The sequence below is a fragment of the Periplaneta americana genome, chromosome 16 (assembly GCF_040183065.1).
Source record: "Periplaneta americana isolate PAMFEO1 chromosome 16, P.americana_PAMFEO1_priV1, whole genome shotgun sequence".
Lineage (NCBI taxonomy): Eukaryota > Metazoa > Arthropoda > Insecta > Blattodea > Blattidae > Periplaneta > Periplaneta americana.
The window spans coordinates 183,213,155-183,357,333 of record NC_091132.1 but is presented as its reverse complement, the minus strand read 5'-3'; the positions used below and the strand labels follow the sequence as shown (position 1 = coordinate 183,357,333).

Genomic DNA, 144,179 nt, shown 5'->3' with positions numbered 1-144,179 from the left:
CTTCACAGAATCTTACAGTTGTATGTTTCCTAAGTAACTTCAATGGATCTGAATGTTGTATGTTTCCTAAGTAACTTCACAGGACCTGGCTGTTGTACATTTCCTAAGTAACTTCACAGGATCTACTGTTGTACGTCTCCTAAGTAACTTCACAGGACCTGGCTGTTGTACATTTCCTAAGCAACTTCACAGGATCTACTGTTGTACGTCTTCTAAGTAACTTCACAGGACCTGGCTGTTGTACATTTCCTAAGTAACTTCACAGGATTTACTGTTGTAAGTTTCCTAAATTCCCTACTTCACTGATTTCGAATTCTAAATCATGAGTGATGTTCCATGTTATTATCCTTACATGTAGAGGGACGAAGAAAATTATAAACAAATGTTTTATGTTCACAAAACATAGGAAACGTAAAACAGGTATATCATAGAGATGTATTAATAGAGATGGATTCAACGGGGCATTAGTAACATCATCTGAGAAAGAGGGGGGCGACAATTTGATGAGAGAAGGATCATACTACCGCACCAGATTGGGAAGTTTGTAGAAGAACAGAAATAAAGGAATGTTTGACAAGAGGGGAAGCTCAATCCAAGACCAATAGTAGTAGTACTGCGGCAATAATAAAATGCACTTGCGAGTTCAAGTAGTGAGACAAATCATAAGAAGAGAAAAAATATTTCTATGTACAATCTTCATAGAAATCAAGTTACATAGCAAATCATAGCTTGGATTGATTTAGCTCCTACAGCAATTTTTATGTCCACAAGTAATTTAGTTTCTTACGTAGAGATTGGTGGAAAAGGTTCCAACTCCATAAGAACATTCAATTGCGAATAAAAATATTTTGTGCGAGATCGTGCGTATTTGCTTGGTTTCAGCACAAAACCAATCCGCGGAAAGTCTAAAATTCCACATTCAGTATTCCCAACCTAACACACACAACAATTTCCCTCTTCATACCGCTTAAGTGATATATTGATTTTACTGCTTTAGGCTTTTAACATATTGTTTTTAGAGACGTTCAATATAGTAATAATTATAAAATGGAAACTTACCACTGCAATTTCACCTAAATTGCACTGTTAATTATTGTTTTTAAATATTTGCAAAAATTAAGTAAACTCTACAACTCCACTAAAGTTACTGCATTCGTGATGCAAGTAACATTAAGGAAGCCGTGAAAAAATCAACAAGATTCCAGACTCATCATATACTGGGGGGAAAAAAAAGGCAGACGTATATCACGGCCTGCTGAAGTATAGTAAACACAGAAAACATTTTAAAGCAACAATGTTGAAGATAGATATTTTTGTTTTGCAAATTTGCCGTCATTGAACAGAAACCAAGATGGAGATTTCATTGCAACTAATTAGAAATTCCTCTTTCAGGTATGTAATAAACGATCTTCGCACAAAATAATGTACGATACACGAGCGGTATGTTTTCTTTCAATTCTCGGAAATTAAAAAATCACAACTACGTTTCGCTTTTTCAAACTTTCCTCGAACATGAATACTTCAACATACCGCTCTTGTAACGCATATTACTATTATCTATATTATACAGATTTACCAGGCTTTTCACCGTCTGCTACTGGAACGAAGAAATTTAATAGTTTATCTGAATATTTTTGTTGCCACTATATGCCCTTCAATATCGAAAATTTTAAGAATTTTCATTCAGTATGATTATTTTGAGAATATTAATTATGTCATCTTGTGAATTATATTACATCAAGTCTTTATTTTAATGCAGTCAGTTCACCCTTGTATTCAATAAGTTGATAATGTGTATTCACAGATCGAAAAAGTTATTTTAGTGTACGAATTCTGGTCACCCACTTCATTTGTTCGGCGGCTGTTACAGGGTGTAAATAAAAACAGCCTTATAAAGTGATTAACTTTCTGCTTGAAAATTTTAAAGATTTTCACAGTACCAGCAAACATTTAGATTTCAACAACGTTCCATTTTCACAAGTTACACAGTTAAAGTTCGGGAAAGAACATACTCGTAATATATTTAATGTGGAATTAAAGTTAAAGTTTGACGATAATGAGTTTCATGTAGTAAATTGTAACATACTGTACCATTCCTTCAATATGGAATTATTCTTTAAAATATAAGATCGGTAAAGAGAAGACTGCAGGCATAAATTTTATGTTAAAATGGATGCCTCAGAAAGACAGAAAGTAATACGAAAGTTTGATTAAAAACTGTATATACATTTCCTTATTAAAACAAGACTACCTAGTTTTTTCGAGAATTCAATTCATTTTGTAAAATTCTGTTAATAAATACCCTGATGTCATGATTTTATAAGTTTTATAAAGGGAAGACTCCACTGAAAATCATGCAAATTTTTCCAAATTTTTTTTAGCTATTTCACTTATTCAGAATTTATATTTTCATACCCCAAATGGATTCAGCTCAATTCTGATTACAAATACTCGTATGTTTACACTTTTTAAATTAAGGCTGGAAGGGGGCGTGGAATTTAAAGAGCTGTCAAAATTGTTTTTCATTGAAGAATTCTTTTTTAAAATTTCTGATTACAAGTCTAGTAACTTTTTGTTGGCTCCCTGAAGTTACTAGATGAATGTAGCGGAGGAGAATATCAATTTACATAAATATTCATTTTATTTTCAAATCTATTTTTTTGTGTTTATTTTTGTTGATTCAACACCAACTTTCGTATGCCAAATATTAATAAATTTGGATGAAATTTTTACTGCAAGTATTTATGAGGTAGCTGCATGTTTCTATGCATTTATTTTGTGAGAAATGCTGCTAGTTTATTTTATTAATATTTTTCTTAATGCTGCTAGTTTATTTTATTAATATTCTTTCTTAAGAAAAATATTAATAAAATAAACTAGCAGCATTTCTCACAAAATAAATGCATAGAAGCATGCAGCTACCTCATAAATACTTGCAGTAAAAATTTCATCCAGATTTATTAATATTTGGCATACGAAAGTTGGTGTTGAATCAACAAAAATAAACACAGAAAAATAGATTTGAAAATAAAATGAATATTTATGTAAATTAATATTCTCCTCCGCTACATTCATCTAGTAACTTTAGGGAGCCAACAAAAAGTTACTAGACTTGTAATCAGAAATTTTAAAAAAGAATTCTTCAATGAAAAACAATTTTGACAGCTCTTTAAATTCCACGCCCCCTTCCAGCCTTAATTTAAAAAGTGTAAACATACGAGTATTTGTAATCAGAATTGAGCTGAATCCATTTGGGGTATGAAAATATAAATTCTGAATAAGTGAAATAGCTAAAAAAATTTGGAAAAATTTTCATGATTTTCAGTGGAGTGTTCCCTTAAGGGCAAAGAGTTACGAGTGCATACAAACATTATGGCAAAACATGCAGTAACATTTTTGACAATGTCTACCACAAGATTTGTGACAGCCTTATATAAATGTTACCACTGAATCTTGAAAGAATGCTGAATTGAATGGTTTATAGTTGACTTAATTTAGAATATTAGTTTGACCTTTACAATTTGTTTAATTGTTGCAACAAATCTAAAGTATACTTAAACATAAGATCAGATAGGTACATTTTCTTGGTAAACTAATGATGCTATTGGTCCCAATTTTTTTTTTACCGGATCTTCCGTATTGCGTTGTGATAGTGAAACTCAGCATTTATTTTTATAAGTTGAAAATTAAGTTTGCTTCATAATTATAAATGCTGTAAAAATAATTTTTTCCAAATATTTTAAAATATCACAAAACCGACAGATCTTTCTCAAATTAAGTACAAAGTGACTTACTTATAGCTGCATGTGTATGTAAAATGTGACAAACATTTAAGACAAATGAGATAATTAGTTACTACCAGGAATTTGTACCTATGTGATCTCATGTTTCAATGTATTTTCGATTTGTTGCAACAATTAAATTAATTAGGACAGATCAATAATCTAAATTAAGTGAACTGTATGTCATTCAATTCAGCTTTCTTTCGAGATTCAATGATAAAATTTATGTATGGCTAGTCAAAAGTGTCCGTGTATACTTTGTCATAATTTTTGTATGAATTCATAGTCTGCTGCTCTTAATCATTCTTACGTAAATTTATAACTATTATAACTATTGTTTAATCTCCCTACGTCATAACACGAATGCCTACTTTTTATCTTTTGACAATTAATATTTGAGGAGAAAAATTCGCTCCGGCGCCGGGGATCGAACCCGGGTCCTTGGTTCTACGTACCAAGAGCTCTGACCACTGAGCTACGCCGAATTCAATCCACAGCACCGGACCGAATCCTCCTCCTTCAGTGTTTCCTTTTGTGGCCTGACTCCAAGTTAGGCATATATGTTGACATGTATGTCCAATGTCAACTGCCATTATACTATTATTCTGTAGGACAAATTAATAAATCTATAATATTTTATCTTTTACTTCAATTCTAAAAGTACTGTTAATAATAGCTGAAGTATGGGCAGCAACAACATAATAAGTAGTAGAATATACAGACACAATAAAACACATCCTAATCAAATTCTCAACATACAGATCAATTTCAGAACACACACACTATTTGATACAACTCTTAATCACACGAACGCATCCACACAACAGGCAGCGAAGTTGAGATAGCGCCGAGATCTAGTAGGCTCTGAGGATGGTGTCAAGTAGCATCGAAACAGCTGTAAGTCACACATGCTTACATAATTAACACGAGTAAGATCGCCATTTAATCAATTATCTATAATGTTTTACAAAAAACAATGAAAAACAGGTGTGGCTGCGTCGGAGACAAAGCTGTGAGGTTTACGTGAATTCGTCTGTCTTAAATCGACAGATATAGACGAGATCTTCCGTTTGGCACCAAAATCGGGGCACTAGCACATCAGACTTGCGAGATATAGGCTTAGTGGTCGGAAATTTTTGCTCACGACCAAAATGGCCGACAGTCTCCGTAGGCTCCCACCAAGTTCATGTTTCAGAACACACACACTATTTGATACAACTCTTAATCACACGAACGCATCCACACAACAGGCAGCAAAGTTGAGATAGCACCGAGATCTAGTAGGCTCTGAGGATGGTGTCAAGTAGCATCGAAACAGCTGTAAGCCACACATGCTTACATAATTAACACGAGTAAGATCGCCATTTAATCAATTATCTATAATGTTTTACAAAAAACAATGAAAAACAGGTGTGGCTGCGTCGGAGACAAAGCTGTGAGGTTTACGTGAATTCGTCTGTCTTAAATCGACAGATATAGACGAGATCTTTCGTTTGGCACCAAAATCGGGACGCTAGCACATCAGACTTGCGAGATATAGGCTTAATGCTCGGAAATTTTTGCTCACGACCAAAATGGCCGACAGTCTCCGTAGGCTCCCACCAAGTTCATGTTTGCATCGTAGTAGTATACCCGATCGAACGAGACCACATTTATTTCAATCGTGTTATTAGTCACGAATTTATGGTGTCGGAAGAGATCACCCTGTAAATGTTACATGCTATTTCCGTCCAGGTACCCCATGTATCGGTCTGATTTCCGACTTATTCATGTCAAAACTAAATAGAAGGCAAAGTTAATGCATTTTTACATTGAAATCTCACTTTTCACAAAGTTGCCGCTTACAGCGTTGTTACGACTCCTGCTTCAATTCACGTGACGCCATAATACCAATACTTAATAATTTATAGTATAAGAGAGTAAAATTAGATTTTATGCGCGCGGAGGAAGTTCAGCGCCCGAGGTGAAACCGAGGGTGATAATTTGCACGAGCGCATAAAATCTGTTTATTCTCGTATGCTGTACAATGTTTTATCCATTACTGGTATCTATATTTCATTACTGTATCTAAATTTAATTTCAAATTGTATCTCTTTTCTTCGTAATGTGTTGTTTGTCAAGAAGTTATGAATGAATGAATGAATAGACTTTATGGTTGCTAATAACACATTAGCAACCATAAAATCGTCGTGGAAAAAGTTTTTATTTCACAGCCAGTGAATTAAAAACCTTTATGCTCGACCATGACGAAATGTAGTAATTATACACCTGGTAGCAGTCCTTTAATGCATGTCATTAAAGTACACCTCATTAAAGTACAGGTGTTCAGCCAATGACAACTCAGCTTACAGGTGTTCAGCCAATGACAAGTCAGCTTTGTACCGTTATAAAACCGCAAGTATCGATTATTCTCGAATATGCAATCGAAAGAGAATTAGCGAAAAGTCACGGAGGCTGGAAATCCAATACTGTCGCAGAAGGTTATGTTCTGTTACTATAATAATTAGCGTTAATTGTAAATAATATTCAAATAAATTCAATTTGTCATCTCGTTTTTCAATATCGAATTCAATAATCAAGGTTATATCTAGCTTAACCGGATTACATCAAGGTCAATGACATTATTGTTCCTCGGAAAAATCAATACTTTCGCGTCTGCGCACATCTCACAATTCACGACCTAGAACAAGGTCACTTCCGATCTTGTCAGATACAAATAAAATGTATACATCTGAATAATTTCAAGTTAGAAATATGGTCGAGCATAAAAAGTCGTATGAAACTCGCCTATAATGGTAATTAAGAAGCTCGTATGAAAATTATGAAACTCGCTTGCGCTCGTTTCATAAACATCCATACTCGCTTCTTAATTACTATCATTATAGGCTCGTTGCATAATGTACTATTAATTCACTGCTGTGAATAAAGCCATTGTCTAGGTTGCTAAGGACGGTGAAATAAAGACCAGTTTAGATACCAGTCAGGGATAATAGTTATTTTACTAGTGAATTTCGAAAAATGTAGAGCATATAATACGGATTTATACAACGTATTTATTGATTATACACAAGCTTTCGACTCAGTTGAAAGGAACAAAATTATTGAAGGATTAAACTATATAAAATTCCCCCGAAAATAATCAGACAGATTAACATAACGCTAGCAAATACAGGGACATCATTTTATTTTTACTTCAATTTTTATTGTACCTGAGTTTTTGAATGTACTTCACTCCCACCCCCTCTACTAGTGAACTTGCAACCGATCTCCACACAGAACCAAGCGTATACAGTCAAAGTCGCCTTACGGTCTTAGTAAACACAAACAGTACTGAGTTAGTGAGTATAGTACGTTCCAGAAATATGTTCGCTTTCAATATTGAATCATATTCTCGCACAGGTACTGTCGTCCGTTTGCCTATGTCGCATCCCGGTTTCCTCCACCCACTTCTGCCCGTCCCTTTGTGGCAGGGCTGTCTTAGTTCTTTTCTGAAAACATTAATTTCTGTTAGGAATTGGACGTCTATGTAATATTATACAACTGTTTAAAATAACTTAAATAAAAAGGCCTCGTTAAGTAATTAAATGTCACGTGATTTCCCTCCTTTCTACTACACTCGACAAAACCACTTGAACGGATAATAAATAGCATGTCTGAATAATTTTATCTTTTCGGATCGGACAGAAGTGAAGATTGAATATACAGTACGTAAGGTACTGTTTTATAGAGTAGATACAGAATTATTTCAACATGAGTTAGTAGTACGAAAGACGAAACTGGTAATTGGAATTAGGTACAATAGTACTGTATATAGTGCGATAATATGCAAAAAAGAATTGAAACTTTATAGAAATGAACGGCCATCATTTTCAAATATGTGTTTAAATATCCATATTATGATTATTTTTCAATTTAACTTCATTCTCTATATTGTACGCTAATGTGCTGTAGACAGTATAGCCTAATATGCGCTGCATAATGAATACGTCCGAACGGACAGCTCAGTTCGTGAGTAAAAACACTTATTGTTAATATTTTACTGTATTTTGATTAAAGAAAAATTTAATGAAAATTATCAAACTCAAAATTGCGACATTTCCTACTTTACGTAAAAGGATGAACTAATTTTCATCGCTCCTATACCTGGTAAAGTGATTTGTTTGTATCCTACGCCAGTATCATTGAACTCCAGTGGAAGGGGTGTTTCCGGTTCACAACCTTTAAGCCAAAGGTATAGCCAGGTTAATATTAGAAATGCTAGTAAAAATAAAATGATGTCCCTGTACAACAGCGGTAGTTAAAATAAACAACAAACTAAGTGACAGTTTTCAAATTAACAGAGGAGTTAAACAAGGAGATCCGCTTTCTGCAACCCTTTTCATACTAGTGGTGGACCTGATAGCCTAATCAAACAACTAGAGATTAGAGGTAATATAAGCACAAGATTGGTACAGCATATGCAGACGATATACTACTAATAGCAAGATCAAAGAAAGCATTAATTGAAAAGCTCGAAACTTTAATGGAAGAATCGGCACAATATGGATTAATCATAAATGCAAAGAAAACAAAATTTTTAAAATGTTCAGCCAAAAATATTGAACCAGAAAACTTACAGATGGATAATACTATTTTTGAAGGAGTAAAATCCTTCAAGTACTTGGGATCAATAGTAAACGACGAAAACAATATCGAGGAAGAAATAAACAATATAATTGTTATGGCAAATAAAGCATACTTTGCAAATCTCAACCTATTCAAAAGCAAATACGCATCCAAACATGCAAAATTAAGACTATATTTAACAGTAATAAGACCAATTGTAACATATGCAAGTGAAACCTGGACCCTAACCGAATTGTCTAAGCTAAAGCTCCTGGTTTTTGAAAGGAAGATATTACGAAGGATATTTGGCCCAATAAAAGATGCAAACGGTGAGTGGAGAATTGGAAATAATAAAGAGTTAAATATTTTAATACAAAACCAACACATAGTAAACTATATCAAAGCGCAAAGGATGGCATGGTTTGGCCATATCAATCGCATGGACGAAGGAAAAAGTTAAGAAAAAATATATATATATATATATATATATATATATATATGGAACCCCTTTATTAAAAGAGCAAAAGGAAGACCAAAAAGTAGATGGAAGGAAAACATAACAACGATTTGAAAACAATGAATGTAAAGAATTGACCAATCTTGTTCATAACAGAAAAGAATGACGTAAATTAATTGAGAAGGTCAAAACTTCGACGAAGTTGTAGCACCTACTGAAGAAGAAGAAGAAGAAGAAGAAGAAGAAGAAGAAGAAGAAGAAGAAGACTAGAGAATTAAGACGTATTTTATCCACGAACGGAAGGTTTAATTTCCGTGAGTGTTTAAATATGTTTTGATCCTCTTGTACCATACAATATTTTATCCAACACTTACTCATAAAGTTAAAGAGACTTCTTAGTTTTTTAATCAAGATATAATTGTACAATATTAATAATTCATTCCTGGAATATATTTAGAGCACGGCAGTCTGGAAATGTACTGTATGTCACAATTGTTGGGGGATGAAATTTAAACCTCTGTCCCGAATATTCAGTATCCATACCAAAGATGTTAAGTATAAATTTTATTAATAATGACGACAATAACAATGACAGTTTTTAATTGCTGACTGTAAGAGAGTAATATATTTTAAACAGCTCCTTTCTGACGTCAAGAGCAAGCTGTGAGCACATCTCCTTACAAGAATTTTCACAAATCTGTTCCTGAAACGAAATACCTTGATAAAATTCTAAGATAAACTATAGTGGCAAAACACAATGTACTGTAGACCGACTAACACTACGTAAAGAGTAAATTAAAATACTTATTAATAAAATACTGTAAAAATAACATACAGGAACTTCCATTACTTGGGGGACCTTTCGCACTAACTTGCGACTTCGTTTTCCTTGTTGTACACTTAAGATCATTATCCCTCAGCGACTTTCGTGACACATCTTTCCTCTTATTAATGTTAATTTGTCTGGAGCCTTTTTTTTAGATTTATTTAGCAGGTCAATATCTACCGTAGAAATCGTCACTGTCTTGCAGTCGTCCATTAGTCGTAATAGATCAACCGAAACCTGATACACAGAGTTCAAGTACCCAGTATTCGTAAAGAGAACAAACTCCCGATACGATGTAAACAACTGGACACGCTAGAAGTGACTAGTGGCATAGATCACTGTTCCAACCAAGAAATTCGTGGTTGTAACTCGTGTAGAAGCGCCTCTGATACAGATATTGAAAAACAATTTTTGTGACAGCTGTGTAAGACTATACAGAACATTATTCCATTAAGAACTCGATTTTGAAAAATTGTAACATAGACCGTTATTCAGCTCAACACTTCAATTACATATAACTGAACACACCTACATTTTTGTTATTATTATTATTATTATTATTATTATTATTATTATTATTACTATTCCTTTGTGTTCTGCATTAATGTTATTTGTATTTGCTAAGTATTTTTATACTGATTCAGTGGAAGAGAAGGCCTTATGGCTTTCACTCTGCCAATACTAGTAAAAATAAATGAACAAATAATTTAAATTGTAGGAAAAGTCATCGTAGTATCAATCGTTATCATTAGAATGCAATTTCAAAATTTCCGAGCTCAAGTTTTGAATTATTAATAGAACGTCAACTGCAGAACAAACAAGATGCAAGTGTTCCCTCATAGTAGGCCTACCTGTGTCACGCGCCAGCATGACGTCACACCAATATGGTCTATGAACAACTAACCTTATCTCCGTACGCCCTGGGACGGAATACGGTTCCTAAAGATGGTGATGATGATGATGATGATGATGATGATGATGAATCATCTCACTATGAGGTCTCCTTTTCAAAAGGGGATGAAGAGCTTGCTATCCGTTGTCCTCGGCCTGTTTCCGATTCCAAGCCTCTTCCAGGGGCCCGCTTTATCACAGGAAGTGATGTAACTCTAAAAATACGGAACATAGATCTACAGTATTTCCTTGCTGACATTTGACAGCAGGAAAGCTTTGTGCCACTCTTCCTTATAGGAAGGTGCGTCAGACATTTAATCTAAACAGACTTAATTTAGGTTTCAGGATTCAAGGAAATGAGCACATTATTTACAATAATTTCTCTGCGATGAGGAAGGATTCGAACCACTGTGGACAAGAGAGAGGAAGACATAGGGGCGAAAGTATTCCCATGAGTTTAAGATGTAAAAAGTTTCATAACTGTGCAGTACTACTAAGGGTCGATATTATAAACGCCGTTTAAACCTTACTACGTTCAGTTTAAACTGAAGTTTTTCGTTCTGCTTCGTGTTATAGGCCCTAAACCTTAACTGCCAGTTAATCTTAAGTTAACTTCAGTTTAACTTGATCGGCAGTTCTTTGCCGTTTAAACTGAAGTTGAAGGCTCAACAGTGCAAGATGGCGATTCCCGCAATACACATGGATATTGCAGAAGTTTTCCAAGAACTTATAAGTGACGATAAGTGAGTGCTCAATATTATTGAACGACCACGGCGGCCGAGAATTTTTCGGAATAGATTGCACCACTTTGAAATATAAATGAATATAAGTTTTAAAACAGATTGAGGATTTCCAAACAGACAGAATTAGGCTCATAGTCTTCACCTGGTTTCGAAAAATTGAAACTAGATATAACATGCGATAGAAAAATGAGAAAGTGCAAAAATATATGTTTTAGTATTTGAATTTAAGGATTATTAGAAAGATAAATTATTTCCTTTTCATTTTTGAAAACATTCTGTTGAATCTCTGCATCAGTCATTAATTACGCTGTGCTATTTTTCCTTTAGTAGTAGCCTAGATCATATATACCCAGATAGGTCGGCCTTATAGGCTTTGAGGTTAACAACTTTTGTCAGGTTTACTACGCTGCCATCTAGTTGTTACATAAGGAGTCACATCATAATTCCCATTTGAATTGCATTAGCGACTGTACTGCCATCTCGTGTTCGTCTATGGCAGACGGGTGGCGATCCTGGCGATTGTTCTCTTCAAAGTGCTGCCGATTTTAACATAGCAATGAGTTATCTGTTACATATATTATCTAGGGTAGTAGGCATACTGAAAACGATAGAAGATTTCGAAGGTGTCCATAAATCTACTATAAACCTATTGCGCATTGTACTGTGTGTGGCAGACAGTCTCCTGGTGAGATTTACTATGGGACCTGATTTATAAACACTAATAATATTACCTAATTTGACTGGACTCATAAACATAATTTTATTGTTTGACTGAATTCTGTTTCATAAATATTACATAAAATACGCACACTAATATTATTACTTCATTACTCAGTTGATTCTGTATGGAGTTAGTCGCAGATGGTCATGCAGGGTTTAGTTTGGTTGCATTGTGTTTGGGAGTATAACGTTGGTAGCCAGCGTTAAGAAACTATTTGAGGTTAAGTCTGACAAGCATACTGAAGTACGCGGTATTGGTCCTCTTTAGTTTTTTTTATGATACTTTCTCTGATATCGAAGAACAAAGATGTTTCTTAATGAAGATTCTCCACAAGCGTCGGCTATTTTAAATCAATAATACAGTTGCGATCGTCTTCTTTTCTTTCCTAGCAGTAATACCAATCGTATTCCACTACGGTTTAACTTAACCGAGAATTTGTAATACGGCACGTTGAGTTAAACTCATGGTTAGGTTTAACTTAAGTTTAACATAATCTTTAGATTAACCGTATTTATAAAACCGGGCCCTAATGTGCTTTCAAAAATACCACGTACAGTACATTGGTAAAATTAAGCGACTCCTGGTACAATAGGACCTATTACAGAAATGTTCAGTGCCCTCATGTCATTGAACCCCTTCAAGGTAGCAATGTCAATGTCTTCTGCTGTCGCAGTTTTTAATCGCTTACGTTTAGTATTCATTATTTTACTTGCTAAACTGTACTGTAATTTCCTTGCGTTTCTTTATGACTGTGCAAACCCGTACTTTTCAGCCACTTCAGTCTGCTTCAATATCCTACCGATCTAACCTAAATCACTATAGCCTATACAAAACTAGAAAGGTATTGACAGTTGAGCGGCTTCAAGGCGTCACCATGGCAACCGCTCAAACCATCCAACCGGAGTCAATGGTCACCGGTCGACGTTGCCGACTCTTTTACAGCGAACACGTACTGTACTCCAATCAGGAAAAAGTCTCAGGGGAACGAGATGCAGCGGGGAATTGCTGTGAATTAATGCTGATGTCATAAGGACACACACACGTGGGTACACGCATCTCCATTGGCTAACTCTCAAAGCACAAACGATAACACTCATACATACGAGTACATACTTAGGCCTATACTACCCTAGTTACAAAATTAGATCACGGTTAATCTCCTGGTCTTTTAATCCCTCCATACTTACTTACTGGCTTTTAAGGAACCCGAAGGTTCATTGCCGCCCTCACATACGCCCGCCATTGGTCCATGTAACTTTCTCCATTCTCCTGTAACTTCATCCCTCTTAGTCCCAAATATTTTCCTAAGCACCTTATTCTCAAACACCCTTAACCTATGTTCCTCTCTCAAAGTGAGAGTCCAAGTTTCGCAACCATAAAGAACAACCGGTAATATAACTGTTTTATAATTCTAACTTTCAGATTTTTTGACAGCAGACTGGATGATAAAAGCTTCTCAACCGAATAATAACAGGCATTTCCCATATTTATTCTGTGTTTAATTTCCTCCCGAGTATCATTTATATTTGTTACTGTTGCTCCCAGATATTTGAATTTTTCCATCTCCGCAAAGGATAAATTTCCAATTTTTATATTTCCATTTCGTACAATATTCTCGTCACGAGACATAATCATATACTTTGCCTTTCCGCGATTTACTTCCAAACCTATTCCTTTACTTGCTTCAAGTAAAATTCCCGTATTTTCCCTAATCGTTTGTCGATTTTCTCCTAAGATATTCACGTCATCCGCATAGGCAAGCAGCTGATGTAACCCGTTCAATTCCAAACCCTCTCTGTTATCCAGGACTTTCCTAATGGCATACTCTAGAGCAAAGTTAAAAAGTAAAGGTTATAGTGCATCTCCTTGCTTTAGCCCGCAGTGAATTGGAAACGCATCTGACAGAAACTGACCTATACGGACTCTGTTGTACGTTTCACTGAGACACATTTTAAATTAATCGAACTAGTTTATTGGGAATACCAAATTCAATAAGCATAACATATAAACTTCTCTCTTAACCGAGTCATATGCCTTTTTGAAATCTATGAATAACTGATGCACTGTACCCTTATACTCCCATTTAGCAGTCGGTTTACTTTGATATTTTAGCAGCATTTGTTTTTATTTCTACAGCATAATATGTTTGAAATTTTACTTTTAAAATACAGTTTTGTATTTCTTTTCTATTTAACACAAATTGTATTATGGAGGTACACTATTTCCATTGATATCATATCAAGGTCATGTAATTCAGAGTGCTCATATTTTAAAAGTAACAGACAATATTATACCAATACAGTGGTATTCATAGACAGACTATTTTAAACATATTTATATTTAAACGTGTGTGATGTTCGATAAACCATAATATGCAATATAAAAAATGTAGACTGTAGATTCAGATGCATTATGGCTCATCTCCATTAATAAACATTTAACAACAACATGTTAAATGTTAAACTGTTTACTGTTAACATCCCAACATGTTGACTAAGTTAATGCTAATTTTATTTAACACTTTGTCCACACTGTTAAACATATTAAACTTTACTTTCCTTGCGTAGTCCACCATAAACAGTCTATGAGATTTTAATGTAGGTAGTGTCTTGTTTTCCAACCTTAGACAATGGACTCAGATGAAGATGGTTTGGCTTTTGTAATTGCCTCTATTGCTTGTTACAAGGCCTTGAAAAGGAAGAAATGAGAATGTGAATGCGGCAATATCTTAGTAAAAGACACAATGCAGAAGACATATACTCCCATTTTTCTCCATTATCTGTCGAATAAGATAGGGACCCACAATACATGGTAATCCCTCCATACAGGAAATAACATATGCAGGAGAGTGCATGTTTTTTTAACTGAAGTTATAACGGTAATATTATCTATCTACTTCGCTCCAATAGATGACGCAATAGTAAGCACATTCCTTTCACGGTTAATCTCCTGGTTGGAGAACAGTAGTAGCCAGCTGTTTTGTGAGGAAAAGTTTAATCTTCTTTACTGTGTGACAGCAAGTATTGGTGTTCTTTGTTTTCCGGCGGCATGCGTATTTATATCACCGACTACGTTGAAAAGGTGCATGCATGTCTGTGAGTGTAGTTTCTTTGCTTGTTGAATAAGAGTTCAGACAATTCAGTAATGCCGAGTGTTCAAAAGATTCAGATTATGAACCATTGTACAGGGCTAGGCCTATTCAAAAAGGAGCAGATTTCAAATATTTATTTCTTCCAAACTACAAAAGATAGAAACCAGTGGCGATTTCTCTTAAGGAGCACAGGAGCACTGCACCACCTCTTCAAATAACGCATGTTTTTAAATGTATATCAATGAACTGCAGTAGACTATGTGAGCGACACAATTCTTTATTATAATACTATGTAAAAATAACACTGCACATGTACTGTTCTTGTTGACGCCTGGGACTTACGTTTACCGCTCAACACTTGCGGCACACTGTTCCATTCGAGCATGCGCAGTAATACTGTTTCACTGGCAGGCTTTGGAGCATGGTAGGGAGCCAGTACAAGCAGTGTTGCCAGGTCTCCGGAAATTTCCGGAGATCTTCGGAATTTTTTAACTTCCCGGAAAAATAGGAAATAATGTTGTAATCTCCGGATTTTTTAATGTAGGAAATTATTTACTTTTTTAGAAAAATCAATCTCCGGCATACATTAAAACTGATAGATGAACATTATATAGTTAAAGTTTTGTTAATACTTTATAACTTGACTATTAAAGTTTCCCTAAATATAACATATGTAACACGTAAAAATGAACATATCTGGTCTGGAGAAACATCTATGAGGAGAAGGTGGTAACTACTAAAAAATTAAAGTAGAAATCTTTTTATTATAGGTTCATGTTTTGTAATAGAAGGTTAAAATAAAATTTTATGTGATTTTCGAAAGCGCCTCCGGAAATTGTGGACAAATCTCCGGATTTTTTTCGTTACAACCTCTGGAAATATTTTTTAAAGATCTGACAACACTGAGTACAAGGTTCGTTCCAACAAGCGGTTCATGGATCAGTTCATGTACGGTTCCTGTACCATCTTATGCGCATGCGCTAGTTGAGCATCTGCTATGGGATTGAAACTGGACTGGACGCTGTTGGAACGCTTTCGCGGATCGTTATGTACTAAATCCAGAGATGCTATAACTGTGATCATCTTTGCTAAGAACGGGATGCTTAATTATTATCGTTTCGCAGCTAATTCTAATTACAGAAAATAGAATTTCGATCATTTTCAATAAAAAGATGACAAAAAATATGGAAGGCAAGAATTCCGATAATTCAACGTCGTGTACTGAGGGACTCTCATCTAAAAATAGCTCTTTTTTTTAATTATTAATGTATGTACGTTATTTATTATACTTTTAATCAAAGCTGCATGTTGAAATTGTAATTAACTGTTTCAATACCCAAATAATTCCCATTCCCTTTCTTTTTGGCGAAAATTTAAACTAAATGTCTAGTTTTATTATTCGCCTGTACTGTCACTTTTCATCTTTAACCTCAATGATGTGAACAGTCGATCATGTCTTCCTTCAGTATCCAGGAGACGTTGGTGAGCTTATGCGCATGCGCGTCTCGCGTACTCTTCCGTACATGCCTCAATCCGCGGACTATTTTTGACCGTTCCGAACCCGTGTCAAAAGCTTGTTGGAACGCCCGACTGCAGTACATGTTTCCGGTTCAGGACTGGTTCGGATTGTGTTGGAACGCTTTTTCTGTACTGCGCATGCTCACGATGGTTACGGACGGTTCCTGACTGTTGTTGGAACGAACCTACAGTGTGCGTAGGAGGGGTTAGGAGCACTTTCAGATTTTTCTCAAGCTCGTTCCATCATAAATGTTACAATCAATAGTGTGCAAAATCTTTTAAATGTGTAATTTCCTGTAAGACCTTTACACGACAAGATCAAAATAAAGAAGATGGGTAGACCTACACATGAATTAAAATATAAGTGACGGAGAACAGTAATAGAGAAGTGACAAGAAAATTCAACATTCGGACTTACGAAAAATGCAGTATGCGGCTGCAATATAAAAGACGCTGTATTTTGTTTTCCTTGCCTATTGTTCGACGGCGAACATTTATTGACAAAAACAAGTACGTTTTATGAATTTTATTTATTTTTCTGTTTGAATTTAGGACTGTGCGTAGTAACTAAATAATTTTGATTATCGTTCTGTAGATATGATTGATTTGAAGCACATGAATGAAAGAATTCAAAAACACGATTCTTCAGCTGCACACAACAATAATGTTAAATTAGCAGTGTTGGGTCAAACAAACATACAGACACAATTGGATTGTTGCACTTCACAATGATAAAGTTACCAAGAACAGATATGTGCGTGCGGTTTTGTGGAGCTTTTGAGTTGGCTTTAAGAGGTCACGAAGACGGAAACTCATCTTTAAACGCTATTATTTTTCTTGGCCTCATCAATTTCAGTTCTGAATTAGGCGCACTCTTAAGGAACATTTGGAAAGAGGAACAGTGTTTAAGAGCACATCAAATACTATACAGAACGAAGTCCTTCAAGCTATTTTGATGTATGCCATGATGAGATTTCAAAGAAATAAAGCTGCTGACTTTTTAGCAGTTAAGGCTGATGAGACGACACACGTATCGAATGCTTGTGAACGTGTGAACTGTGTTATAAAACGCAATATAGCGAAAACAATATTATTTACGGTGTGCTGCAATAGAAATTGAACACTTTACTTTGCTATTACTGGACTATATAGGAAACTGATTAACTGCAATTTCTTGACTAACAAAATTATGTAAATCTATACCTACGTAACATATGTTAATAGTAAGTTATGTAGTAGTTTGTACCTATAATAATAATCCTCGTCGTCTTCCTAACAAGTATTAGGCCAAGTGGCCTGTTACGGTCTCAAACTAGAATTTTCATATAATAATAATAATAATAATAATAATAATAATAATAATAATAATAATAATAATATGATAATCATAATCTTAATAAATATTTGTGCACCACCAGGATTATTTATCACCACACACCACTGACAGAAACACAATTCCAACGTTCCTGGACAGACGAAAGTTTAAATTTTGAACAGTCCGGGTAGAAGTTCCAATTACGGCCGCACTGGCGCTGTTGCTTGTCATGCGCGGCGATTAACTTTACCGGAAAGATGAAAAGTGGATTCATCGGAAAAGATTAACCGTTCAGAAAAATTGTCTTCTTCCATATCATCTAGAATGCTAATGCAAAATTCGTCCCTTTCGTTGTGGTCGTCAGGATGCAATGCTTGCAATAACTGCAGTTTGTACGGCTTCATGTGCAGACGGTGTTTCAGAACTCGCCATATAAAAAATAGGTTGCAGCCGCCAAATTACTCTTCAAGGAACGACCACTCATATAAATTGAGGGAAAGAAGGCAGAGGACGGACACTGGAAAGTTTTCTTTTCTCAATCGTACTATCAGGGACTGGAATGCTTTACCTACAACCAAAAATGTATTTAAAAATAGGCTTAAGGACCTTACTAATAGACGGTAATTATACACAGTACTTAAAGGGTGTAAATGATATGTTGTTATTGAAGTGTTGTATCAGTGAAGAATTATGTTGTGTCAGTGAAGTGTGTTGTATCAGTGAAGAAGTATGTCGTGTCAGTGAAGTGTGCTGTATAAGTGAAACGTGTTCCTGTCAGTGAAGCTGTATAGTTTATAGTGGCAGTGCAAAGTATTTGAACAGTGAAATGTTTTTGAAGTGTTAGTGAAATCAGGATAGAATCAGTGAAATGTGTCGTAGTTCCAGTGCAGTGAGTGAGTTGACAGCGAAATGAGTGTAATGTTGAAAGGTACTTGTGCAGATATGAACATATACTCGTGGGTTTTTGTTCGATCTTAGTTTTAAGATACAAATTAGAATATTTCAAATGTTATTTTAAGTGATCGTTTCATTTAATTTAGTATATTCCCTGTTGTTGTTGTTGTTATTATTATTATTAGTATTAATTATTACTATTATCATTAATTGTATTTTTAATTAATAAGTTTATTATTGTCATTATTGAGTGCAATTAGTTATCACTGCCACCGGGTATATACCCATTGCAGTGTGAATAAATACATACATACATACATACATACCGTTGGTTGAGGAATGTTCAGTTCTCTGCTTGCTCGTGTTGTGGGCCCCTTTCGTAAACTGTACGGATACGCTCGACATTTTCATTCGATGTGCGTGGACGTCCCGTGCTTTTCTGTTTGCAGATGCAACCATCTTGTACGAATTTTCGATGCCACTGGTGAATCTGCTTATGACGAGGCGGTTGTTTATTAAACTGACTGCGAAAAGCACGTTGAACTTCAATAATGGACTCTAGTTTTGCTAACTGCAGCACACAAAATGCTTGACAATCAACAGCGTCAATGCGGCCGCGCATGACAAGCAACAGCGCCAATGCGGCCGTGATTTGAACTTCTACCCGGACTGTTCAAAATTTAAACTTTCGTCTGTCCAGGAACGTTGGAATTGTGTTTCTATCTTTTGTAGTTTGGAAGAAATAAATATTTCAAATCTGCTCCTTCTTTTTGAATAGCCCAGTATTTTTAAAAATAGGACGATTATTTTACATTTTTACATTTTCTGGAGGTCTACAGTCAATAATAGGCCTATATAAATTGTTAAACATTCCAAATGCTTAACAAAATTTGATTTTGATGGGATAATTGTATTACCTTCCATTGGTATTAGTAAGTTGTAGTAAACCTAGGTAGCATCCACCGCTTTGGAGTAACGGTTAGGGCGTCTGACCGTGCAACGAGCGGGCCCGGGTTCAAATCCTAGTTGGGGTTTTTTGGGGGTTTTCCCTCAACCATTTGAAGCAGAATTGCTGGGTAACTTTCGGTATTGAACCTCAGACTCATTTCGCCAACATTAATTCACATAACATCAACATCCATACCATAGCCCGGGTTCAGTTCACCGTGCGGCGTGCTGTACTTGTACAAGAGTGCGGCCGTTCGGCTACCTAACCATTCAGAATAGGAGTGGTAAGCACGATAAGCCTCAGGCTGCAATGCAAGCCTTCGGGGTCCCTTCTTCGTACAAAAAAAAAGCTTTGGTAGCAGGAGGGTTAAATGAATCACAGACTATTGTGTTTTTTTTGTAGGCTAGGTGGCACGGCCTACTAATATTACATTGTTTTTATAGTAGATTTAGTTATAACGTCATGATTATTCTATGCTACAGTGAGGGATTGTGTATTCTGAACAAAGCAAAAACTCAAAATGGCATTATCAAAATATCTTTTTTTCTGATATCAAAGAGATTCTAAGGACGCTTGATGTAAATTAATACCAGGAAAATCTAAAGAATAATACAGAGTGTATACAAGTGATTCATGAGGTTTTGACATCGTAAAATTTATAATGTCCACCCATTTGTATTCATAGCCAATAGAAAGAGCATATTCTTAAATTTGGTATCTCTCATTTCAGATTTCATTCTGACTCTTCAGTGACTCACTAGTGGCGGTTGGTAAAATGGTGACTGATCAACAGAAAGCATTTTGTGTTTTGGAATATCAGAGTACTCAATCCATCATCACTGTGCAGCGTGCGTTCCGGAGACAGTACAGAGGAGACCCATCAAAGCATTCTGCGGTGGTATCGACAGTTGAAACACAAAGGGTGCTTGTGTAAAGGAAAAAGCTCAGGTCGACACGGTGTTTCAGCTGAAAAGGTGGAGAGAATCCGAGAGGCATTCGCTAGTAGTCCACAAAAATCAACATGTCGAGCAAGTCGCGAACTGGACATTCCTCACGAAACTGTGTGGAAGATTCTGCTAAGGATGATTTGGCACTCCTCAGGTGGCCCCCACGGTCTCCTGACCTCACAGTTTGTAATTTTTTTCTTTGGGGGTACGTGAAAGAGAATGTTTACATGCCGACAACATTGGCTGCACTCCTGGATCGCATCACTGCTGCGCTGAGGAACTTCGACAACGACATGCTCCAACGTGTATGGGTCGAACTGGACTACCGCATAGATGTGTGTTGGGTAACACGAGGAGGGCACATAGAACATATGTAATGATATGTACAGAACTTGAAAATGTGCTCTTTCGATTGGCTATTAGTACAAATGGATGGACATTATACATTTGAAGATATACGATGTCAAAACCCGATTAATCATTTGTATACACGCTGTACATGAAGGAATTTGATATTTTTTAAGAATTGACGAGATATAACACTATGGGATTCATAACGGAAGACATAATGCTTGCGTTTCTTAATCGAAGGATATATGAAGGGTTCAGAACCATAGTGGGCCAAGCGCCATTTACTAAAACCGTAGAAAACAAGGGTTAAAATCAAGTTATTACCGTAACTCAATGGAAACATATAGCAAGTAATATAAAGTATAAACATTAAAACTAAATGATATGTCAATCTTCATTAAACTATGGTATTCATTTAACTTTAACCCTTGATTTCTCAGTTTTTAATAAATGGCGCTCAATTACCCTGGTGTTAAACCCCTCCATCTTGGACATCATACTCTTTTCCATTGATAGTATTGCAAGAGCAATGAGACGATCCTGGGACATAGTGTTCCTTAAAAACAGTTTTTATGCGTTTTAGCAAGAAAAACTTCTTTCTGGCTCAGCAGTGGTCATTGGTGTCGTAAACAAAATATTTAACAACTTCGTTACTTCACGGAATGGATCCTGTAAATTGTTGGAGACTATGTATTGTAACAATTGAACAGCTCCATCTATACTTCGGACGTCGGGTCTTAGGTATAGAAATCCAAGTTGCGTCATTAACACTCTTTTGTTCAGTATAGTATAGCTGTTGACAGCAACTTCAAGTTTGCGTTCACGAAAGTTATAGGAAGAATTCTAAAAAATTTTGCTGTTTAACAATTTTGTTGCTGTAGGTAGCTTAAAGACTGGAAACGGTGAGTAGTTTCCTGAATTATACAGTCACATACTTTCTTGGCTTCAATTTTCTAGGATTCCATTTTCCGTCGCTTGCTATAGCTGATTCAGGAGGAACCTCATAGGCCTACAGGTAGATGGCAGCAGCAGTCTGATATTTCAATTACCAAATACATTGTAAATAGTTCCGAGTTCTTCCACAAACAAGCATTCTTTCGTTACGCTTTACTTTTGTAATCTCCAAGCTGTGTTGTGCTGAAGCTGACTACAGCACTTTCCCGCCAATCAGAGCAGTGATTTCAGCTTCGCACATGCGCATAAATGTCTACTTTCTCATATGAAGTTCAGAGTAGCACAACGAACCCCCTGAGGCAGCGAAGAGCGAAGACTAAACATTCGGTAACGCGTCATGAATATAACCACGGGAAATTGTTAAATGACAGATCAGATACTATGGCATTACAAATACATTATTTGAGCAAAAAATATCACTGTGCTGTAGCACTGTAGCACATAGGGACGGGCCGCCCCTGCTGTTGAATTAATTTCAGATGATTATTTTCAGTTCTAGTGCAGTGTTACTGAATTTAACACAAAGACAATCAGCACACAATCCAACCCCTGAAGAACAAAACCTTCATGTAAAAATTCTCATTGATTCATTTCCTTAATTTGAAACTAAACGTAAAGAATTAAATTTTAAAACATCAAAAATCTATTGGTTATTGGGACCTAAGTCAAAACTGTCATTAGAAAATAAACTTCTGTTTGAAACTCTATTAATATAATTGTGTACTTTTCTTATATCGTATTTAACTTTTATTTTAATTTAATCTTTATTATTCCTAACCCAGAGTAGTGCATGTAAATATGTGGCCTAGATAAGGCAAGAGATTTCTTTTATATAGGCCTACGCATTTGTCTTCGGTTTTCATATTTTTATATTGGTACGGTATGTATTTTTTTTAAATTAGAAGTAATGTAGAGCATATTATATACCTAATTTCATTTATGGATAACCCACAATATAAATAATTTCAATATGCATACACGGACTTTGGGAGGTAAAATCATTGTAGCAACTGTGTTAGAAAGAGAGAGAGATTCCCTCAACAACATGGCGATGCGCGAACCTAGTGGCACGATCAACGAGCTTCTAACTCGTTGGGCACGATATTTTAACATACGGTGTTCCCTCCATTTCAGTAAAAAGTTCAATGGGTGGAACTTAGTCTCTGAAGAGCGACCATTTTCCATGTCAAAGGGTCAACATGGTGCTGTAGTATGGACTAATAAAAATAATTACTTGAATATTATGGGTTAACTCCATTATTAATATCTGTATTTCCTCACCGAATCCTAACCACTTTGTATATGAATATCGTTTGAAACAAATGTGCAAGGTAGGCCTATGATAGTGTTAATTCGGTCAAGCAAGCTAAGGAATAAAAAGAAGGCGTGTGACGACGGAAGAAATTCCTGTCAAGTACTGCTCTACACTATATTTAAATACGGGACAAAGGCGTTGGACATTTACACTCTCGGTATGCATTTAGATCGCCGATTATCATGGCGTAAACATATTGAAACTAAACGTAAAGAATTAAATTTTAAGACATGAAAAATCTATTGGTTATTGGGACCTACATCAAAACTGTCATTAGAAAATAAACTTCTTGTTTATAAAGTCATACTAAAACCAATCTGGACATACGGCATCCAACTGTGGGCAACTGCTAGCAACTCAAACATTGAAATACTGCAGAGGTATCAGTCCAAAACTTTACGTTCCATTGTCACTGCACCATGGTATGTCCGTAATGATATCATTCATCGTGATCTAAACATTTCAACTGTGAAAGAAGAAATCTCTAAATTCAGTAAAAAATACCTGCACCGATTAAATCAACATCCCGATCATCATGCATTAAATTTGCTGGATAATAGTCAAACAATAAGAAGACTTAAAAGGACCAATGCTCTTGACCTTCCATTCATTTTTAATTCAGCTATTTGAAACAATGTTATTTTTCTTTTGGAGTGTTGTCATGGGATAACATCTCCACTCATGTCATATTCTTTTATAATATTTACTTATTGTCTCTTGTAGACAGATTGTAAATGTGGCATATGTAAAATAATAAAAAAAATGTGCGAGATCGTGCGTATTTGCTTGGTTTCCGCACAAAACCAATCCGCGGAAAGTCTAAAATTCCACATTCAGTATTGCCAAACTAACACACATAACAATTTCCCTCTTCTTACCGCTTAAGTGACATATTGATTTTACTGCTTTAGGCTTTTAACATATTATTTTTAGAGACGTTCAATATAGTGATAATTATAAATTGGAAACTTACCACTGCAATTTCACCTAAATTGCACTGTTAATTATTGTTTTTAAATATTTGCAAACATTAAGTAAGCCGTGAAAAAATCAACAAGATTTCAGACTCATCATAGACTGGGGGAAAAAAAGACAGACGCATATCACGGCCTGCTGGAGTATAGTAAACACAGAAAACATTTTAAAGCAACAATGTTGAAGATAGATATTTTTGTTTTGCAAATTTGCCGTCATTGAAAACCAAGATGGAGATTTCATTGCAACTAATTAGAAATTCCTCTTCCAGGTATGTAATAAATGATCTTCGCACAAAATAATATACGATACACGAGCGGTATGTTTGTTTTCATGTTCTCGGAAATTAAAAAAGCTCAACTACGTTTAGCTTTTTCAAACTTTTCCTCGAACATGAAAACTTCAACATACCGCTCTTGTAACGCATATTACTATTGTATCTCATGCTATTAGTAGACGGATGCGTTATTAGAGTGCGATTTGAGTTTTGGTTGTAAAATAATTTAATAGAAGCTGAGTGATTGATTGACAATAAAGTAGAGTACTGCCAACTTCAGCGCACACAAGAGAATAAGGAACATCTTCATTCTTATAAAAGAAAAGTAACTCCAGCAATAATGGACGGTTGCGGTCGTGCAATCCGTAGGATTCTAAATATCCAGGTAAATCATTATAAATATTCGGAAGTTTCCTACTAACCGGTACTCGTTACATAAGCAGTTAAGTCAGCCATTGTTGTATATTCATAAAATATGTACATTTTCCGTAGACCAAACATATATTACAAACCGACTAAAATTACATCTAATAACAAACTATTAAAATTCTTTTCAGGAAGGAACCACTGTGTAAACACAAAAACGATTTATGTAATGAGCAGGGGCGAATGCTAGTCACGAAAGTTAGGCTTGCTCTTTTATTCATAGGGGAAGATGGGAGGATATAATAATTCATAATTAATAAAAATAATCAGACCCACATAAATAATTTATTTTATAATTATGAAATCATTATGAGTCATGATCATATTCACTTATCAGATGGTAGAAGTTCGATATAATATAACAAACATGGCCAACAAAACAGTTTATTTAGTTTTTTCGACCCTGCCAACCAATGCACATTGTTGTATTGAGCTGCACTGAACGAGCGCACTTATTCTCTATAATGTCTGTCTTCTCTTGAATAGTCCTTCGGGAAAATGGATTTAACAATAAAGTTTCAAAACACACAATTCCGAATTCATTGCAATACTTGAAACTACATAGTGTTTAAGAATTAATAATACATGCAGCAGCTAACACATGCATTCCATTGCACTCGCAAATCACAGCACATTCCCGCTGTCAGTACTGCTCTGTGTAACGTTAAATAGTCGTTGGTGTAGCTCTCGGACCAGAGCTTCAAACAACACATAACAGAAGCATGTGCACCTAGGACGGACTAAGGAGGAAGGCACTTGCGCGCGCATCATATTCTCGCTGTTTCTACGTCTTTCCTGTAGCTCCGAGAAACGAGCAAGCGTTGCGATACTTGCGGTGTGCAACCTGCGGATGGTATGACGCCTATAAGGTATTCCAAAAATAAAAATAAATTTTAATGTACGTAACGCCATTTTGAGAAATACACATTCTACGAAAATATTGGTCTTGTGCAGCAAGCATAGCATGCCCTGAGAAATCGCCCTGGTAATGAGTACCAGGTACTAGGAAACTACCTACCTATTAAATGAAAACCAAGGTTTGATTATGTTCAGTTTCCCTGCAGTAAGAACCAATGGGTGTTTGGAAGTGTCATTTAGCACGATGAATTTTAGAAATTAACTAGCCGTACCCGTGCTCTCCGCTGCACCCGTTAGAAATAAATATAAAGTAATTACATAATTAAAATAGGACGTTTGATCCAGGGAACATTCGTCTTTGTTAGAATGATAAACCTTTTAATGTTACCTAATTTAAATTGTATTTTAATAATTAAAATGCGATCATTCTGGTCCAGACAGCAATGACAATTCTCTGTAGGCTATGTTTAATAGCTTTCGATTGTTGTTGGCCAAGGTCCCTTTTTCGATTGTTGTTGTCCAAGGCCCCTTATAGACGAAGTCATTTGTTCTTACTTCATTGCACCGTCTTAGATGGCGTTATTTTAATTTTAAAACTCATTTATCTCATTAAATATCAGTCCTATCAAAATTTTGTAAAGAATAAAACTTATCGGAAATCGTTTTTAAAGAAACCTTTGTTATGTAACATTTTTTACAAAAATCAATAATAAGCGAGATATTGCGATTTATTTAATTCAAGCCCCCTTATAACCCCGCTTTTAAATAGCGTATTTTGAATGCCATATAGCCCAAAATCTAAGTTACAACGAACTTAATTTATATTCCAATTTTCATATAAATCGGTTCAGCCATTACCGCGTGAAAAGATAACAAACATCCAGACAGACATACAAACAAAAATTTCAAAAAAGCGATTTTCGGTTTCAGGGTGGTTAATTATATATGTTAGGACCAATTATTTTTGGAAAATCGAAAATTCAGAAAAATGTCGGCTACAGATTTATTATTAGTATAGATTTCCTTAAGAGGGTCATATCACCGCGTAGGTCTAAATGCATTCATGCCTAAACTCCGTGCGTGGAATCTCTGGATGCCAGTCACGAAACAAGCCTTCTGCGCAGATGCGAAAGGAATTGCGTGGGACAGGGAACACAACATGTGAACTGTCTAGCTAGGGGAAGGGAAGGAAGCGTGCCCTGCCCTCTACCGAGTGACGTCATGCGCGAAGATACTCTGGAGTGTCCACAGACTGAATACTTGGTCCGGCTGACACGGATTTATTTAGAAGTCTATAAATATATTTTATTTTTCTTACGAAGCAGTAGAGATTTCTTTTATGTAAATGAATCGCCCCATGCAGAAAGGGCTTCAGTCCATTGGACCTAGTTTTGAGAAAACCGAGAAAATCATTCTGTACATTATAAGGTCCATGAGACAAATAACGTCATGTATATCTTTAACGCCACCCTATTAATTCTTGTTAACGACACCAGATTTCGGTAGTGCACTACTGTAGCATGCATTTGCTTGCCATGTAGTGATGAAATGAGTTACTAGCTGTCCGCTGACATTTACGAGTGACATGATATTCCACCATTTTGCTGTTGTGTGTTGATAGTGAAAAGTTGTTCTTATATCAAGGTAAGAGGCAATATTTTATTTTGTGTGTTGAACATATGAGCCATTCCACGTCAAATCGCACAAATTTAACCTCGAATTAACTTTCATGTCTCTGATTTAGATTAAACAAATTTTGCACATTCTATGGATTGAAAAAATAAATACGTGTTTTATTATTGTTGTCTATATCGATTATTGTAGTAGATATATGCTATCAAAGATTCTGAAATCGTTCGCGCATCATTATTGTTAAACGTGATTATCTCCACTAATAATCATCACAGACATTTGCTCTTTGTCTCAATTTTAAGGCGATAGTACATACTTTGTTCTTTGCATAATAGTATAAAAATATAAGTTTGTTAACTTTGTTTTAAAAAACATTTAAACACATAAAAATATGTTTTAATGGCAGCGACTTACTTTAAAATTGCAGAAAAAAATCCTTAAATACCTTGAAATTATTTTAACCACCCTTAAAAAATCAGAATGCTACTCTGAGCCGTTGGAGAATAATTAAATGTTTCACCACGCTGCGCGTCTTGAGTTCGTGAGCTACATGAGTACTGTTCAAAATGATCAGACCTATATGGATGTATGGCTGTGGTATATGGGGATCTGCATCCAATTCCCAAATCAGACGAATTCATACAATACAGAGCCGGGTCCTTCGTCTAATCGTGGATGCACCTGGTACATCCGCAATGACAACCTACCCAAAGACTTGAACGTGCCTACAGTGAATCCACCCTGCGCAGCTCCTACATACGACTTCATCACTCAATGGTTAACCATCAAGATGACCTCCTTAATATCATCCCAGAACAACTTCCACCGCCTCGCCGAATAAGAAGATTAAAAAGAAAAAGATACTCAGATCTGTTGTTTGAAGGTTAACATTTTTGTTTTGTTCACATTTTGCCAGAGGACAGTCATAGGACTGCAACCTCCATACATGTTTCTTGTGTGCTTTTATAGCACAGTATAATTTTTAAGCACAATTGAGGAGCGTTTTTTAAAAACTCGATAAATGCAAAATTTGAAAAATTGAGTTACACACACCATCCATGTAACCTATGAAATTATTGGGGATCATCAGTGCGGTTTTCGGCGTAATAGATCGACTATTGATCAGATTTTTTGTATTCGGCAGATAATGGAGAAAAAATGGGAGTATAAGGGTACAGTACATCAGTTATTCATAGATTTCAAAAAGGCTTATGACTCGGTTAAGAGGGAAGTATTATATGATATTCTTATTGAATTTGGTATTCCCAAGAAACTAGTTCGATTAATTAAAATGTGTCTCAGTGAAACATACAGCAGAGTCCGTATAGGTCAGTTTCTATCTGATGCTTTTCCAATTCACTGCGGGCTAAAGCAGGGAGATGCACTATACCTTTACTTTTTAACTGTGCTTTAGAATATGCCATTAGGAAAGTTCAGGATAACAGGCAGGGTTTGGAATTGAACGGGCTACATCAGCTTCTTGTCTATGCAGATGACGTGAATATGTTAGGAGAAAATACACAAACGGTTAGGGAAAACACGGAAATTTTACTTGAAGCAAGTAAAGCGATCGGTTTGGAAGTAAATCCCGAAAAGACAAAGTATATGATTATGTCTCGTGACGGGAATATTGTACGAAATGGAAATATAAATATTGGAGATTTATCCTTCGAAGAGGTGGAAAAATTCAAATATCTTGGAGCAACAGTAACAAATATAAATAACACTCGGGAGGAAATTAAACGCAGAATAAATATGGGAAATGCGTGTTATTATTCGGTTGAGAAGCTCTTATCATCCAGTCTGCTGTCCAAAAATCTGAAAGTTAGAATTTATAAAACAGTTATATTACCGGTTCCTCTATATGGCTGTGAAACTTGGACTCTCACTCTGAGAGAGGAACATAGGTTAAGGGTGTTTGAGAATAAGGTGCTTAGGAAAATATTTGGGGCTAAGCGGGATGAAGTTACAGGAGAATGGAGAAAGTTACACAACACAGAACTGCACGCATTGTATTCTTCACCTGACATAATTAGGAACTTGAAATCCAGACGTTTGAGATGGGCAGGACATGTAGCACGTATGGGCGAATCCAGAAATGCATATAGAGTGTTAGTTGGGAGACCGGAGGGAAAAAGACCTTTAGGGAGGCCGAGACGTAGATGGGAGGATAATATTAAAATGGATTTGAGGGAGGTGGGGTATGATGATAGAGACTGGCTTAATCTTGCACAGGATAGGGACCGATGGCGGGCTTATGTGAGGGCGGCAATGAACCTTCGGGTTCCTTAAAAGCCATTTGTAAGTAAGTAAGTATCCATGTAACCTATATGACCTTCATGATCCCATACAATCATTTCTCTCTAAAGACGATATTTGCCTTACTTATAAATAGGGAAACTATGCAGTTTTTTCAAAACTCGATAAATGATCAGGAATAGATAAAGCAGAAGTCGATAAATGCAGTAAGTAAGGAAGAAGTACTCAAGTACTTCGAAATAACTGACGATGCAAGGGATTTCTACAAAGATGTGCTAGAAAGCAACTGAAAGTAAAAAATAAAAGAAATAATGTTCAAATTAAATTTAATTTAGATTAGGTAAAAAAAATGTTATACAGTTTAGCAACTTCATGATACATATTGTTTAGTTTAATGTATGCATTATTGTGTACGTAAAATAAATTATGTAACAATATAAAGAAAAAATGTTAAATTAAAATTAAATTACATAAAAATGTTATTCAGTTTACTTTATGTAATACATTGTTAGTTCAATGTATCCATTACTGTGTATCTAAAATAAATAATGTAAAAGTGTATGTCAAAAATCAATAAATACTGGAATTTATGCAAAAAAAAAAAAAAACAAAAAATAGACAAAAGAAACAGGATTACATGAGCATCTTCCACTCACTACTTATCATTTATCGACTTTTGAAAAAACCTTCATAAATTGACATCTGATTTCAAATAGTAAACAACAGACTGTAACAATTTTAATTACGCCATCTTGTTCATTTATTCATTGAATTACATGTGCTGAAATACACATATTTTTAAATAAATAATTTTTGTCAAAAAACAAAAAACGCATTTTCTGAAAAAAAAAAACTTGTTTTTGCATATATCGAGTTTTGAAAAAACACTCCTCAATTGTACTGTACATAATTGTATAATAAAGTTTTCTTAAGTTATTATGGACCAATATTAAATTCTGTCTGTTCTCAGCGTCCAGACCATGTTGTGACTGTTAAACATTCCGGGGCATCTGGAGGAGGCACAACATCGTTCCTCAGAACTAAATACGAATCACCCTTCCCTGTCCTGTATGCCCCGGATGTAGTGAGGGAGCTACAACATCAAATAGAGGCCCTCGAAAGGGAGAAGCAGGAATTCCACCGGGAGATGGTGGCCAAACAGTCCGCATGGCTCAAGACCTTAAAGGCGGTGAAAAAGGAGCGGGACGATCTGCGGCTGCAGAATAAAACCCTGACCTCCGAAAGTGCCGAGAAGTCTGGCACCATAGATCGGCTGTACAAGGCAATAGAGGCGCTGTCTTGAGACCAGCAGCAAGGCTCAGCTTATAAGATCTGCAGCTAAAGAGACAGAGAACCGCCTCAGAGCCCAGCGGGAGCATTGCCGCACTAAGTACAAAATCGTCCAAGAAGAGCGGGACAAATTGGTGTAGCAGCTCGTCTCCAAGGCATAAGTGTAAAAAAAAAACATTTCCTCGTTTAGAGTCTCATTAGTGTCATAAATATTCTAGATAGCTCTATTTAGCACATAATATGAATTTGACACTTATGTACCGCTTACATCGGGACCAATACCATCATGGAAAGAATGTCACACCTGTCTCTGAATTCGTTTATCGAAGTATTTTCAAATCATAGGATCCACCACTGTCCTTCCATATTCCAAAGGAGGATCAATTCTCTAAATGTAACGCACATCAAACAGCCAGTAATAAAGAGCCCTTACAAGAAGAGTGGGACAACCACAAGAGACGAGAAAATCTGTCAATGGCGTAGCGTCAATGTAAGCTAAAAAGCTTAGCTTCCCAGTTAATAATAATTTCATAATAAACCTGCAGTTTATGAAGAAAATTATTTATCAATTTTAATAGAATTTATATTTACGCATTAAATATTGTGATGCGGCAGCACAGGATGATTTGTGATGCAGCAGTAAACAAGAAGCCTGCACACACCAGCTTCCAAGCAGACCGGTTTCTTCTGTGTAATCCACCCCGCAGATTTTCCATCCCTTCCTAAACTACCCTAGTCGCAAGGCTCGCAAAGAAGCTAGCTTTAACATTTAAAATAAGTAGTTTCCGCGTTATCCCTTTTCGTCTAGTTATGTTCAGTTGAAGTGTTAGTGTGCATTGTGGCTAATATAATAAATAATGAGCGAAATAACAGTTCCTGACACCAATTTACTTGAATTTTTTTTAGGACAATTGTATTATCAAAACTGACTTACGAACAAAAGTGTGATTTAAAAAACAAATGACCGACTCCCTTGCTGTCAATGAAGGACACAACCAAAAGACAGACGCATACTTACGTAATGATACTAATATTGTGATTTCTCTAAGTATGACAGGGAGTGAGCTAATGTTATACGTACACTTGTCTATTTGTTAGAGATATGTGTAAACCGTGAAATCATATTTTATTACGTATCATTTGAGATCATGCCTTATTGGTGTTACTTACGATGTTCCAACCAATCTTCGACTGCTGACTTGAAATTGACTACTATTTATTTTAAGACTGTATTTTTGTAATACGTTTTCTCATATTGCATGAAAGACAACTTGAGTTAGCTTCCCCTACTCAAAATTTCATGCTACGCCACTGAAATCAGTCAATGCAAATGATATCCGAGGACAAAAAGAACAGAGCCATTGCAGATGGGGTTGTAACCTTCAGATCCATCACTTTCGATATACAAGCTATTCTCAGTGTACCTCATCAGGTAATTGTGACATTTACTGTAAACGTAAACTTAATGTTTACAATTTCACCATAATGGATTCCAGTAAAAATGATGGGTTTTGTTTCCTTTAGGACCAGTGTAGTGGGAGAAAAGGCAGTGTAGAGATTGGTTGTTGTCTGCTAATAGTACATTATGCAACGAGCCTATAATGGCAGTAATTAAGACGCAAGTATGATTGTTTATGAAACGAGAGCAAGCGAGTTTCATAATTTTCATACGAGCGTCTTAATTACAATTATAGACAAGTTTCATACGACTTTTTATGCTCGATCATATTTCTAATTTGAAAGTACTGAAAATTAGGTCTTTTTATGGTTATGTGCGAACTGACCTGAATTGTGAGATGTGCGCAGACGCGGAAGTATTGATTTTTTCCGAGGCCGAATGTCATTGACCTTGGCACAGGATAAGAATGAACATTAGTCTGATATAACCTGGAAATTGATTTAGAATTGAAAAACGAGATGACAAATTGAATTTATTTGAATTTATTTACAATTAATGCTAATTATTATATCAAGAGAACATAACTTCCCAGCCTCCGTGACTTTTCGCTAATTGTCTGTCGATTGCATATCCGAGAATACCTGTACTTCAATGAGTAGGTGTACTTTAATGACATGCATTAAAGGACTGCTACCAGGTGTATAAGTACTACATTTTGGCATGGTCGAGCATAAAATAAATTTACAGTTTGCCTGTGTCTGTTATACTGGTGACAGACTACAGTCGCTAATCGCGATTAGCTCCGATCGCGATTGCCGAAAATGTGGTGATACACTAGGTCACGCTAGGTCCCGTCTAGTCAACAGCTGAATTACCATAGAGGAAACAATTTTCTCTATGTACATACGTATATGTTTGTTTCCCTCCTGGACAACACCTAAAGTTCATAATTTCTTTTGATGTTTGTTCATTGTTTTTTTCCCCTTTTTTTTTGTTGTTGTTTTCTTGCAGCTTGATATGGGAATTTATTTGTTAAAATTGTTATATGGTTTACAATGTAAACTGATACAATTTATATCATTACTATTTATATTATTTTGAAAAGAGATTTTATAACCTATAAAATTTATATCATGCCAAAAATTTATATTATTTTGTAATAAAACATATTTAAAATCAACGATAGCGTCGTAATGGAGACTGAAATTGAAAATCTGAAATAGAAACCAGTTCCAGTTTGTGATCCATTATTTATTGAAATGAAACATCTTTCAGCAGCCTTCTATTGCTCTCAATATAAATGAAATATGAATAATTCGTCTGTCATTTGTTAATATATTTCTTTTTACGTTTCTCACATCTGCATTAAATTTCTCCACTACGTCTAATAGTCCATGTATTGTGGGTCCCTATCACCACGGCATGGCGCATCCTCAGGTTGCGGATAGAGGAGACGGCCTCCAGATATGGAGGGTAGCTGCGAATATATTGAATAAGCAGTCGTGTACAGCCGATAAGGGGTGATCCTCCAGCTTGGGGGTTGGGCGAAGGACTAACAACCCATCACCGTAAAAAACAGTTTGTTACGAAACCTAACAATAAGCCTCAGAATGGGACTGATTCTCCGGCACGACCACAGCAAAGTTGGAGATTTATCCTTCGAAGAGGTGGAAAAATTCAAATATCTTGGAGCAACATTAACAAATATAAATGACACTCGGGAGGAAATTAAACGCAGAATAAATATGGGAAATGCCTGTTATTATTCGGTTGAGAAGCTTTGTCATCTAGTCTGCTGTCAAAAAATCTGAAAGTTAGAATTTATAAAACAATTATATTACCGGTTGTTCTGTATGGTTGTGAAACTTGGACTCTCACTTTGAGAGAGGAGCAGAGATTGAGGGTTTCTGAGAATAAGATTCTTAGGAAAATATTTGGGGCTAAAAGGGATGAAATTACAGGAGAACAGAGAAAGTTACACAATGCAGAGCTGCACGCACCTGACATAATTAGGTACATTAAATCCAGACGTTTGAGATGGGCAGGGCATGTAGCACGTAAGGGCGAATCCAGAAATGCATATAGAGTGTTAGTTGGGAGGCCAGAGGGGAAAAGACCTTTGGGGAGGTCGAGACGTAGATGGGAAGATAATATTAAAATGGATTTGAGGGAGGTGGGATATGATGATAGAGACTGGATTGATCTTTCTCAGGATAGGGACCAATGGCGGGCTTATGTGAGGGCGGCAATGAACCTCCGGGTTCCTTAAAAGCCAGTAAGTAAGTAAGTAAGTACGTCTGATAGTAGCCAAATTAATTTTCTAGCCATTCATTTTCGTTTCTATTTCATATAATACAATGGAAGGGGTAACAAAATTCCACAGCAGAAGCTATCACGACGTCCTAAATAATATAAATCAAGGTGACCGCTGCAGGTAGGTCATTCCAATCATGTATAGTTCCATTTAAAAATGAGAATTTACCTACATCCGTTTTCTGTTTCCTACATACTTACTTACAAATGGCTTTTAAGGAACCCGAAGGTTCATTGCCGCCCTCACATAAGCCCGCCATCGGTCCCTATCCTAAGCAAGATTAATCCAGTCTCTATCATCATATCCCACCTCCCTGAAATCCATTTTAATATTATCCTCTCATCTACGTCTTGGCCTCCCCAAAGGTCTTTTTCCCTCCTGTCTCCCAACTAACACTTTATATGCATTTCTGGATTCGCCCATACGTGCTACATGCCCTGCCCATCTCAAACGTCTGGATTTTATGTTCCTAATTATGTCAGGTGAAGAATACAATGCGTGCAGTTCTGTGTTGTGTAACTTTCTCCATTCTCCTGTAACTTCATCCCGCTTAGCCCCAAATATTTTCCTAAGCACCTTATTCTCAAACACCCTTAACCTATGTTCCTCTCTCAGAGTGAGAGTCCAAGTTTCACAACCATACAGAACAACCGGTAATATAACTGTTTTATAAATTCTAACTTTCAGTTTTTTGGACAGCAGACTGGATGATAAGAGCTTCTCAACCGAATAATAACACGCATTTCCCACATTTATTCTGCTTTTAATTTCCTCCCGAGTATCATTTATATTTGTTACTGTTGCTCCCAGATATTTGAACTTCTCCACCTCTTCGAAAGATAAATTTCCAATTTTTATATTTCCATTTCGTACAATATTCTGGTCACGAGACATAATAATAAATAAATAAATAAATAAATAAATAAATAAATAAATAAATAAATAAATAAATAAATAAAAATCAAGGTGATTCGAAACCAAAGATTACTAAAATGTTACTTTCGTCCACTGTGCCGTGCCTCAGCGCGATTATCTAGTTCTGGGAACAGGATTTAACTCCTGATCGCGATCGGGACGGTGACACACTACAAACCCGATCGCGATTAGGTCGATAATCGCGATTAGTAACTGTAGTCTGTCACCAGTATTACCACTTAACAACATTCAGTGACACTTGTGGAGGACAGAACAGGAATCAGTTCATCACTGTTGCAATGTTGTATGTGGTAAACCGGAAGGAAATTTTGGAGACCATTGATTTAAAATTTATGGAGACAGGACATTCTTACTTGGAAGTCGAATCTATGCATGCAACAATTGAACGTAAAAGAAAGCACATGAAAGTGTACACCACTCGTGAATGGGCGTTTCTGATCTCAGAAGCAAGAAGAAATCCTTCCCTATATCAAGTTACTGTAATGCACTATGATGACTTCTATGAGCTTAAGGAACTGACAAGAAACGTTGTAAATAACGTCACAGAAACTGTTGATGGTAAAAAAGGTAAACTGGATGAAAATGAAATGGATCAGAGTGCAAAAGAGCAAAAGAGATTATTCAGTAGGCCTACAGTTAGTTAGTGGGGTTTAAAAAGGGCGCGTCAGCATCTATGGCTATTTACGCCCTTATCTAAAATTCTTTACACAACAGAAACTATACAATAATCAGAATGCTTAAAGAACTAAAAAACGTTGTCACGATTAAAACGAGGTACACAAATGCAGTTTCAACAGGGTGATGCATAAAACATTATAAAAATCTGACCTTAACTAATATTTAAAAAGAGATAAAATAACAATACAAATGCTACCATAAATAAATTATCTGGCGTATTTCTAAAATACTCGGATGCAAAAGGTCCGAATGTCAAGTTTGTTAAAAAACTTATATACTAAATAACAAGTGTAACCTCCGGATGTAAAGGGTCCGGAGGATAATTAAAACGGGTCAAAAACTAAATCACCCTGTCAAGTCCAGTACTCGATAAAAATCTCAAGACTGCATTTGTACAATTAAAATCATTTCCAAGAGCGTCACGAAGAGTCGGCCGAATTCCATATTGCCGACGGACACGGTCATATTTTCTACAATGTAATAAAAAATGTTCCACCGTAAGTGGAACATGGCATAGATCACACTCCGGCTGAAGCTCGCCACGTAGCAGATGGCCATGTGTCAGATAACAGTGGCCAATCCTCAACCGGGCGAGTAAAACTTCTTCGTGTCGTGACGCTCTTGTGGACGAATCCCAAACTCGGACAGTATTCTTTATTCTTCGTAATTTGTTTTCCTCTTGTGCAGACCATTCTCCTTCCCATTGCCACCATATTCTACATTTCAAATAATTTTGTAAGTCTTGCCACCTCTCGCGCCAATATACCAGAGTGCCATTCGTGGCACCATCTTTGGCTGCAGAGTAGGCCTACAAATATGACTTCTTAGAAGAAACATTTTTTTTAATTGACATAGGGGAGACTGTTTGTAGCATAGTGTACCTTTGAACATTTTTTGTTTTTTAATTTTTGCTGCTACCTAGAGGACTCAAACTGAAGTAGATTGTAGAGAGAGCCGCTAAGTAGCTCTGGTTATAGTTTCATTTTGATTTACTGCAATGTGTGAGTTCCGTGGACATAAGAAGTTTTTTAGTACCAAAAGTAAACATTTCGTCCATTGATATATATTTTCTAACATAAAACCGGATTGTATTTGTCATTATGAATCAAGTACGGTGTGTTCCCTATAATCTGGTGAGTAATAACATATTTTAATTTCCACGATTTATTCGAATCTCTAATTTTGGGAACCATATTTGCTTAAAAGTGCACCCTCTTGTACCTTTGAACACAAAACATCTTGTACCATGGAACATGTTGCAAAGTACACGATACTATCGGTTTCTGTTTTTGTTTTATTTTAAGATCATGTCAGGAATTAAGTCTGGAGTTAAGAGGCCCCCAGTTGATCCGGATACCTTAGAGAAAACTGTTGAAGCAGTTATTGCTCCTCCAGGAATTAAAATCTCAATCAAAGAAGCCTGCTATAGTTTATGATGACAATTACATTTTAAATATGATTGTCAGTTTTTACAGCTATATTCCGACCAATATTTCATGTGTTCCGAAGTACCAGAGGATATGTTTCAAGGTGCATGAACCTGTTGTACCTTTGAACACATTACATATCCCTTCATTTTATTTTTTCCATCCTTAATAGATCTGTAAAACAGGAAAATACATACAGGAAGTTGTAAAGGAATTTTCAACGATTTTTTCAAGCAATTTTTTATTTTAAAAATTTCATTTCCCAAAATTATATATATATATATATATATGAAAAGTGTTTAAAAGTACAACAGTCTCCCCTAAGCCAAAGAAAAAAGAACAAGACTCCAGGAGAAAAACCTAATGAATTGGTCTAACGTTTCTCTGAAATCAACGTACATCCATAAATTGCCCGTAAGTGAACAGAAGAAGAAAGGTCTTTTATCACTACTACAGAACAGTGTGTATGATTATGTCTCGTGACCACAACATAGTACGACATGGAAATATAAAAATTAGAAATTTATCCTTTGAAAAGGTGGTAAAGTTCAAATATCTCGGAGCAACAGTAACAAATGTAAATGACACTCGGGAAGAAATTAAACGCAGAATAAATATGGGAAATGCCTGTTATTATTCGGTTGAGAAGCTTTTGTCATCCAGTCTGCTATGAAAAAACCTGAAAGTTAGAATTGATAAAACAGTTATATTACGAGTTGTTCTGTTTGGTTGTGAAACTTGGACTCTCATTTTGAGAGAGGAACAGAGGCTAAGGAAGTTCGAGAATAAGGAAAATATTTGAGGCTAAGAGGGATGAAGTTACAGGAGAATAGAGAAAGTTACACAATTCTACGCATTGTATTCTTCACATGACATAATTAGGAATTTTACATCCAGACGGTTGAGATATGCAGAATATCTAGCACGTATGGGCGAAACCAGAAATGCATACAGAGTGTTAGTTGGGAGACTGGAGGGGAAAAAACCTTTGGGGAGGCCGAGATGTAGATGGAAGGACAATATAAAAATGGATTTGAGGGAGGTGGGATATGATTATAGAGACTGGATTAATCTTGCTCAGGATAAGGACTGATGTCACGCTTATGTGAGGGCGGCAATGAACCTCCGAGTTCCTTAAAAGCCATTATTTGTAACAGAGCAGAGTGATCCCTGAAGAATATAAAAATTTCATTGAAGGTATTTCAACTACCAACCAACTTGCAGAGATGTCAGAGGAGGAAGAAGAATTATAAGATAAATGAAAATTAAGCAAATGTGTGTGACAGATATTCTCAGTGTACTTTTCAAGATAAATTAATATTATTGCCTTCTATTAAATGTAGGCCTATTTGTATTTCATTTAATAATACACAAAAGTGAAGTGCAACATATTTCCTTTGACTATTTCGTTCATATGACGTCATTCCATTTTCGACCAATGAAGTGTAATGAAATTTTGAATTCCAACCAATCACAGTCACACTTTGCGATAATTCTTGCAGCTAGATTTATCGCTATCAATTTATCGCATGGTCGTTCTTTTGTTTAGTCGTTGTCGCCAACTGTTCCCTCTTAATTGATGGTCATGAATACATTAAGATGCAACTACACAGTTCAACGTTTCTTTCAACTTTAAAGCAATGAATGCAAGATTGATATTAAATATTACTTAATATATTTACGCAGTGATGACGACGTTCAAAACGGCGCACCATAAAGACACAAAATCTTCATGCATCTTAATTGAACGTACCTTTCAAACTTGATTCTTTCAATATTTTTCTCAGATTGCACGCATACGCGATTGGAATATTGAACTGTGTAGATGTAGCTTTAGTTCCGTTACACACTACAGCGAGAATGCGTTTGTCGAGCTATAAAAAATGATTTCGTGTAGCACTGATTGTAACGGTCGAAATAAGGCACAGCTGACATTGGTCCTGCTCCCACAGGTAACTTAACCTATAATTGTAGCCTATAAAATTTGTATTTTGTGAATGAAATGAAACAATTAATAGAAAGTCAGATGTTAAAATTTATGTAACATCATCGCATATCAAACTGCCTTCCGTATGGCGTAATAAAATTCGTGTTTTAATTAGGCCTATCTATACAGAGATGGCTTCACTGTATAGCGACATGTCTCGCTGTGAATACATAAGCATGGTATATAGCTGTCCTTACTGTTACTGTTAAATTAAATTATGATTTCAGCAGATAATGAAAATGTATTTATGCTCGACCATGCCGAAATGTAGTAATTATACACCTGGTAGCAGCCCTTTAATGGACCTCATTAAAGTTCATCTATTCATTGAAGTTCAGGTGTTCCACCAATCAGAGAACACCATTGTAGCAATATGAAAGCGCAAGTATCGATTATTCTCGGATATGCAATCGAAAGACAACTAGCGAAACGTCACGGAGGCTGGAAATCCAATTCTGTCGCAGAAGGTTATGTTCTGTTACTATAATAATTAGCGTTAATTGTAAATAATATTCAAATAAATTCAATTTGTCATCTCGTTTTTCAATATCTAATTTAATTTCAATGTTATATCAAGATTAATATTTAGTTTACTCTCTAGACTATATAAAGGTCAATGACATTCGTTCCTCGGAAAAAATCAATACTTTCGCGTCTGCGCACCATCTCACAACTTAGGTCAGTTCCGCTCCTCACTTAGATAACCATAACATGAATACTTATGAATAATTTCAAGTTAGAAATATGGTCGAGCATAAAAAGTGGCATGAAACTTGCCTATAATGGCAATTAAGACGCTCGTATGAAAATTATGAAACTCGCTTGCGCTCGTTTCATAAACATACTCGCGTCTTAATTACTACCATTATAGGCTCGTTGCATAATGTACTATTATGTTATAATAATAAGAGAAAATTTCTGTACATTTAATTAACATTGTTAAACCTGTATTTCGCTTTTCGCATTTGGCATTACTGAATATTAACATCCAATTTCTTTATTGCAGTAATCGATATTCATCTACGAGTATTTCAGCTTCACAATGTCTGAATAGGTTAAATATTCGTTAATATACAATTATTAACATTTTGTGATCGAATTTTAGGGATATATAGTTTACATTTTTATTTTATTCACGATATAGTCCTAATAAATGTGTTAAGTGTATACAAGGTTTTATTTAATACATGATTAATTTGTGTGGCTGTATTATTGGGCAGCAGATTAATAACAGACAAAGCACATTTTTATATGTTAACTAGCTGAAAGTACCCGGCGTTGCCCGGGTTTTTCTTTCTGCTTCTGTTTTCAAATGAACTGGTTGTTAAATTTTCGAAAATTTCGGAAACCCAACTATAGACAACCAAAACGAATTGTTTTACTAAGCTTTCCTCGCACATAAAGATGAATCTTTACTTAACTTCACTTACATGAATTAATACTCCTTAGCCAAATGCCTGCCAGGTTTAACTAAATTAAAAACAATTGTAGATCAGGCACCGAAAGGAAAATATTTCATCATGTGCCTGATGTTCAACTTTGTTTTAAATTTATATATTTATTTGTTTTATTTATTTATCTCTGCCGGTCAGTTACCGCTAAATTTCAAGTGCTTTATCTTAGTCGTGGCTGTCAGCGTATTAAACACCATTAATTTTTCTGCTGTCTCCTTTCCTCCCCGCCACAAATGTGACGTTGTACAGAGGCAGAGAAAAAAATAATTATAAGATCTGTACATTTAACTGAAGCTGTGCTGACATACATTTCACGTAATTTCATGTCTATGTGTGCTTTCACTTGAACTGCAGAGACAGCTGATGGTAATTAGAGAATTTCCTTGTTTCCAGTCTGAATCGTTGGGGTGTCATCGTGAGCCTAAATTTATCTATCGGTCGTACCAAAGAATCAATATATACTGTACATATGTAATTCAATTTATATTGGAATATGTTTTACCCCTTGACAGCTGTACGCCCTTCTTATATCATACCAGGGCTTTTTAAAATATGACTTAAGATATAATATCTAACAAAGTTATAACATATTAAATATATTACTTTTTATTTTATATACAGAATGCAGATAGAGTATAATTTTGCAAGAAGTCATTGTTCAGCATAAATAATAATATTCTGAAAGACATCCTATGTATAGAAAATGAAGTTACCGTTCTTTCCACAACGCTTGACATACTACACTGGCAACCTGATTACACAGATAAAATTTCGCAATAACACATTATTGGACATGGGCAATAATATTTTGAAAGATATATATTTTAGAATTAAGTAGTATATCGAAATGATAGCCATCCAAATCTTGGATTCAAAATATCGGCATCCCAATCAATTCAAATGATCAAAAATAAAGAAAATGTAAATTAATGTCTTATTTTCAGTGGGCTTACGTATATTCACATACTACATTAGGAACATGACAAAAGTCTCATTGATATGCATACAATTCGAATTCCCGTCTTTTGTATAAATATGTATATATGTTTAGGTGTGCTCACTTGAAAGCAAGTTACGCAATTATTGACAATATGAAAAACACGGAGATTTAGGTGAATGTCTGCAACTTTGAGCGACTATCCTTGAGCTTTATTTTACTACGGTCATTACGAATGCTAGTTGCACTGAAATGGCAGTTGCTTAAAATCGAATGGCATGTTACTGGCTATCATAAGAATATGTGGGATAAAAACATCTTTTCCTTTCCTTTTGCCAGTTAATACTGTCACTTCTATTACGTTTGTCATCAGTTTTTTCACACCAATTCCTGTTCCATTGCATAGTTCTTGTGGATCAATATTTCGCAATAGTACTATTGGTGATTCAATATTAAGTATTAAATTATGTGTTGGCAATCCTTGTGATTTCAAAAAATTTAAGAATTCAGTTTGATAAAACACAGTCTGCTCACTATCTACAACTGTCTCGAGAAACACATAATACGGTTCTGGACTGCATAAGGATACTTACTGCATGAATAAATTGTCTAGATTTTGGCCTTCATGATGTATCTACAATGTTATTTTATATCGTTTTGCTTTTTCCATGGCCTCATGAAAGTCTATGTTGAATACAACAGACAATAATAAAGAACAATTGACTATAGAAGATTGCATTTTAGTATTATACATGAATGTTTGATCGTATTTAGTTTTATTTTTTTTACTTTTTTAATCAATTTAACGTCCATTTTAACAAATTTAATATAGCCTATGTTCTTCTCCTGGTTATGAAAGTTAAATGTGCAAACTTTGGTACATATTGGTCAAAGCGTGTAGATTTGTATAGGGAACATACAAACATACATACATACATACATACATACATACATACATACATACATACATACATACATACATACATACCCACATTCACTTTTATATATTAGATTGTTGTGTAATTAGGTAGACTATTGAAAATTAAAATTTGTTTTTCTCAAAATTAAGAAATTAATACTTACAATATGTGTGAACTAAGCAAGCCATCGAAATCATGAATCCAGTATTCCCTTTTATTGTTCTGGATATTTATTTTTTTTTCCGCCTCTTCACGTAACTGTGCTAAGACTATCATGCGATACATTTTACATTGCAACATGAACTTAAGTGCAATTGCAAAATAGGTCTTGCGTGTTATTCTCTTTGAATGCGTATATACGACTACATGATTATTACTGAATGTGAACAGCTTTTCCGCATTTCTTCACTCCAACGTTCAATAATCTATTGATTGCTTCATTCCACGATGATAAAAATCATATATCTTTCGTGGAAACTCTAATTGACGTTCTGGCTGATAGGTACATTTATTATCAGGCAGTATATCTCACTTGACGATGTGTCAGAGGAAGAACAATAAAACTGTTTGTATACATCTGAAGTCTGATTAGTGTAATATGAAGCTAATCGGCGATGTACGCAATGGAGGGGAAAAGGAGCTAGCAACCCTACCTCATTACCTTCTGGCTTAGTTGCCTCATGAGTGATGCCTTTGAGTAGGGAGCGGATTTTTATGTGTTAAAAAATTTAAATATATTTATTTTTTATGCGCTAAAAAGTACGAAAATAAGCCTATTTGCTAAAAATAAAAAAAATATTTATTTTAAATATGACAAAAATACCTTACTTAGCTTGGAAAAAAATGTTACTAGGTTCTCACCCACCACACTTGAGTGCTAGTAGTTGGCCGAGAATTGCAGTGAACAACAAAGGTCATCTCCAAATTCTCCATCACAAATGCTTTACCGATTATCTCTGAACAACGACTTATACTGTGAAAACGATCTTTCCACATCACAGGACGTCAGACGTGCATATTTAAAGAGAGGAATGTCACAAACACTAACACCGTCAATTTCACCTACAGGCACACCCTCCAATACTTGAGCAACTTTACACATTTTTTTATATCCACTGTTTTCCCAAACACGTTCTGGAATTTGTCCCTTAGTACTTGTACTTCTGAACCTGGTAGCGAGTCTAGTTTAATTTTCACGGCACGCACCGCCCTGTTTCAGACAACAGGTTTTTGGATGTTTCGAGGTTTTTATGGTGTCTCACAAAAATCTTATATTTGCTAATAGGAAAGCCAAATCGTTTTTTAAACAACCATCTTTCAGTATATCTTGAAGGATATCGATTGATGAAGCCCGGTAACAGGGAATCACAACAAGACGTATTGCCTTACTTGATGGCCATGAGCGAGAGGCGAGAGATTTATTTAAATTAAATAATGTTCATACCCGAGCTCTTATCCGTTGTGTTTCACAAACAAAGCGTGGAATGAAATCATCTTCAGCAACAATAAACATTCCTAATTATGTGTTGCAAGATCTCTCCTCCTTGTCCATGTTAATTTATTCTCTAATAATAACACTGATATGCTGCCTAGCAGTTCTCAGAACTTGAGGCGATACTATTACAAAAATGGATCACGGATACACCACACAGCGCTTAGAAAATCGAAGCAACCAAGAATTCTTAAAAAGATGACGTACTTCTGAGTGACATAATTGATTTAGTTTTAAAATGTTTAAAAGTTCTTGTAAAAAAATTATTTAAGTAAAAAAACTCCAAGATTTATATGTTTATAATATAATAGATTTCCTGAAAATATGTATTTACATAATTTTTTTGTGAAAATATGTGTTTTTATGTGAAATAAAATTCGGGTTTTAAACTTGAAACTTCATGTTCGGAATTCTTAACTTTGTTAATTGTGTTTTATCACACGCAAAAAGAATATTTAATTACATAGGAATCCGCTCCTTACTTATGGGTTTCCAACCAGTCTTCGGACTGTTCACTAAACATCTTTCGTCGTATGTCAGTCGGCTTAAATGGTTTGTTTTGTTCTGGGTGGCTTAAAAGCCGCGAACTTTATCGTCTTATTAGCACGATGATCCTTCCTTGCGTTTTATATCTGCCGACTACTGTCTCGCAATTGTCATCGATAGAGTCCGAATTTTAGGCAATATGCCTTTCTTTACCAGATTGACATGTGTTACAGTTATAGGATATGCAACACAAAGGAAAAGGAAAAAGCACACACACAAAAGGAAAAAAAAAACACACACACAAACACAACGAAAAAACACACACAAACAAAACGAAAAAACACATACAAAAGGAAAAAAAACACATAGGCCTACACAAACAAAAGAAAAAAAACCACACATACACAGACAAAATGAAAAAAAAAAAACACACACACACAAACAAAAGAAAAACCACAAACAAAAGGGAAAAAAAACACATAGGTCTATACAAACAAAGGAAGAAAAAACCACACAATCCGTGGTGATATATTTCATATACCATTTTTATATCTATTTGTTGCCGTTTCCGTGGTGATATATTTCATATACCATTTTTATATCTATTTGTTACCGTTTCCGTGGTGATATATTTCATATACCATTTTTATATCTATTTGTTGCCGTTTCCGTGGTGATATATTTCATATAAAAAGTAAAAGGTAAAGGTATCCCCGTAACATGCCATGAAGGCACTTGGGGGGCATGGAGGTAGAGCCCCATGCTTTCCATGACCTCGGCACTAGAATGAGGTGGTGCGGTCGGCACCACGCTCTGACCGCCTTTTACCCCCGGGAAAGACCCGGTACTCAATTTTATAGGAGGCTGAGTGAACCTCGGGGCCGTCCTGAAAGTTTGGCAACGAGATATATTTCATATACCATTTTTATATATATTTGTTGCCGTCTCCGTGGTGATATATTTCATATACCATTTTTATATCTATTTGTTGCCGCTTCCGTGGTGATATATTTCATATACCATTTTTATATCTATTTGTTGCCGTTTCCGTGGTGATATATTTTATATACCAGTTTTATATCTATTTGTTGCCGTTTCCGTGGTGATATTTCATATACCATTTTTATATCTATTTGTTGCCGTTTCCGTGGTGATATATTTCATATACCATTTTTATATCTATTTGTTGCCGTGTCCGTGGTGATATATTTCATATACCATTTTTATATCTATTTGTTGCCGTTTCCGTGGTGATATATTTCATATACCATTTTTATATCTATTTGTTGCCGTTTCCGTGGTGATATATTTCATATACCATTTTATATCTATTTGTTGCCGTTTCCGTGGTGATATATTTCATATACCATTTTTATATCTATTTGTTGCCGCTTCCGTGGTGATATATTTCATATACCATTTTTATATCTATTTGTTGCCGTTTCCGTGGTGATATATTTCATATACCAGTTTTATATCTAGTTGTTGCCGTTTCCGTGGTGATATTTCAAATACCATTTTTATATCTATTTGTTGCCGTTTCCGTGGTGATATATTTCATATACCATTTTTATATCTATTTGTTGCCGTGTCCGTGGTGATATATTTCATATACCATTTTTATATCTATTTGTTGCCGTTTCCGTGGTGATATATTTCATATACCATTTTTATATCTATTTGTTGCCGTTTCCGTGGTGATATATTTCATATACCATTTTTATATCTATTTGTTGCCGTTTCCGTGGTGATATATTTCATATACCATTTTTATATCTATTTGTTGCCGTTTCCGTGGTGATATATTTCATATACCATTTTTATATCTATTTGTTGCCGTTTCCGTGGTGATATATTTCATATACCATTTTTATATCCATTTGTTGCCGTTTCCGTGGTGATATATTTCTTATACCATTTTTATATCTATTTGTTGCCGTTTCCGTGGTGATATATTTCATATACCATTTTTATATCCATTTGTTGCCGTTTCCGTGGTGATATATTTCTTATACCATTTTTATATCTATTTGTTGCCGTTTCCGTGGTGATATATTTCTTATACCATTTTTATATCTATTTGTTGCCGTTTCCGTGGTGATATATTTCATATACCATTTTTATATCTATTTGTTGCCGTGTCCGTGGTGATATATTTCATATACCATTTTTATATCTATTTGTTGCCGTTTCCGTGGTGATATATTTCATATACAATTTTTATATCTATTTGTTGCCGTTTCCGTGGTGATATATTTCATATACCATTTTATATCTATTTGTTGCCGTTTCCGTGGTGATATATTTCATATACCATTTTTATATCTATTTGTTGCCGCTTCCGTGGTGATATATTTCATATACCATTTTTATATCTATTTGTTGCCGTTTCCGTGGTGATATATTTCATATACCAGTTTTATATCTAGTTGTTGCCGTTTCCGTGGTGATATTTCAAATACCATTTTTATATCTATTTGTTGCCGTTTCCGTGGTGATATATTTCATATACCATTTTTATATCTATTTGTTGCCGTGTCCGTGGTGATATATTTCATATACCATTTTTATATCTATTTGTTGCCGTTTCCGTGGTGATATATTTCATATACCATTTTTATATCTATTTGTTGCCGTTTCCGTGGTGATATATTTCATATACCATTTTTATATCTATTTGTTGCCGTTTCCGTGGTGATATATTTCATATACCATTTTTATATCTATTTGTTGCCGTTTCCGTGGTGATATATTTCATATACCATTTTTATATCTATTTGTTGCCGTTTCCGTGGTGATATATTTCATATACCATTTTTATATCCATTTGTTGCCGTTTCCGTGGTGATATATTTCTTATACCATTTTTATATCTATTTGTTGCCGTTTCCGTGGTGATATATTTCATATACCATTTTTATATCTATTTGTTGCCGTTTCCGTGGTGATATATTTCATATACCATTTTTATATATATTTGTTGCTATTTCCGCGGTGATATAATTTCATATACCATTTTATATCTATTTGTTGCCGTTTCCGTGGTGATATATTTCATATACCATTTTTATATCTATTTGTTGCCGTTTCCGTGGTGATATATTTCATATACCATTTTTATAACTATTTGTTACCGTTTCCATGGTGATATATTTCATATACCATTTTTATATCTATTTGTTGCCGTTTCCGTGGTGATATATTTCATATACCATTTTTATATCTATTTGTTGCCGTTTCCGTGGTGATATATTTCATATACCATTTTTATATCTATTTGTTGCCGTTTCCGTGGTGGTATATTTCATATACAATTTTTATATCTATTTGTTGCCTTTTCCGTGGTGATATATTTCATATACCATTTTTATATCTATTTGTTGCCGTTTCCGTGGTGATATATTTCATATACCATTTTTATATGTATTTGTTGCCGTTTCCGCGGTGATATATTTCATATACCATTTTTATATCTATTTGTTGCCGTTTCCGTGGTGATATATTTCATATACCATTTTTATATCTAACTGTTGCCATTTCCGTGGTGATACATTTCATATACCATTTTTATATCTATTTGTTGCTGTTTCCGTGGTGATATATTTCATATACCATTTTATATCTATTCGTTGCCGTTTCCGCGGTGAAATATTTCATATACCATTTTTATACCTATTTGTTGCCGTTTCCGTGGTATTTTTATATCTATTTGTTGCCGTTTCCGTGGTGATATATTTCATATACCATTTTTATATCTATTTGTTGCCGTTTCCGTGGTGATATATTTCATATACCATTTTTATATCTATTTGTTACCGTTTCCGTGGTGATATATTTCATATACCATTTTTATATCTATTTGTTGCCGTTTCCGTGGTGATATATTTCATATACCATTTTATATCTATTTGTTGCCATTTCCGTGGTAATATATTTCATATACAATTTTTATATCTATTTGTTGCCATTTCCGTAGTGATATAATTATTTCATATACCATTTTTATATCTAACTGTTGCCATTTCCGTGGTGATATATTTCATATACCATTTTTATATCTATTTGTTGCCGTTTCCGTGGGGATATATTTCATATACCATTTTTATATCTATTTGTTACCGTTTCCGTGGTGATATATTTCATATACAATTTTTATATCTATTTGTTGCCATTTCCGTGGTAATATATTTCATATACAATTTTTATATCTATTTGTTGCCATTTCCGTAGTGATATAATTATTTCATATACCATTTTTATATCTAACTGTTGCCATTTCCGTGGTGATATATTTCATATACCATTTTTATATCTATTTGTTGCCGTTTCCGTGGCGATATATTTCATATACCATTTTTATATCTATTTGTTACCGTTTCCGTGGTGATATATTTCATATACAATTTTTATATCTATTTGTTGCCATTTCCGTGGTAATATATTTCATATACAATTTTTATATCTATTTGTTGCCATTTCCGTAGTGATAATTATTTCATATACTATTTTTACATCTAACTGTTGCCATTTCCGTGGTGATATATTTCATATACCATTTTTATATCTATTTGTTACCGTTTCCGTGGTGATATATTTCACATACCATTTTTATATCTATTTGTTGCCGTTTCCGTGGTGATATAAAAGTTTGAAAAAGCGAAACGTAGTTGAGCTTTTTTAATTTCCGAGAATTGAAAGAAAACATAGCTCGTGTATCGTACATTGTTTTGTGCGAAGATCGTTTATTACATTACCTGAAAGAGGAATTTCTAATTAGTTGCAATGAAATCTCCATCTTGGTTTCTGTTCAATGACGGCAAAGTTGCAAAACGAAAATATCTATCATCAACATTGTTGCTTTAAAATGTTTTCTGTGTTTACTATACTCTAGCAGGCCGTGATATAGGTCTGTCTTCCCCCCCCCCCAAGTCTATAAATGCGAACTTAAAACAAACGGCTTCCTTAATGTTACATGCATCACGAATGCAGTAACTTTAGTGGAGTTGTAGAGTTTACTTAATTTTTGCAAATATTTAAAAACAATAATTAACAGTGCAATTTAGGTGAAATTGCAATCGTAAGTTTGCAATTTATAATTATTACTATATTGAACGTCTCTAAAAATAATATGTTAAAAGCCTAAAGCAATAAAATCAATATGTCACTTAAGCGGTAAGAAGAGGGAAATTGTTGTGTGTGTTAGGTTGAGAATACTGAATGTGGAATTTTAGATTTACCGCGGATTGCTTTTGTGCGGAAACCAAGCAAATACGCACGATCTCGCACAAAATATATTATGGCTTTTCTTAAATTTAACAGCGGTTTTTCGTGTTTCTAATTGCCTCTTTTGTCTGTACATTGTGCCAATTTCCATGTTTTAATTATCTTTTATGCCGTCCTAATTTAAACACTATAAATGCTTGTACAAGACGAAGACCCTGGTTATCGGAAGAAAAATAAAGAAGGTAAACGTGCGAATTCTAAATGAGGCAGTAACGCAAGTTGACAGCTTCAAATATTTGTGGCGTACTATCAGTAGTAACATGAGACGCTGCCAGGAACTCAAAAGGAGGACAGCAATGACCAAGGAAGATTTAATAGGAAAAGAAGCATCTTCTGCGAACATTTGAAAAAATAATTATTAAGGAAGAGAGTAGTGAAGTGTGGCATTGTATGGGGCAGAAACATGGGCATTACGACGAAGTGAATAGAAGGATTTGAAATGTGGATATGGAGAAGAATGGAGCGTGTGAAATAGACAGACAAAATAAGAAATGAAGCTGTGTTGGAAAATGTGGGTAAGAAAGAATGATGCTGAAACTGATCAGGAAGAGAAAATGAATTGTTTAGGTCACTGGCTGAGAAGAAACTGCCTACTGAAGGATGCACTGGAAGGAATGGTGAACTAGAGAAGAGTTCGGGGCAGAAGAAGATATGAGATGACAGACGACGTTAGGATATATGGATCTTATGAGGAGGCGAAAAGGAAGGTAAGAAATAGGAAACTTTGGAAAATGGTGGGTTTGCAGTGGAAGATTTGCCCTTGGGCAGAAAATTATGAGTGAATGAAAATGTTCAAACATCCGGGCTGTAGTCGTCAATAAAAGAAGCTTTCCCTGTGTGTGGGCCAGTACATGGAGGAGGAAGAAAACGTCGAAACTCTCTCACAATCCACTCGACGCTAGCCTTGCCCTTCGTTCCAGTATATCATGTTCCTGAGATGTGTGAGTTATTGAAAGAAGAAATTGACGGTCTGCAGGTAATGTGTGATAATATGGAAATAAATTTCGTATGTAGAAGACAACACGGTAGAGGCCGAAGTGCTCAAATGTTCCCTCCAGCAACACGGAATTGAAGAGTCCAATGCAAGAATGATGGATGTCATTTGGAATACATTTTGCAGGAGAAGCGATTGAAATTTTGAAATGCTTAGCGCTCAAAGCTTAACTGTGATTTTCCGATCATTACTGGACAATGACTATCAGTGTTAATGCCATGTAATTCTATATGCACATTCTATATGTCTTAAGCTATGCATTGACAGTCTTGGTTCATTTTCGACAAGAAAGTGACATCCATCATTCTTGCAGTGGACTCTTCAATTGCTATGACAATAGGGGCGGCGTCAGGGGGGTCCGAGAAGGCTTGCGCACCCCTTGTGGAATTCCCGCACCCCTTCCAGATAACATATAATGTAATCTTAATATTATAGCGTTTAATCATGTATAGACTGGTGATGAATTTAATGTGTATCTAAGTTAAGAGACATCTCTTGAAAGCTTATTTTACACTTTGTTAAAGGAGTATTATTTAAAATGAATTTGGTATAGGCATTCCACAAGGGTAAATATAATAGTACTAGGTCGCATCGCGAAAGGTTTATTATTATTACTATTATTTTCATTATTATTATTATTATTATTATTATTATTATTATTATTATTATAGTGTCATTATTATTGTTATGGTTATTATTATTATTATTATTACTACTATTATTTTCTTTACGTACTATTATAGTCATTGTCATTGTCATTATTATTATTACTATTATTATTATTATTATTATTATTATTATTATTATTATTATTATTATTATTATTATTATTATTAAGATTTCTGTCAGATGCGTTTCCAATTCACTGTGGGTTAAAGCAAGGAGATGCACTATCACCTTTAATTTTTAATTTTGCTATTGAGTATGCCATTAGGAAAGTCCAGGATAACAGAGAGGGTTTGGAATTGAACGGGTTACATCAGCTTCTTGTCTATGCGGATGACGTGAATATGTTAGGAGAAAATCCACAAACGATTAGGGAAAATACGGGAATTTTACTTGAAGAAAGTAAAGAAATAGGTTTGGAAGTAAATCCCGAAAAGACAAAGTACATGATTATGTCTCGTGAAGAGAATATTGTACGAAATGGAAATATAAAAATTGAATATTTATCTTTCCAAGAGGTGGAAAAATTCAAATATCTGGGAGTAACAGTAACAAATAAAAACGACACTCGGGAGGAAATTAAACGCAGAATAAATATGGGAAATGCCTGTTATTATTCGGTTGAGAAGCTTTTATCATCTAGTCTGCTATCAAAAAATCTGAAAGTTAGAATTTATAAAACAGTTATATTGCCGGTTGTTCTTTATGGTTGTGAAACTTGGACTCTCACTTTGAGAGAGGAACAGAGGCTAAGGATATTCGAGAATAAGGTGCTTAGGAAAATATTTGGGGCTAAGCGGGATGAAGTTACAGGAGAATGGAGAAAGTTACACAACACAGAACTGCACGCATTGTATTCTTCACCTGACATAATTAGGAACATTACGTCCAGACGTTTGAGATGGGCTTGGCACAACCGCATTTAAACAAAATGGTTAGGCCTATAGTACTGACCACTCTTCAATTTATCACTTGCTTGAACATTTTGAGAACGAAGCCGCAGAAATGTCACGTCACTGAAAGGTTGGAATGTGGTCACCTGGTCACTAACCTATGAACAAAAGAAAGAAATACTCGGACCTCGACAAGAGGACTGAAACGGTCGTTGGCAAATACCAGGAATGAATGAAAACAGACTCACGCAGTATGTAGGCCTACCTGCGAACTCTTGGCCACAATCGAAGGGATTGGTGGAAGAAGCGCTTATCCTACGTTTCTAAACTTTTGAGATAAACGATTATTCTTCCTCCAATAAATGGAGCACTGCATTTAGATCCTCTTCATTAGTAAGAAAAATAACAAGACTAGACATCTTTCACAAAAAAAAAAAAAAACTCGTGAACGTACATATTAGATGGTGCCTGCTACCATATTCTGCAAATAATTAATTTCGATGCAAGAGTGGGATAGGCCCTTCTTCCATCAAGTCCTTCAATTTCGCAGGTACATTGTGAACAGCCAAAGCAGGTTTACGGGTATTGTATTTTCTCTTTCATCCACTGTAACAACTTTCCCATTAATAAACTGCTTAGACACCGTAAGATATTGTGACATTTATTTCGTGTGATATTAATAAAATGATTAGACACCTAAAGATATTGTACATTTATTTCGTGTGACATTAATCAAATGATTAGACACCATAAAATATTGTGCGACATAAATAAAATGGTTAGACACCGAAATATGTTGTGACATTTATTTCGTCTGACATTAATGAAAACATTAAACATCGTAAGATATTGTGTGACATTCATTTCGCGTGACATTAATAAAATGATTAGACAACGAAAGATTTTGTACATTTATTTCTTGTGACATTAATAAAATGATTAGACGCCATAGAATATTGTGCGACATTAAAAAAATTATTAGACACCGAATGATATCGTACATTTATTTCGTGTGACATTAATAAAATGATTAGACACCGAAAAATATTGTGACATTTACTTCGTGTGTCATTAATGAGAACATTAAATATCGTAAGATATTGTGTGACATTCATTTCGCGCGACATTAATAAACTGATTAGACACCGAAAAACATTGTTACATTCATTTCGCGTGACATTTTAATAAAATGATTAGATCCCGAAAAATATTGTGACATTCATTTCGCGTGACATTTTAATAAAATGATTAGATCCCGAAAAATATTGTGACATTCATTTCGCGTGACATTTTAATGAAATGATTAGATCCCGAAAAATATTGTGACATTCATTTCGCGTGACATTTTAATAAAATGATTAGATTCCGAAAAATATTGTGACATTCATTTCGCGTGACATTTTAATAAAATGATTAGATCCCGAAAAATATTGTGACATTCATTTCGCGTGACATTTTAATAAAATGATTAGATTCCGAAAAATATTGTGACATTCATTTCGCGTGACATTTTAATAAAATGATTAGATCCCGAAAAATATTGTGACATTCATTTCGCGTGACATTTTAATAAAATGATTAGATCCCGAAAAATATTGTGACATTCATTTCGTGTGACATTTTAATAAAATGATTAGACACTGAAAAATATTGTGACATTTATTTCATGGGACATGGGTGATGGGCTGACAAAGCAGAAAGACCAAATTACAAAATTTTATTTTACCACCATACCTCTAAGTGAAGAGAAAGAGCATGGTCATAGGGAGAAAAATACAGAAGGTAAACTTGCGAATTCTAAATGAGGCAGTAGAGCAAGTGGACAGCTTCAAATACTTGAGGTGTACTATAAGCGATAATATGAGCTGCTGCCAGGAAGTCAAAAGGAGGATATCAATGACCAAGGAAGCTTTTAATAGAAAAAGGAACATCTTCTGCGGACCTCTGGAAAAAGAACTAAGGAAGAGACTAGTGAAGTGCCTTGTATGGAGTGTGGCATTGTACGGGGCAGAAACATGGACATTACGACGGAGTGAAGAGAAGCGAATAGAAGCATTTGAAATGTGGATATGGAGAAGACTGGAACATAGTGGGTGAAGAAAGAATGATGCTGAAACTGATCAGGAAGAGGAAAAGGAATAAATTGGTTGGGTCACTGACTGAGAAGGAACTGCCTACTGAAGGATGCACTGGAAGGAATGGTGGACGGGAGAAGAGTTCGAAGTAGAAGAAGATATCAGATGATAGACGACATTAAGATATATGGATCATATGAGGAAACAAAAAGGCAGAAAATAAGGAAGACTGGAGAAAGCTGGGTTTGCAGTGAAAGATCTGCCCTTGGGCAGAACACTAAATGAAAATCACCCTCAAGTGCCTCCATGGCGTGTATAGGGTACATCGTTACCTTTTACTTAAGAAATTGAGAAAAATAATGAAGTTTAAAAATACTGTATGTTCAGTGCATCTGATGTAGAAATCATTTTAATGGTCGAGTTCACCCCACTTTACGCTATGGAAAATATTTCATTTCAGAGGAAATTGGGATGAAGTATGCCACGCGATATAGCCTATAACTAGGGAACGAATTTCTACATAGTTCCGTACCTATTTTGTTTGCTTCGTCCTAGACGTGTGTTATTCAGTTATCTCCACGTTTCATGTATTACATAGGGCCCCTCTTACTATTCTATAGGACTTAAAACGCCTAAATTAACCATAAACTCCTATAAATACCTGAAACTATGTTTGTGCCTGAAAAGCTCCGTTTTAGTATAATAATAATAATAATAATAATAATAATAATAATAATAATAATAATAATAATAATAATAATAATAATCCGTGGCGCTACAGCCCGTGAAGGCCCTAGACCGACCAGCCGGCTGCTGGCCTCACGCCCACATGCCGAAGCAGAGGTGGACGATCATCCAACCAGAATGGAGGTATCGTGTGGTTAGCACGATGATCCCCCCAGCCGTTATAGCTGGTATTCGCAACCGGATTTCGCTACTTATCGTAGCTCCCCAAGTGCAAAACGATGCTGGGTGAGCACCGGTCCCATACACTGTCCAAAATTTCATGAGAAAATTTCTTCCCCCATGAGGACTCGAACCAGCGCGCATTCCGTAACGCGAGTCCTAGGCAGGATGCCTTAGACCGCGACGCCACGGCGCGGGACAGTATAAAAATATCGGTAACAAATTTAAAAAAAATAGAAACAAAAAAAGATGTTATTTGGAACGTAAAGAAAATCTCTTACAAACACTGGTGGACATGTTTGTTCCATATTGATCTTAGAAGGGAAGGGAAAATCGGTTGCAATATCCTGACGTGAAAAACATCATTTCAACGTGAAGAAAGTGTTTCTATAAAGGCTCCTTCACGTGTGTTGCTATTCAAGGGCAAGCTTCCCTCTACCACCAGATTCAGTGCTGACCAGAGGCTCTTGGTGAAAGCAGCGATGTATTATGAAGCATGGAGTTTGCTCCAATAACTTCTTGTGATGTCAAAAGAAGTCTCAGAGATGACCACAATGGAGAATACAGAAAAACATTTGGCGGTATATTTCTACAAATAATAGTAAGATTTTCTATTCTAAAAATTGTATTTTTTTTTGGTCAAATATAATAATGGAGAAGCTTTCACACACACAAAAAAAAAAAGACTTCTTTGTGTGTATATGTATCCAATGCCTACCCACTTCCCTTGCGTGATTCGGGTTTCGCATATTGCGGATAGATGGCAGAACTGTGATCCATTTTCTAGTTTACACCACTTCGGCGGGCCACACTGTACATGATGTGTATCTGTGGAGAGTTATGTCGTGTACTAGGGTGAGTGTATGTGTGTTACTTACTTACTTACAAATGGCTTTTAAGGAACCCGAAGGTTCATTGCCGCCCTCACATAAGCCCGCCAGCGGTCCCTATCCTGTGCAAGATTAATCCAGTCTCTATCATCACACCCCACCTCCCTCAAATCCATTTTAATATTATCCTCCCATCTACGTCTCGGCCTCCCTAAAGGTCTTTTTCCCTCCGGTCTCCCAACTAACACTCTATATGCATTTCTGGATTCGTCCATACGTGCTACATGCCCTGCCCATCTCAAACGTCTGGATTGAATGTTCCTAATTACGTCAGGTGAAGAATACAATGCGTGCAGTTCTGTGTTGTGTAACTTTCTCCATTCTCCTGTAACTTCATCCCGTTTAGCCCCAAATATTTTCCTAAGCACCTTATTCTCAAACACCCTTAACCTATGTTCCTCTCTCAGAGTGAGAGTCCAAGTTTCACAACCATACAGAACAACCGGTAATATAACTGTTTTATAAATTCTAACTTTCAGATTTTTTGACAGCAGACTGGATGATAAGAGCTTCTCAACCGAATAATAACACGCATGTCCCATATTTATTCTGCGTTTAATTTCCTCCCGAGTGTCATTTATATTTGTTACTGTTGCTCCAAGATATTTTAATTTTTCCACCTCTTCGAAGGATAAATCTCTAATTTTTATATTTCCATTTCGTACAATATTTTGGTCACGAGACATAATCATATACTTCGTCTTTTCGGGATTTACTTCCAAACCGATCGCTTTACTTGCTTCAAGTAAAATTTCCGTGTTTTCCCTAATCGTCTGTGTATTTTCTCCTAACATATTCACGTCATCCGCATAGACAAGAAGCTGATGTAACCCGTTCAATTCCAGTATGTGTAAGTGTAGTGTCTGGAATGAGTGATGATGATGATGATGATGAAGATGAGGAAGGGAGAAGGGGAAACCCGGTGCCGGCACGTAGCCTACTCCAGTCGAATAACACCAAGAGGGCCACCAGGCTTAACGTCCCCATCCGACGGACGAATCACTATTAACAGTGATATAATATGCCTTCTCTTCATATGCACTGCGGAGAGATTTGGGATTTAACCCAGGCATACTGGTGCACAAGTGATTAGAAGTTGTGCACCGCCATCTCTCCTAGTCCCGAGGTAGAAATTTTACATGAAAACTTCTGACCCCGTCGGGAATCGAACCGGGCCGGCTAGTCTGGAGGCAGACACGTTACCACAGAGCTAACTCGGCGGACAAAGACTTCTTTGTAGATCTATATAAACTGCCCCTAAAATGGAACATTTACTAAAATTAAAATTACTTACTTACTGGCTTTTAAGGAACCCGAAGGTTCATTGCCGCCCTCACATAATCCTGCCATCGGTTCCTATCCTGAGCAAGATCAATCCAGTCTCTATCATATCCTACCTCCCTCAAATCCATTTTAATATTATCTTCCCATCTACGTCTCGGCCTCCCAAAATGTGTTTTTCCCTCCGACCTTCCAACTATCACTCTATATGCATTTCTGGACTCGCCCATACGTGCTACATGTCCTGTCCATCTCAAACGTCTGGATTTAATGTTCCTAATTATGTCAGGTGAAGAATACAATGCGTGCAGTTTTGCGTTCTTATTTGAAGGTTTCGTAACAAGCTGTTTTTTACGGTGATGGGTTGTTAGCCCTTCGCCCAACCCCCAAGCTGGAGGACCACCCCTCATCGGCTGTCCGCGACTGCTTATTCAATATATTCACAGCTACCCTCCATATCTGGAGGCCGTCTCCTCGATCCGCAACCTGAGGACGCGCCATGCCGTGGTGATAGGGACCCACAATACATGGAAATTAAAATTACTAATAGTTAATTTTAAACAGACTACATTCCTAAAAATCCTAAATTGGACTTTGTAAAGTTCTAAATCTCTCTTTATTAGCACCTAAAAATCCGTTTCCTACCTATAAGTACTTCCTCAAAAAAATCTTGCTCCGCTCCAGAATGACGCAACAACTGGGGCTCCCAGTGCAATTTAAATATAAAGAAATCCTGCCACAATTGAACGATTTACGAGGAAAATCTCTGCTGACTATTTCCAAGTTCTCGCTCGAACTCAATTCATTGGTTTCCCTTTCGTTGTGCTGTGGCGGTTCATCCTCAGATATTTCCAAGAACCGGCAGACCCTATAGCTCTGCCCTGGTTATGAAATCGCTGCCAGTTTATTGTGGGGCGGTCGACTATACATGAGAGAATCGGCACCATTATGAACTCAGAAAATTAGCCGAAGTATGTTCCAGCGAATGAAAAAATGAAGAGTCCACTGCAAGAACGATGGATGTCATTTAGAATACATTTTGCAGGAGAAGCAATTGAAAGTTTGAAATGCTTAGCGCTCAAAGCTTAACTGTGATTTTCCGATCATTACTGGACAATGACTATCAGTGTTAATGCCATATAACTCTGTATGTACATTCCATTTGTCTTAAGCCAGCGTTTCTCGAACTATGGTCCGCGGACCACCTGTGGTCCTCGAGTTCTGCCCTTGTGGTCCTTGAAAAAAGACAGAAGAAAAAATAAAATTCAAACGAATTGCGTATCACAATATAGCTGAAAATCTCAGAGTTTGGATGACACATGGCAATAGCCTTTCACTTTTTCTCCCAGTACTAGTATTTTATGAAATTTCTTACCTTATCCGTCTACCCAGTTCCCACTCTACTCTCAGCAACAAAAGAGAGATTTAAAGCACTATGAACGTGGCGTTCCTCGCCATCTTTTCTCTGTATATTTGGCGAGCCTCTAACCCAGCCAAAGACCACTCGAATTCATAACAGAGGACCAAAGCACCGAACCTTTTCATATATTGATGACTTTCTTAATAGTTTTGCCGACACCCAGTCTGCACATTGAAATGGGCACGTACTGTACGTCGTACATCAATATTAGAACGTGCCAAATTGCATCTTTACTTGTTGAAAATCGGGCATGTTTCTGCATTAATTTTATTTTATTTGTTTCTCCAGATGACGATATAAGAAATTTTAGACTCCGCCTATTTTAAAATCCGACAGGTTTACTTTTTTACATTTTCGTGTTTCGTCTCTAAGTGCCGTTTCAATTTCGCGGGTTTCATACACTCGTTTGAAAGCACTTCGTAACAAACAACGCACCGAGGTTTTGGTTCGCTCTCATTCCCACACCATGCAAATCCAAGTTCCAAATAACTCTTGTCATATTTACGAAAGTATTTTTTCTTTGAATAGCTACCATTAGGACTAGATACTTCTTTAATGACACTATAAACACTGATATTAATAGGCCTATATTTCTTCACACACAGCTTCTGAACTATTAGCACTGCCTAAATGAAGCGTATCATCATGTTCCTTTTTTTCAAAGATCCGGATCGAAGCCAGTTTTCCATTATTTATAATGGGCACTATTTAACAGAGACATGGACAACTACTAGCGTATACCACATAAGAAGGCTTTCAAACAAATAACTGCTAACAGGCAAGCGATGAATAAACAATGCACAGAATTTGTTATAAGTTACTTATGATTGGCTATAAAAATATAAATATAAAAGTATTATAATTAATTAATTCTATTTTAAAATACAACTATACCGGTTTTAAAATATGCTACAAAAATGATAAATTTGCTTTTGAAGGGAACAAGAGTAAGGTGGTCCGCGGAACTGTTCTGACTTAAAAAAGTGGTCCCCCCTTCAAAAAAGTTTGAGAAACGCTGTCTTAAGCTATGGATTGACAGTCTTGGTTCATTTTCGACAAGAAAGTGACATCCATCATTCTTGCAGTGGACTCTTCAAATGTTAGAATCACGGTAAAGTACCAGAAACCCAGCTATCAGAGAGGGAGAGTTTCGGATAGAACATTTATTTCCGTAAATTGATAAACTTTCATAATCTCCGTCTGATATCTGCTTATCAAACTGTCATAAACGGCTTGGATTTCCTAGCCAGCTTGATGTTCTAAATCCATCCGATAAATTATTATCTACAGCTGCTAATCTTGTCACTGAATTCAAGAATGATGTCAAACCGTCCATGGGGAATAAACTATAAAAGTCGCGACGCTGTTATTCCCGGTGTGATTCCTCCTCTTTGCTTACGTCATAGAAAGTGAAGGCTCTATAAAGTCTAGGTAGGTAGTATCGTTCGCCATTTTTGTTCTTTCGTTGCCGAGCTACAGGACGAGGGATCTATTTGCCACACCGTCAAACATTATCATGGCGTAGCTCCTATGATAATAAATCAAACGCACTATAATTCAGCAAATAATTGAGCGGCAAATAACGTCCTCGTGTGCTTTCTGCGAACGCCAACGAACGAGCCAAAATGGCGGGCGATTATATTAAGTATTTATCGAGCCTTCTTTATCTTAATTAGCGAATCACAAGACGCACACGTTTAAATGTAGCCGACCTGCAACGTGATTGGCTGCCGGAAATAAGAACGACGGGACTATAGTACAGTTTACAGTACAAGTGGCAGACATTAAAGAAAACTACAAAGACCGTCTTTCAAAGAAAATGTTCTATGAATTCCTCAATAAACACACTTTTAAAGCGACATTTTCCATCGTTGAAATACTTTTAAGAATGTATATAATGTAGTAATTATGGTGTAAAAATAGAGTGGAGAAAGGTCATTTTCAAAAATGGAGTTAAAAAAATCGGCTCCATACAACCAAGACCTTTCCTTACTGAGCATGGAAAGTGATATTATTCATTAAATGGACTTTAGAGACATTACTGACATGTTTGCTGCAAAGAAAGCAAGGAAAGTTTCTACACAGGACTTTTATTTCAAAACTTCCCAGTCTAAATAACTATTTGTTTCAATTAAATTTATACATCTTAATTACACAACTTTTAACACTATATCACTTCGGAATAGGTATTATATGTCTTTCTCGTGTTAAATTCTATCGTACCTGGTTAACATGTTTCGGTCTGTTATCGACCTTCTTCAGAACTGGCTGTTACTGCTCTTGGCGCCTTTTGTTTCGTTTCCTGTGGGGGTGTGTTTGTGTAATGTAATGTGAAGTCAAAGAGTGTGTGTGTTCTGAAATTGAGTTGCGTTGAGAATTTCATTTGGATGTGTTTTTGTGTGTCTGTATATTTCGTATTGTTCTAGTGTGTTTAATTTATTTTTTCTAAATATTGGTCACTGTCAGTAGAAACAGTCAAAATGTATTTTTCTTTCAGTGTCGCAATCGCAACGTCAATGGTGGATTGTTTCTTCACGTTTTAAATCTAATATAATTTGAAATTGTTTTCTATCTTTCATTTTGGTTTTAATCGCCATTGTACGGCCAATGACTCCAGTCAAATGTCACTGCATTGAATTAAAAAGAAAAACAATTGTTGAGGAAAGGGGAGCTTCAGTCTTTTATCCCCCCTCCCGCCTACGCCACTGATTACCGAAGATGGCTGTGGTACAAAAAAAATGGTTTATTTAACGATGCTCGCAACTGCAGAGGTTATATAATCGTCGCCAGTGTGCCGGAATTTTGTCCCGCAGGAGTTCCTTTACATGTCAGTAAATATACCGACATGAGCCTGTCACATTTAGACGCACTTAAATGCCATCGATCTAGGCCGGGATCGAACCCGCAACCTCGAGCATAGACGACCAGCGCTATACCAACTACGCTACCGAGGCCGACTAGATAGATAGATAGATAGATAGATAGATAGATAGATAGATAGATAGATAGATAGATAGATAGATAGATAGATAGATAGATAGATAGATAGATAGATAGATAGATAGACAGACAGAGATAGATAGATAGATAGATAGATAGATAGATAGATAGATAGATAGATAGATAGATAGATAGATAGATAGATAGATAGATAGATAGATAGATAGATAGATAGATAGATAGATAGATAGATAGATAGATAGATAGATAGATAGATAGAAAATTTAAATTACAGTTTATTTAACGACGCTCGCAACTGCAGAGGTTATATCATCGTCGCCAGTGTGCCGGAATTTTGCCCACAGGAGTTCTTTTACATGTCAGTAAATCTACCGACATGAGCCTGTCACATTTAAGCACACTTAAATGCCATCGACCTGGGCCGCAATCGAACCCGCAACCTCGAGCACAGAAGACCAGCGCTATACCAACTACGCTACCGAGGCCTACTAGATAGATAGATAGATAGATAGATAGATAGATAGATAGATAGATAGATAGATAGATAGATAGATAGATAGATAGATAGATAGATAGATACTTACAAATGACTTCTAAGGAACCCGAAGGTTCATTGTCGCCCTCACATAAGCCCGCCATCGATCCCTATCCTGTGCAAGATTAATCCAGTCTTTATCATATCCCATCTCCCTCAAATCCATTTTAATATTATCCTCCCATCTACGTCTCGGCCTCCCCAAAGGTCTTTTTTCCTCCGGCCTCCCAACTAACACTCTATATGCATTTCTGGATTCGCCCGTACGTGCTACATGCCCTGTCCATCTCAAACGTCTGGATTTAATGTTCCTAATTATGTCAGGTGAAGAATACAATGCGTGCAGTTCTGCGTTGTGTAACTTTCTCCATTCTCCTGTAACTTCATCCCTCTTAGCGCCAAATATTTTCCTAAGAACCTTATTCTCAAACACCCTTAATCTCTGTTCCTATCTCAAAGTAAGAGTCAAAGTTTCACAATCGATAGATAGCTAGACAGACAGACAGACAGACAGACAGACAGACAGACAGACAGACAGATAGATAGATAGATAGATAGATAGATAGATAGATAGATAGATAGATAGATAGATAGATAGATAGATAGATAGATATATAGATAGATAGATAGATAGATAAAATAAATAAGCAAGTAATTAAGTAAATAAACAAATAGACCCTAAGTAAATACTTACTTATGGCTTTTAAGGAACCCAGAGGTTCATTGCCGCCCTCACATAAGCCCGCCATCGGTCCCTAACCTGAGCAAGATTAACCCAGTGTCTATCGGGGCATTCCATGTCAAATCAACACAAAAAAGTGGACTTTTCAACCCGACCACCTCAGATTTTCATTAAATTTGGTAGGATGGTAAAGAACCTTGAGTTAAATAATTATGTAAAATTTTAGCCCTCAATAATGCACGATATCCCTACAGCAATTCTGTCAATACGAGAAAAAATGTAAAAATGTCGCATACTATGTCAACAAAAATAATTCATAACTTCTCTTCTAATTGAGGTAGAATCTTAAACTTGGGCTTATTTTAAAGCTAAGGGATCATACGTTTCAATAAAAATAAGTTTGCATCAAAGTAATGAATTCTTTATTGAATAGTCAAGTGAAACACATTTTAACATTGAATATCTATAAATGCGGGACATAAATTATTTCGCGAAAAATGTATGTTATAGAAGTAAGAGTATTCTCCCCTTGGTGTAAGTTTCATTTTGGAAACGTTTCAGGAATATCAGTAAAAAAATATATCAATGTATTGGTTTGTAGCACTTAACCCCGTCTTACACCAACACTGCATGCGCGAGTTCCTACTTGTCTGATAAGCTGCGTCATCGATCTGTCAGGCCGTCATGAGTGGCAGTTTATACAGTCTTCAATTTATACAAAACTTGCAATCTGTTTCAAGTGCAGTGTCGTTAGTTTCCGTAGTATGTGGTAGTTTTGTGCGATGTAATGGAGTCGCGTTTTAAGTTATAGGCCTATGTTTGCTGCAATCCCTTCGAGAAATCAGGGCACTGTAATTAGAGGAAAAATTTAAGAAGTGTTATATCGTGGATGCTTAATGTATTTCCTGATTTAAAACAGGAACAAAAGGTGTGCGCTATGTGTCGCAAAGAAATAAAAATATAATATGATGCTATTACGCAGAATCCTCACAATGACTCTAGTAATGAAGAATACGTCGACTCTACAGCAAATGTAAGTTCATTAAATACAAGTCTTTTTGACCAAGGTGTGTTCCTTATTAAACAAGAAAGGCTACAACAAGAGAAATATAAGAGACAGAAATTTGAAAATATTGTAAAAGACAAAGTCTTCGATATAAAGATGCCGAGGAACCAGAACCTTTCTGATTCTGAAATTTTGTCTCAGTTGCAGGAAAATTTTCAAAATTCAGGTAAAATTGAGAAAATCACCATTTTAACACTACTACCTAAAAGCTGCAGCGTAAATAATATAAAAAAAGAGTTTCTTTCAGCTTTCGAATACATAATTCGGAAAGCCAAAGTCCTGGCAAAAGGAAAGGGAATTTTGTGTTCACCAAATCTAAAACCTGGAAAACCCTTGCTCGCGGCTGTTGCCGGTAAAGTTAAAGAATTCTGTTGTTCTGACGAGATAAGCAGAATGATGCCTGGTAAGAAATATTTGTTGTGATTAAAGAATCAGGGAGTAAATCACATGAGCAGAAATTAATTATATGCCGTGTTTAAAAATTGTAACCCTGACCAAGAAATTGTATTCTAGCTGGAGTTAGTGGACTATACTGTCTGTGTCTGTGTCCTATCAGAATGTAAAACTTATGCCGGAAGCAATTTATTAAAGTTTCAGGTCTACGTGGATTTCAAGAAAATTTTTCTTTATACTTTCCAACTTAACATTTCTTGGCTACTATGGTGTGCAATCCTCCTCATATAAATTGCTTGTTCAGGAAATGTACAGAATGTCCTGAACCATTCAAAATAAGAGAGGGTTTAGAGAAATGTTTCGTATAAAACTGCAGTGAATCAGTGACCTACAAGCAGTGGATGACGACTGACCGATCAACGCTTGAGACTATAATGAAACCCACAGACAAATTTTTCGACTGTCTCTTGGAGAAACTTGGTGATTTACTGACTCACTCATTTATATCATCTGAAAAAAGTAAGTTTCTACGTGATATGAAATCATTCCTACAGCCATGCCAGCTTGTTGTGTTATTCGATTTCGCTGAAAACTATTATTTCGTAATCCAAGATGAAATTCAGTCATATCACAGGACTAATGTGCAGACAACCATTCGTACTTTCGTAATATATCATAACGAATCGTCATCCGATACAGTCTCTATTAAAAATCTGGTAATAATTTCACACTGCCCGAAATATGACACTACAGCTGTACATCTGTTTCAAAAATATCTAATGGAGTCATTAAAACAAATATCTGTAACTCACCACAAAAATTATGTATTTCTCCGATGGATTCTCTGTTCAGTATAAAAATAGAAAAAAAATTCCTGAACCTCACATTACATGAAGAAGATTTTGGATTTCCAACAGAATTGCATTATTTTTGCATATCGCATGGCAAAAGAGCATGCGACGTTGTAGGCGGGACACTTAAAAGGTTTGCGGCTTGTGCTAGTTTGCAGAGACCATCCGATAAACAAATAACTACACCTAGGGAATTGTACGACTGGACAAGGCATCATCTCCCAAACATTAATACCGTTTATGTGACTAAAAAAGGCTATACTGAAGAGGAAAAAATGCTTGATCTTCGATTTGCAAAATCCACCGCAGTGCCTAGAACACAAGTTTCATAACAGTCCTGCTGTTTAGGATGGGTATTATACTTGCTAAGCAGTTTTAAAATGCAGTTGAAACAACTCAATGAAAGCAATGAAAGGTAAGCATTTCTTACAGAACTTCAGGTTTAACAAAATCCATGTGACAATAATTTATTTCAGGTAATAATTTAAAAAATTCGAATTATGTACTACATGTTAAATTACATAGCGACATTCAAGAATATGATCAAATATAATTAAACACAACGAATGTGTGGGACATAATTATCGCGACTTATACGGTTAGCTTACGCTTGCTGTGACATAATAATTTTTATCTTTATAACCTATGAAGATTCCAAGTTGAAACTTATCAGTTCATTATATCACTAATTGAGGCGTACTATATATTTTTTTCATTAAAATAGAACCCCCGCATTTTTAAATATGAATATATGAAAATTGTTTCACCATGTTTTTTTAGTGTAATTGAATACATGCAGAAAACAATATAAGTAATAAAAACTATCACATATTAAGAATGTATCACCCAATTTTTGTAAATTTATCTGGAGACGTTGTTGAGATATATAATTTTAATTGAAGCGGCGTGCTTACAAAAATGTGATTTTTCTTCATGTTTGAAACGCCACTAACAGAAAACGAAAAGCACAGGACGTATGAAACTCGGCAGTTTTAGTTAGCGCGGCAGGTAAAACAAACCCTCAAATTTTGAAACAAATCTGAGTCGGTCGGGTTGAGTGCCTTGTTGATTTGATATGGAATGACCCTGTCATCATATCCCACATCCCTCAAATCCATTTTAATATTATCCTTTCATCTACGTTTCGATCTCCCCAAAGGTCTTTTTCTCACCGGCCTCCCAACTAACACTCTAGATGCATTTATGGATTCGCCCATGCGTTCTACATGCCCCTTTGTAAGTAAATACACAAATAATAAATGAATTAAAATAAATAAATATATAAAGTTAGAATTTATAAAACAGTTATATTACCGGTTCTTCTGTATGGTTGTGACACTTGGACTCTCACTCTGAGACAGGAACATAGGTTAAGGGTGTTTGAGAATAAGGTGCTTAGGAAAATATTTGGGGCTAAGCGGGATGAAGTTACAGGAGAATGGAGAAAGTTACACAACACAGAACTGCACGCATTGTATTCTTCACCTAACATAATTAGGAACTTAAAATCCAGACGTTTGAGATGGGCAGGGCATGTAGCACGTATGGGCGAATCCAGAAATGCATATAGAGTGTTAGTTGGGAGACCGGAGGGAAAAAGACCTTTAGGGAGGCCGAGACGTAGATGGGAGGATAATATTAAAATGGATTTGAGGGAGGTGGGGTATGATGATAGAGACTGGATTAATCTTGCACAGGATAGGGACCGATGGCGGGCTTATGTGAGGGCGGCAATGAACCTTCGGGTTCCTTAAAAGCCATTTGTAAGTAAGTAAGTATATATATATATATATATATATATATATATATATATAGGCTTATTGTGGTCTGTTACCATTAAGTTATAGATGATCTTTATATATACAAAATTATATATTATATATATATATATATATATATATATATATATATATATAGGCCCATGCCACATCCCTTTGATTTTTAGTTTCTTCGATAATCTGTCAGATATTTCCATCTAGGACCTCTTTTTATGAACTTCCAGTCTTGTGACACGTGTCTACCGGACATGGTAAGCATTTAGAAATGCCCCGTCTTCACTTGGAGAGAAAGAGAATCTCAGTGGAATAAAAGCTTCTCCTACAAAATTTAGTTTTTGTGGCATGGGCCCCTTTTCCATTGAGCCCCTCATATATACAGTATATACTATTGTGTATTATGCAGCCCTACCATTAAAACTGCGGCCATCAGCGATTTCAGAATGGCTCTTCCCAACAAATTCGAGGAAAAACAATCACTTAAAGCTACAGGTAGGAGATTTAAGTTGCTACAAAGCGGCTCTGACAGGATTATTTCTCCATTCCATCACATTCCACAGCTGAGTTAGTGTCATTTATTTAAAAAAAAATGTATAGTCACGTTTTACCCAAGCGGAAGAGGCTATTCAATTTTTTCCCAGTTTTCCTGTTAACCCGTCCGTCTATCTGAAAGACCTCAGTGGCCATGAAATACTGTAATCCGGTCTCGCAGTTTCCAGTGACGATTATGCACTTTACACTTTCAGTTTTGTGTATTTTCTATCCTTTTCCTTGAACACAAAAGAGAGAACGGAGGTGGATGTATTCAAAAATATTACCAACATTTGAATTTGCTCCCCTTACTCAGCCGGCTATTATCTCCTCCCACTCCTGAACTTTATATCATCAAGGTTAAATAAGTTCATTATCCACGTGACATATAAAACTACTACGCAATTTAACGTCATTTTCATACGAGAGGGAATCCCCGTTCTTAAACACCAATCAAGCCAACTCGTCACAAAGAATGAAACTCTGTAGGAAGTAAACTCATCAGTTGCCATTTCCGTTTTATTGCGTACACAACATTTTCCGTTTTAGATTTCGCATCCTTGTGATAAGTAACAAGATAACAAAGACTGATAAGTTGAAAGTCAATAGCCAGAAATAACTACAGACGTGTCACAGAACTATTTGTAGTTAGATAGTTGGTAGCACTGTATCCTTTTGTTTTTGTAGTTTTATATATGTGCGGGAAATTGAGAACAACAAGGGGCATTATGGAGTGACATCTAATAACGTGTGGGGGACTCCTTTGACGATAAAGTGTTTTTTTGTTATTCCGGTGATGTTACTGTTGAAATTAGTCTTATTACAAGGGAAGTGTTACAGTTGATGCATCGTGTGTTTCAAGTACCCTTATCGCTGTGGTGACATGGTTAAATAATACTGCTGAATCGGCGAATTATAGCTACAGATTGTATGTAGCATATTTATCTTATTCCACAACATAATAACATATGTCAATAATGTTGGCAGCCGAGGTAAGATTCTTCAATCAGAAGATAGTAAGGTTAGGATGAATTCAAAATTCTAGGCCTATTTAAGTGCATGTCTAGCAATCGTCATGTTTTAGATATTAGGCTTGAGCTAACCACGTCAATAAAAATAATACAAGATAGGCCTATACTGTTTATTTAATATTTTATATAACTTATATTTTGTAAAATGCCTTGTTAATATATAATTAGAGCGTTATTGTCTTTAAACATGATTTTAATTGTTAAAAGAAAATGTCAAACCCCTGTGCATTAAAATAGAAAAAAGAAGGTAAAACAATATCTGTTGATCCTACCAATTCGTTAAAAGAAAATGCCAGAGTTAAAATTTAAAAAGGTAAAACTCAATATCTGTTGCTCCTACTAGTTTGTTAAAATAAATGCCAACGTTATAACTAAAGAAAAAGGTGAAACAATATCTGTTGCTCCTGCCAGTTCGTTAAAATTAAAAACGTTAACACTAAATATCAGTTGCTCCTACCAATTCGTTAGAAAAAAATCCACAGTTCAAATTAAAAAAGCTAAACTCTCTATCTGTTACTCCTAACAGTTTGTTAAAATAAAATCAGCATTAAAATAAAAAAAGTAAAACTCAATATCTGTTGCTCCTACCAGTTTATTAAAATAAATGCCAGGATTAAAATTCAAAAGAAAGGTAACACTCAATATCTGTTGCTCCTACCAGCTTGTTAAAATAAATGCCAGGATTAAAATTCAAAAGAAAGGTAACACTCAATATCTGTTGCTCCTACCAGCTTGTTAAAATAAATGCCAGGATTAAAATTCAAAAGAAAGATAACACTCAATATCTGTTGCTCCTACTAGTTTGTTAAAATAAATGCCAGGATTAAAATTCAAAAGAAAGGTAACACTCAATATCTGTTGCTCCTACCAGTTTATTAAAATAAATGCCAGGATTAAAATTCAAAAGAAAGGTAACACTCAATATCTGTTGCTCCTACCAGCTTGTTAAAATAAATGCCAGGATTAAAATTCAAAAGAAAGGTAACACTCAATATCTGTTGCTCCTACCAGCTTGTTAAAATAAATGCCAGGATTAAAATTCAAAAGAAAGGTAACACTCAATATCTGTTGCTCCTACCAGCTTGTTAAAATAAATGCCAGGATTAAAATTCAAAAGAAAGGTAACACTCAATATCTGTTGCTCCTACCAGCTTGTTAAAATAAATGCCAGGATTAAAATTCAAAAGAAAGGTAACACTCAATATCTGTTGCTCCTACTAGTTTGTTAAAATAAATGCCAGGATTAAAATTCAAAAGAAAGGTAACACTCAATATCTGTTGCTCCTACCAGCTTGTTAAAATAAATGCCAGGATTAAAATTCAAAATAAAGGTAACACTCAATATCTGTTGCTCCTACCAGCTTGTTAAAATAAATGCCAGGATTAAAATTCAAAAGAAAGGTAACACTCAATATCTGTTGCTCCTACCAGCTTGTTAAAATAAATGCCAGGATTAAAATTCAAAATAAAGGTAACACTCAATATCTGTTGCTCCTACCAGCTTGTTAAAATAAATGCCAGCATTAAAATAATAGAAAAGTAAAGCTCAATATCTGTTGCTCCTACCAGTCTATTAAAATAAATGCCAGCGTTAAAATTGTAAAAAAAAGAAGTAAAACTTAATATCTGTTGCTCCTACCAGTTTATTAAAATGAATTCCAACATTAAAACTAAAAAGAAAGGTAACACTCAATATCTCTTGCTCCTACCAGTTTGTCAAAATGCCAGCATTAAAATTAAAAAAGTAAAATTCAATATGTGTTGCTCCTACCATGTTTTTTTTTAATGATAAATGCCAGTGTTAAGAATATTAAAAAACATAAAACCCAATATCTGTTGCTCCTACCAGTTTATTAAAATAAATGCCAGCATTAAAATAAAGAAAACTAAAACTCAATAGGCTATCTGTTGCTCCTACCAGTTTATTACAATAAATTTCAGCAGTCAACATTAAAATTAAAAAGAATGCTAACAATATCTGATGCTCCAACCAGTTTATTAAAACAAATGTCAGAATTAAAATAAAAAAAAAAAATGAAACTCAGTATCTGTTGCTCCTACCAGTTTATTAAAGTAAATGCCAGCAATAAAATAAAAAAGTGAAACTCAATATCTGTTGCTCCTACCAGTTTATTAAAATAAATGCCAACATTAAAATAAAAAAGTAAAACTCAGTATCTGTTGCTCCTACCAGTTTATTAAAGTAAATGCCAGCATTAAAGTAAAAAAAAAAAAAAAAAAAAAAGTAAAAAGTTGCTGTTACCAGTTTATTAAAATAAATGCCAGTGTTAAATAAAGAAAACAGTAAAACTCAATATCTCCCTGCCAGTTTATTAAAATAAATACCAGCATTAAAATTTAAAAGAAGTAAGCTTAAAACTGAATATCTGTTAATCATAACAGTTCGTTAAAATAAATTCCAACGTTGAAATTAAAAAAGAAAAAAAAAAAAAGGTAAACTCAATATCTGTTGCTTCTGCCAGTTCGTTAAAAGAAAATCCAGAGTTAAAATTAAGAAAAGGAAATAGGCCTGCTCAATATCTGTTGCTCCTGCAGTTTATTACAATAAATATATGTAAGCGTTAAAATAAAAAAGTAAAACTCAATATCTGTTGCTCCTACCAGTTTATTAAAATAAAAAAGTAAAGCTCGATATCTGTTGCTCCTACCAGTTTGTCCTAAATGTTAGCGTTAAAATAAAAAAAAAAAACTCAATATCTGTTGCTCTTACCAGTTTAATAAAATAAATGCCAGCGTTAAAATAAAAAAGTAAAACTCAATATCTGTTGCTCCTACCAGCTTAATAAAATAAATGCCAGCATTAAAATAAAAAAGTAAAACTCAATATCTGTTGCTCCTACCAGTTTAATAAAATAAATGTCAGCATTAAAATAAAAAAGTAAAACTCAATATCTGTTGCTCCTACCAGTTTATTAAAATAAAGTAAAACTCAATATCTGTTGCTCCTACCAGTTTGTCCTAAATGTCAGCGTTAAAAAAAAAAAATCAATATCTGTTGCTCTTAACAGTTTAATAAAATAAATGCCAGCGTTAAAATAAAAAAGTAATACTCAATATCTGTTGCTCCTACCAGCTTAATAAAATAAATGCCAGCATTAAAATAAAAAAGTAAAACTCAATATCTGTTGCTCCTACCAGTTTAATAAAATAAATGTCAGCATTAAAATAAAAAAGTAAAACTCAATATCTGTTGCTCCTACCAGTTTATTAAAATAAAGTAAAACTCAATATCTGTTGCTCCTACCAGTTTGTCCTAAATGTCAGCGTTAAAAAAAAAAAAATCAATATCTGTTGCTCTTAACAGTTTAATAAAATAAATGCCAGCGTTAAAATAAAAAAGTAATACTCAATATCTGTTGCTCCTACCAGTTTATTGAAATAAATAAATGTCAGCGTTAAAAAAAAAAGCAAAACTCAATATCTGTTGTTCCTACCAGTTTAATAAAATAAGTGAAAGTAAAACTCAATATCTATTGCTCCTACCAGTTTATTAAAATAAATGGAAGTAACTAAATATCTGTTGCTCCTACCAGTCTGTTAAAAGAAAATGCCAGAGTAAAAAAAAAGTAAAATTATCTGTTGCTCCTATCAGTTTAATAAAATAAGTGAAAGTAAAACTCATTATCTGTTGCTCCTACCAGTTTAATAAAATGAGTGAAAGTAAAACTCAATATCTGTTGCTCCTACCAGTTTAATAAAATAAGTGAAAGTAAAACTCATTATCTGTTGCTCCTACCAGTTTAATAAAATAAGTGAAAGTAAAACTCAATATCTGTTGCTCCTACCAGCTTAATAAAATGAGTGAAAGTAAACCTCCATATCTGTTGCTTCTACCAGTTTAATAAAATAAGTGAAAGTAAAACTCAATATCTGTTGCTCCTACCAGTTTAATAAAATGAGTGAAAGTAAAACTCAATATCTGTTGCTCCTACCAGCTTAATAAAATGAGTGAAAGTAAACCTCCATATCTGTTGCTTCTACCAGTTTAATAAAATAAGTGAAAGTAAAACTCAATATCTGTTGCTCCTACCAGTTTAATAAAATAAGTGAAAGTAAAACTCAATATCTGTTGCTCCTACCAGTTTAATAAAATAAGTGAAAGTAAAACTCAATATCTGTTGCTCCTACCAGTTTAATAAAATAAGTGAAAGTAAAACTCAATATCTGTTGCTCCTACCAGTTTAATAAAATGAGTGAAAGTAAAACTCCATATCTGTTGCTCCTATCAGTCTATTAATATAAATGAAAATAAAACACAGTATATGTTCCTACCAGTTCGTTAAAAGAAAATGCCAGAGTAAAGAAAAAAAAAGGTAAAATTATCTGTTGCTCCTACCAGTTTGTTAAATTATAATGCTAGCATTAAAATTGTAAAGAGTAAAACCACTTCCTTGTAATCATTCACTAATAATGCACATTCGACATCTCATAAAAAAAAAAGTTTACAAGAGTAGGTATCGACAAGTAGGCCTACAGAATTCTAATTCATTATTTATTTACTGTTGTGGGCAAAAGTAAACCATCAGTTTCGTGTTTAGGCCTAATCCATATCTTGAAAGTCCCACCTGTGCCCATCTCCTTTAAGAAGAAAATCCAGAGTATATGAACCTGGAATGAGCCTCTCTATGGTTATAAAAATTCACAGCTTATATAGGCCTATTTTAAACCTGTCATTTAGTAAATCATTGATGAAATGATTTGAGGCACCAATTTAACAAACAGGTATAAATCAATCTTATATTAACTTCTTCTTCTTCTTCTTCTGCCTGACAAGTGTTAGGCCACAAGGCCTGTTACGGTCTCACATAAAATTTTCTCGCCATCTCTTAGCAGGACGACCCACAGATCTTTGGCCATGTGGTACATAATCATAAATTGCCTTTGGGAGTCTACTATTACTCATTCTTTCCAAATGATGTTTCCAATTAGACTGATATTGAACAATGTAATCTAAAACTGGTCGAGATTTTAGTTCCTTTAAAATTTCACAATTTCTTTTCACATCCCACTTAGTATAGCCCGCTGTTCTTCGCATGAATCGCATTTCACAAGCCGTTATTCTGCTTTTATCTGCTTTCCTCAGTGTCCATGCTTCGCTGCCATAGCTGAGCATCGGTCGTGCCAATGTGTTGTAGAGACGTATGCGGGTGTGTTTCTGAACCAAGGATGGTTTCATCACACTATTTATAATGCCCATAGCTCTTGTGTATTTATTAATTTTCTTCAAAAATGGAAATATTGTAACCTAAATATGCGAAACTATTACATCTTTCTAATATTTTATTATCGAGACAAATTGTACTTTGTATTGGGTATTTCCCACAGAATGCCATAATTTTTGTTTTATCTGTTGAAATTTCCATATTGTATGTGGCTGCTACTTGCTGCAAATTATATATTGACCTTTGGAGGTCGTCTTCTGAAAGTGCTAATAATACCAAATCATCTGCAAAGAGAATTGAATCCAATTTAAGGTATCTGCTGTTAATTTGTATATATCCATGCCGAGTTTGCTTCCACTCTTTAATTATTCGGTTCATATAAATAATAAAGAGAATGGGTGATAATCCACATCCTTGTCTTACACCAGTATTGATGTGTGTCCAAGATGATAGCTTACCATCTTGTTTAATTGCTATTTTATTTTTGTTATATATGTTATGAATATTGTGGATAAACTGTTGTGGAACATTGTCGTCTACTAAAATTTGTGATAACCTTGATCTGTTTACTTTATCAAAGGCTTTCTTGAAATCCACAAAAGCCATATGTGTCTCAATATTAAATTCTTTGTGTTTTTCTAATAATATTTATTTACAAATTCAAATAAGGAGATTGGCAGTTTTTATGTCAATAACGTCACATGTTTAATCTAATCCTACTTACTGGGTCATTCTATTTGAAGAGTCGAGGGGGAAAAACCCTGGTAAGTCACATTTTAAGTCTACTGTTTTTACAGGAGAGAAAATTAATCAGGGCAGGTCTTGCCTCCTCTACTATGTATTAAGACATTTTAAACAGCTTGTGCCTATATATTAAAATTGCCTATTATGCTTTCTTCATTTATTATCAACTCTTTAGCATCTTTCAGTATTTTCTGGTTGAGCTCATAGATGGCATTTCTTGTCAACAATGTGATGATGCAGCGTGTGTTCAAGTTTATGCCCAGCAACAGTTGTGATATATTGTATTTTATTTTAAGACTGGTTAATTAATAACCCGGCACACTGACAATCACACTCACATTGATACAAATTTCTAGACTCTAGACACCAAAGCAATTTGTCTTCTTCAAGAAAAATAATTCCTTGAGAGTCGAGACCTGAAATCGAACCCAGAACCTCCAGATGTGGAAGCCAGCATGCTGTCCACCAGACCACAGATGCAGTTAATGTTCTTTTCTAGAAGTATTTTATTGTATGCCATTCATATCTGGGGTAATAGTTCTACCATTTGCAACATTCTTATTTAGGGATATCTTATGCAAAGTTTTACTGTGAGTTGGTAGGAGCGTTCCATGCGGCACAACATGTTGTAGGGCTATATTATGTCATATGCCACAGTTGATTACGTTCTCCCTCTTTTTTTTGTGCGTGTTAAAATTATATTTACAATTAATTTGTATAACCTAGTATAATTTAATATAATTGAGTATTTTCTTACCTCATAATTTAATTTAATTTAATTTACAATAAATAATAGCATAAATTTGGATAATACTGAGCGATTCCCCTTAAGAGATGGATGGGGAAATCTACAGTATGCAGAATATAGATACGAGTAAATTGAGCTAAATGAGAACTTTGAGAATGAGGTGCATGGATAAAAAAATAAATATATAAAATAGGAACTTTGTCGAAAGTAAATATTACCTCTTTAATCATTAGTATTGTAAGCACTGTACGCTAAAAACAGGATATGCAGCCACAAATGTGTTTTTTTTATTGGGAAGGGACTATCAAGAGTGAATTCCTCGTATTTTTTTCCTCTAGTTGCAGAAAGATCAAATGCAATGTTTGGTAAGATGATACAATATGATCACAGTAGTATCACGATTATTCTTGTGATTTGTAGGTTAAGAACATGCAGTTTTGAATACTATGTAGGATGGTTTTGAAAATTTGAAGTAAAAAACATGGTTTTAATAATTAATCTACAGCACATTAAAAACATTATTCACGAAATGGATTTCACTATGGATTGTCCTGAATAATATACATATAAGTTATTCGAGAGTTTGCTGCAGGCATAAACTTTGGATACTCCTAGATTCTAGAAATACTGAATATAATCTAAGCTAACATAGCTTGCTGTCGAGGTTGCATATGTTTTTATTAATTTACTTTTTCCTCTTCCAGAATGAAACTGTAGCCAGCAATTCCCTACTTGAAGTAGTTATTTTTGTTTAATTGCTAATACTTTCGAGGCACAATTTCATTAGTTAAATTTTTAAGGTTCAAAGCATATCATATATTCAGAATATTTAGGGACCTGAATGAAGACAAAAGGCTTTCCCTGGTTTTTACATATAGGAACACAACTAAAATTTGCCATTTTGAGTTGTTTTTAAGAGTATTTAATGTACTAATACACTTCCTAACTCCTTAATGTTCACATATTGGAAAACAAATGCACACGCAAAGTGCGTCCCTCAAAGTGCACGCGTGCTATCTGTGGGTGCTAGTTCAGGATATCCCTATTACAGACACAGGATTTTTTAATCATTCTTAAGTGTAAGCCTTTATTTATTTCTGAAAATATTTAAACTCTAATTTGTGTGTTGTGCAGAAACCACTTTTCCAGTGAACACTTAAAATGTTTAAAATGAAGTACAGTAATTACTTGTCTTAGTCCCACGCCATGGCGTTGTGGTCTAAGGCATCTGCCTAGGACTTGTATTATGGAATGCACACTAGTTTGGGTCTTCATGGGGGAAGAAATTTTCTCATGAAATTTCTGCTAGTGTATGGGACAGGTGCCCCCCTGCATCGTGATGCACTTGGGGAACTACGAAATCCAGTAACTCATTGCCTAGTGTTGCATTTTCGCAATAAGTAACATCTGTGCTTTTCTTTGACTGTTACTAGCACAGACGTAAGACAACATAGAAATTTTACATCTCTGATTACTATAAGCATGGTAATGTATTATTGTGTTAGAATTTGTTTGTTAGTTTTGAAATGGAAGCAGTGGCAAATGGTTCAATATTACCTTTTGTAATCATGGAAGAGAAAGTTAGAGATCATTCCATAAAAGGTAAATTATTAATCAAAATATCGCATTTGTGAACAAAATTTTTATATTGTATTTAGTATTAGTGTACTTTGTCATATACAGAAGTAGCAAAAAAAACGGACCGACCCTTGTAGCTGATTTCAGAGCCTTGTTCACTTCAGAGAACGATAGACTGGTAACTTTCGTGGTTCGAATCCTGCATGGGAAGGAAACTTTTTTTTGTTCCTTATTGAAATTTATTCTCAATACTTTTCGATTGCAGCGATATTTTGCTACTTAATTAACTTATTATTCCCAGAACATGAATTTGCCAGCAATCGAAAAGTATTGGGAATAAATTTGAATAAGGAACAAAAAAAAGTTTCCTTCCCAGGCAGGATTCGAACCACGAAAGTCTTAGTTACCAGTCTATCGTGCTCTGGAGTGAACAAGGCTCTGAAATCAGCTACAAGGGTCGGTCCGGGTTTTTCTGCCACTACTGTACATTACTTCTGGCTATTTATCTATATTTAAGTGCTAAATATTTCGTTCCAAATTTGGATGTTGCTTTTTCGCAACACTAAGCTAATATGACCTTCATTACTGAGGTCCTTCAATTAAAATTTCGTTGTATGAACTGGAACAAATAGTGTTCCTATCCATCCATTATAATATCTTACAGACCTGATAAGCCTTCTCGTATTTCTTGGTGTACTATAACCCCTCTCAATTTAATGTGGGGAACAACTGGATAATACCCACGGCAGAGCAATGTCGATAGTCGACGTTACTCGCTGGCCACTAGTCACCGGGCCGTACCGAGCCGTGTCAAACAAAACACAATCGAAATGGTGGTAGTGAAATTCGCGACTTTATCTATACTAATAATAAATCTGTAAGCGAAATTTTTCTGGTAATTTTCGACTTTCCAAAAATAATTGGTGTTAACATGTATAATTAATCATCCTGAAACCGAAAATCGCTTTTTTGAAATTTTTGTTTGTATGTCTGTCTGTCTGGATGTTTGTACCCTTTTCACGTGATAATGGCTGAACGGATTTCGATGAAAATTGGAACATAAATTAAGTTCGTTGTAACTTAGATTTTAGGCTATATGGAATTCAGAATACTTTATTTAAAAGGGGGGTTATAAGGGGGCCTGAATTAAATAAACCGAAATATCTCGCTTATTATAGACTTTTGTGGAAAATGTTACATAACAAAAGTTTCTTTAAAAATGATTTCCGATAAGTTTTATCCCACGCAAAATTTTGATAGGACTGATATTTAAGTCTGTCTGTCTGTCTGGATGTTTGTTACCTTTTCACGTGATAATGGCTGAACGAATTTCGATGAAAATTGGAATATAAATTAAGTTCGTTTTAACTTAGATTTTAGGCCAAATGGCATTGAAAATACTTTATTTGAAAGGGGGGTTATAAGGGGGCCTGAATTAAATAAATCGAAATATCTCGCTTATTATTGATTTTTGTGATAAATGTTACATAAGTTTCTTTAAACATTATTTCCGATAAGTTTTATTCCAGGAAAAATTTTGATAGGACTGATATTTAAGGATATACAAGAGTTTTAAAATAACAACACAATACATTTTCAACGCTGCCTCAGATTATAGTGTCGTTCCGTAATTCTTATGTACAAAATATAAAATTTTTCAGTAGGAAGAAAAAAGAGATTTATTCATTCCATGGCAGTAATACATAGGAGATCGTGAATTCTTACATTTTCGAAAGAAAGAAATATAATTACATATAGGAGATTGTATTATTTGCTGTATAACTATTTAAGTTATTTAATAGAGCAAAAATCTGAAAATCGATATGTCACAAAGGAGTTATTGCAGGAACGACATCGATGGCTATAATGAAATTAAAACAAATGACTCCGTCTATTTAAGGAAGCCTTGATGTTTATCAATATTAATATACAGAGAATATTAAATTTGTCTGTTTGTATGAAGTAATCTCAGAAGCTAATTTGGATAATTCCTTCACTATTTGAAATTTGTAGTTTCTCTAGATGGATGTAATACTACATATAAGGAATGAGGTAAGATGAAAATAGATCTTTATGCACAGAAAAATTATCTTCGTACACAATCCACTCTATTAATTTGGAGTGATTTATTAAAGATGCAGTCAAGACTAATTTAGAAAAATGTTAAACAGATTATCGTTGCATTAAAAACGGATGTTCTCTGAACCAAATGATCATATTTTAATTATTTGCATGTAATAACAAATAAGAAATATGTTAAAGGAATTGTCATTGCACCAAATGAGTGGTCTCTGGACCAAAATGATGGCATTTTAATTACTTGAATACTATTTAAATTAAGTAACATATTAAACTATTTATCCTTCTATCAAACACGAATGTTCCCTGAGGCAGATGTCCTATTTTAATTATGTAATTACTTTATATTTATTTCTAACAAGTGCAGCGGAGCGCACGGGTATGGCTAGTTCTTAAATCACTCCATTAGTAAAGCGCAAGATTTATGTAGTACAATGGCGGTGTTTTGAATGCATTAAAAGAAAATGCAGATGTAGTAAGATCTTAAAGTAGTTTATCACAACGAAATGAAAAGGAAAAAAAGGTCTGTTTCACGGAATATCATTCAAGTGACGGAAAGTAAATTTCCGGTTAATGTTCACCAAAGCGTTAAGTACGTAATTATGACCGTGTTGCCGTTTTATTTGTGACCTAGGGAAAAATACCTAATCTTTTACGAAAGAAATTTTAGGGGCCATGAAATTATTCACAGCTTTCATTATATTATTGTTTATCAATATTACGACACAAAAACTGTCATAAAGGCCATGGCCGACTAGAACCATTGATACCAAAGAGATAAACCAATTCGACCGTGATGAAACAAAAGAAAATGCGACAGATATTTTAGTTCGAGATAAAATGAACACTTTACAAGACATAGTGAAACATTTCCAGAAGGAAATGACAAAAAGGTACAATTCTTGCCTGTCTGCGCACGCGCGGACTTGGTTAATAAAAACCTGAACTAACCAAACCTAACCTTCGTATATGCAAGGTGTGTAACTGGAGCAAGAAGGGATCTTCTTCATTTGATTTGCAATGTACACGCGAAAATAAATTTAAGTAAGGATCACGCTCCCACTGCATTGGGTGTCCGTGGATGCGCTACAGCAGAACTGTTTCTGTCCCGACCCTCTCATCGAAGCCGCAGTATTTACGCAAATATATCTTGTAGCTAACAGTGGTGCTATCTCTCAGTAAAGTTCAGAATGAAGGAGGTTGAGAGAAAAAATAAATACATTTCTCACACACCAACGTCATGTTTTTATGTTAGCGACATTGTGTATTTAGTTAAATTTGGTGGCAAATGTAATGGCAGGGTTAAAAGCTACCGTGCTAATTCTCCAGTTTATAATGAGAATTTGAATTGGTAGATCTCCAGTCTTCCTTAGCGCTGAAATATTATAAAAATTCTAGTTTTTCAATCAATATGACTTATCTAGTTTTAATATTCATTAACACTTATCAGCACACTGACTACAGTGATTCTTTATTACATTTTCTATTGATATGGATAATGAGCACGATCCTACTTGCAATAGTTACCGAATAAGAGATTGTTAAACATTGGAGAAAAAAACCAGATACCCAATACCAAGCAAAATTTGTTTAAATAACACAATTTTGGAAAGAGTTAATGAGTTTAATTATTTAGGATATAAACTTTTTTTGTTGAAAATTTGGATTTATCAGAGAAGAGTTTTAAAACCTTCATTAGTACAAAAATCAACTCGTACTCTTCTTTACCAAATAATAGCTCGACCAGTCTTATGTTATGGGAGTGAAGCGTGGACTATAAGGACAAAAGATGAAAGCAGACTAACAGCCTGCGAGATGAGATTCATGCGCCGAACAGCTGGCTACACTAAATGGGATCCAAAGAAAAATGAAGATATCCTTCAAGAACTTAATGTGTCATCAATACTGGAGTATATCTCCAGATATCAGTTAAACTGGAAGGAACACGTCTCAAGAATGGTTTCATCCAGGATCCATAAGGCAATAATGAAGTATCGTCCAAATGGGAAATGGTCACTTGGTCGACCTATGAAAAGATGGCAAGAAAATCGCTTTTTCAGGCCGTAACAGTTCTTTTGGGATTAGTACTTGACAGGATGATGATGATGATGATGATGATGATGATGATGATGATGAGAAAAAAACATTTTTTCTAAAAAAAAACACTATTAACTTTCCACAAATAGCCTATATTATAGTTTTTGTTACATACAACATGAGCTATTTGTTCTGAAAATCTCTAAGGCTATTTCATTTTCACCCTGTAACTTATACAGTTGGCTTCCGAAGATTTTGGTTGTGCAGTAGTGTTGCAGTTAAGGTGTTATGTTACAAACCCAGAAGGATGTGGATTCGTTTCTCGATAAATAGTTGATTTTTTTTTTTTAGTGGTTTATTTTGAGACACCTTATCAACATCTACAGTATGGTTATCTAGAGTGTGAATGATATGAAAATAATAATACCAGCGAAAAGAGTCCAGGGACCAGCACCGAAAGTTACCCAGCATTCGCTCTTGTTCCAACCAGAATTTGAACCCGGGTCTGCTCATTTCACGGTCAGGCATGATAACAGTTACTCCAGTTATAAAAATGTGCTAAAAATATAAATAATATATCGTAAATTATCTTTCTATCAACGAAAATAAAACCATAATTATTCCATTCTCATTATCTGAAAAATGTAACAAACCTCCTACATCTATATTAAGTATTAAATTACATAATTCTGATTGTTGTCTTATACAGTGTACATGTCCGATTATTAAAGAGTCCTCTGAAGTTAAGTATTTAGGCATAATTTTCGATAATCATTTAAAATGAAACCAACACAATTACCTTTGTAATAAATTACGTAAAATAATATATTATTTTGTTTTATTGAGGAATTACTTGTCAATAAGTTTATTACGCATAATATATTCAACTTTATTTCAATCGGTAATTATGTATGGAATTATAGGATGGGGTAGCTCATTTAAATCCAATTTTAATCCACTTTATTTATTACAGAAGAAAATAATTAAAATATGTCTTCATAAACCTATTGATTTTCCATCTCAAAAATTGTTTTTAGACTTTAATGTACTTAACATAAGACAAATTTATTATATTGTATTAATAAAATTCATACATAAAAATTGAAATAATTTTGAATTGCATTCTCATAGTTATGAAACAAAAGGTATGAATTCTTTAAGATTGTTTGAACCAAAATGCAACACTGCTACAGTATTTAATCACAGTAGTAATTTAGGTCCAAGAATATATAACAAATTTATATTTAAATATCCTACTCTTGTAAATTCTAATAGTTATGTATGGATTTTATAAAAATTGAAAAATTGTAAATTTAAATTTATATATTCTAATTGCGTAGTAGACACAAGACAAATTGTACTGTATACTTATTAATTTCAATTCAGGAATCCGCCCCTGAGCACGAGTTCTACTCTTTCAGGGGCGAGCTAAAGTTTTTCTGTATATATTGTATTTTATGTTACAATTATTAACAAAATAAATAAATAAAATTAAAAGAAGTTAAGAATATAATTATCTTCAATTAAGAAGTAAGTAGACTGAATAATTATATACGAAATACGAAAAGCCTGAAATCCCATAAGGGCAACGGCCTCTTACAGGAGAGTGTAGAGTGAGCTGAAGGTCTACTACACTTGGGGAGCCAGTCCAAGAGAGCTTACACTATACTTACAAAGTAAACACATAAACAAATTATACTAACTTAACACGAAAAATAATACAGACTAAACACATAAATTATGCAAACTAAACATCCACACAAACATATGCAAACTGAACACATAAATTATAATCCGAACACAACTGTTCACACTAAACACACGATAAAAGAAAAAGAAAAAAATTGCACAAACTGAACACATACATAATCTTAACTCACACACAAACTAAATACCAATTGCACACATAAATTGTACAGCCTAAACACCCATACTATCTAAGAACTATACCAACTACACACGGAGTCAAACTATCCAAACTAAAACACACAAAACCATACAACTGAACACAAAAATTATACTAACTAAATACATGAACTATACCAACGACACACAGAGTCAAACTATCCAAACTAAAACACACAAAACCATACAATTGAACACAAAAATTATACTAATTACCTGAACTATACCAACTACACACGGAGTCAAACTATCCAAACTAAAACACATAAAACCATACAATTGAACACAAAAATTATACTAATTACCTGAACTATACCAACTACACACGGAGTCAAACTATCCAAACTAAAACACATAAAACCATACAATTGAACACAAAAATTATACTAATTACCTGAACTATACCAACTACACACGGAGTCAAACTATCCAAACTAAAACACACAAAACCATACAACTGAACACAAAAATTATACTAACTAAATACATGAACTATACCAGAATAATTATATAGACCTAGCTAAAAAATACATCAAGTCTGTGGTGATGTGTAGCCTCTATTTCCAGAAATAATTAATGCCTATCTGTTACGTCAATGATTTGATTTCCTTAAATTGAAATTCCGAAAACTTACATTTCCTGTGCGGTGATGGAAATATTTTCTCGTCTAGATGATTTGCTATAATGAGCTTATTCTAAATGTTGTTTGTAAAAATCACCTGCATTCAAAAATTTTAAAAGAAAGTTACTCATTAATATAGAAATAGTATATTAAAACATTTTACACTTTTTTTTTTTTAATACTATGCCAGAAATAATATTGATTTGTGAATTGAGGGCTTTGCCGGAAGAAAGGCGGATAGACCTATATGCCCTTCTTTGGGAAAACGGTTTAAAATGTCGTGAATAATTCGCTAATTATAGTAGCGAAATTTTGTTTTGATTGTACTGATCATACCTGCAGGACAGGGCTGCGTGCGTGTATAACATTTTATCACAGTCTAGTATATACAGTCGCGAAGCTCAATACATAGTAAATATGCAAACATTAGGTAGTTGCTCACCACTAGGATCGCTAATATCGTCTCATTACAGGCAATGCAAAATAGTACCGTCACAGTCTATTGTTTCTAGCACCCTCAAAGCTCAAGCTTCGTGACTGTATATAGTAGATTGTGATTTTATTCAGGTGCGTTTTAAAATCTTAGATTGCATGTATCTCAATTCGCCATATTGATGTATAGGGCCTAGGCCCTTTTTTCGGCAAACTCCTCAATTATCTAGTACCTATTGTCAGAAGATAGGATAGAAAGAGTTATTATGGTACCAGAAACTCAAAATACTGTTAGATGCTGCAATAATTAAAATGGATGTTAACAACAACAATAGCATAACTTTTTAACAATATATCGAATCGAATGTGCTATAATTGACATACAGACCAGCCTCATGATCTAGTGGTCAGAGCTTCTGCCTATAGTTCATGAGGTCCCGAGTTCGATTCCCGGTTATAGCACAGGAATTTTTCTTTAAAGGGAATTATTCCTGTGTTCGTCCATGGTCTGAAATTTAGGTTAAGTTTAGATTTAAGACCTCTCCTGGCACCACATAATCATAATCATCCTATCACATCATCGGGGTAATGTAACTCCGCCTTCCAGGCGCCTCAACCTCAGGAGTGGGTTATAACTAAGCCGATTCCAGGAGTGAAGACCAGAAATGTCGAAAAGACAACCTGGGGCCTGTTTCTCAAAACTCACGGACTAGTAATACTAGTCTGTACAGTAGTAATATTAGTTTAATTTACAAGTCTGTGTTTCTAGAAACTACAAGGGTAAAGTAGTAGTTACCAGTTCACAGACTAGTAATATTGGTCCATTTCACCAGTTCAAAAGTGATTCTGTTTCTCAAAATGCTAATCTAGTTGATTATACTAGTATTTAACAGGAATATTCCTACAAGACTCTAAAGACTGGTGATTTCTATATTATCAGTTACCAGTGGCAATCTTTCTCAGATAATCAAAACAAAATATTGTAGTTATTTTTTTAATAAATGTGGTTTAGTGATTTCGATTGAAGTAGTAAAGAAGTTGTTGTGAGAAGAGCTAAAACTATATCGAGAAAGAACAATTATTATTCCTTTACGGGAGCATTGTTTAAATATAATGAACGGTTTAAATAAAGTGCTGAAAAGCTTGGAGAGTTGTTAAATATAGTGGGACCTGCCATAACAAGACAAACAAATAGAAGTCATGCATTATCAGCAAAGCTTCAAATACAAATTGCTCTACAAATCGGGATGTTGATTATTTTCCAATGCCATCTGGTTTTTCTGCCCTAGACCAGCAACACATGCAGATTTTTTTCCTAATAATCTAATACCAATTCATCAACTGCAGTAATTTTTGCTGGCTTTCCTCCTCCACTGCCAGTCCTTCTGACATTGTCAACTTTAGCCTACAAATTAAATACAAAACGACACTAATTTATGAATAGATCAAACGTAAAACTGAAAAAAAGAAATAGCGATTTTTTCAAGTCATAAGTGGCATTCATGTCGCCAGTAGACTCACTTGCTACATAATGTGTTCATATTATGATACTGTGAACTTGAATTGGTACTCGTCAAAGTTGCTTTCTTAATGTTGGGCCAAAGTGTCCCTAACGTATGGATAATCTTTGTTCTGAAGTATCAGTTCCATAGCCTCACTTATTACAAATTTTTTTGTCCAGTCGTTTACTTTATCATTTTTGTTATTATGCTTGAAAACGCACCGAATGATATATCCTTTGAGTCATTAATCATATTGAGTATAGTTAATTTGCTTTCAATTGATGGAATTTCAAGAGAAGAGAGAAGTAAGAACCAAAACACAAACAACTTAGCCTCCTAACCTCAAATAACAATACCTACCAATGGCTATAAACAAATGAACTCAATCAGCTGACTAGTGAAAGAGATCATGTGACTAGTGAAAAATTGTCACAAGTTACTAGACTAGTTTGAGAAACAGAATCTACTAGAGCTGGTGAAATATACTCTGGTAACTAGTATCTGGTGAACTACTAGACTAGTATTTTTGAGAAACAGGCCCCTGGTGGCATTGATTCAAAAAATAATTGACATAAATTGTACTTTCTATAAGGATGCGAATTCCACCATCAATAAAGAACATCGGCTGAAATTTCCAGTGATTAAGAACATTGATGCTGACATACCATCTACAGTAGCTTAAAAATTATTACTGGGACGCCCAAAGCAGAATGGAGGAAATCCAAGTTCCATAAGTGCTGGCAACAACATACAGTAGAACTTGGTTATAACGACATCCAAGGGTCCTTGAAAATTATGTTGTTATAAACGAGTGTCGTAGTAACCGAGATTCATATTATCAGTCTAATGAGGTGGAAAATGAAAAATAATAAACATAATTAGGCTTATTTTAGATTTATGTATTCACTTTTAAGCATACCATGAACACAATAAAATACATGTACAATTATAAATACAGTATTCTGTGTTAAAACAGTTTGTTCATTACTCACCAAACTTATTTACTGAGGAGTGAAGTAATCAGTCATTTTACTCTGTTGTCTCCGACTTGCCCAATGTACACTTTCTAAATTAAATTTTATGTTCATTATTTCAGTTGCAATTTCACTGCTCCTTCTCCTAGCTTCATACTCCCTCCTTTAGCTTCATAGAAATGTTTTGCAATTCATTGCATTATTGTGAAACAGAAATAAAATATAATAAATGTAATTACTGTAATTTTGCAACTCTTCACATTCATAATTTTTATCTTAGTTTTATATTTTATTATTTTTATCACTTTTAAATCATGTCATTTTATTATCTCATATGTGAAGACTTGCATTTACATATATATGTAAATCAATATTTTTTGTAATCTATACGTGTATTTTAAGTAAGTGACAATCAAGGCAGTCATATAGAATGTCAATGTGTATCACAGCAATGTTGGTTTTTAATATGTCTCATTTTGCATGCCACTAAATATGTTTTGTATTTGTAGATATTATGTAGAGAGCACTGATATTGCTGAAATGTACTTCGTATCTGATGATGTTGGCGTAGACCAACGAAAATGTTCATACGTCTTTAAATATGTAATGTAAAGGTGTAGCACCTTAAACATATGCTGTGAAGTCAGTGACTGAAATAAATACTTTTAAGATTCATAGAAATGTTCACAATTCTAATGGCTTCTAAAGTGTCACTCACTTCTTTTAGTGGCCATACTGCGTTAAAATGCGTGCACTTAGTAAAACCTTCCTGTCGAAACTGCAGGTACCATTAATACCGCATGAATTCGGGCAGGTTACAATTGGATGGGGAATCTGCCTGCATTCCAGAGGTCTATGATAGAAGAGAACAATAAAGGATTTGCCAGATTTCAGCAAAATATTGTATTCCAAACTGAGGTTGAAAATGACGTTATATGCGAGGTAGACGCATATACGTTTGTCGTATTAAACAAGGTAGAAAAGCATATGTCTTATGGGGAATTAGTTGGGACCACAGAATATTTGACGTTATAGGCGAGGTGTCACACAAAACGAGGTCGCTATAACCAAGTTCTACTGTAATTGACACACATACTTACTTACTAACTTACAAATGGCTTTTAAGGAACCTGGAGGTTCATTGCCGCCCTCACATAAGCCATTGGTCCTTATCCTGAGCAAGAGTAATCCAGTCTCTATCATCATATCCCACCTCCCTCAAATCCATTTTAATATTATCCTTCCATCTACGTCTTGGCCTTCCCAAAGGTCTTTTTCCCTCTGGTCTCCCAACTAACACTCTATATGCATTTCTGCTACATGCCCTGCCCATCTCAAACGTCTGGATTTAATGTTCAGGTGAAGAATACAGTGCGTGCAGTTCTGTGTTGTGTAACTTTCTCCATTCTCCTGTAACTTCATTCCTCTTAGCCCCAAATACTTTCCTAAGAACCTTATTCTCAAACACCCTTAATCTCTGTTACTCTCTCAAAGTGAGAGTCCAAGTTTCATATAATTGACACACATACTTAAAAAACCAAAAACCTTAATATATCAACGAGAAATTTCCCCCACTCTATATTTTTATCAATTCCAACACTAACATAACACACATTCATAATCTTGATTTGCTTCTTGGACCAGTACGATGATCGATTCGAACTTGTTTTTCTCCCCCCACCCACCTTCCCAGAGTTAAGTTATCTCCAGTTATTTTCAAGATTCTAACTTTTTCCCAAAGAAAATCGAAATGTCTAAAAAAAAAAAAAAATTAATTTTCCTATTTTGTTTCTTTTTACAGAAAGGAAATCGAAAATAAAATATTACTTGAAGCAATAATCCAAGCTGAAAAATGGCACATGAAACATTTCTCTACTTAGGCCTATAGCAAGATAAAAAAAAGACTCAAATACACTTAAGACTTCAGCAATAGTAACTACAAACTAGATAGTTGGTGCATCATCAGAACAACAGTAAGTTATAATTTAGTATAGCATGTATAAAATGAGTGAGCATGCAGAAAATTAAATTAGTCACAAAAAAAAAAAAAGAACAAAGTGGAACAATATCATTATACTGAGCAATCCATATTTATGTCCAACTTTTTATTAGCCTGTAGTAGCAAAATCAATCAGGTGACATGATCCATTCCACCGCTAAAATGTACCGTGTTCCATACTATTAAAAGCACAAAAGAAGCTGTCATTTTATTTTACTTTATTATGTTCTCAGTATGGGTCGAAAATTTAATGTAATCGGAAAAATGTAGTGTAAATCTTAAAACATTAACCAATTCTACAAGACTATCTGTATACGATCGAACACGAATTGCTGCTTGAATGGAGGTGTGGCAGTCCCCAGTTATGGTGCAGAGATGGTGGACAATGGTGAAAGGAAGAAATGCGACGCTGGACTACAAGACCATCAAGAGACTTCACGCCAACTTGATTCGCACTGGCTCAGTTACGCAACAGAAGGGTACTGGCCAACCAAAAACAGTGATCACAGAGGAGGCCAAAGCAGCTGCTACTGAGGTCTTCCAGAGAAATCCTAAGAAATCCATTCGACAGTACCTGGTGTATCCTGTGGGTCCATGCCAGTGGCGTAGCATGAAATTTTGACCAGGGGAAGCTAACTCAAGTTGTCTTTCATGCAATATGAGAAAATGTATTACAAAAATACAGTCTTAAAATAAATAGTAGTAAATTTCAAGTCAGCACTCGAAGATTGGTTGGAACATAATAAGTAACACCAATAAGGCATGACCTCAAATGAGACGTAATAAAATACGATTTTACGGTTTACACATATCTCTAACAAATAGACACATATACGTATAACATTAGCTCACTCCCTGTCATACTTAGAGAAATCACAATATTAGTATCATTACGTAAGTATGCGTCTGTCTTTTGGTTGTGTTCTTCATTGACTGCAAGGGAGTCGGTCATTTGTTTTTTTAAATCACACTTTTGTTCGTAAGTCAGTCTTGATAATACAATTGTCCTAAAAAATTCAAGTAAATTAGTATCAGGAACTGTTATTTCACTCATTATTTATTAAATCAGCCACAATGCACACTAACACTTCAACTGAACACAACTGACGAATAGGGATAACTCGGAAACTACTTATTTTAAATGTTAAAGCTAGCTTCTTTTCGAGCCTTGCGACTAGGGTAGTTTAAAAGGGATGGAAAATCTGCGGAGTGGATTACACAGAAGAAACCGGTCTGCTTGGAAGCTGGTGTGTGCAGGCTTCTTCTTTACTGCTGCATCACAAATAATCCTGAGCTGCCGCATCACAATATTTAACGCGTAAATATAAATTCTATTAAAATTAATAAATGATTTTCTCCATAAACTGCAGGTTTATTATGAAATTATTATTAACTGGGGAAGCTAAGCTTTTCAGCTTACATTGACGCTACGCCACTGGTCCATGCAGCGGTTGCTAAAGGAAATGAATTGGCGGCCATGGAAGCCACACTTTGTGCAAGCTCTGTCATGTGAGGACTGTGATATCAGAATGGAGTTTGCGGAGTCTCTACTAGCATGGATTCAAGAGGACCCTAACCTTTTGCGACACATTCTATGATCAGACGAGAGGAGTGTGGCCGGGTGCCAAATGAAATGCTTGAGAGAGCAGTATGGAACGTTCAGCCACATCTGGAAAAATGTGCAGCAAATGCTGGTGCTTACATCGAATTTTAATATTGGTGGAATTTTAGGCAATCCTAATGACTGGACTATTAGTTCATGCTACTTTGATCCTGTCATGTTAATTCATTTAATTGTGATAAATGAATAAAAAGTTGGACATAAATATGGGTCGCCCTGTAGTAAAGACAGCAGAAACTATAAAACAGCCATTCACAGATGTGAAATATACACAATTTCAGAAGTTAATTTTTAAAAACGAAAATAGATTTTTTGGATGTATCAATATGTTACAATATCTATTGCAATTTTTGTAATTGCCTAATGACTGAAATGGAAACTATTAAACTATCACCTCGTCACCTTGCGGTCTTTCATAGACTCATGTGAATTTTCATTATTATTTGCTTTGAAAATTTTCGTTTTATCGTCATTTTTGTGCTGTGGCGGATGTGACAAAAATGTAACTCACACCAACACTTCACTTTATATTAGCTTAAAAATCTGTTAATCCTTTTGAATAATTGTACCTTAAAAATTCTTTGCTGGTATCTATCTGTGTTGATAAGTTACATGACTGCTTATTTAATTAAAAATAATAATGTTATTTTCTGTAACGGATGTAGGGTTGCCAACTCTCCCATATTTCCCGGGATCTCCCGTATTTGGCCCCTTTTTTAACAGTCTCCCGGCTCCTGTATTTGACTGCTCTTAGAATGATTTTCTCCCTTATTCTTATGTCATGCAAAGAGCTTTGTTTCAAACTTTTAATTTTACCGCTCTATTATATTAATTTGAAATACAATGTAAAGAATGCAGAAGGAATGGTTTCTGAAGATATCTATTATCCTTGGTTGTTGTTCTAGGCATGCATTAAAATGTGCAGTGTCTATAAAAGGTAATGCTAACCAGAAATGGATGTTAGTGTTTACCCATTTAAAATCAAATAATGTCAATGTTCCAAATTCGACCAAATTAGTAGGTTTTGTTCTAAGCAAATGCGTCAGTAATGCGCATACAGAGAGAGTATTTTCTCTCATGAACAATAAATGGGCAGATATTCGAAATAGAAGCAGTACAAATCTCATAAAAGATGAAATACAAATTGCAGTCAACTTCAAATATTCCTACAGAGAATTTTTACAATTTATAAAATATGATGTACAACTTCTTCATGAAGCCAAATCTGTAACAAAATACAATGAGATTTGACTTTGTTAAAATATGGGTTTTCTTTAATAAATCTAGCGTCATTACCTGTTGATTTCTTGTATAACATTTTGTCACTCACTTAATCTTCCATATTCTTTCTTTAAATATTTGGCATCCCTAAACGGATGTGACATGGATTTGTAATACTATGTATTATTACCTTATTTTCACAGCAGGTTAAATAATTTTATTTTTTTTAGTATGAGATATATATTATAAAATAATGTCTGAAAAAACTGTTCAGTGAGAAATTAAAAAATAGAGACTTTTTTTGTTATTAGGGGATGATTTCACCAACACCAATAATTATTTTATCCAAAATTTTGGTTCGAAAAATACGATAACACTTCTTTTGTATTTCACCAACATAATTATCTTAGTTTTGCGACATTTTCTCAGTTTATATTTTATCTAGGTGGAAGATTGACAGTAAAATTGGATTATCCAAGATAACTAGCATAAAAGAAAAAGGCGCATAGGCGATTGGAACACCTGATAAACATGAGGGAAATGGTAGTAATGATCAGAAGAAAATGCTCTAGGTAGAGAAAAAAACATGCTACTATTTTTATGGCTAAGATGACAGATTTCAACACACGTTTCAGGTTATCTAAAGTTTCAACTCTGTCAGTGCTGTCAATGATAGAGCATGAACAGGAAAGTCGACAACTCCTTTCATATGAATGGAACCTTCCGCCAGCAAAACTGCTGTATTATTAGCTACTACTATTTCACTGTTCCTCTAATAAAATGCTAATGAGATCCACTATTTCTCAAGGATAGGATTAGTCTTCACAATTTTATTCTAGCCTCGACTCCATCCTGATCTCTGCCTATGCTTTTCTGAGAGCCTTCTTAAGATTTTCCCATATACTTCTTAAGTTCGAAGAATCATGAAAACTAAACTTCATTACACTACATCAAGAAAATCATATTCATTTGTTTTTACTGAGCTAGACTTGTTAATAAGGCTGCCGGGTAGCTCAGTTGGTAGAGCAGCTGGCTATGGACTGGTAGGTCTGGGGTTCGATCCCGAGTGGTGACGGGATTTTTCTCGTTGCCAAACTTTCAGAACGGCCCCAAGGTTCACTCAGCCTCCTATAAAATTGAGTACCGGGTCTTTCCCGGGGGTCAGAGCGTGGTGCCGACCACACCATCTCATTCTAGTGCCGAGGTCATGGAAAGCAAGGGGCTCTACCTCCATGCCCCCCAAGTGCCTTCATGGCATGTGATGGATATACCTTTACCTTTACCTTTTTAGACTTGTTAATATGATTGGTATTTTTAAGACATAAAAGAATTAATAAAAAATAATTAAAAATCTTGGGAGTGATTTTTTAAAAAAAAAAAGCAGTTTGGTACAAATTGCAAAATGAATATTTTGAAAATATACAATTCCAAAAACTTATATTAATTATACTTTAACTGATTGCATCGTTATATTTCAATTAATTAGCTTCGTTGTTATTCTATATTTTAATTCACATTCTTAATTCATATTTTAACTGATTGCAATGTTGTAACTTTATATTTTGAATTTGCTTCATTGAATTTATATGTTACCTATTATTATACTTCTCTGAAATGTTTTACCTCCACATATTCATGTATTTTAATTTCAGAACTCCTTTGGTTTGCATTATTGTAAACTGATTATCTGTGTCAGAATAAATAAAATAAATGTAGGCAAATATTTTTTTCTTTTAGATCAAAGAATAACAGTAGAAGACAGTACCTACCAGTAAGAATATAAAAATAATTTCATCAAAACAGGGCTTAAGGATATTGAGAATAAAATGTATAAAAACATAAATTTTTAAGGGCAGAAGGTGAATGTAACCCCTTAAATGGGTATGCTTTTCACTAGTAAACTAAAAATATGCATTTACATAATAATCCGAGTTCTAGTCATAAAGTATAGTAACGTTTCTAATCTATACTAGTGGCTTGTGCAGCAAATGCTGCAAACTAAGTTCTTTAGACGTTCAAATAAAAATTTTTCAGATTTATTTTCAATGAAAAATACTAGATATTTTGAAAGTTATTTGCTTCCATAATAATAAAACATACTCCCTCTGAATGTTTTTTTTTTATGTCAAATACTTTTTCTTGAACCTATCCACCTTTAGGGTTTGAGTTTCAACGCGAAAACGCAAGTAAAAATGTCAGGAATATCAGTGGGTTTTTCATGTGGAAGTAAAGCAATAGCTATTTCAGGTCATTGTGGATTGTAGGTGAAAGTTAAAGGAAGTCAGGTTTGCTATGCTTTCGTACAATAGACATAGCATCTTGGTATAGCTGCTGAATGTAGAGCTTGAAATGTAAGAGTAAAATCATTTTATCCTGCTAAGAGATCTTGCTGAAATGATCAGGAGACTACAAAATTTTCTAGGCCTCTTATTTTATCAGTACCGGTAAGAAATATCGTCTTTCCTTAGAAATTGTAATTTTTGCGCTCTCTCGAGCCAATACTGAATCTACACCACATCATCATTAAATATATGAAAAAGATCCAACCCCATTTGATTAATAACTATAAAAATATTTGATTTTTAATAACAATATTATTATCTTACGCAAGTTTTGTAGTTTATGTATTAACATCATGGCATTAACTATAATAATAATTAATTTCTAATGGTAATAATGTCATCAAACCACCTCAAGTTTTGTAGATTTTAATATCCAATACATAGGTGTACTCAGAAAATTACACATCGCAGAATCAGACCTGTAAATTATTTTTAGTAAGTCTTGAAGCTTTTAATAACCAATTGAATTTGAACTCTAAATATGTCAGCAATCCTGCAAGTCATGGCCTTCGTGTAATAGCCTATTGTTTATTGTAGTGTGTGTTTTGTTTTATTTTGAAATGCAATTAGTTCTCAAAACTGACAAAAGATGAATTTTGAAAAATAGGAAAGTTATGTAGAAAAACTGACTTTCACTGACAACTACTATTTTTCTGGAAAACTTTGGATTCCAAGCTTCAACATGAGGGGTCATTTATTAAAATCCGTTCAGCCATTGTCCCGTAATTTCCATTACAATTTCAAATTATATATATAGATATCTTCATTAATGTAATCTCAGAACATTGAATGCTGATTTCAGATCTGACGGGGGACAGAAAACTGAACAATGTACAAGAAAATGAGCATTGTGACACAAAATGCTCAAACAACTGTATACATCCCGGCAGTACGATCCTACAAAGAGGTAGACGTGCATATCGACACAAACGTGACCGTTTCACGTGCCAAGTTGTTCAGCAACTTCAGTATCGTCGCATATGTTCTCAGCACCCTGCTATTGGTGGTGGCGTTACGCCAGCAGAGCTTACGACTATGTCTCCTGGAACAAGAGCTCTTGTCCATGGGCCAGCATGTCAATACGCTTACGAGACAGTCCAACATCCTGGCCCAACGTGTGCTGGTGCTGCAAGACAGACTCAGACGCCATACTTTTTCCAGCCAACCTGTGCCAGCTAGCGATGTACCTGTTCACACAAGTGCTACACTACAGGATAACAGTGACAGTACAGTACCTGATTTGGACGTTCCATATTCAGCAAATGAGACTTTGAGCCAAATAGATGAGGGCGTTAGACTGGACCGAACAAAACGCTCCAACAGGCGAGGTAATCAGAAGTCGTCTCGTGGACAACGAGGTCACCTGCACAAGAGAAACAAGATTCGTGGTATAATCACATTGTTGGGCTACGTTTGTGTCGCTTGACTTGCCTGCATCTCTGTTTTGCAATCGTTTGTCTTGTGATGTCTTGGGGAGGCAGTTTCCATTGCTCTGGCGAGATCATGGGCTATTGTGAAGGACGTGTCATCTAAATATTTGCTGGTTATTATATCACTGTGCTGTTCGCCTCCTGTTACCAACTTTACAAAGCAATATTCTACTATATCTTTCACCAAGGTTAGGTAAGTTTTCGTCTAAAACACTATTCAGACTTCCAATTCGTCACCTGTTTCACGGTTTTTTTAGGTTAGGCTAGGTTAGGTTAGTTTTCGTCTAAAACACTATTCAGACTTTCAATTCGTCACCTGTTTCACGGTTCTTTTAGGTTAGGCTAGGTTAGGTTAGTTTTCGTCTAAAACACTATTCAGACTTTCAATTCGTCACCTGTTTCACGGTTCTTTTAGGTTAGGCTAGGTTAGGTTAGTTTTCGTCTAAAACACTATTCAGACTTCCAATTCGTCACCTGTTTCACGGTTTTTTTAGGTTAGGCTAGGTTAGGTTAGTTTTCGTCTAAAACACTATTCAGACTTTCAATTCGTCACCTGTTTCACGGTTCTTTTAGGTTAGGCTAGGTTAGGTTAGTTTTCGTCTAAAACACTATTCAGACTTTCAATTCGTCACCTGTTTCACCGTTTTTCTAGGTTAGGTTAGGTAAGTTCTCGTCTAAAACACTATTCAGACTTCCAATTCGTCACCTCTTTCACGGTTTGTTAGGTTAGGTTATTTTTCGTCTAAAACACTATTCAGACTTCCAATTCGTCACCTTTTTCACGGTTTTAGGTTAGGTTAGTTTTCGTCTAAAACACTATTCAGACTTCCAATTCGTCACCTGTTTCACGGTTTTTTTAGGTTAGGCTAGGTTAGGTTAGTTTTCGTCTAAAACACTATTCAGACTTTCAATTCGTCACCTGTTTCACGGTTCTTTTAGGTTAGGCTAGGTTAGGTTAGTTTTCGTCTAAAACACTATTCAGACTTTCAATTCGTCACCTGTTTCACGGTTTGTTAGGTTAGGTTATTTTTCGTCTAAAACACTATTCAGACTTCCAATTCGTCACCTTTTTCACGGTTTTAGGTTAGGTAAGTTCTCGTCTAAAACACTATTCAGACTTCCAATTCGTCACCTTTTTCACGGTTTTAGGTTAGGTTAGTTTTCGTCTAAAACACTATTCAGACTTTCAATTCGTCACCTGTTTCACGGTTTGTTAGGTTAGGTTATTTTTCGTCTAAAACACTATTCAGACTTCCAATTCGTCACCTTTTTCACGGTTTTAGGTTAGGTAAGTTCTCGTCTAAAACACTATTCAGACTTCCAATTCGTCACCTCTTTCACGGTTTGTTAGGTTAGGTTATTTTTCGTCTAAAACACTATTCAGACTTCCAATTCGTCACCTTTTTCACGGTTTTAGGTTAGGTTAGTTTTCGTCTAAAACACTATTCAGACTTTCAATTCGTCACCTGTTTCACGGTTTTTTTAGGTTACCGGTCAGTTTTCGTCTAAAACACTACTGATACTTCCAATTCGTCACCTGTTTCACGCTTTTTTTAGGTTAGGTTAGTTCGTCTAAAACATTATTCAGACTTTCAATTCGTCACCTGTTTCACGGATTTTTAGGTTATCTGCATCACCAGGTTTTATGCAATATTTCAACATTTTCCTGTAAATTCATCAATACAATTTCATTATTTTTACAATCCTCATTCTTCAATGATTATTAGAAGAGAAAAATTCGCTCTGGCGCTGGGAATCGAACCTGGGGCCTTGGTTCTACGTATCAAATGCTCTAACCACTGAGCTACGCCAAAGTTCAATCCACAGAACCAGATCGAATCCCCTCAAGTGTTTTTCCCTTTGTGGCCTGATCCGGTTCTGTGGATTGAACTTTGGCGTAGTTCAGTAATTAGAGCACTTGGTATGTAGAACCAAAGATCGGGGTTCGATCCCCAGCGCTGGAGCGAATTTTTCTCTTCTAATAATCATTGTTACCAAAACAGGTATGTTCTGTAGGACCAAAAATTAATCTTTACGTAGCTCATTCTTCAAACTTAATATTCATAAAAAATAGCACTTTGACAATTTTTTTTCTCAAAATCGCGAATTACACGTCCTTCAGAATGTCCATATTATGATATAGCCTATTTATTGACATCAGTTCATCAACGGTAGTGACTCTTCACTTCCTGTATTCGGTACCACAGTATATATTTTCCTGCAAAGTCTCTCCTTATATTAAGCAATTTTTATCTTATTGATTTTGCTAAGTTTTATAATTGTACTGACATTATCACTCGCCTCTTATCCTTAACAGTGGATGAACTAATTACTGTTCAAATAGCTACCATTTGATGAAACTAGCGCTGAGGTAGTTCTGGTGAATTTGGAAATGAAAGTCGTTGAATTTACAAGAGCTTTTTTGTAGAGATGCAGCTGATTGACTGTATATGCAAGGATAACAAAAGCCTAGACTTTCCTATAGCACGCAGCACTGAAACTTCCAACTTGCATTTCTTCTAAGTTCTATAGTGTGGAGATCTGTAACAGGTTAGATTAGTTTGTGCTTCTCGTATACTTTGCATATTCGAATCTATGACAGGTTAGGTTAGTTCAGGTTTTTTGGCATCCCTTTCATATACGAATCTGCTACAGGTTAGGTTAGGTTTGTTAAAGGCTTTTGGTATGCCTTGCTTATACTAAGTGAAGTGAAATGTGTCTTTCGCGTTCATGTTTAACCGTTCTACCTCTTCATTTTACGTGTTTAATCAGTTTTAGGTTACCTATACGTTCCGGAAAATAAAATGTATGCATGTCTGAAACATGAGTACGGTATGCGAAACTTGACACTCAGTACGAGTCTATTTGGCAATTTCTAAATTGATAAGGTGAGTTCCTGCAAACATTATTTTCTAACTAAATCACTGCTTACACCGATTAATTCTTTCCAATTTTTAGCTATTTTCTAATAGCCTATATTTTCAAGTCAACTTACGTCCTATATGAATTCGTCACATTCCAAACTACCTTCCCTCTGAAAATTAGACCACTTTTCCACTTATTTCGTAAAAAAAAGGAACCTTCAGTATCGCGTGCTATAGAAAGTCCAAAACATAAACTATTCAAACCTAACCTGTCACAGATTCGTATGTGCAAGGTGTATAAGTGGAGTATGAATGGAACTACTTCGGCGATAGTTTAGGGTTTAATATAATATACACTCAGTTTAATTTATCAGTTAAAAACACGATAATACTGCGGGACGTAAGGAGACTGATGATTCAATCAACTAGGCCTACCTTTATCAGCATCTTCACAGTTCTTTTCGTCACCATAGTTTCTATCAGCACTTATAAATTTTAGCTACTTATACACACACAACTCATAATCGAATTAAACATTAAATTATGCACTCGTAAAATTATTAAAGACATCCAACATACATTTACGGCATGTTATGAACTTGAAATGACACATTGTTGGCGCGATTAGCACAAATCAGTGTGGCCATATTTTGAAGCACGACTTTTCGTACCAGCGAGGAAAAATTCTCGTATTTTAATTTTTCCTTGCCATTGTCACTCAGTTAATGTAAAATTAATACACCAATAATAATTTTGTTGCCAACTGCATACTGCATTACAATTTCACTATGAAAACCACATTTGTGCAGTATTGACATTTAACAATTCAGACCTCTCTTCGACTGGGACAACGAATTAATTACCTACTTAACCGATTTTAAAAAAAAATGTGTCCGTCGATGCTTACATTGGCTAATTTATTGTAAATTTAACTTCAGTCACCAATCAAATTGCTGTGATTTGAAATACCTATTGCTGTTCTTGCCGGGTGTATTTTAAATTTCATTTGAATATAATGTTCGTTTCGTGTTCTGCAAAATCTTTAGACCTCTTTTTTGCGTCCATTATTAAAAGCTCTGGCCGTATTCCATTCAATATTTTTAAATATCTGTTATAAAAAGTAACATTTGATTTCAGGAAATCTCCATGATTGTGTGTCGCGTCTATAAAGGAATTAGGATAAATAAATACAACTTAGGCCACCGACGTAGCTCAGTCGACTAAGGCTCTCGCATGCCGATCCGGAGTTGCCCTCGGGCGTGGGTTCGATTCCCGCTTGGGGTGATTACCTGGTTGGGTTTGTTCCGAGGTTTTCCTCAACCATAAGGCGAATGTCAGGTAATCTATGGCGAATTCTCGGCCTTATCTCGCTATCATAATCCCATCAACGCTAAAAGACCTAGTAGTTGGTACAGGGTCGTTAAATAACTAAGTTAAAAATAGTTAATTTTTTTTAAAGTATTTATACACGCTTTTAACATTTGTGGTCATATGGTCATATCGCGTGTACACGATCTTTGGGTAGCCGTATATCAGTAGGCCGTTTTTACTATTTATATATTATTTTAATGTACCGAAGTATATATGAAGTTTCCATGCAGATATTCTGCGTCCACTACTCTTTCATCGTACGATGACGCAGAATATCTGTATGGAAATTTAATATGCACTTCGGTACATTAAAATAATATATATGATATGCGTAAGTCACTTTGTGGTTTAAGACGGCGCTTATTCCGTCGGATCCCGGCCAACTAGTCACTCATAACGAGTGCACCTCCGCACATGTGTGGACATTGTCCTACGTTCATAGACATCTATGACGTAGTGCAGAGGGCAGGCCACTAGAGGGAACCCAAGAGGTGGAACTTAAAGTGAGACGATTCGATCCGGCACCGGGATGGGAATCCGGTGTGGCTTAGTGGATAAAGCATCAGCACATAGAGCTGAAAACCCGGGTTCAAATCCCAGTGCCGGAGAGAATTTTTCTCCGTTCCACTACTCTTTTATCGTACGTTTTTACTATTGTTGAGTTCCTATTTTTATTGTCGTGTGATACAGATGGCATGTATTCACGTACTAAATGATTTTAGACTTTGATTGATGCTTAATTGGTGACTGAGGCGATGATGAATCATGATTTATGGCAGTGGTCGTCAGCACTCGCTGAAATGTGCAATGGGTACGCGGTGCCGTCCCGTGTGCACTGTCGTGCAACAGGGAGAGATAGAGAGCATAACCGTAGCAGCTACGAGAGCACTATAGTGCACTGCGTTTTCCACGGGTAAGGGAGGCTAGCCCCAGCGTGCTCTGTGCTGACGACCCCTGATTTATGGTATGTAAATTTCCAATCCGGCATTTGCCTTTGTGACTGAGGGAAACCATAAAAATAACTATTCAGACTGAACGGCCACGGGATTTGAACCCAGAACCTCCCAAATGCGAGTCTCACACTTTACTGTCTGAGCTTGTTAATAAACCTTTCCATTTTTCTATTAGTGTAGGTCGAAAATAGACGTTACACGTCAGAAAAGGAGAGGATATTACAATTTTCGTACATTTTGCATATGAGAAGACGTTTCCCTCACAAATCGTACAAACAGTAAGAAATCACGCATGCGTACAAGAATTCTCGTTACATATGGTAACGTTGCCACACATCTACCTTTTCAATCATGGCCGTTCAAAGACCCTTGCAGTGGCTGAGTGGTCAGACCTTTGCCCTGTCACACAGGCGGCCTGGGTTCGAGTCCCGGTCAGGCCTGGGAGTTTTCATTGAAAAATCCATAGTGACACTTGTGGCGGACATGGTCGCAGATGTGGTTTTTCTCGAGGTTCTCCCGTTTTTCTCCATATTTGGCATCAACTTCATTCTGTCGCCATTTCGTTGTCATTACACAACATTCCTTAATCGCCGACTGGCAATGCACAGAGGGGGCTGGTCTACGGACGAGTGGGGTTGCCTGCTCAAAACCTGGGTACACAGCGAATCTTAGTATAGTCAGACAGTGCACCTAGCTTGAGGGTAAGCGCAATAGATCGTAACAGGTCGCAGTGCTGGGTTATAGTGCTCCCCTCCCATAAATTCCATTCCACGACCGTTCAAAGCTAATCAGAAAAGAGCTATCCATTGTTGCGAAAGCTAATCAGAAAAGAGCTGTCCATTGTTGCGAAAGCTAATCAGAAGAAGAGCTGTCCATTGTTGCGAAAGCTAATCAGAAAAAGAGCTGTCCATTGTTGCGAAAGCTAATCAGAAAAAGAGCTGTCCATTGTTGCGAAAGCTAATCAGAAAAAGAGCTGTTCATTGTTGCGAAAGCTAATCAGAAAAAGAGCTGTCCATTGTTGCGAAAGCTAATCAGAAAAAGAGCTGTCCATTGTTGCGAAAGCTAATCAGAAAAAGAGCTGTCCATTGTTGCGAAAGCTAATCAGAAGAAGAGCTGTCCATTGTCGCGAAAGCTAATCAGATAAAGAGCTGTCCATTGTTGCGAAAGCTAATCAGAAAAAGAGCTGCCCATTGTTGCGAAAGCTAATCAGAAAAAGAGCTGCCCATTGTTGCGAAAGCTAAAGAAAAAGAGCTGTCCATTGTTGCGAAAGCTAATCAGAAAAAGAACTGTCCATTGTTGCGAAAGCTAATCAGAAAAAGAGCTGTCCATTGTTGCGAAAGCTAATCAGATAAAGAGCTGTCCATTGTCGCGAAAGCTAATCAGATAAAGAGCTGTCCATTGTTGCGAAAGCTAATCAGAAAAAGAGCTGCCCATTGTTGCGAAAGCTAATCAGAAAAAGAGCTGTCCATTGTTGCGAAAGCTAATCAGAAAAAGAACTGTCCATTGTTGCGAAAGCTAATCAGAAAAAGAGCTGTCCATTGTTGCGAAAGCTAATCAGAAAAAGAGCTGTCCATTGTTGCGAAAGCTAATCAGAAAAAGAGCTGTCCATTGTTGCGAAAGCTAATCAGAAAAAGAGCTGTCCATTGTTGCGAAAGCTAATCAGAAAAAGAGCTGTCCATTGTTGCGAAAGCTAATCAGAAAAAGAGCTGTCCATTGTTGCGAAAGCTAATCAGAAAAAGAGCTGTCCATTGTTGCGAAAGATAATCAGAAAAAGAGCTGTCTATTGTTGTGAAAACTAATCAGAAAAAGAGCTGTCCATAGTTGCGAAAGCTAATCAGAAAAAGAGCTGTCCATTGTTGCGAAAGCTAATCAGAAAAAGAGCTGTCCATTGTTGCGAAAGCTAATCAGAAAAAGAGCTGTCCATTGTTGCGAAAGCTAATCAGAAAAAGAGCTGTCCATTGTTGCGAAAGATAATCAGAAAAAGAGCTGTCTATTGTTGTGAAAACTAATCAGAAAAAGAGCTGTCCATAGTTGCGAAAGCTAATCAGAAAAAGAGCTGTCCATTGTTGCGAAAGCTAATCAGAAAAAGAGCTGTCCATTGTTGCGATGACACTCTTGTTTAACAGTAGAGTAACGCAGAATCTCTAAATGCAGTAATTAACCCTTCAATTAGCAAAACTTCATTTCTCACACTAGTTTATTAAACTTTGTCGAACTGTAAAGAAAACAGTTATCACAATGTCCAATGGCCACGTGTTGGGCTTTTGTCGGAAAGGAGAGTTATTGCGTAACAACAGGCATCATAGAGTCCGTGGAGCTATCGTCTTCTTCGGAACAAGGGTTGGGAAGTTCATGAAGAGGTCCACTGCATTTCTGAAGACGACTCTCACAGAAGAGCGGATATAATAGCAATAAACAGGCAACAACAAAAGGCTATTATCATAGATCCAACTATACGCATGGAGAGAGATCTAAACCAAGCTCATCAGGTTGATCAGGAAAAGAGGGCCATTTATGAACCTTGTATTCCCTACCTTAGTGCCAAGTATAACATCCCTCTCTTCAATTGGTCAGTGACAGGTTTATTTTTTGGTGCTCGGAGTTCTTTACCAAAATTTACATATAATTTTTTAAAACAATTATCAATATCATCTTTTGAAATTCAAAAAATCATCTCGCAAATTCTTAAAGATTCCCTGCAGATTATACAGTTTCATTTATACCACTCAGAAGGCCTTAATTAAGGATATGCTAATTTTAAATAAAATCTTTTATTTATTAGTATAATTTTAAAGTCATCTTCTAAGATTTTATTTTATAATTGATAATCAGTGGTGCTTAATTATTTTATTTTTATAACAATACTCATATTAATTAATTATATTTTTATTTGCTGTTATTTTCCGGATCCTCGTGGTCATCCTTAATTAAGGCCAGACGATTTATCTCTCTCTCTCTCTCTCTCTCTCTCTCTCTCTCTCTATGTTGTACAATATTACAGTGTTGTGGAATTTTAATTTTTCTACAAATTTTTTTTCTATTGTTACACTAGCCGTACCCGTGTGCTCCACTGCATCCATTAGAAATAAATATAAAGTAATTACATAATTAAAATAGGACATTTCTGTGGTGTTTGGGTAAAGGGAGATAAGTCATAAAAATGAATTCGGAGATAAATGAAAATTAAACTTGGAACCCTTATTACAAATAATTTTCTACACAAATAAAACATATCAACTGCTTGTATTCTTTGATTTTTGCACACCCACTTGTATAATTTAACTTCAGTAGCCCAGATGCAAAACCAGCTAACTGCCAAAAAAATGAAAAATGAGATAATGGTAACCATGGTTTCAGTTCGTCATTAGCTACGTAATAAGCCATACATTCGGTTACAAATCGAACTCTAAAGCCTTTAAATCTAGTAAATAAAATTGCATACGGTTGCAAAACCTGCTAAGTGTGGAGAGCGTAAGGATGCAATACCTGCTAACTACACAATGCCATGTTTACTTTTGCAAAACCTGCTAAATGTCACTGAGACAACATGGCCACATTGAGAGTTACGGATGCAAAAGCTGCTATTTCGATCTCCATATGGATTACATTGAGCATACTAAAATAACGGATAAGATATTATTATACGCTGATAATAAAGCTACTTTTTGCTCGTCTAGTTAAATTGACTATACTGCTGCATTTAAGACATCAGCTGAGAGTTTCTGCCCGCGCTTTATCGGAGACTTCTAACCTTTTATGTTAAGTGTGTTGAAGTCTTGAAGTGGTTACTGTGATTATCTTGCAGTTTTTTCGACTTTTGCCGAAATGAGTGTGGATGAATATGGTGTATCCTGTTTCAATAACTCTGTTAGTGTTGAGGGAGAAAATATAGATGATGAAGAGAATGGTACCAGTGAAAAGGCGAATCCAAAAGTTTAAACAATAAAAGTAAACATTTCCAAAATGACTACATTCCAATGGGTGTCATCCTTAAAGAAGCAAACATCAGAGACATTGAAAGACTTCTGGAATTGCACTTCGGGTAGGACTGGTTTCGGAAAGCAAACCTGACCTTCTACACCGAAATGTTCAACCAGCAGCAAGACCTTACTGTTGCAGACCTGAATGAAGATGGGGATGAACATACGGATGTAGTGGACTTCGAACTCATGGATGAGGAAGAACCGAACATTTTGTAAAGTGTTATATTACATTTATGTTTGTAGAAATTGCAACACCAAGAAGGATACATGTGACAAATGAAATTGATATCACAGTTTAGATACATGAAAATACACAAGGATTAGAATTACAGAACTGTACCTGATCTGTGACTGTGAGATTTCAGTATTGAATGAAGCCTCCTTGCGCTGCAATCAGAGCTTCTAAGCGTCGTGGTATGGAATCAAAGAGTTCCTGGATATGTTCCAGGGGAATCTCCCTCCACGCAGTTTGTATGCGAGTCCACAAAGCGTCAAGAGTGTGGCTGGAGGACCATGACGAACAAGTTGCCGACCAACCATATCCCAGACATGTTCGATGGGCGAAATGTCTGGCGAACGTGCAGGCCAGGAAAGCAGTGATACCCGTCGTTCTTCGAAGAAGACTTGCACAATCCTCGCCACATGTGACCGGACATTGTGCTGCTGAAATATGGCATGTGGAGTTGCCTGAGGGAGGGGCAGTACCTCGGACTCCAAGACCTCTCTAATGTAGCGGTTGAAGTTCAGATTGTCCTGAATACGTAGGAAGCGAGATCGCATATTGTATCACACTAGGAACTTGTCCGCAATGCCGCTCAACAATGCAGGCTCTCGGACTGCGTTCACCACGGTAGCGCTTAACACGTATGTGACCATCACTGTAGGACAAGTTGAAGCGGGACTCGTACGAACACACTATATTTGGTACTCTGTTTTACACATCTCCCGAGTTTGGGGTCGTTCGGGCCATTTTTTCTGGGTGTTGCACTTTTCACAAACAGTAGTACATAAGGAAACCTTCAAACTATAACATTAGTATTCCGTTCTCCTTTTTTACTTTTTTATAGTACAATATTTGTGTGTTTAATAATATTTAGGTATGTAACGAAAATAAGAATGTTCTCTTCTACCGTCAGTTTGTTTCCAAGTTAGTCTTGTCAGATAAACTGTTAACATTGATCAAATACCAGGTTTTGCAAACTAATGTATTGTTAATATGGCTACCTATAGAGTTGCAAATCCTGCTAACTGCTCTGTTCGGCTGCAAAACCTGCTATTTGCAAATTAATATACAATATAACTAATTACCTATTAATCATATATTTCTGAGCTGTAGGAAGACAAACTAAATATTTTTTCCCCATTATTTAAACTAGAAACCATGCCTCTAGCATCTGTGGTTAAGTTTTTACACTATTTTCCTCATTTGCCAAAATTCGTCTAACTTGCAAATAGCTGGTTTTGCAAATTGGCTACTCACTTGTGTGTTCATCTGGGGAACAAAATTCCATCTGGACAAAAAAATGACTTATACCCCTTTACCCGAACACCACAGATTTGATCCAGGGAACACTCATATTTGATAGAAGGATAAATCGTTTATTATGTTACTTAATTTAAATTGTATTAAAAAAAATTAAAATGCGATCATTTTGATCCAGAGACCACTCATTTGGTCATAAAATTATTTTAGGAAATACAGGAAATGAATGTAGAGAATAGCCTATCAAATTTTCTATGCATAAGAATCTATTTTAAACTTACCTGTCTTCGATTCACTCAGAAGTTACTGTAATAACATTATAGCATTATGTCCATCTAGAAAAACTACACTTTCCAATGGTGAACTAATAATTAATTACACAAATCGGTTAATTTAGCTTCCGATATTACTTCATACAAACACAGAAACATTCTCTGTAGGCTATGTTTCATAGCTTTCGATTGTTGTTGTGCAAAGCCCCTTATAGACGAAGTCATTTGTTTTTTATTTCATTGCACCGCCTTAGATGGTGTTGTTATTGTAATTTTGAAACACACTTATCTCATTAAATATCAGTCCTATCAAAATTTTGCATAGAATAAAACTTATCGGAAATTATTTTTAAAGAAACTATTGTCATGTAATATTTTTCATGAAAATTAATAATAAGGGAGATATTTCGATTTATTTAATTCAAGCCCCCTTATAACCCCCCTTTTAAATAATGTATTTTGAATGCCATATAGCCTAAATTCTAAGTTACAACGAACTTAATTTATATTCCAATTTTCATCTAAATCGGTTCAGCCATTATCGCGTGAAAAGGTAACAAACATCCAGACACACAGACATACAAACAAAAATTTCAAAAAAGCGATTTTCGGTTTCAGGGTGGTTAATTATATATGTTAGGACCAATTATTTTTGGAAAATCGAAAATTACCAGAAAAATTTCGGCTACAGATTTATTATTAGTATAGATTAAAATTATAGCATATAGTCTATTAACATGTATCCTATGGGATACCTTGTCAATTTAAGGGTTAATTACACGTACGAGAAATATGGTGCAATTTTGACAGGACAATTTAAGGAGCTGTAATACATTTTCCATGGTAGCCATGACGAACTTTTATGCACATCGTGTGCGTTTCCTCTTATTATCTTTTTATGTAAACGTGGGTACTTGAGTTGCGTTATTCACCCAAGTGTCCCCATTTAGTGGGCGATTTGCCGAAGCTTGCAGATCTTTCAGCCGCCATGAAGGCATTACCCATCGTGCACCACAGGAAACGAACTACATAACACCACATGATGCTGATTAATGAATCAATGTTGTAATGCTGGTATGAGAAACCGGAGTACCCCACGAAAACCTACCACCAAAGTCTTTGTCCATCACAAATTTTCAATTTGACTCGCCAGGATTCGAACCTGGGTTACCAGTGTGAAAAGTCAATGCTCTTTCACCTCATTATTACCCCATTCGCGTGGGATTTGCGCCGTTTTTTATCGCGCTAGAAAGTTACCCCTCCAACGGCAATGGATGCAGCAAGATGAAGCTACAGCCCACACCGCGGTGGAGTCACTTGCCCTTCTGCAACGACACTTTGAAGATCGCCTAATTTCTTGTGGAACTCTAATCCCGTAACCTTCCTGCTCACCGGATCTCACAGCTTAGATGCCTGCATACGGGGCATGTTGAAAAAATCAGTTTTCAAGACAGATGACCAACCTATAAATATTCCTGAATTACGCGAAAAGATAATGTCATTTTTGAGTCCTTACGGCAACCTTTGTTCATCATCATGTTCAATAACCTTCAGAAACGTTATTAACAATGTGTGGCATGTGATGGAACACATTTTGAACACATACTGTACCAACACAAATAACATTTCAGTGTCATTTATTTTTCTGTATATTCTATTAGCAGTTAAGAATATTATTATCCCATCCTCACTCACTGGACACTGAATTGAAGAACTGCATTTCAAAGTGTCCTATGTCGTATTTTTAAGATTTTAAAATTCCCAAATCAAGTCTACACAGAAAATCAAAATTTGGGGACAATTTAGGCCCCCTGGGGCCCCAGAATTTTAAATTTTATTTTCAATTCAGGTATAGAAATGTTTAAAAAATAATATTCTCCAATTCTAGCACATTGAATTTTTCAAAATATTTAAAAGTATCGAAGACATTCCAAAAAAGAAACAATGTACACTATAATGTACACCAGGCCTGAAGGGGTTAACTTCTTTATTTACGTCTGTTTTATCCTTTTCAAACCTATATAAACTGTATAAATTTATTGAACAGAGTCTCCTAAGTCTTGACTTTGATCCATCTGAAAAAAAAAAAATATGCAAGCACTAGACTAGACGGCATTTCGGAAGGCGGTTAGGCCTATCTGCTATATGCGCCATAGCATTTCTGGTATGTGACGTCACAAGCTTGTACAGTAGAACCAATCGGAATCAGTCTATAACAAGTACTTCCCGAGTATGTTTGTTCACGTGTGAGTGTTTCAATATAATGAATAAGTAAAACTAACATTTACTGCTTGTGTGTAAGATAAATAAATGGAAGAGAAGACTGTAAAAAGACAAGTATTGCACAGGCATGCGCGAAAAATAGTGTTTAAGGTGTGTAATTATTTAAAAAACATTGACGCGCAGAACGCTGCCAGCCATCTTGATGCTGGCTGCAACATTGCCAATGCGCAAGAAAAGACTTCAGAAGCATGTAGTGTGGGATTGAGAACCGTGCTAAGAATATTGTTGGTGAAGGAAAGAGGGTTTGTTTGATGTCATGCTTACAGTAATCAACGGATAAGATAATTATTGTCTTTTGATAATTTAAATTCTCTCCTGCGCTATTTATATCGTACGTGCGCGTGAAGTACGATGTGGCAATGTTATACTCTGCCTTGCTCTCTCTATCTGTCTCTCTCGACGCAAACGCTAGCAGACTACCGCCTTCCAAATTGCCGTTGATTCTAGCAGCGTCTAATATGTTTTACCAGGTTATTTCTCATAACTTGTCATTTTAACTGAGGCCAGTTTAGAATCTACTGCTTCAATATATTAAAGTATCTTATATCTTAAGCAAATCAACATCCTAGTCTAACGAGATAGTGGATAATGTCCTCCCAGACAATGGAAACAATGCCAAGAAAATCTGCTTTCAATACACATTTCAGTTCTCTTTTATTTATTCTGCAGATATTCATATGCTTAGTTATAAGTAAGCTTCAGATTCCTGGGTGTCAATCTATTACACAGAAAGTTAAGGCTCATTCACAATGAAAATTAAACATAACGTAAGCGTTAACTTACAGTAAAATCAAGAAGTCATACTACCATTCACGATTGGAACATAAACATAACAGCAAACATACTTGGTAACCATGGAAACATAACAACGACGCCATTTCTACATATTCTGTCGTATACTTCAGCGCTCCATGATTGTGTTCTGTTTGCAAATCACGTAAGCATAAGCATGAAAGTTTGGAGTTTGCAAACTTTCATGTTAACGTCTTACGGTAATGTTTATGTCAATGCTTATGTGAATCATTGTGAATGATCCCATTTGGTAGCCTGGGCGCAAACTTCTGTGGTTAAGTTACGGTTATGTTTAATTTTCATTGTGAATGGGCCTTTAAGCTTGGCTTCCAGTCAGCAACATGCGCACCATACATACTTGCATGGCTCATGTAGACTGTATCACGATCCACAACCTGAAATCTATTGCCATAATTTTTTGCATTTACCGTTATAGTGTCCGTGAGTTCATAAGTATAGGGCTCCTACAAAAGACCTTTCCGATTTCGAACACATGTAATTTACGTTCTATAAATCTGAGGTGCATGAAAATAGTACCAATGAAAAGAGAAACTCAAAAAGTTTAGTTCCTTATCTTAAAAATGTTCAATGTGTCCCCCTTGGTAACACGGCACACATCAAGTTCCATGTACTGTTCTCCAACCAGGAGATAAACCGTGAAAGGAATGTGCTTACTATTTCATCATCTATTGGAGCGAAGTAGATAGATAATATTAGAGTTATAACGTCAGTTTAAAAATCATGCGCTCTCCCGCATATGTTATTTCCTCTATGAATGGATTAAAAGACCAGGAGATTAACAGTGATCTAATTTTGTAAGGGTAGTATAAAAATGTGTATATCAGTGTTATGGTTTGTGCTTTGAGAGATAGCCAATAGAGATACGAGTACCCACGTGTGTGACCTTATGACATCTTATGACATCAACATTCATTTACAGCATCACCCCGCTTCGTCTCATTCCCTAAAGACTTTCTCGTGGTTTGAGTAGAGTAGGTACGCGGATTTTCCGACCCCCAGATTCTGAGGTTATGTCTGTTCACCTTACTAGAAAGATGAAAAGTGGCTTCGTTAGAAAAAAACCACAGAACGAATAAATTCATCATTATTTTCATTTAAAGTCTGCATTTTTATGCAGAAATTTCTTTGTAGCAGTTTATCCTCTGGTTTTAGGACTTGCAGCAACTGTAGTCAGTATCGATGAAATCGCAACCACTTGCGAAGAGTCTTGGCTTAAAATCATTGTACCATTTACGGATTGTAGGCCCACTGAGTGGATCTGCACCATACTTTGTTGCACATTAATAACCAACTGGTTCACATCAAAATGAAGCACACAAAAAGCTTTTCTGTCCTCTATACCAGCCATTTCACCTCAACAATGAACAAATTTGTTTATATGCGCAATTATGAGGCAGTGTTATTTTTATTTTAGTAGGTTATTTTACGACGCTTTATCAACATCTTAGGTTATTTAGCGTCTGAATGAGATGAAGGTGATGATGCCGATGAAATGAGTCCGGGGTCCATCACCGAAAGTTACCCAACATTTGCTCATTTTGGGTTGAGGGAAAACCCCGGAAAAACCTCAACCAGGTAACTTGCCCCGAATGGGAATCGAACCCGGGCCACCTGGTTTTGCAGCTAGATGCACTAACCATTACTCCACAGATGTGGACAGGCAGTGTTATCTACTAGGTAAACAATGTTGCCACAACTAAACTTTTCGAATTTCTCTTTCCATTAGTGCTATTTCCATGCACTTCAGATTCATAGAACGTAAATTACATGTGTTCGAAACCGGAAAGGTCCTTTGTAGGAGCTCTACATAAAAGTCTGTATTCCAATGTGAAGTTATGGGTGGCATATCAATGAGCTACCATAGTAGTTTACCATAAAGTTTAATGAACACACGCTTGCACTTTCAAAGGGAATTGAAGCATTGGCTGGAACAACATTATAAGTTACATTTGGTAACATTTGGTAAAATTTTCAGGAGCTGCAAAAATGTGTACACGTACAACGTTGTTCTTATTGGGTAGCAAACTTTTGAGTGGACAAATTTCACGTACTGCATTGATGGACAGTTGCAAGCCAAGAGTATAGCAAGGTAACATGGCATACAACATTATTACATGGAAACACGCCGAATGAAAATTTTGTAACTTACAACGTTGTTCCAGCCGACGCTTCAATTATCAACTTATCGGACTGCAAGCTGGAAATCAAATAACCTATAAGGTAACTTAGGCATGTGTTTGCCCTGGCGTTCAGTGTACAATGACATGGCATATGTTTGGGTCATCAATCCAGGAACACACACATGTCTGATGCGCGTGTTCCTGACTGGAAGTTTTGCTGAACACACTGTGTGTGTATACAGAATGAACAATAAGTATGGAATATTGCTAATAACTTCTTAAATTTTAATTTTACAAAAATAAGTATACAAAAGCTGTTTGAGATAAATCATACAATATGATACCAGTGTTCGAAAAAAGTTAGTTATTCAAACATACAGTAAACCATTTTTAAATGGCATGCTATATTAAAATTTACTTATTTCGAATCTCCAATAAATTTTACGAATGAATGCATAGAAATTTTACCCATTCATCCGTTTCATGTCTTTTAACTATTTATTAAGCTTCTTTCATGGACTTCAAACTTGAAACAGACAAATATCTAAAATCATGTTCAGTAAGCCATAAAACTAAACAAAACATTGTCACTAACCAAACCTGACAACAGATGCTCAAAATTACAGCTATTCACAGCCAAACACTGTCCTAGTCTATCATGGAAGCAATTCATTGTTTTGCTCACAGTTACTTGACTAATCTGTTCCATTTCATATCTACAATGGAGTGTTCATGCAGTTCTCTAAAAAATTATGGATGATATGATTCAAAACAGTTTTCATAAACTTAAAGATTGCTGGCATTGTGTGTGAACAGGACTTTTTAATGCATAACTTGGACCATTTTATACGTAGCTTAAAATTTCTTTCACAGATACAAAGCTAAACATTCATATTATGTTACTATAAGAAAAATGAAAAATCAGTTTTTTTATTCTCGAGAGTGTACCTTTGAGAAATTGAGCGATAAAATGACAGATTGCTGGCTTTATTTGGCTTGCATGGTAGGACATTTTGTTGCATAGCTTAATAAATTTTATAGATATCCATCCCCAAAGTGGAGATAAAGGGGGCTACAAATTAAAATAATCACAGTCAAAAGTTTAGCAAAATTTATGTCGTCCTTAATTTCCATAGTGGTAAAAATGATATACCGAAGCATTGATCTTTATTATGTAGGCCTACACATATACTGGGATCATAAATTTGAGACAATTTTGACAAAATAATGGTAAAAAATATGATTCTGTACGTTTTGAGACCTGAAGAATCCAAAAATAAAAAACGGTGCCATCTAAAAAAACACACTCTTTGACACAACTTTTATAAATGAAAACAGTTTTCGAAAACATGGTCAAAATATTAGTTTTACCCCCATAACTTTTGTATGCAGAATTTCTTCATATATTTAAAAATAGGAAAGCTACAAGTGATATTCCATACTTTTCACTCACCTGGTATACAATTAATAACATAATTACAATAATGTGATAAAGGGTCATCCAATAAGAGTGTCATACTTTTAAAATGAAACAAACTGTATAAACGAAAGAGGTTTATTTTATTATTATTATTTTGAAGCATACTTAATGCCATTAGATATGGAAAAGAACATCAGTTAAACAGCCGCCGCGGCTTCGTTGGGTTGCGCGTATACAGGTCTTCCAATTTTTCAATGACAAACATAAACCAGATTCATTTTCACGAATAACGCGCATGACATTGTTCCTTCGGTCATTGACTGTTTCTGGCTTGTTGGCACAAACCCGTGATTTAACATAACCCCATAAGAAGTAATCCAGCTGAGTTGAATCACATGATCTCCACCATGTAAAATGATGAAGCCTCTGAACTTCTCCCTCTAAAGATCGACTGTTTCGTGAGCAGTATGACACGTGGTGTCATCTTGCTGAAACGAGACGTTTCTGAGATCCATACCTTTCAATTGAGGCCAAAAATACTCCCTTATCATAGTCTGGTATCATTCGACATTGACAGTCAGAACAGGGATGATTGCATACTTCACATACGGTAATGCACGGAATGCTTGGCAAACGGTTGACACATTTTGATAATAAATTTTAACGATTTCTACACATTGTGGAATGGTATAACGTTCCATGTATTATTTATTACAAACAGGTTTACAATGTAATGTCCCGAGCCATGGCGTCGTGGTCTAAGGCATCCTGCCTAGGACTCGCGTTACGGAATGCACGCTGGTTCGAATCCTCATGAAATTTCGGCCAATATACGGGACCGGTACCCACCCAGCATCGTGATGCACTTGGGGAGCTACGATAGGTAGTGAAATCCGGTTACACAAACCAGCTATAACAGCCGGGAGGCTCATCGTGCTAACCACACGATACCTCCATTCTGGTTGGATGATCGTCCACCTCTGCTTCGGCATGTGGGCGTGAGGCCAGCAGCCGGCTGGTAGGTCTTGGCGCTTCATGGGCACCACGGATTATTATTATTACAATGTAATATCACATCTTCCTGTCACCAATGTCTTACATTCTTATTTTTTTTCTCCAATTCTCTCTAGTTTCCCAGTCCCATTCTTGCAGTTCTTTCTCTGCCAACGCTTTATTTATGTCTTGCAACCAGAGGTTTTGCGGCCTACCTCTGCCTCTCCTTCTCTCTGGAATCCAATCTAAAACTCTTCTTGGTAGCCTTCCATCATCCATTCACTTTACATGTCCATACCATTCTAACTGTCTATATTTTACGAAATCTATAATTGAATTTTCTTTATTCATTTGTTGCCTGATCACTTCATTTCTTATTTTTTCAAGTTTAGAATGTCTGGCCAAATGTCGTAAAAGATCCATTTCTAATACTAGTAATTTTGACCGCAAATGTAACTATGGGGAAAATATTACTGCTATAATTAATATTTGAGGAGGAAAATTCGCTCCGGCGCTGGGGATCGAACCCGAGTCCTTTGTTCTACATACCAAGCGGTCTGACCACTGAGCTACGCCAAATTCAATCCACAGCACCGGATCGAACCTTCCTCCTTCAGTGTTCCCTTTGTGGCCTGACTCCAAGTTAGGCATATATTTTGACGTATATATGTCTAGTGTCAACTGCCATTATACTAGGAGCGCACTCAGTTGAGTGACTTATTTGGCCGGGATTCCGCAGTTATATGCACTGCTAGCTATGATATTATGGATTTATTAATTTGTCCTACAGAATAATCTCCATAAATCCATAATATTCTCATAGCTAGCAGTGCATCATAACTGTGGAATCCCGGCCAAATAAGTCACTCAACAGAGTGCGCTCCTAGTATAATGGCAGTTGACACTATACATATACGTGAACATATATGCCTAACTTGGAGTCAGACCACAAAGGGAAACACTGAAGGAGAGGGGTTCGATCTCGTGCTGTGGATTGAATTCGGTGCAGCTCAGTGGTCAGAGTGCTTGGTACGTAGAACCAAGGACCCGGGTTCGAGCCCCGGTACCAGAGCGAATTTTTCTCCTCAAATATTAATTGTCAATATTACAGAGATTATTCTGTAGGACAAATTAATAAATCCATAATATGATTGCTATAGCTTCATAAAGACAGCAGTTGTTATATGTCAAAAGTAGGGCATTCTTATTGGAAGACCTGTTATATTGTATAGTTGCATGTCTAGGGGATACTAAAATAGGAATTCACATAAAAGTGCTAAAGCATGCATTACATCACATATATTGCAGTTGCTCAATGTTCAATTCCTGAAAATCACGCTATATGTGATGTCTGCTATGTTTCAGTAGCCCCAACTTTTTCTTTCTCACTGCCTGATCTCTATTTTACTTAACACAGCAAATGTATTTGCCTTTTTATGTTCCAGGCCCGTCACTCGTGCATTTGAAGGGGGCTGTGCCAGAGATTTGCATAGAAGATGGAGGTAGTATGTATTCTCTTAGTATCTAACAGCATTAACAGGCATGCAATGGGCACGTGCAAGGTAACACATGCTTATACTCACGACACATATGCATGAATTCTATTGTACCTGAGCATCCAGCATACAGTAGGCCTATACCATATGTTAATTTAAAAACTTCCCACCTTTAATAATTTTAGATGTCCAGGGAACACGATTTGGAGGGAAAAATGCCGATTTAGTTTTTAAGAAGGAAGTTCAAAACCACTGCTCATTGAATATTCTGTTCTGCCCCTTCATCTCCCCACTCCCACTTTAGAATTTCGAAGCACCTCTTATTTTCAGACACATAATTCTAAAGAGGATGACAAAGCCTATCTCTATATCAAATAATAATAATAATAATAATAATAATAATAATAATAATAATAATAATAATAATAACAATAATAACAATAATAATAATAATAATAATGTAATAATGCCACCTGTATAGCTCTGTCGGCTAAGGCGCTTGCCTAGCGATTCAGAGTTGCGCTTGGGCGCGTGTTCGATTCCCGCTTGGGCTGATTACCTGGTTGGGTTTTTTTCCGAGGTTTTCCCAACCGTAATGTGAATGCAAGGTAATCTATGGCGAATCCTCGGCCTCATCTCGCCAAATATCATCTCACTATCACCAACTCCATCGACGCTAAATAACATCTTAGTTGGTACAGCGTCGTTAAATAACCAAGTAAAAAATAAAGGGTCTTAATGGACAAAATATGTAGACAAAATATCAAAGGAAATAAACGTTATTATATATTAATAATGGGAATTTGTGGCCAAAATTAAATGCTGTTGCTATCAAAACATTGACCACCGAGGAACTTCTTGAGGTGCAGGAAGAGATGAAAGTCACTCGGAGCCAAATCCGGGCTGTAGGAGGGATGGTCAATTTGTCCCTGTCCTCATTAATTTTTTCATCGACAGTATGCACCAAATCGTCATTGATCAAAGATGGCCGACCGGTATGCTGTTTGTCATGCACAGAGACACTGCCCTCGTTGAACTTCCTAACCCATCTCCTGACTATTCCATCACTAATGACATCATCATCATACACCTCACAAAGTTGATGATGAATGTCAGCTGGATAACAGACCACATCTCACAGTTGGCGGGGTGCTTGATCGCTTTAAACATTTCAACTGATCACAACTAACCACACACACACGGACTGAAGAAGAAAACACGCATGCGCAAAATAACTATTCCAGCGATGCGACGGCTATAATTGAAAACGGAACTTACTTTAAGAACACGCCGCGTAAATACAGATATAGAACTGGAAATTGAATCTAATTGAAACATTTAACCCACATCCCTATGATACGTCCACATGCCACTTCTGATGTATAATGCATGGTGTTTTCTAAAATTTATAGTTTCTTGAAGACATACACGAATAAGCTGAATGATGTAATGATAACAGACCAATAGAGTTTACATGCAATTCCTTCTGTGTATCTCTATTTCTATTATTTCCTAAGCGAAGTCCTTGTAACACGACAATATTTCAAATTGATAGTGACTTTGACTCGGCATTTCTTTTGCAGCCCAGCATACTACCGAAAAGATGTCGCAAACATTTCACCGGTGGTGTCTCAAGTCTTTGTTCATCCCTCTTACTCAATGTCCAAAGTGTCATTCATGTGTTTAAAACAGTTACCTGCTTAATGTCTATAAGTATGTACATTTTTGCTTCAGTAGTTTTTTCATATTTTATTTTATCGTGGTTTCATTTCTCTGTGAACAGGGCTTCTGCAAACTTATGTGAAAATGTCCCAATGTGTTTATTTTCCAATTGTTGTTTTCTTATGGATTTTTTTTTTGGTTCTTGCAGGTTTGATAGCTCCGTGGTACGTGGATGAGGAGGGTGCAGGTGACTTCCAGATGACAAAGTACGAGCTGCGGCAGGGCAAAGGTGCAGTCAGGGTTACGGAGAAAGGCCTGTACTACATCTATGCACAGGTAGCTAAAATAAACAATTATTATTTTATTATTGCGATGTACCAAAGTACATATGGTATTTCCGTGCAGGAATTCTGCGTTATCATATGATGAAGGATCGGTGGAGCGAAGAAAATTTCTCTCCGGCATCGGGATTCGAACCCAGGTTTTCAGCTCTAAGTGCTGACGCTCTATCCACTAAGCCACACCGGATTCCAATTCCAATGCCGGATTGAAGCCTCTCAGTTTATGATATGTGCAGGCGCTCATTCCATCAGATCCTGGCCACTTAGTCACTCGTAATGAGTGCACCTCTGCACATTAGTGTGTTGGACATTGTGCCACTGTCACACATCTGTGACACAGTGCATGAGAATTTGCCACTAAAAGGGAAACTAAGGCCACGGCCAATGACTCCAGTCAAGTGCCACTGCATTGAATTAAAAAAAAAAACCGAACACAACAGGCGACAATAGAAAACAAAAGATGCGAAAACAAATGAATGAGATGTATAAACAATTAAATGCTCTTTCATATTGAAGTAAAAAAATAGGGGTGCCATTTGAAATTTCAAAGTGGAGATGGCTGGGGGTGGGAGGTGAAATCTAAAATGCAATTAAGCCTGGTTTCAGACTTCCTCCTCAGTATCTAAATTGACTTGTTTTTTGTTTAAATTGAATTCAATTTAAATAATTATTTAGACAGGAAAGTTTTGAAATAAAAGCCCTGTATACTTCAAAGCCTACTTACTTACTTACTGGCTTTTAAGGAACCCGGAGGTTCATTGCCGCCTTCACATAAGCCCTCCATCGGTCCCTATCCTGAGCAAAACCAATCCAGTCTCTATCATCATATCCCACCTCCCTCAGATCCATTTTAATATTATCTTCCCATCTACGTCTCGGCCTCCCCAAAGGTCTTTTTCCCTCCGGCCTCCCAATTAACACTCTATATGCATTTCTGGATTCGCCCATATGTGCTACATGCCCTGCCCATCTCAAACGTCTGGATTTAATGTTCCTAATTATGTCAGGTGAAGAATACAATGCGTGCAGTTCTGTGTTGTGTAACTTTCTCCATTCTCCTGTAACTTCATCCCTCTTAGCCCCAAACATTTTCCTAAGCACCTTATTCTCAAACACCCTTAACCTATGTTCCTCTTTCAAAGTGAGAGTCCAAGTTTCATAACCATAAAGGACAACTGGTAATATAACTGTTTTATAAATTCTAACTTTCAGATTTTTTGACAGGAGACTTGATGGTAAAAGTTTCTCACCCAAATAATAACAGGCATTTCCCATATTTATTCTGTGTTTAATTTCCTCCCGAGTATCATTTATATTTGTTACTATTGCTCCCAGGTATTTAAATTTTTCCACCTCTTCAAAGGATAAATTTCCAATTTTTATATTTCCATTTCGTACAATATTCTCGTCATGAGACACCAGAGAATCAGTCCCATTCCGAGGCATATTTGAAGGTTTCGTAACAAGCTGTTTTTTACGGCTTCAAAGCCTACACAGGATTAAATTGAATCTGTCGAATCTGTCTGAGTATGGTACTGAATTTGAACGACACTCTTATTCCACAAGATTTAAATTATTCCCTTGTTTTGCTTATGGTTAGATTGATGAAATAGAAATAGAGCAATTGAATTGTCTAATAAGTTGTTCCTATCAGGTCATAGTTTTTTAAATTTTGAGAGATTTAAACTGTATCTGTAAAATAAAATAATTACAATACATGAGTGGCAATTTCATGTGAATTTCTGAAAAATCACAATTTTCTTTTGTCGAATGTTAGGGCCCTTAACTTGCCATTATTCGCCCCTAATCTATGAGCGGGCTTATAGATGTCGCTAGTGCCAAGAAATATAGAACACTCAGGTCATCAAAGACAAATGCAGAGTGCAGCACAATTGTTGAATGTACATTACACTCGTAATACATGAATGTCACAGGGGAACCAGAGTACCTGAAGAAAACCCCTGTGTTGGTTAGACCACGAGCTTGCCCGACACAAGTTATAAATTCGGATTTGAACCTGGACTCCCTAGCTTATAAGCCCAATGCACTAGCACTGACTCATCAAGGTGGATAAATTTACTTATACAGTAAAACCTGTTCAAGACCAAAGTGACATGGTCCTAATTTTTTTCCATTGTGGACAGGTTTCCGTATTATTCAGGTGTGAAATTAAACTAGAATACAGTGAAACCTCTCATTTACGGACATTGAAGGGACGTAACAATCTGTCGGCACTGGGAGGTTTCCTCTATTGGGAGGGAGGCTCCCCAATCTAACAGTAAATTTATAATATGCATTATGTATCCCTTCACGCTTTAAATGAAATGTATTACTGTAGTTTAATTCTAAATACAGTATACTGTACTACAGTAAATTCTTTGCAATTTTGAACTACAGTAGATAAGACCGAAAAAGGAAAATACAGTACTGTGCCATGCAGTTTTATTCTAGATCTACAGTTATGCAGTACTGTAATTTACAGTTTTCAACTTAACCTTTACGTTCAGGTGCCATGTCTCTGGAAACAGAACAACTGATTGAAGTGAAGAGAATAATCCTACTAACTCTATTATGTGTTGAATACAATTTCACGATCGCGGAAACGTTGGACCCATCAGACAGGTTAAATTTTATGATTTTGTTTATCCACCCGCTTCCAGCTAACAAGGGGTAGCCTACGAGACCCTTATTGTCATCTTTCATGTTAAGGAATTTTTGTACACTTCTCAAAACTAAATTTTCCATTTTTGTAATACATTAGATTTTGAAATCCAGTCTGTCCGCAGTCAGAAGGTAAAGCAAGCTTTAGGACTGTGAAACAGCTGTCCTTGTCCGTGTCTGATGCCCACGTGCATCAACGTCGGTTAGTGTAACCACCAGTTAAAATTGTCATCTAACCTCTGATTAAGCATTTTTACAGTGGATCGACCTCGGTTACGACTTAAATAGAAGGTTAACCACAGTAATCTATAACCGGCCATTTTCGAGTGGTTAAAGGAGATAACCAGTGATTAGTAGAGCAAGTAAAGCAAAATGGCGGCCAGAGCCACAGATGTTTACTTCGAAGACGATTATTATTGTACAATACTTGAATTATATGGATAGAGCATGAGCGTGAAGTTTCTTTAGTGGAAAGAGAGAATCTTTACAAGGAATTAGGTGACAGAAAATTTCAGGAGGGATTTTATTTATCAAAATCTACAAATGGCTCACTTGCAATAACTCAAAAACAGTCATATTTCTTCTGTTGATTAGCTCCTTATGTTAAAATTCTATGTAACTGTTATTTTCTGTATTTTAAGAGGGAATACTTGAATATCTCTTTCTCTGTCACTGGCTGAACAAAGAGAGGTTATGGATAATGAACAGTAACCTGGTGTAAATGGGATCTTGGGTCGTACACACATTTCTACTAATCTTCTGCATCCTTTTCCTTTATGGATATTCCTTCTTTATTATATAATATATTTAAATCTATTAAGTAAGTCTATCGATACTTAACCTCACATTGGGATATAATCATTTTTGCATTCAATTTTCTATTTTGTACGATTTTAACCTAACAGCAATGAAAAACAAAGAAATGCAACTCGCAAATATAACAGCGCCCAAAGGCAAACAAATGCAACGCGAAAATGTAGGACATGTTCACTTCGATATAGAACGGAGTGAGCGCAGTCGTTTTTAGATGTTGACTATTATCTTTGCTGTGGTATGAATGCTTTTCTTTAGTCATTTTGTAGAAACAGTGTACCATGATAGACTTTGCTCTGGTTAAATGAAGTGTCAGCTAACTATGTTTAAGTAATCGGTGATTATGAATGGTGCACAGAAATTACATTTTAACCACGGTTACTGTTTAACCGTCGTTTCGTAATCTATGATTACTGCGTTTTTAACCGATGTTGATGCACTTCACCATGAGAGTGTCCGTAAACGAGAGTTAAATTTATCATTATTTCTATATTATTTCAGTTGGGATATAAAAATCTGTCTGTATATGAGGAGTGTCCGTATCTTGGGAATGTCCGTAAGGAGAGGTTTCACTGTATTTTATCATTTGTATACATGAAAAGCAAATTGGCATGCCGGAAACTGCAAGAAGTATAAAATATTCTCTTTAACACTAATCACATTAAATCAGCTTTCTGTTGCTTATTCTGTTCGTGAATCAACTTGATTAAAATCTCATTTTCTGTATAAATATTATCGTAACTCACTCATTAAACACTACTAAAGTTTACTAATCTCATTTAATTTAATATCTAACACTATAATACTGTATTGTATATCATTGCACATTATTAATTTAATTGGATAGGAGTCATCCATTAGAAGCCTTGACTTCTGGTTTATCTAATGTCTTTGCCAGTACAATAGCTTGCTTTGCAGAATAGATCCAAAAATTGGCATCTTCTTTGAAAGGTCATGAAGAACCCACTCCCACAACAGTTCATTTATTTCCATATAAAGAGTTGCTTTCTGGTTCCTTTTATGTCACCAATATTGGCCGCAAGCCACTCACTCATTATGATCTTTATTTTTTGAAGTGTCACACCTGAGTTTTCCACAACTGAACTTCAACATTATATCACATACACTTAGTTTCTAATTTTCCTTTAACTCGGTAACTTTTACTTCATCACTTAATGTTAATGCCATATTTTACGCAACATTCTTTTTTTACCAGGAAATCACTACACTTGCGCTCTGTCTAGCTACGACATCATACAGGTGTGAAGCATTGAAAATCTTTGATGGGACTCGTCTGCCTAGTCAACGGGGTAATAAAATTTATGACCGACAGGCCAACACACCCTTGTAGTCTCTAAAATTTTGTAAAGAATACTTGTTTTTAAAATGTTATGTTATGTTTTATTTAACGACGCTCACAACTGCAGCGTCGCCGGATGTGCCGGAATTTTGTCCCGCAGGAGTTCTTTTACATGCCAGTAAATCTACTGACATGAGCCTATCGCATTTAAGCACACTTAAATGCCATCGACCTGGCCTGGGATCGAACCCGCAACCTTGGGCATAGAAGGCCATCGCTATATCAACTCGCCAACCAGGTCGACACTTTTTTTTATCTTAGTGACCTACATATTTCGCATATTCCTTGAAATTACATGCTGTTTCAAAATATAGTTAACATTAAAGCAGTGTGTCAAAAATATTATTTCCGTTTTGAACAGCAGCAGGGAGTTTCTGTTTCCACGTTGGACATTTTCCATTTTTTTCAGGAAAAATTACACATAATACATACGAATTTCGCCGTGACCAATAAACTGATCTGAAATAGACAGGATTCCGTATTATTCAGGTTCTGATTTAAACAGGTTTTACTGTACCACTAGGGTTACAGACGTCCTAGTTTTCCCGGACATGTCCTAGCTTTTAATGCGTCCGGGGATTTTCTAAATTGCCGAGGTACCTATTAAAGTTGCATTTATAAAACACACTCACATCCGAGAATCGTTAAAATCTAAACTGGGATAAAATTGTTTTTTTTTTTATGGCTGGAGAAGTTGGTATCACCGAGTGACCGAAATGTTTACATTGTTTACAATGATCTCGCGAGTTTAAAATATCGAAACGAGCGATTGATTGATTTCTGGAGTCTCACTGTGAGATGTTGTTCCTTTGTTTTGTAAGTGACACGGAACGTGGTGGAGAATGCTTATTCGTTATAGTATAGCTGACATTGATACATGTTAAAGGTAAGGGGTAATTACAGAGCGTTCGCCTACGGGTGGGGCCAGGAAAGCGGCATGTACTGATACGCCGCTTTGTGCGCGCAGTTGTTGAGACACGCTCGAAAATCAAGGACATCAAGGTCGACAAGTTATCAGTTGTGAGCCAGATGGTGCAGTATTTAACACGTACAGTGCAGTTTCTTGACACAGTTGCTTCAATATTCAGCGTGTGTGTAAAATTTGTTAACAATGCAAAACGCAAAATTCACGCTTGAACAGAGAGTTTTTATGTATGATGCATATGTGAAAACAGAGTCGTGTAGAGAGGTGCGTAGGCAATTTGAAGTGAAATATCCGGGGCTCCAATTCAGGGTAGAGAAACTGTTAGACGTCTTGTTTACAAATTAAGGACAACAGGGTCGATAAATGCTACAATTCCTAAGTGAAAACAAGGAGTATTGACGGAAGAAAAAATTGATGAAATCAGTGCATCATTTACACGCTCTCCTAATAAATCTCTAAGACGTGTTTGACAGCAAGTTAGTGTTTCAAAAACATCAATCTTTACTGCTGCTAAACTTTTAAAATTAAAACCCTACAGAGTATAGTACCGGTATAGAAAGTGGAAGCTTACGGATAGACTATTCCCGCAAGCGACACCGCAGGTGGGCCGCTCTCCTGGCCCCACCCGTAGGCGAACGCTCTGTATTTTTATATTTTATAATTAGAAAGTAAATTTCGGCACAATAGAGCATGAATGATCCAGGCATCTTATTAATCAAACACAGCAGCCTCTCTCTACTGTCTGTATATAGGCACTCTAAACTCTGTCAGGGTTTCAGTTCGATTTGTCAACTTACAGATCCCTGCATGTCCAATGCAAACTCAAGACTACTCTTTGTGCTTCAAATGTGTTTTGTTTCTCGGTCTGCAGGTGTACTACCTGACGACAGAGGAGTCCAACAGCTACTCCATCAACCTGCAGAAGGAGGGAAAGGACTCTGTCGAGGAGCTGGCACTTTGCAGCACACATGCGGCAGGTGGGGGCCGCAGCTCGGAAGTGAGCTGCTTCACGTCCGTGGTCAGGTTCCTCAACACTACCGATCTCATTTACGTCCGTCAGCGTGAACGGAACCGCAGGATGATCTTACGTGACGGCTACTCATTCTTTGGCGTTGTCCACCTCAACAGCGTGAATGGCAGAAAGGCAAATTCCACAGCTTGAAACCCTCAACAGTCTTGGTAGGAGTTAACATGTCAGGTATCTGGTAATCCACGTGCTCTTGAATGCTTTCTTTCCAAAACCTGCTATTTCCACTTTCAGTTATTTTTACAGGAAGGAGAAAAATTGCTGACTTTGAAATATATGAACTAATTTAAAAAATGGGTCTCTATTCTTATCTTACAGATATTTTATACGACTGTGCACTAAATGTATAATAATAATAATAATAATAATAATAATAATAATAATAATAATAATAATAATAATAATCCGTGGCGCTACAGCCCACGAATGACCAAGACCGACCAGCCGGCTGCTGGCCTCACGACCACATGCCGAAGCAGAGGTGGACGATCATCCAACCAGAATGGAGGTACAGTAGAACCTCTATTATCCGTGGTAATGAACGGTTAATCGAAAAAATCGGATAATCTGTACCATAAAAGATTTTTATAAATAAAGTGCATAATGTAGGCTTATAGTTTCGCAATTTCCTCCTTGGTTTTATGTTTAACATGCTAGTTAATGGATCAGAATTTCACTGATTTAAGTCTGGTTATCAGTGATGGGTTTTAAGGACTAAGGGAACTACTTGTGATGGTTATCTGCCGAAAGATAGGAGAAGAGGCCTCGTGTTGTAGATTTACACACTCGTACTTTATACAATTTATCTTTTTTTTATTAAATCGCGCACAGTTGTAACGCCAATCTCGTATTCTGATTCGATATGAGATAAAGTTTCTGCTTTTCCAAATCTCTCAATTATTTGCTCTTTTTTATACTTAGCACAACACGTTTTCTTTCAACACCCATGGAAGATATTTTGTATATGTTATACAGAATGTCCACATCAACAGTAGAACAAGGACTGAAGTGTACACGGGTTTAGCGATTGTGTGGCACTTCTTGGGGGTCATTTTCTTGAAAGCAGGTAGTGATTATTTTACAAGTTGGGAAAAACACCCCCTCCAACAAGTAATTATATAGGACTTCATATTTTGGCCTGTAAAAGAGAGAGAGAGAGAGAGAGAAATAGTCGGATAATCCACCAATTGGTTAATAGGGTGACGGATAATCGGGGTTCTACTGTATCGTGTGGTTAGCACGATGAGCCCCCCAGCCGTTAAAGCTGGTTTGCATGACCGGATTTCGCTACCTATCGTAGCTCCCCAAGTGCATCACGATTCTGGGTGGGCACCAGTCCCATACACTGACCGAAATTTCATGAGAAAACTTCTTCCCCCATGAGGACTCGAACCAGCGCGCATTCTGTAATGCAAGTCCCAGGCAGGATGCCTTAGACCATGACGCCATGACACGGAACAGTGTCTTAGAATACTTCATAATTTTTCAACAATTTCTAAATTAAAGTATAAGATAATAAATTTTGGCCTAAAAAAAAAAGGTTTTGAAAAAATAACTTTAGGATTGGATTCAGGATGTGAGAAATATGTTTATTATAGGGTATTGAGTCAAAATCGGTTTCTGTACAAAATAGCAGGTTTTGGAGACAAATCATTAATTTATTGTTGTGTTTTAGCCTCTCTTCAAGAACACGTTATGTATGCGTTTGTAACTCTATCATTATCATCATCATCCAAAAGACATTTTGTATTATTGTGGGTTGTCTCCAAAGAGAACCTTTTCTATATTCAGAAGTTTTGCTTTCTGGAGAGAGAAATGGATTGTTCTCTTTCTGCCTAATCACTATTCCCTTTCTCTTTCTCTGCTCATCATTGGAAAGCTAAATTTCGAATAAGAAACTTTGTTTATATCTTATTTGGTGAACAATAACGAAAAAAAGGGAAAATATAAGCTATATCATAATTGAAATTACTGTCTGAAATTCAGAACTTCTTACCACGAAATACTATAAGTTTCTATACTGTATCAATACCTGTGGTTGTAATGAAATATCTCCCCACCATTCAGACGTCATCAGAGCTCACAGATAAAGTGTCACAACCTTACATGTAAAAATGAAATGCAGGAGCTTAAAATAAGAAAGACTTTGATTTTCTTTGCTGTTATTTATAAATAGGAAACAAAGAAATTTAACAGCAAAGATTATTTTCATGGAACCTTTAACCACCTATTGTTTAAGATTTCTGGTATCCTAGGCGTTTGTTACCTTGGAAAAAATCAGAATCATCAATGGTAGGTTACCATTATTATTAGCTTCTTTGCTAATTACTGATTATTCATTCTGAGCAAGGTTTAATACTAGATGTAACTGTTAAACTGGTATTTGTGCTGTTTTTTATTCTTGTTCTGTATGAAATTCTTTAACTCTTTTTTGCCATACCTTTGTACTTGATTTGAGCTTGCAAATGTGTGAGCTGAATATCACTTGGAAGTTTGAATGTTATGTTTGTTGTAGATGTAGTTTACAGCAAGGAATGCACAGTTGAGGCTGTCCTGCTCATGTTTTACCAGAGAGTACTTGTTTTTCATATCACTTCGTGATTTAAGATGGCGCTTATTCCGTCGGATCCCGGCCAACTAGTCACTCATATCGAGTGCACCTCAGCACATGTGTGGACTTCGGTCCTGCGTTCATAGACATCTATGATGTAGTGCAGAGGGCGGCCACTAGAGGGAACCCAAGAGTTGGAGCTTAATCTGAGACGATTCTAACAGGCGTCGGGGTTGTATCCGGTGTGGCTTAGTGGATAAAGCATCAGCACGTAGAGCTGAAAACCCGCGTTCAAATCCCGGCGCCGGAGAGAATTTTTCTCTGTTCCATTACTCTTTCATCTCTGGAAAGTGTTAAAGCTGTTGAATCCTTAGTATTGTGATGCTTGCTAAAGTATGAAAGGTATCTCCAGTGAATAGAGATTATAAAGAATGGACATTCCGCATCAGTACCTTTGATGTAGCTGGACTGATTTCAATGACCTTCAAGCCAGCTAAAGCGTGAGATTCTGCTTTCTCCCTAGAGTTGGCGCTGACATCACACCAGCTAGCAGTCGACACAGCGGAAATATAACACACATAATTAATACATCTAGGTACATTATGTACTCAAATAAAATAAATTGGATCCATAAAATAATAAATCCGTCATTAACTTTATAATGAGAGTTGAGACGTTGACTCCAACAACAATTAAAATATGTAATGATTTCATAGCACTGAAAATGGAAAAAAAACTCTTACGAAGTAAAACCATATACCTATATTATATTATATACAAATATTAAACGAATTCGATACTTAATTTTATAATGTATTACATTATTTTATAATATAATTTATGATATCTGAAATATAAAATATTATTATTACAACTAGTTTGTCACTGAGAAATAAGGAAAAGCTGTTAACTTGAATTTATTTGAAGCAAAGCTTTACTGGATTATGCAATAAGGTAGGCGATGTTTGGATCCTGTGTCTCAACTCTATTCTCAATTATTATCTTAGCGTATGCTCGATTACACTACCTCTAGCGCTTGAAAGTGGAACTAACCGCTGGCGCACAGAGAAACAAACCACAGGAAAATTCGCTCAGTGTCCATTCTTTATAATCTCTATTCACTGGTATCTCTGTGCACAACAGTGACATTTTTGCAATGTTGCAGTCTACTCATTGGATGAGAGGGTTATGAATACATTAATTTTAAGAGCTGATTCTTTAGGGCAGTGGTTCCCAAATTTTTCGAAAGCGCAACCCACTTTTATGGGGGGCGAGATTGTCTTTTGCGACTTCCCCTCCCCCCTCCCCCCAGTATGGTATTTAACACTATTCGAAAAATATAAAGCTTTGTAAAATTGAAAATAACGACAAGTTTACTCAAAAGTATTGGACACCACCAGTGCTGTAGTTGGGCCAGTATGCCGTACAGTCAAAAATAATAACTCACTGTTACCATACCAGAAAAAAATATAGACTCGAAAATATATTAATTATGTTTAAATAAACTTTAATATCCAGGTATTGTGGGTCCCTATCACCACAGCATGGCTTGTCCTCAGGTTGCCTTTAATATACCTTTTGGGGAGGCCGAGACGTAGTTGGGAAGATAATATTAAAATGGATTTGAGAGAGGTGGGATATGATGATAGAGACTGGATTAATCTTGCTCAGGATAGGGACCAATGGCGGGCTTATGTGAGGGCGGCAATGACCCTCCGGGTTCCTTAAAAGCCAGTAAGTAAGTAGGTAAACTTTAATATACTTTGAAATGGAGGATGTTAGCTATTTGAAAAACATTTTGATTTTTATATCTAGCATAAAAGTAGTGGCTGGCATCTCATATCCTTTCCTTAAACGCTAGTCAATTCATTGTTTTATTGAAAACCATAGTCTGGCACTTCAAGAGTAGTTGTGATTTGTTAATTTCAATTTGCTTCCATAATGCAGTGGTATTTCTATAAGTAAATTTTTTTAAGTTGGTTATTTAACGACGCTGTATCAACTACGAGGTTATTTAGCATTGATGAGATTGGTGATGAGAGATGGTATTTGGCGAGATGAGGCGGGGATTCGCCATAGATTACCTGAAATTTGGCTTACGGTTGGGGAAAACCTCGGAAAAAAACCCAACCAGGTAATCAGTCCAAGCAGGAATCGAACCCGCGCCCGAGTGCAACTCTGGATCGGCAGGAAAGCGTCTTAACCGACTGAGCTACGCCAGTGACTCTATGGCTTCTTAGATTCACCTTCCTTGCTGATATTTTCGAAAACTTAAACGCTTTGAATAGTAGTTTGCAAGGCCAATATGTTAACATGATAAGAGCTGGGAATACAAATAGACGGATTTATAAAACAACTTAATTTCTGGTCGACATTACTTGACAAAAATAAATGTTATTCATTGCAGCGTATTAAATAACCCAAGGAAAATTTAACTACATTCTTCTTCTTATTTGGTATTACAGCCCAAGTGGACCTTAACCTCCTCTATATGATAGTCTAATATTGAGTTTGTTTTTGTGGACATGCAATTAAGTTTTCGCAATTTTACACAAAAACTTTTTTAATATCTTCAGCAAAAAACTCAATCACGACAATCACAAATGGATAGTGAATCCACTTTTAGAGATTTATGTTAATAAAACTTTTTTTTGTCTTATTTTGTAAATCATCTCGGACCCACTTCAGTTCCTTACACGACCCCCACTTTGGGAACCACTGCTTTAGGGTATAGGTAACAAAAATGTCTCGAATTATTTTGGCCTCTGAAGAAGAATTTGGCCTAAGTAAAATAACTTGTGTTTAATATGTGCGTCTCATTTATGAACAAGATTTAGGTTACAGATACATTTTCACGAAGGAATATGTAAGAGAATTGCGAGACGAAAAATTATTGACTATTTGCACAGATATACAGAGCATTCGAGCCAAGTGCTACTTCGTCTTCATAGTTGCGACGTTGGCTACACTGCTTCTCACGTCACATGGCCACCATTTAAAATTGTCATAAGGTTACGAAAACTTTTAGTATTTTTTACACTATTATGTATTACTACGATATTGTGAACTGATGAATATAAATCATTGTATTCAGTACTAAAAATAAACATTGTACATATTTCAAAACTATGTTTTTAAATTTCTATATGAAAATTAATCACTTTCAACATGGAAAAAAATTTTTGTGCAGTACAATAGCCTATTTCTTTACATAACCTATAAACATATTTTCCAATTATCCAGCACTGGGTTTGTCCCACAGTTACCGGATATGAGGAATTCTACTGTACTTTATAGTGCAAATACTTCCGATCCGTAGTTATAACAAAACAAAAAAATTCTAACAAAAAAAAAAAAGTAAATAATCTAGGGTGAATATTCTGAAATGGGCAAATATGAATAACAAAACTGGAAAAAATATATTATATTATATTGTGTACTTTTTTCTCATATTGGTTACATTTGCTCCTATTATTGAAGATTCTGGTAACAGTTGAGATTAAAAAAAATTTTTATGTGAGATTTTCTAATTTAAAAAACAGCCAAGGGATTGTTGTTATCTTTCCCTTACAGCCCATTGTTTAAGTATCTTCTAAACTTCTGTACTTCAGATTTCACTTGTCTTCGAACATTTCTTTTTTCACGATCAGTCATATCTGTTATTTCCTTTCTTTTTTTTTTATATTCTTTGCCATAGTCCCTTTTTTTCTGCCTACTGCCTTCTGCCTATGTATCTTCTCCCTTTCATATTTCCAACTTTCATCATCAGACTTTTTTTTTTTTCCTATAAACAATCACATGAAATAATATTCGAAGTTACTTTATCCACCAGTATTTAATAATTGTATGTTAAATGAAACCTTGTCCCACAATAAAGGGACCGACGTTACAGGGACCGTTGTTACAAATTACTATAGGTAATTTCCGCAATAGTTCTGACAAAATAAATCGTTAAAAAATATCATGGAGGTTAGATTTTTTAGTCAACAAACATTGTAATGTTTTGCATTTACTATGAAAGTTCAATATATACAAACTATATTTAATGCCACCTGGGACCAGTGTTACCAATAGGAAACATAACATTCAGTCATCAGTGATGATTTTTGTATTTTTCAATAAAACAAATTACGATAATGGACGAAAAGTTTTTCAACTGGCGCCATGTTGACCTCTCATCACTACCAACCGTTAAAATTTATCACATGAAGCAAAATTGTCTTTTGTGTAGCTCTTTTATTTCGAGGGACCGGCGTTACGAAATTTTTGGGGACAAACTTTACATTAAAGTTGTGTCCTTTCAGAATTAAACAAACAACAATTCCTGTCTTTCATAAGTATTTTAACTATTTATTTTTATAATCTTGGCCGAGGAAATAAAATCAAATCGAAACATTCTGAGAAAAACTTAGTGAAACAGAGTAAAATGTAGTTGGGGAAATAGGGATCATAGTTACATTTTGACGTTTGGACGTTATTTTTTAATTATAAATTTTAAAATTAATCCTTTTATACTTTATTTCCAACTAAAACATGTGAGAGTTAGTTAATTAAACGCAAAAGTAATCAGTTAACATTTTCAAGAAACTCCTTAAATCAGCCGGGACATACATTTACCCATTTCAGAATATTTACTTTATGAATTTTAATGTCATTCATTATACATCTATTTAAATTTCCAATAAAGCTTCCCCAATTAATGTAAGTTTCATTTGAATATCTAATGTTTATGCTGCAACCTCACAAATGCCAGTCAATGTTTGTGCATATTGCTTTGGTAGTTTTTAAATTTTTATAGCAGGACCCTTTCTGTGCATCCTTGCAATGAAAACATACTCAGGTACAAAGTAACGGTGCTGAATGCAGCATAGCTGCACTTAGTCGAGAGACAAGACTCGGTTTCAGATGTGGATGTGTCAGAAAGTTTATTTGTTCCCGTGGTACCTTCGGTAAGCAGAGAAATAAATTAGTTATATGTTGAAAACATTACATTTGTCTTGTATATTTTTGATAAGGCCAGTTAAATTTAATTTTTTTGTTATGATTGTAAGGATATTTCTTAGGTGTGTCGTGCAGTAGAACATTGGTGATCTAATTCTTATGAAAATAGTTGTTCATTTGTTATTTCGGGAAATTGTTAAGGAAAGGTTGTAGGAAAGAAATGTGATTTAGGTGCAAGCCGGACATGTGCCTTTTTGTGTGTAAATCGTGTATAAATTTTGATCGAACATAAATGGTATGAAAACATTAAATAACTTTATACAATGTTTTCAGAAAATGTATGAAAAAGGGGAAATAAGAATGAGAAATTGCCTTTTAACTTGGTTTCTTTCTCCTGAACAAAAAGTGAGAAAGTTATAGACCAAATAATCTGTGATCTATTACCATTTACAGTAAAACCCCGATAATATGCTGTTCAAGGGACCGTATATAAACCGCGTATTAACCGGGACCGTGTATTAGGCGGGTATACTAATTTTGACTTACATACAGTATCTATTAGCATTTTTCTTTATTGAAATACATGATTCATGAAAGGTAATACAGTATTACTCTATCATGTAATTACTGTACTGTACGTTAAAGACATTTACGATACTGTATGTATGTACTGTACTTAATTCTTTCGAAAAGAGTGCTTTATTGTTGTTTGCCGTGTGCGTGTTCTCCAAGACCTCATGTTTACCACACTTCACTCTCTTGCGCTTACACTCTCCCGACATCGCAGCTGCAGTGATTGAGTCGCGATTTTTTATTATCGTTATTAATGTCGATGATGGGATTCCTAATGAATCAGAGAGTTGTTTCTGATTAAGAGTACTGTTTTCATCGTACTTTCGTAAGATTTCGAATTTTTCAGACACAAAAAGCGCTTTTCGTTTAACACTCATTGTAATCACAGACACTTCAATACACTAAAAGATAACAAACTGACCAGCGAAAATTTCCAGAATTTTATTACGGTCGAGTGAGGAATGTTGCTTGAGAAAGAAAGGATTAGCAAGAGGGTGGATTATTGTAACTGTAAGCTGCGCAGGTAAAGGGTCGAATAAGAGAGTGTAACAAGAGGGTGGGGTATTGTATAGTATGAAGGTTTAAATGCACAGGTAAAGGGTCGAATGCAATACTTTTCAGGTTAATGGCACCAGTAAGTTCAATGGCCAAAATGATTCATTGCTGTTACAGTACATTGCTGAAAATTACATAGAAAATATTCCACAAAATAGCGTATTATGCGGGACTTGAGTGCAACAAATGGGGTATTTTATAAAGGCGTTATATATGAAATGTGCAGGGACCAGACAAAAAAGAGTATTACACGGGATAGCGTAATATCGAGGTTTTACTGTATTTGCTTTTAATCGTGTTTGAAGGGTACAGGAAAAAAAAAAAAAAGCAATCAAACTTACGTTTTTTTAATGATTTGAGTAACATATTATATTTGTAGCATTATAACCAGAGCCCAGATTTTAATGACCTAAAAATGCTTTTGAAATTACCTTGAAAAGAAGAAGAAATCAATTTCTTCAATCTAGAAAACCTGTATTTTAATCTCGTAAACAATCACTTTTCACTCAATACAGCATTGCAGAAATTATAAACACCTTCTGTAGATTTTCAAATGTGAAGGACTGGATATTGTCAACTAAAAGAAGCTCCTTCCAATATCAACTGAGAACACAGGTGCATACAAACACCTCCCGACACAATGGACTGTTGCTTATGCCACATCCTCCCTCACAGCATTTCATGGACCATAGTGTAAGGTTACCAGATTTTTTTCACAATTTCCGGGGACAGAAATCGATATGTGAAAAAACTACTTTTAACATATCTGTTGGTTTGCCATTTACTCATATTGCTTTTGTACATTTTAAAGAATTAAAAGAATAAATAAAATATTAATTCTATTTGACTACTACTTAAATTACCGATATTTTCATAAGACTAAATTATTTTAAACAGGTCTGGATTCCCAATTTTGCAGCACATTCTTGACAGGTTATGTTTCAGTTGGTAAAGAGATTCGAACAGTTTCTATATTCATTCTGGATTTTTGGAATGTCCACATCATGTTCAATGAAGAAAAAACTCTCCACTGAAACATTATTTCCAGGAGACACAGAGATAGATCAATCAATTTCTGAAATTGAGAACAGGAAATCATTTTCTCATAGGAAAATTAAAAACATTTTACTTCATTTTGAGCAAAGATCAGCATTTTCTGCATTCCTCTTTGCTATTTTCTTTGAAGTCACATATTTCGTAAAGCAAGAAATTTCATCAAAGAAATTATTTCATCCAGGTCAAGGTCTGTCTACATTTTGAGAAAAATAATGGACATTCTCTTTCAATTTTTCTCTTTCTGAAGAATCTCAGAGATAAATATTCCACAGATATCTTATCTTGTGAATGAATATTCCACGCACTGAGATATTCAACAGTATTTTCATAAAATTATAATACCACTGAAAATTCATCAGGGCATAAAATATTAAATTCGGGGACTATCCTGGAAAACGGGGATGTCTGGTAACCTTACCATAGTGGCCGATCCATTGCTTAGGAAAATTTTCATGTAAGTGAGGTGTTATTGCACGATAAAAGTGAAGGAGGGAACCATCTTGCTGATCTCCAAAGGGACATCTTCCATTGTAAAACTTTATTGTGAAATACGGATGTTAGACTTACTCTTCAACAGTTGATGTCACTAGACCTGACCTATCCTATCCTTCTCCCCATACTTCACATTACAACTGAACTCCACTTCCCTTAGTGCAGACTCTACTGCTTTTATTAAGACTCAAACTAATTATAGTAATTGAAGCCATGTTCATATGACTTCTTCTTTTTTTTTTTTTTTTTTGCTCTGTAGAACTGATTCCTAAAGTGTGGGTCATACTTAATGAATTATCCTTTATAAAAATGTTCTTTTTGAGAAAAAGTAACTCTACATTAATATTTTTTATTACTGTTTTGAAAGAAAATAATATAAAAATGGACATGCTTATTAGCAGATATTAACGGACTTTTTCAATAATAAAGCATTCAAATTATTAAGAATAAAAATAAATTATTTATCACTGAAATTCTTTGAAAGGCAGATTAATTGTAGTGCAAATTCTAAATATGTCACAAATGGTATTTGAAAACATCTAGACTTCATACATGTATAATATTAATGGATAAAGACAGTCAGTCATGGACTTATCTTTTACTAATGAATAAGATATTACAATCTCATTTAGAATAATTCACAGGTTGGATGAAATGTATGTTGAACACATTTAAATGTATGGTAAACAAGACCATGCAATACACAATACATTAAATTTCTTAATAAAATAATTTCAGTTATCACTAGATTATTTTGCAATGTCCATTGAGTCTTATCATTTAAAATAATTTAAAGCTTCAAAGTGTCTTACTTAATTATTAATAAAAAGTGCAACAACAACAAAAATAACATAGTCACTAAATTGGCAACAATGGCCACTACAAGCTACACACTACAGCCTTCTATACTTGAAATACTGCCCTTGTAAGCATTCCAGGGGTTGACTTATCAAATAAACGCGTCTAAATACACGTTGAATTCAGTTCCAGAAGGCTATGGTATAGATTTACGAAGAAAACAGCTGTGAAGAAATGTACGGTATAAACAAATTTTTAAGAATCACATTTTTTCAGTAACGGTATGTCATTTTTCACTAATGGTATGTTTTCTGGCCATAGAAACCAATGGCAGTATTCCATACTGGTGCATACCGTCTCACTTTCCTCACTATTTTTAGGTAAAAGGACTTATATCACAAAAGAAAAAACATTTTCAAGAACAACAATAATTAAACGTTAATACATTGTTATTAATTACCTTATATAAAGTAACATAAACATAATTGTGAAAAAAAAAAAACATATATTCACGTTTTGTAAATAAATTTTAACTAATTACACTAATAACAAAAAAAAAAGTCACAGCTAAAAAAATAAGGGTTAAACCCTTTTATCTAAAAACCACCAATATTAAAAACTCGTCTTTTTAGATTTTTTTTTCCTTTGTACCCTTCATTTGTGTTTGTATGTATACATTGTGATAGTCTTTCCACAGAACTGGTTACTATTTAGCTCCACCACAATATATTTCTCCTTTCTTTATAGTGTGTTGAGTAATGGGGCATATGGATTTATGTAAACAAGGGTTATACATAATAAATATCAGTTTAGAGTGCCTTGGTTTTCATTTTAGTACAGTAGACATATTGTGAAGCAAACATATGACATTTGATGTGTAAATAGCTTTGTAACAATGTATTAGTAAGTGATAACCACTTAACAATGATTCATTTCTTGGTTTGTGTACCTATGTATATGCATATTATTGTATCATATGTCTGTTTTGTATGTATGTAACTTTATAAGTAAATAATTTAGGAAGGGATGAGTATCTTAATTAAAAATTACAGTACAAAATTTAAGAATTTTTCTTGTGTAAAATACTACAGCCTTATCCTTTTAGGAAGACATAAAATTAAATTACTATAAAAATATAACAGGAGTGATACAGCAACTATTTTGGTTTCAATATCATGTTAAATGGATATGGAACAACAAGTTTTGATGGAGAAATCATTGCAATAAGTGAAAGTCTCAGGAATCTTCTATGCCACATCAATAAATTTAAGAATGCAGTTATATTGTCAGACTCCAAAGCAGCTATTCTATCAATAGTCTCTAAACACACACCTTCATCTCAAACAGCAGAAATAACTAATATACTCTCTCAATTAATATCACTCAATAAAAGAATTGTATTCCAATGGATACCATCCCATTGTGGAATCCTGGGAAATGTGAATGTGGATGCTTTAGCAAAGAAGGGCAGCACTGCTACTTACAGACCTGTTACTAAATCTACGTATTACTCTGTGAAAAGATTATTAAATCTACATACTTAGAATTCAACAAACAAAATTTGATAACACAATCTCAAGGGAAAAAATGGAACTCTCTGCATCATAATCCACAGTTAATTCCCGATTTACCACGAAAATCGTCTGTAGCTGCATTTAGATTGGCAATAGGGCATGATTGTTTGGCTAAAGACCTGCATAGAATTGGAATATATCAGTCCCCTAACTGCCCATTGTGCAACTCAAACCAAGAAATGGATTCGGAACATCTCAAAATCTGTGCTGCAGTGGCTGGCCATGATAATATCTTTGAAAAATATTGGAGTGCAAGAGGTCAAATGACTTTATTGTCAAACGCCTGGCATTAGAAAACAACAACAACATATTATGTTAAAACACAGGCGTTTTGTATCCTTTTTACGAACAAAAATCAGATTACCACTTGGCAACGAGCTAAATACGTATTGTTTTTCGGAATTTGAAAGTATTACATCAGTTCATGGTCGTTTTCACTGTAAGAATGATATTTGGAGAGCTCAGAATTACAAGTTTATAATGTTATTGTATCACACATTTAAAGAGAGCGAGTCTGTTAACAAGTCACACACTGATAGACTTAAGGCTGGTTCACAATAAACCGGGAATGGAAACGACAACGAGAATGAGAACGGAAATATTGTTAAAATAAATGTATTTAAATGTGAGCATTCACAATTAACTACTGTGAATGCCCACATTTAGATACATTTATTTTAACATTTCCGTTCTCGTTCTCGTTTCCGTTCCCGTTTATTGTGAACCAGCCTTTAGGCATGTTCTCGAAACCGAAGCAGTTGTTAGCACTGCTATGATAGCAGGTCCCAAGAAGGGTTTTAGATGACTGTCCACAGAGATGACTATGCCATACACAACTTTTCAACGTTATCTAAAACTCTACCTCTATTGCATGAAACGTGTTTAGTCATTATGTGTTGTGATTCTGCAGAAATGGATCATATGTGAGTCATTTCCAGAGCCAGATATTTATGGGAATCGCGAAAAAATCACGACATAATAGATATACAATAGATTTTTACTAATCTTTACGAATTAAGTGATTCTGATTAATAATATGCGGATAAAACAATCGCGACAAATCGCGACGTTTTATAGGGAATTTCATATTTTCAGTTTTTTTTTCCCCGATTTTTTTTTCACTTGAATTTGTTATATATCCAAGTAGCCTACATTCCAGGTGTTCTGATTACACTAGTGAACTCAAAAGACGGACAATTCAACATTTCACTAATAATGTGAAAGTGTTAATTTGAGGGCTGCAAGTTTTTTTCGTTTTTAATGAATGTGTGATAAGATGGTATTTTTAGGTGAAAAATGAGTAAATTTTCAAAAAAATATTTTTTTCTTTAAAATACTCTGTGATATGTGTGGAATGCATAGCATAACATTTTGTGGGTACTTGTGCCCTTATCGGATGTTGAGACGTCATTTTTAAACTTCCTGCACTATGGATTTTTAAATCACCTGCCCACTTTTATCGGTTTCCAGTAACTTCATTTTTTTGCTACATTGCCAGACAAAAATGGATATAATTTCTGAACTATTAAAGATACATGCATGAAATTTAGAACACACATTCTTTAGACTATTAGGAAACGTTTCTCTGTAACAGAATTTTGTTAATTGATTTCATTTTAAAAATACGTCCGTTTGTTTGCAAGAAAGGAAATCAGAAAATTGTTATTAAATTTTAATGGTTTATTTTACAAACGTAGGAACTAATATCAAAATTCTGTTACAGATAATTTGTAGAACATGCTTTTGCAAATACATTGCAAAAAATAATTTGAATCTATCTTTAAAAACGGTTTAGATATATCGGTTTTAGTACAATCCTGCATTGGGTATATTTTTTGGTTGAGTTCCTACAGCTATGAGCTCTCTACATACAAAAAATTAATATTTTACACCAAATAGGAAAAAAGTTAAAAAAAATACCATCCTCTCCAACAAATATTGTGTATTGGTTATACCGCACCTTTACCAAAATCCAACGAACCTTAAATGTCAATTATTTGGAAAGTAATATTCATACTGAGTTAATACTCGAATTCAAAAATATTGTATTTTCCAAAATTTCCATTAATCTCTGCCATGAGTGCAAATCAATCTCCAACAATCTCCACCGACACCAATATTAAAAAACACAAATGATAAAATTAATTTCCATAAATACCTGCCCCTGGTCATTTCATAAATAATGCACAGGTTGCAGAACTGTAAAGTGGATGATGCAGCACCAATGAAAATTACGTCAGTTACAGTTGAAGGATTGAGGAAGAAGCACGTGTGTTCGTTTCGTCCATAACATACTCTGTGTTTATGTAATGAGAGCTAGAAATGGAGCCTACACGTGTCTTGGGTACTGTGACGATTGAAGACCAAAGAATGATTATTTACATGGCAAACCCTCTCTCACCAGAAATCCACACTTCCACAGTGCTCTGAGTGGAATTTGTGGTGAACTTACAGTGGACCGTAATACAGTTTCTCGTTCGGCTACTCGTTTTTGTGATGGTCCTGTGAGCAAGTTTGCAATGTCCAAGTGTTTCTGCTTCTATTTAGCAGTCAAGCAGTGAGGGATCCATCGCGCAGAAATTTTTCTCTTCTTCAAATTCTTTGTCAAAATACTTTACTTTACATAGTCGATCTCCTTCTACCACCTGGTGTAGAGATTTTACAAAGAGCCTTCCATCTCTCACGGTCCTGAGCAATGGACCTTGCCTCTTTCCATTTGATCCCTCGCAAGGTATCTTGGATTCCTTGTTCCCAGGTTTGCCTTGGTCTTCCTTTAGGTCTTTTTCCCTCCATTCCAGATTGCCACGCTATTTTTGGGTATCTATCATTGTTCATTCTAGCCAGATGTCCAAACCACCTTAATTGTGATAATTTTATTTGTTCTACGAGAGGATCAATTCCTAGACCTAGCCTTATTGTTTGGTTCCATATTCTATCTCTTCTAATTTTTCCTTCTATTCTTCTTAAATATCTCATTTCCATGGCTTGTAGTTGACTTTTATGTTTGGAGGTCAGAGACCATGTCTCAGCTTCATATAATATATGTGGGGATATACGTGTGTCAAAATACGAAATACTGAATTTGGTGAAACCTCGTAGCTTGTGAAAGTAACTCACACGTCGCTCGACGATCTTCTTGAAGAGCGTCCACCGAAGTTTTACACTTTGTTCATGTGTTGATGTTTTCTGCCTTCCTGGTCTTGCATCATCGTCTAAGCTGACACGAAAACAAGTACCGAACAAGAAACTGTACTGAGTCCACTGTAAGCTCACCAAAAACTCTGCTCTGCTGTGGATTTCTGTGAGGTTTTGCCACATAAAGATTCAATCTTTGATCTTCAATCATCACAGTACCCGAGACACATGTAGGCTTCATTTCTAGCTCTCGTTACATAAACACAGAGTATGCTATGGACAAAACGAACACATGTGCCTCTTCCTCAATCCTTCAACTGCAACAGACGTAATTTTCATTGGTGTTGCATCATCCACTTCACAGTTCTGCCAATCTGTGCATTATTTATGAAATGACCCTCATATGTGCTTTTCATACCACAAGTTATAGTTCTCATGTCACAGTGATTTTATTTTATGTCTTTCTAAATGGACCACTCTATATATTAAATTGTTTTCAATTGGCATATAGCTGCAAAATATTAACTGGATATACAGTTCGACAAATTGAAGTAAATCTTTGGCCATTTTGTGCTTAATGTTACATGTTATGTAGAATGGTCTCTCTTATTAGCTGGAACACCTACATTCTCTTATGTAACTACGATGATAGGTGCCTGAAAGATGATAGAAGAAACCAGAACTTCGTACATTTCACGAGGTTTTACTTCAAGTTGTGCTAAACTTCAATTCTTATATTCATAAGTTGTATATATAATTCTTATCTTGTATGAAAATTCTAACGAATTTATGATGTTTTTAAGATAGTGATATAAAGCTGTTAATTTTTATGGATAATTTTTTCTTTTCTAGGTTGTAAATTCTAAATGTTATCATGTTACCAATTCACATTTGATTTAGAATGCTAGAAGAGCTGTGTTAATGTAAGAAACTTATGAATATAGTCTACAAAACAGTGGTGAAGAAACACATGTGCCAACATACTGAACAATACTCTTGGTACTAATCATAAAATTGTGTCACAGGCTTGCTTTGGCAGCTTCGTAGCTAAAAATTATGTTATTCTTTACTGTAATTTCGGTAAATTTATAAAATATGCACGCAGCTTAAAATATTACAAGTTCTGTAGGAGATAAAAAGAGTCTATAAACTGACGTTATATATTCTAGTTTTAACACAAATGAAAACATTATTAGGGCTATCATCCTTTAACCCTGTTAAATGGATGAGAACATTCTTATTAATCAATAAGGAAAACTCATTAATGAAAGGAAAAAGTGTATTTTCCATTCTTACAATTCGTATAGGAATCAATGTTCCTACGTACTTGACTTGAATGTTAATTAAACATGAGTTGTTTTAGTACAGGAGTTTAATTTCAAAATTATGTAACAAACCAATATTAATATGATATCGGTATATACAATTTTGGATTTCAGTAACATAAATATATTCTATCTTAATGAAAATAGCAACGGGCGATATCTTTTGCGTTGTCTATAGGTACTAAACAAGCTTAGTTGAGGAGAAACAATTTCTGATTAACTCTATATTAGTGAACTATATATACACACAGGGCTTTCATTTTAAAACTTCCCAGTCTAAATAACTATTTATTTTAATAATATTTAATGTAAATAACAAACACTTAAATTTAGATATTAAGGGGAAGTTTAAAGCCAGTGTTAATTTTATTTTAGGTTTCATTCCCCCAATCTTTCCCCCTCTTTTGACATTTTAAAAGGCACCCTTTAAATTTTGATACTTAAATTTGAAAAAGTACCGTAAAGCGGGGTGACTTTGAACGCCGAGGTGACTTTGAACAGTAATTTAGCGCCTTTCTAAATTAAATGCTGTACCCTATTGCGAAAGAACTGAACTAGTTTATTGACAACTTAAACAGTTTTATCGCAATTGTGTACCGCATTTAATTTAGAAAGGCGCTAAATTACTGTCCAAAGTTACCTTGGCGTTCAAAGTCACCCCACTTTACGGTATTCAATTTTGTATACATTTCATTCGTTTCACATCTTTTGTTTTCTATCGTCACTTGGCAATCTGTGTTGTTGATTACAGACTCTTTCAGGTAGTAACAGAAACTAATATTAAGGAATGTTATGGTTGTATATTTTAAAAAGTTTAAAACAGGATAAAGAATAATAAAAACCGAAATTTGAATTTACATTACTTATGTTTGGTTTTGATACTATGGCAATGCTATGTACAGGAGTTCCAAAATAGGCTGTATTACAGTCTAGCGAATAATGGAACACATTTTGGACATTGAATTTAGTAAATTTAATTAATTAGATTTAGAAAATTACCCTAAAATAAATTGAGATATTATCCTGCAGCTAACTGGCAATAAGAATTTTGGTTACCAGGCAATGATAGAAAACAAAAGTTGAGACGAATAAGATGTAACTCCTTCAAATTTAAGTATAAAATATGGGGATGCCATTTGAAATTTCAAAGCAGGGATGTGGAGGGTGTAAAACCTAAAATGAAATTAACACTGATTTTAAACTTCCCCTTCAATATCTAAACTGACGTGTTTTATTGTTTAAATTAAATTTAATTGAACTAAATAGTTATTCAGACTCGGAAGTTTTGAAATGAAAGTTCTTGATATATTTCGCTATTGTTATGGAGTAATTCAACTAAAAGAACACAAGTTACTTGATCTTCTACTGAAGTCACTTTCTCCAGAATGAGTAAAAATTATCTAGAAGAATAGAAATAACGAACAAAAGGTACCTATTTGATGTACATATAAAATAAATCGAAAAAATATATGAGAAATGTGAGGGATTGTTTTTATCTTCTGAAGAAATTAATATTTTAAGCTGTACAAGAACTTGATATCCTATTATAGTTTGTAGTCCTGGTTTTATCAATAACATGAAGCATGCTGCAATAAAATTAAACAGTAACTCTGCAATTATTTTCATTTTAAAGTGTCAAGTACCGATATGAGAAAGTTGAGAGTGGTTGCAGTTGAGTTTGTCAGATTTTATTTGATGCTAGTGACGTGAAAGTTTTTGCATTAGTAAAAGACTTATCATAGTAGTAAGAAATGCTGTAGAAAGCTGTTAAGTTGTTATAGGTTAATTTAGTAGCTATATCATACATTATAGGAAAGAAGTTCCTTTTGTAACCAAAAAAAAAAAAAAAAAAATCTGGGGAGTTGCGTTTTAATTTTCAGGGATCTCATCAAGATGTTACATAATTCTATTACCAGCACTCTCTATGTCTTGTAATTTACGTCCACATTTTCTGTACGAGTCAAATTTTTTCTTGGAATGTCAGCTGAAGCTATAGTGCTACTATCTGTTGCTGATAGATTGTAACACAGCATCACTGACCCTATGTGAAGATGGTTACAAATCATAAGGTGCTAAATCACGGCCTGTCGAATGTATTTGTGAATGTAACACTCAAAAATGTATTCGAATGTACCTTTCTGAAATAAATATTTTATATAACAATACATTTCTATTAAACATTCAAGGAGGAATTAATATTAGAGGAGAAAAATTCTCTCAGTGCTGGAGATCGAACTCGGGTCCTTGGTTCTACGTACCAAGCGCTCTACCCATTGAGCTACGCCAAAGTTCAATCCTCAGCACCGGATCGAATTCTTCTCCTCCCCTTGATTCCCGGTACCTGAGTGAATTTTTCTCCTCTAATATTAATTGTTACCATAACAGACATTATTCTGTAGGACCAAAAAATTAATCTTTACGTAGATTCTTCGAGCAACAGTGCATATTACTGTGGAATCTCGACCAGCAAGTCACTCAACTGAGTGCGGTCCTTGTATAATGGTAGTTGACTTAATATAAAAATGTCAACATACATGTCGAACTTGGAGTCAGGCCACAAAGGAAAAACACTGGCGAAGGATT

At 35.4% G+C, this 144,179-nt stretch overlaps 1 protein-coding gene across 5 annotated transcripts; it reads left to right on the top strand.

Moving 5' to 3' along the window:
* Nucleotides 1–68,805: 68,805 nt before the first annotated feature.
* Nucleotides 68,806–125,135, top strand: LOC138692201 (uncharacterized). Of its 5 annotated transcripts, none has more exons than XM_069815286.1 (6): nt 68,806–69,300; nt 88,945–89,116; nt 95,129–95,714; nt 115,757–115,813; nt 117,678–117,805; nt 124,441–125,135. In XM_069815286.1, exons 3-6 carry the CDS (start codon nt 95,156–95,158, stop codon nt 124,729–124,731), a joined length of 1,035 nt encoding a protein of 344 aa, XP_069671387.1. In that variant the 5' UTR covers nt 68,806–69,300; nt 88,945–89,116; nt 95,129–95,155; the 3' UTR covers nt 124,732–125,135. The 5 variants fall into 5 exon arrangements, with proteins under 5 accessions (XP_069671387.1, XP_069671385.1, XP_069671386.1 ...); XM_069815284.1 differs by having other exon boundaries at nt 115,757–115,816; XM_069815288.1 differs by having other exon boundaries at nt 68,807–69,300; nt 95,129–95,654.
* Nucleotides 125,136–144,179: the final 19,044 nt, after the last annotated feature.

Coding starts and splice junctions, on each gene's coding strand:
- LOC138692201 (XM_069815285.1), top strand. CDS start 95,156: ATGTACAAGAAAATGAGCATTGTGACACAAAATGCTCAAACAACTGTA. Junction 95,715..115,756: donor CAAGAGAAACAAGATTCGTG/GTATAATCACAT, acceptor TTTATGTTCCAG/GCCCGTCACTCGTGCATTTG. Junction 115,817..117,677: donor TTGCATAGAAGATGGAGGTA/GTATGTATTCTC, acceptor TGGTTCTTGCAG/GTTTGATAGCTCCGTGGTAC.